This window comes from Malus sylvestris, chromosome 5 (genome assembly GCF_916048215.2).
Source record: "Malus sylvestris chromosome 5, drMalSylv7.2, whole genome shotgun sequence".
In the NCBI taxonomy this organism is placed as follows: Eukaryota; Viridiplantae; Streptophyta; class Magnoliopsida; order Rosales; family Rosaceae; genus Malus; species Malus sylvestris.
Window position 1 is genome coordinate 10,137,250 of NC_062264.1, and position 144,179 is coordinate 10,281,428.

General features: G+C 38.2%; 7 protein-coding genes, 2 long non-coding RNA genes and 2 pseudogenes across 15 annotated transcripts in view; 7 read left to right on the top strand and 4 right to left on the bottom strand.

Annotated features, from left to right (window-relative positions):
* Nucleotides 1-16,279: 16,279 nt before the first annotated feature.
* LOC126624696 (subtilisin-like protease SBT3.9) lies at nt 16,280-22,113 on the bottom strand. Its single transcript, XM_050293790.1, has 11 exons — nt 21,707-22,113; nt 21,394-21,485; nt 20,569-20,666; nt 20,306-20,461; nt 20,112-20,223; nt 18,849-19,392; nt 17,967-18,064; nt 17,625-17,867; nt 17,321-17,435; nt 17,037-17,238; nt 16,280-16,959 (listed from the first exon to the last, which is right to left on the bottom strand). The coding sequence occupies exons 1-11, from the start codon at nt 21,977-21,979 to the stop codon at nt 16,391-16,393; spliced, it is 2,502 nt and encodes an 833-aa protein (XP_050149747.1). The 5' UTR covers nt 21,980-22,113; the 3' UTR covers nt 16,280-16,390.
* Nucleotides 22,114-25,028: 2,915 nt separating this feature from the next.
* LOC126622540 (uncharacterized) lies at nt 25,029-34,765 on the top strand (annotated as a pseudogene).
* Nucleotides 34,766-36,760: 1,995 nt separating this feature from the next.
* On the bottom strand, nt 36,761-37,657 carry LOC126624698 (cysteine-rich repeat secretory protein 38-like). The gene has a single exon (XM_050293792.1). It carries the CDS (start codon nt 37,646-37,648, stop codon nt 36,920-36,922), a length of 729 nt encoding a protein of 242 aa, XP_050149749.1. The 5' UTR covers nt 37,649-37,657; the 3' UTR covers nt 36,761-36,919.
* A 15,591-nt stretch (nt 37,658-53,248) lies between these two features.
* On the top strand, nt 53,249-54,343 carry LOC126622541 (uncharacterized mitochondrial protein AtMg00810-like). The gene has a single exon (XM_050291332.1). The coding sequence runs from the start codon at nt 53,249-53,251 to the stop codon at nt 54,341-54,343; it is 1,095 nt and encodes a 364-aa protein (XP_050147289.1).
* A 752-nt stretch (nt 54,344-55,095) lies between these two features.
* LOC126624697 (cysteine-rich repeat secretory protein 38-like) lies at nt 55,096-55,973 on the bottom strand. The gene has a single exon (XM_050293791.1). The coding sequence runs from the start codon at nt 55,941-55,943 to the stop codon at nt 55,212-55,214; it is 732 nt and encodes a 243-aa protein (XP_050149748.1). The 5' UTR covers nt 55,944-55,973; the 3' UTR covers nt 55,096-55,211.
* Nucleotides 55,974-76,632: 20,659 nt separating this feature from the next.
* LOC126624640 (SH3 domain-containing protein 2-like) lies at nt 76,633-81,372 on the top strand. 4 transcript variants are annotated; one of them, XM_050293720.1, is made up of 10 exons: nt 76,634-76,834; nt 77,846-77,968; nt 78,050-78,119; nt 78,216-78,367; nt 79,362-79,463; nt 79,655-79,855; nt 80,007-80,069; nt 80,185-80,337; nt 80,439-80,513; nt 80,949-81,372. In XM_050293720.1, exons 1-10 carry the CDS (start codon nt 76,775-76,777, stop codon nt 81,063-81,065), a joined length of 1,116 nt encoding a protein of 371 aa, XP_050149677.1. In that variant the 5' UTR covers nt 76,634-76,774; the 3' UTR covers nt 81,066-81,372. The 4 variants fall into 4 exon arrangements, with proteins under 4 accessions (XP_050149678.1, XP_050149680.1, XP_050149679.1 ...); XM_050293721.1 differs by lacking the exon at nt 80,439-80,513 and having other exon boundaries at nt 76,633-76,834; XM_050293723.1 differs by lacking the exon at nt 80,439-80,513 and having other exon boundaries at nt 76,633-76,834; nt 80,195-80,337.
* Nucleotides 81,373-84,763: 3,391 nt separating this feature from the next.
* LOC126621569 (uncharacterized) lies at nt 84,764-97,703 on the top strand. Its single transcript, XR_007623089.1, has 3 exons — nt 84,764-85,227; nt 97,267-97,502; nt 97,547-97,703. It is a non-coding gene; the product is annotated as an uncharacterized LOC126621569 (long non-coding RNA).
* Nucleotides 85,476-86,000, top strand: LOC126621570 (uncharacterized). Its single transcript, XR_007623090.1, has 2 exons — nt 85,476-85,798; nt 85,866-86,000. It is a non-coding gene; the product is annotated as an uncharacterized LOC126621570 (long non-coding RNA).
* Nucleotides 97,704-99,156: 1,453 nt separating the features above from the next.
* LOC126624744 (uncharacterized) lies at nt 99,157-109,974 on the top strand (annotated as a pseudogene).
* Nucleotides 109,975-116,372: 6,398 nt separating this feature from the next.
* On the bottom strand, nt 116,373-124,356 carry LOC126623101 (squalene synthase 2). Its single transcript, XM_050291904.1, has 14 exons — nt 124,001-124,356; nt 123,023-123,065; nt 122,719-122,808; nt 121,861-121,936; nt 121,186-121,255; nt 120,377-120,520; nt 120,169-120,273; nt 119,851-119,997; nt 119,259-119,334; nt 118,674-118,762; nt 117,235-117,326; nt 117,099-117,144; nt 116,943-117,009; nt 116,373-116,832 (listed from the first exon to the last, which is right to left on the bottom strand). The coding sequence occupies exons 1-13, from the start codon at nt 124,193-124,195 to the stop codon at nt 116,944-116,946; spliced, it is 1,239 nt and encodes a 412-aa protein (XP_050147861.1). The 5' UTR covers nt 124,196-124,356; the 3' UTR covers nt 116,373-116,832; nt 116,943.
* Nucleotides 124,357-143,836: 19,480 nt separating this feature from the next.
* The window catches only part of LOC126621019 (probable pectinesterase 48), a 9,050-nt gene continuing 8,707 nt past the window's right edge, over nt 143,837-144,179 (top strand). For 3 of the 4 annotated variants that reach the window (XM_050289382.1, XM_050289380.1, XM_050289381.1), the window contains exons 1-2: nt 143,837-144,082; nt 144,163-144,179. The exon at nt 144,163-144,179 is cut by the window's right edge and continues 38 nt beyond it. The gene's annotated coding sequence lies outside the window, so the exon portion shown is untranslated. The remainder of the gene's footprint in view (nt 144,083-144,162) is intronic. The other variant, XM_050289383.1, reaches the window with a different exon arrangement.

Genomic DNA, 144,179 nt, shown 5'->3' on the forward strand with positions numbered 1-144,179 from the left:
TATTCAAGACCTATGCAGCCACCACAGCATCCCCCACAACAATTCCAATCAAATCAAAGTATGCCCATGAATTATAATGAAATTCTTGAAGGACTAATTTCTGTGGCGCAGGGTTTACGAAAAGAAGAACAATTGCCGCCATCAGAAGAGTTCTATCAGTGGCCATATGAACCGTCACAACCACCACAACAATCAACCCAATTCAATTCAGGTACGTCCTTGGATAATGATACACTTAATAAGTTACTCACCTCTTTGAATCAGGGAGTAGAAAATCAAAACCAGGAGATGCAAGACCGAGTCAAAAGATTGGACGAATTGGATATGCAAGTTAGGCAGATTGTGGAATTCATGGCACAGATTCGAGATCAAAGTGAATTTTCCAACTCAAACATTGCAAATTCAAAGGCAGAAAGTGAAATCGATGAAGCCATCACCTTGGAAGGTGACATGAAGGATGAAGCTGTCCCAGAACCATCCAAACACAGCCCGAACATGGATGAATTGCTGCTGCAAGCAGAAGAGGAGGAGGACGACCTGGGCAGTTTAGAAGAATTCTTGCTGCAAGCTCCTCAAATCCCTATGTCATCCAACTCAGGTGAGGAAGTTCTAAATTCACTTCATTCTAACATTATTCCACCGAATGTCCTTTGTCCTTGCAGGTTTTTGATTCCAAATATCAAAGAGAGTGAAAAAGACATTGTGGAAGCTCTTCCAAAGGTGCAAAGTGATATCCCAATTCTTGGTGCACCAAAACAAGTTCCCGAGGGTATTGAAACGTTCAAAGAACCTTGCACACCAAGAAAAGGGATTCAAGAAAATGAAGTGGTTGAAGCATATCAAGAATACATCCAAGAGGCTGTGCATGAGACAATCAAGCCCAAAGCAGCTGAGTTTGATAACACGGGACAAGCCACAACCATCATAGTAAACCTGGCCAAGTTCAAAGTCCCGGAAATGTTCACAGATGTGGTGTTTGTCATTGAGTTTGTGTCGGAAAAAGAAAGTAAGCCATCTTCTCCAATTTTAATTTTAATTTATACTAACATGTTTCTGATTTTGATGATTCAGGCACCCACTCTTGAATTTAAACCATTGCCGAATCATTTCAAGTATCACCTCCCATTAAAAGATAAATTCCATGCTTTGGAGCCGAGGGGAGTTTAAAGGAAAGATTCGTCCGGCTAAGGACGTTAAATCAAGCGCTTCTTGGGAGGCAACCCAAGCATTCAACGAAGGGAGACTTTGGAATCGCTAACCAAATCAGATTTGCATTCTTACACCCTTATCTTTACTGCTTTCATTTTGTTTTGTTTAGTTAGTTGTGTTATTTGGTTGATTTCTGTGAGTTTGTGTTATTTAGTTTAAGTGTGGGGAAGGTTAAACAAAGTCTTTTTACATTGATTTACATATTTTACATATTTAAAAAAAAAAAAAAAAAAAAAAACATAAAAGTAAAAATATTTTACAATGATGTGTAAACTAATAGCATTCATTGGTCAGGTGGTGCTTCAGTAGTCGGCGGAGCTTCAGCAGTCGGCGGGGCCACGGAAGGATGAGGTATCGGAGGTTGATCAGTTGGAGCTTCACTACGAGGTGCCGCCCCAGAAGACGAAGGCAGATGCGGTTGGAACAAACCCACAAACCTCCGGTGATCAAGTAAAATCTGACCATCAGTTTCCTGCAGCTGGTCAATTTTCCTCTTCATGTTTGTGGCATAACTGTGTGCAAGCTTGTGCAATTGTTTATTTTCATGCTTGAGTCCTCTAATCTCTTCTTTGAGACTCTGTATTTCAGCCACCAACGATTCAACGTGACGGGTTCGAGCAAATAGGCGTTGGGCCATGTTGGACACAGAACCCGCACACTGCACGCTAAGAGCCATAGACTCCTTAACCGCCAATTCATCAGACCGTCTAGCAAGCAGTCTGTTATCTCTGGGGGTGACAAGGTTCCGGGCCACCACCGCAGCGGTCATGTCATTTTTCATCACCGAATCCCCAACGGTGAGAGGACCTGTAGGGGATATGAAAGATGGGCGCCATATGTTGTCTGGTGAAGGTGGAGCTGCCTCTTCACCAATGTTCAAGTCAAAACGACGATCGGAAGGGCCAGACATTTTCTGAAGGTGTTGAGAAAGAAGAGATTGGACAGATTAAGATTTTGGAAATTGCAAAAAGGGAGTGTTTACATGAGGGAGCTCAAGTGTGTTGTGGAACACAATTAGCGCCTCTATAAAAAGAAGAAATCGGAGATGCGCTCCTCAGAGAAGCGTCCTCTCGCAAATCGAAGAGTCGGGGCTCCTTTCTCAAACGCCTGATTCTTTTCTCAAAAGAGGAGTTTCCTTTCTCAAAAGCCGGATTCTTTTCTCAAAAGAGGCGTTTCATTTCTCAAAAAATGGGCTTGCTCAGAAACCACGAGCCGAACCCCGGATTTCAAAAGATCAATTTGTCCAGACGTGTCGTCACTCGTCACATGCAACTGGCAGCTTTGCGGAAATTACGGGCAACTTTGTCAGAAAGCGCGTAATTTGTACTATTCATCCATCCACCGGCTGCCGACAATGAGTGAGAGAATAGTTCCGGTTGTGAAGAAAAGTCCTATAAGTATTTACCTTCGCCTTCCACAGCAAAGGCACACCCTCTCAGCACTTCTTCATCTCCGAGAATGCATTCCCAAAGAACCCTCTCGAGTCACTCTGTATTCCTCATTCCCTGGGATACCCCTGCAAACAACCCATCCAGAGCAAAAGTATTTCATATCATAAAGGTTGAAAGCAAGAGTATCTCATATCATGCATTCTCCATGTCCTTTTCCTTGTCTTTGTTCTAACCTGCAGAACATGGAGAAATTGCTCTCGAGTACTCGTCTTCCACTGTTGATGTACTTCCAAAGAAGCTGCCACATCTACCTGAAGAACAGATAAGGCAAGCGAAAATGATACCAGCAGCATGTGGAGACAACGTACAGAAGAAACAAGCAGAGAAGAATGCAGCTTGCACAATCATCCCAGCAGAAGGAGTCTGAGATGAAGAACTAGAGAAGCTGCCACATCTGCTTGGAGAACAAATAAGGAACTGCAACATCACCAAAGAGTAAAGCTTCGCCGTACAATATCATCAAATCATCACTTGCAAGTAAAAAGCTAAGTGTCACCCCGTTCAAGAGGAAAGCTGTGGAAAGTCAACAAGCACGACCAATGATCACTTATTATTTCTTTTCATTGTCTTTTATCGTGATTTTCAATTTTTCGTTTGCAATTTCTTAATTTACATTTTGCGTTACTTAACTGAATTATTTCTTTTTCTTTGCAGGAACTTTTGGTTATTTCCACCCTTGAAGTTGATTGCAGAATTTTAGCTTGGGGGGTCATCGCTTGGTTTTACTGCAAACTAAGGAAGTTTTCAGTCCAATTGCTTTATTTTGTTTCTTATTATTTATTTATTTTATTTTTATTTGCATTATAGTGTTTTCTGACATTGGGGTATAGATTTCATGGGTCCTTTCCCTCCATCTTTTGTTTTCACTCTTATCTTGCTAGCTGTTGATTATGTTTCCAAATGGGTGGAAGCCAAAGCCACCCAACCCTCCTCTCTGTTGCTTTTACTTTGCCATGTTTATCATGTTTCCTCGTTGTTTGTTTGTTTGCTTTTGTGTGAGTTTATGTTTGAAACATTGAGGACAATGTTAGATTTAAGTGTGGGGGGGTAAACAAGTTGCTGTTGCATGATTTTCGTGGGATTTTATTCACCTATCACTTACAATGTTGTTTCTTGCTGTTTTAAGTGTTTTTAGTGTGTTTTTAAGCATGTTAGTATGTTTTGACATAAAAATCCGAAAATTTGACAAAAGTTTGAAAAAAAAATTGTTTTGAAAAAGCCAAAAAGAGTTGTTTTTGTGTGTTTGTTTGTGTCTTAGGGTACCTTTCAACACAAATAATGAGGATTTGGTTTTTAATTGCATGACTGTTAAAGAAAGTTATAAACATGGATGGAAGTTTGATATGCTCTTGATTTATGCTTGGTTATAGTTATAGTTTACGAATTCACATGTAATCACAAAGAAAAAAAATCAGTTTTTGTAACATGCTTGAAGGAAGGAACTCAAACTAACACTACAACCTTGAGAGACTTGAGCCTAATACGTTCTTTGGAGAGTTATTAATCTGTGCATTTTTGTTTTCTAAAGTCGTTGCATGATCTCATCATTCTTTGCTTGGTTGCTACTTAGAAGGCGTTTCATCATTTAGTTCCAAATACTAGAACTTATGCCCGTTCCATTCAAAGCATGACATTGATTTGCATAACACATATTCAAGATGAAGTTGTGTAGTGAACTAGAGCCAAAAAGCTTATCCAGTGCATATTTGTTTAAGTTTAACCCCGTTGAGCCTTGTTTAGCCTGTTTTCTTTGTTAAACCACATTTCCCTTACCTAGCCTAGATTAGGACTATCCATACCCTTGTTTTTAAAGCATAATGAAGCATGACTTAAAATGAATTCCTTTTGATTGTCCTTATGCAGAAAACAAGTGTGGGGGAATGAGATTTTTGTGTTTTGTGTGCCAAAAGAAAGTAATAAGGCACGGGTTAAAAAAAAAAAAAAAAAGAGAGTTTGAAATAAGTGAGGAAAGGCTCACAAGTGTTGTTTGTTGTAGAAAGGGTCCAAAAAGTTGAAATCGGCCCTAAAAAGTTGAATGAATAACCCTATTGTGTTTAAAGTTAGTTGCTGCATTCAAAGGGAATTCTAAGCATCAATTTCATTACTTTGCTTATTATGCTTTAAAAACGTTTGTTTCCTTACCTTTCATTGTTAGCCAATCACCCCTAACCCCGTTACAACCCTTAACTTCAATCTTGAGTGTTATGCGTTTCAATATGTAGAGTTTGGGATTGGTACGAGCATATGGTGTCCCTGGTTCTCGCATCTAAGTAGTAGCATTCCAGTCATGAGATCATATCTATACATGCTTAATAAATCCAGAAATTGCTTTCTTTGCTATAAACATATGTGAGTGTTCGTTTTCATGTTTACATAAATCTTCTCACATACACCTAGTGTAGGGTGTGTAGTCAGAAAATCGGAGTGAAAATAAGAGTGTATCTTGTAAGGAATTGAGCAGATTCTCTAAGGCATGTTACTACATTCAAAACATAGTTTTAATTGGTTATATGTGAACTAGTATGTGGTGACTATGATTAAGTATGTGCTCAAGGGTAGGGAAGGCCAAAATATTTGGTTATGATGATCTTTTGCATGTCATGTTGCATTGAAAATCCCTAAGGTAAATATTGGAAGGTTTAGGTTTTGTTTTGTTCTTATGTTTTGTTTCTTTGTTTTGCTCGAGGACTAGCAAAAGCTAAGTGTGGGGGAATTTGATAGGAGCATATTTATGCGACTTAGTATGTTTGTTTTCGTGCATTTATGTTCTTAGTTCTTAGTTATGTTGGTAGTTTAAGCCATTTTTGTGTGTTTGTAGGTTCTATGGGCCAAGGATGCAAGAAGATGCATTTTGGAGCATTTTGGAGCATTTTTGGGCTAAGATTGGATGGTGCAAACATGGAGACATGAGGATGGACGTTTTGGGCTTTTGTGTGTGCAAGTGTGTGTGTGTAATTGCAAGGATAAACACATGCAAAGAAGCCCACATGCAAACTCAAGGCAAGAGAGGGAGAAAACACATGCAAAGAAGCCCACATGCAAAGTGAAGACAAAACTCATGGCAAAGGTGAAGGAATTTGGTGTGTTTTGTGGTTGAAATGATGAAGCAAGTGTGTGCAAATGCAAAGGGGATCTAAACATGGACAGCACATGTCATGTGCAAAGGAGAAACAAAGATGACAACACACACATGCAAAGAAGAAAACAACAAGAAAGGCATGTGCAAAAGAGAAACATGGACAACCAACAAATTCGTCAAAACTGCCTGTGCAGATTAGCTGACTTTGGAAGCATTTTACGAACAGCTCCGAATGAATGAGAGAATGAGCCTTATATGCTTGGAAAGCTACGGATGTCTATTTTCTGGAGCAAGTTACAGATTGTTAATATCATTTTTTCTAGAAGAAGTTATGGGCATTTTAACACTGAAAGGTTTAGAAACGGGCTAAGCAGATTTGGCTAATAAAAGGCACTTGTTTTGTGTTTTGCTTTGTCATCAACACTCAGCAGCAAATGGGGTTATGATTACACTCATTTGTCTTTGGAGCAAGTGGAAATGTACAGCTAGAAGAGAAGGCACAACACATGCAAAGGAAAGGAGAAACATGGGCTGAAAATGTGGGTGTTTGGTGCTTGAAATGATGAAGCATGTGTGTGTAAATGTAAAGGAAAATAGGGCAGAAAATGTGTGTGTTGTGGTTGAAATGATGAAGCATGTGTGTGTAAATGTAAAGAGGAAACATGCCAACACACACCCACATAAGCTCACATGCAAAGGAAATGGAGTGGTCCTATCTCAAGCCTATAAATACCACCTTCCATATTCATCAAAGTCATAACAGAAATTCTCTCCAAATTTAGCCAAAAACCACCCCTAGCCACACCACCCATCAATCCTAAACCTTTCCATACCATTCCCCATCCATTCTACACCATAAAAACCACCCAAAACCGTCCAAAACCTCTAGTGCCACAGCTTGCAAGTAAGGAAGGAGAAGGAACATCTTGTGCCGTGCCTAAGCCCAAGCCTTGGGAGTGTTGGAGCGTTTCTAGGTGTTTTCTATCTTTGATTTCAATGTCTAATTTTATGTATCTTTGTTTTGCAAGTATGAGGAACTAAACCCCCCTTTAGCTAGGGGGTGATTCGAAACTATGTTTATGCTTGCAATATGAATTGATTATCTTTGGTTGGAATTTCATAAGTTGTGGATTCAATTTGTTTAACCGTTTGATTGATAACTTATTTATGTATGTTTATTGAGAGTGCACGCTTAATCTTCATGCATAAATATGATGCTAGAATATAAGTGAGTTTCACCTAATCGTTATGAACTTATATTCACAAGTAGTGGAGGTTGCTTATAAACAATCGCGTTAAATGAATTCTTGGCACTAGTTTCATGCTTTTCATAGTAACGAATGCCTCGTCAACACTTATAGTTTTCATGATGCTTAATGATCTTTGATTGTATCTTTATTGTGCTTTTCACGTAAAGGACTTTTGGAGAATGTTGTGAATTGCGTTGCGCAAACCCATCCAATTCATTAACTTAAGGAGAACTTGACGGTTAATTTAAGCGGACCTAATTAACCTAGGGTGTTGAGTTTCATAATTTATCGAAAGACCAACTGAGAATCGATCTTGTATTGCAAGTGTGACATGTGTGGAGAAGAACCCCTTAAGCTATTTCATCATCCATATTTTTCATTGCATTCATATTTACATTTTTCTCTTAATTATAATCTGTCCATTTAATTTAATCTCGTCAAAAACAACTCAATTTCCCCCCCCCATATTTTGTTAAAGTCTTAGTCGTTCAAATCTATCTTATTTTATGCTTTTAAGTATTTGGAGTCTTTTGAACTTGTTTTGAGTCTTTTGGTTTGTCTTAGTGTTTTAAAAGTTAGTTTTATTTATTTGAGTCAAGTGTTTAGCACCCCTAGTTAATCCCCGGTTAGAACGATCCCTACTTACATCATTACTACAATTGTCACAAATAGGGTTTAATTTGTGTGCTTATATATTTCGCATCATACGGCACTACACTGCACATAAGTCGGAACCACTAAAAAGGGGTATGTATGACAAGACTGTGTGTAATATAATTATGCTCAATACTACACTCTCATGATAGCTGGGCGATAAATCGCTAGTCACCTACGAGTCAGAACCATCTATGGTGGTTTGTACAACAGGACTGTGCACCTAAATTGGATCCAATATGAGCATATGGTGCGGGAGGTGACATTATATACAGGCCTATGTCATATCTCTGGTTAAAACACAATCACCCTAAGGGCAGGTTTATGAGCTCAATGTTTCTCAATCACATATCACATCATCGATAATTCACATAACCAAACATAACTCACCTGGTACTTACCTGAGCGTCCTCAGCACCAGAATTATATATTATGCATCATATACTAATTCATATGCAGAATATAAATTTATATGCATGGCATTTCAAAGCATACTTTCATTTAAACGCATTTTCTGGGAAAATATCAAGTATATAAGTATATACTGAAAACCAAAAGCCCACTTACTGGTATGTCGAAGGGTCGTAGCCCCCGAGTTGCCCTTGACCGCGCTTGTCCTCGGGATAAGTCTCCCCTATATACGAAATAACTATAACAACGTCATTTAAAGCACATACACAAAACTAGCTAATAACTTCTCATACAATGCTCAAATGGGGTATTTGAATATACCAACGTGATCTACACAACTCCACGAACATCCCCATATTTTTAGAAAAAATTTCCGACCACCCATGCGCCGGCCAAGGCACGGCCAGATGCGCCGCCCACACGCGGGCATGTGCCAGGCACACTGATGGTAACAAAATATTCCGTTAAAAAGTAATAGAATCCATTAGTCTTACCTGACGGCGTCAGAATATACCGTCAACTTTGACGGAATATTCTATCTTCTTCTCCAGTTAGCCTCGACGGTCGCCGTCGCCGTTGCCGTTCACCGGAAACTGGAAAAATCACGAAAACCTTCATATCTTGTCCAAATCTCAACCAAATTCCACGAAACTTGAACCAATTTGAAGCTTAGGACAAGTAGAACAAAACCTTACATTTCAAGGTCCTAAAACCGACAGAACTTGCTAGAAAATCATTCGACATTTCGGCTAAACCTGCAACTCGTCGTATCTCAACTTTCCGACGTCCAAATCACTTCATTTTTCTTCTTCGAGCTTCGTGAAGACAATCTAAAGCTTCCTATGCCCTTAAAAACTCCTAAAAACCTCACATTAATTAGTGCATGAACAATGCATGAAATCTGGGGTTCGAGTTCTCATGATTTTTGAAGGTTTTAAGGTCTAAAAATGATATAAATCAACTCAGAAACTTGCAGGGAGTTCGAATCTTACCTTCTTGACGTCGATCCATTCTTGAAATGGAAGCTTGGAGTTTGTCCGTATGTTTGTACGGGTTTTCTGCAAAATCCGAGAGGAAGGAGAGAAAGGGAAGGCACGGGAGAGAGGGAGTGGTCTTTTGTGTGTGTGTGTGGTCCTTACACTAACACATTATCAAACAACGCTCACCATAACAAATTTAGGTCTAAACTTGACCAAAATAAACTAGGGCAATAAAAATAAATCCAAAATTTTTGCCCAAGTCCAACAATTCAATCCATCCTTCAGGGGTAATTCCGTCAATTCACCTCATCGAGAATATAATAAAATAAGTTCGGGGACGGGCTGTGACATAACTTCCTATGCCATTATACAACATTAAATTAAATTAAGTAACATGAAACAACATGAAACAATATGAAACAACATTAAATAACATTAACCAACATAAAAATTATACAACATAAAAAAAAACATTTAACAACATGAAACTTAAACAACATAAAAACAACATTTTAACAATAGAAAACTTAAACGCCTACTCCATGCTTCTTTTGGACCAAAGATGTGCAACAAGATCCTGTTGTAGGTACTTGTTTGTGACATGTGAACGTATCATCATATAGCGCCTCATGTACTCATTTATAGAAATACTATCAATTATTGGATTGAAAGGCAAATTAGGCACATCATATATTTTTGCACGAGCCCTTCTTGACCTATTTGGATCCTCTTGGTCGTCATCAGACTCTCTATCAATATTTGAATTTGATTTTTTTTGGGCCAAAATTTGTAAAAAAAAATATTAAAAAATTCTCATTTTTTCCTACAAATTTAAGTTGTTGTAGTTTTTAAATTTAATTTGTAGTTTTTAAATTTAAGTTGTAGTTTTTAAACATAAGTTTGTAGTTTTTAAATTTAAGTTGTTGTAGTTTTTAAATTTAAATAATAAATTATGTTTGGCCTCATGGTCCTTTGGCCTTCAGGCCCTTGGTTGGAGACGATTTTTTGTGGCAGGGTGGCCCTCGGTTAGAGATGAAGGCAAATATGACATTGTACTGTTCATTAAAATATTAATATCTTGGAGGGTCAGAGGGCTAAAACAATCTCTCTGGCCCTCGTTTGGTTGGAGATGGTCTAAGTATTGAGAAATATACCCTAAGGTGTGACATATCAATCATTTCATCTACTTATATTATAATACATGGTGCAACACTTTATATTTTGGGTACACATAAAATTTTGTAGTTGAACAACATGGACTTCTATGCTTGTAGTTGGCTTTTATTTTATTTCTTTAATAACGATATTTTATATTAATCTACACTAAACAGAAGATTATGCCCAAGGTATTAAATATCGATGATATCGGAAATATCGGTAGTCCAAAAACACGGAAATATCGATGGAAATATTGGGATATTATCGATATCGATACAAATAATATGGAAACCACGGAAATTGTAAGAAAAACTTGGAAATTTTTATTGAAATTTTGCAGGATGTTTATTTAGTCAATTATCTATTAGTTTATCACAAAAAATTGGAAGGAAATGCATTGCATGATAGATTTAACTGATTTAAGTTGATTATATAGCGAGTTGGCAAACATGATGGATTTAAAGGATGTTTATTTAACTGATTTGAGGTGACCCAACCACACACAGACACAGACACGCCACCACACACGCACACATGTTTTGATTAGATTACACACGCACACAACACACGCACGCAGACAGAGACTCCTCAGTTTCTCTCTCTCGATCCTTCTTCTCTCTTCTCTCCCTTCTCCCTAGATTACACACGCACGCAGACAGAGACTCCTCAGTCTCTCTCTCTCGATCCTTATTCTCTCTTCTCTCCCTTCTCCCACACACACGCACAGAGATCTGTCGATCTCTCTTCTCCCTTAGCCTCGTCGGCGCCGTCTCTCGAAACTCTTCTTTCTCTCTGCACCGAGTCTGAGACCCACATACACACACGCACACCATCGCACTTGCTTCAGGAAGACACCCATCGTCATCAACAACCTCGTCTTGCTCCCTCTCTTTCTCGTCTCTGCAACTCGGCCAACGCAAGAACTCCGGCGAGTTTCTTGAATTTATCCGGTTAGGGAAGCTTCGGTTTACCTCTTTCTGTTCCACATTGAAGCTTATATGTGAAATTTAAGTTCAAAATCGTGTTTTTGCAAGGTTTTGGGGATGAAATTGGCTCGGGTTCGCACAGATCCATCTCCGACGTTCTTCTCCGATTGGCACAGATCCAAGATATCGCGATAATTTCGGAAATATCGCGATATTATCGATATTATTGATAATATCGCGATATTTTGACGAAATCTCATTGGATAAGCATTAAAATATCGTTAACCCGAAAAACCGATATTATCGGCGAAATATCGTCGATAATATCAGCATTTAAGACCATGATTATGCCAAATATATATTTTCTACACCAATATTGTCATGTCAGATTGAAGCTACCATACTCACTATCAATAATTGAAAAAATTAATGCTATTTAAATGACTAAGTAGCTACTATAAGCCTGCGTTTGGTTCTTGAAAAGAAATTCATGGTAATTAAGTAGCTATTATGAGGTTGCGAGAGAGTACGCATGGGAGCAGTTTTTTTTTTTTTGGTTAGGGTTATGGTCCCGAGTGATAAAATTACTTAGTGGTTACTATGAGGCTGCGTTTCGTACATGAAAAGAAATTCATGGAAATTAATTTCTCGTGACTTTTTCTAGGGTATGGAAATGCACTTTTTATGGGAAATTTAGATCTGGGTCCAAAAAATCAACATAGTTATTAGGTTAAGTCTATAGTATTATCTTTCTCCACTTTTATTTCTTTTATACTCATATTACATTTTTTAAAAGGGTAAATACATTTTACCACTCAATTTTGAGTCACATAACAAACTAATAACTCATCTTTTAAACATTGTAATGTCATATATCAACTTTTAAATTTGTTGCAATATTAGACCTTCGTTAAAAATCTGTTAAGTTAATCGTTAAGTGATAGTATGGTAAGAAGGAAAAAAAACACTATCTTTCTCTCTCCTGTACTCTCCGAATCTTTTTACTTTCTCTCTCTAAAACCTCAATTTTTTTTAACTCTCTCTCCCACTAAAGCTTCAGCCGCCACCATCAATGATTGCCTTTGACACCTCTCCAGCGTGCCTTTCTTTGTACTTGGAGATGGTATTTCAGGATGCGTTTGGTACGCAGACGGAACGGAACGGGACGGAACGGGACGGGACGGGACGGAACGAAGGTGTAATTTTTGAAAAAGACATGGGGTATATTTGTCTTAAAATGGTAAAACATTGCGTTCCACAAACGTGGAACAAACCCATTCCAGGGAGGGGAGGTGGAACGCAAAAACACTCAAAATCTGTCTCGTGGAACAGCCCGTTCCACCCATTTTTGGCGCACCAAACGCGGGACGGAACGCCTCGTCCCGTTCCGTCCCGTCCCGTCCCACGTACCAAACGCACCCTCACACCCCGAGCTTTGAGGCAGAGAGGAACATCGACGCCATTGTTAGACTCAAAATCAGTTCGTATATTTAAACCGCTCTTCCTCACTTTTTTTTCTTTCCGATGAATGACAATGTTTACAAAATTTGACTAGTTTATCTATTGGTTTGTCAAATTGTGGGTATGCTCGACAAATTTTCATTTACAGAATTGAGATCTTGAATTATTTTTTTGTTTTAGAAATTCAAATCGTGGTTTTCCTTCAAATAAAATATCGATGGATTTTTTTCATTAACAGAGGTTGAGATAAAAACAATAGGATTTTGGGGAAAGAAAAGCAAGGTAAAGGTCTTCTCTGGTTCATAATTCATTTGATTTGAAATTCATCTTAGTTTGGAATTCAATGAAATGTTATCAGCGATCAATTGTATTTTGTAATGAAAATATGAATTTTTGTAAAAGAAAAAAAATTAAGATAAAGATTCAATTAATTCCAAATAGACGAGAATTCTAGCTTGTTGAGAAAAAGGTTAAAAAAAACGTACCACAACAATACCAACCACATGTTTAATAGCCCCAACCCTTTATAGAATCTTAACACTATAATTGGCTGAAGAACATTGATTTGTTTAGCAATTCAGCCTCGGTTGGATTCTGTCCCAAAGATCTCATCACAGTCCCCGACGCAAAAGCTTCACTTGAACTCGGCGATCTGCTCCTCCGTTAGCTGCTCTGCCATTATTGGTCTCTGCTCACAAGATTTTGGCCAGATGTGGACTCCAACTTTTAAAATGATTGAAAAAGTTTTAGAAAAAAAAAAATTTGGATTCTAAAAGCAAAGTGTTTTCTGGAAGAAACATCAGTTATGTGTTTTTTTAGGATTTACTTGCATTTTTACTAAGGATTGGTTCTAAAAATATTTTCACCAAACACACTTTTAGTTATTTTAAAATCACATTTAAACGAGCTAGAAATGTGCGACCACAGTCCGTTCTAAATATAAAGGGTTTTTTTTGTAACTTACACTCTAGAGAAAAAGTATATTCTATTGTGCCAGTTAGTACTAAGGTTTAGTGGTATTTCTCTTAAGTGAGAGGTCTTAGGTTCAATTATCGCCAAATGCAAAGTTAAACCACATTATTAGGCAAATTCATTGTAAGATTGAGCTCACTCTTCCAACCTTTAATGTAGATACTATCATTTATTAAAAAAAAGTATATTGTAATTGTTCCAAATTAATAAGAAAATGAGCAAGGTTTATTCATTCATGAATTTTGGTTTTTTGTCATAGAGATAGTATACTATGAATGATCTATAAACTATATTCCGAATTATTTTATCACTATCTTATGAATACCTTATCATCACATAAACCATTAATCCAATTTACTCTAATAATAATCTAGGTCATAGCCATAGGAAGGCCACTCAACATGATTATTATGATTAAGATGATAACCTTGATTGGGGCCATATAATGGCCAATCATCATCATCATACTTTGAATCGTAGTAATTGGAAAAGTACTGATGAGAATTTAGGAATTAGTTTCTATGGAGTCTCAGTGGGCGTGTCAACATACGTTTGACCCCTGAAATGAAAATATGAGTGTAGATTAAGGGAAACAGGTATGCCACTATTAGAGGCCACTAGTAGACGGATTTCGGGCATGAAAAATTGCACCTAATTGACTCCTAACCAAGGAATTGTGTAATTGAGTGGGCAGGCTCAACTTTGAGTTCTTTTTGCCTTGAATGCTATGGACTTCAAATTGTCGGAAACTAAATCTCAAGACTCAAAGAGAGGAATTGTGCTGAAATACTTAGTAGCGATTACAAGAGGAAATTGTAAATGCAAAGCTACAAAACAAGAGAAAGAAAATTAAAGCTTTATCAAAGAAGGCTTGCTTTGATTTTGAAGAAGGTATGGTACGTATTCACCGCAACTACTTGAATGGAAGAGGTTTGGAGAATGAATGATACTTATTCTCTTTGAAATGCTTTGAGTAAAGCTTGCTTTCTTTGTAGAGATCTGCTCTTTGAGAGACTTTGAGAATATTGCTCGTAGGAGGATTTTAAGAGAGATTGAATAATCTTGGTTATTTTATTTAAGTTGTTTGGCTTCTCCTTTGCCCATACTCTTCGTTATATGGTGGTCCATGATCTCTATGTCTTCACCCATCCTCATCAAAAATATCTTTATTTTGTGGCTGCAATGACAAGTTCTCACACCCATGTGATTTTTGACCACACAATGACCATTATGCCTATAGTTATCCACAACGCTGCTACAAATTAATATTGGGCTATCTCATAATAATAACATGACATAGTGGATCTTTCAGAATCCATGTGGATTGTCAAATTACTGTCCAAACAAGTAAACAGATCTCAACTAAAAGTTCACCATATTTTAAGAAAATAAAGTAAAAGTAAATAAAAAGAACCAAGTACCTAAAGAGAGCTTCCCTGTCCTAAAGCAGCAAGCGCTATAGAGCAAACCCAACATCAATACAAACAGGACTCAGTTTTCAACTATCTTTGCTCCGAAAGACCGGCATGATCGGCTTATCAGAAGAACATAAGAAAAATCGTCACTCAAGATAAATCGAGGAACAAGATTGCGAATACCAGAATACGAACAAGAAGTAACAGCTGCTCACAATCTCATTAACCTTAGCATTTGAAATCCCCTGAAAGGATAACTTTCTCTAGGGCAACAAATAAGTATGGATGCTGGCTTTATTTAAAATCTCTTGGGTTCAAAAACATGTTGGGAGTTTACAAAGTCCATGGCAGTGCAGTTACCGATGACTTTGATCACAGCGGAATGCTATGGGAAGAGTGGAAGAGATATGTAACCTTGCACTCCGAGTAACCCAACAGACAAGAACTGCAGGCCATGCCAAACCTCTTGTCTACCGAGAGAAGATGTCGTGTTCAGTTACAAAGTCAACAACAACAACAAAGCCTTTTCCCACTAAGTGGGGTCGGCTGGTGTTCAGTTACAAAGTCAATTAAAACAAATCAAGTGCAGGAGTATGTCATAGCAATTCTTTTTACTGGTAGTAGGAGAGCTAATAGAAGGACATGATGTCAACGAAGATAAGACATGCAAGTGGAGGACATCATAACAACCCATTAGAGGAGTAACTAACACTGTTTACCTCAAAGAAAAGAGCATATGAATGGTTTGAAAGGTGGGAAGAAACCTGAACCTATGTATTTTGCTCAATGTTTTAAAAGGCTAGCCTGCATACCCACAAGTCAAAACATACAAATGAACCTGGTTGGCAAGCGTTTCCTCGCCACACAGTTTGGAAACTGGATACCGGATAAGAACAAAGCACATTGTTCATAAACAGCAGCAAGGCCTGTCCCAGCAGTTGAATGGCTTCTGCTTTGATTAAAGCAAAGGAAAACTAACAAAACGTCCAAAAAAACTTCTCTTTTAACGAAAATCCCTTTTTAAAGGTATAGTGAATAGTGCCAGTTAAAGGTAAAAATGTGGTTTTTCGTTAAAAGTGAACAGTACCGGGAGTGTTTTGTTAAAACTCCCTTAAAACAATTGCTCTACATAATACGTTAAGCATATAAAACGGACCAGGAGGAAGATGCTATTATAGTATTTTTCGAGTATATGACCAAGAGCCTAAAACCCATAATCACCCAAAATAAATTTTTTCCGTATGGGGTTTAGGTTCTTTTCTTGGTCGCCAAGCAACATACTTTGAGGGATGGTGAAAAAGTCGAACAACAGATTTTGAATGAAGCAAAGTGATACAGAATCATGAATCATTTATTCATAAGGATACAATTAAAATTACAACAGATTAGCTCCAGATTTGGTTTTCAAAATGAATGGCAGTTCATCATGTGTCTGCATAAAAATTATCAAGGACAATTCGAACTATGAGTGGTATCCTAACTACATGCAAACCATCTTCCCAAAACAGATTTCCGAAGGAGAATCTTCCTTGAATTCTTAATAGGGAACGAAAAGTAACCTTAAACTCCAGCTTCTTTACAGTAGAGTTGAATGACAAAATTGATGGCTTAACTCTCACAGACACACCTGCAGGCGTTATAACACGAGCATTGTAGATAGAATTAACTGGACCTACATTTGTGACCGTTCTTGATACTGTTGTTCTCTGCTTCAGCTCATGAATGGTGATAGAAGGAAGATTAAGGTTATTAATGAAGTTGGTTGATTTACGGCATGTGATCTTAGCCCCAGCCACTAAACTGATGGCTGTGTTGTTATAACCCATGGAGCACAGGAAACGGATATAATCTGATGATTCTATGTCATATATGAGACCAGGAGCTATGGCTTTGTTAGGATCAACATGACCACCACCATAGTCAAATGGATCGGCCTGCTTGTGAGGAGCTCCCTCGGCCACAATACTTTGACCATATTCATCTTCTAGAGAAGCTGTAAAGAGGAAGAACAATCAGTTCTCCAAAAAGTTCCTTGAATGCACTAGATGCCATGAAATTTTACTTTCTCACCTGTTGTAACCAGAGCAGACTTTATTGCAGCAGGACTCCACGTTGGATGGATAGATTTAAGAAGAGCAACAATACCGGATATATGGGGACAAGCCATGGAAGTTCCTGATTCAATTTTGAAAATATCCGGATTTGCTTGATTTTGGGACCGAGCAGGAGACCAGGAGGCTAATATATTAACACCCGGAGCAGCTATGTCTGGCTGCGTAACACATTCAAATTGTTAATAATATGGTTCTTAAGAAAAGAAAAATTAATGAAACAATATAACACAGTTTATATACCTTAAGTACGGAAGGAGAGAGAGAATTGGGTCCTCGGGAAGAGAAAAATGCCACTTCTGGGGATATCTGTTGTCCCACTAGTGTTTTTGAAGGATTGAACTTGACTACGGGATTTCTGTGGCACATCATTCGATTAGGGCACTGTTATTAGCCTCCTCAAGATAAAGAAGGGAAATATAATTGTGTCTTCTATGAGGAGCGATATTGACGAGTGACAAGAACTAAAGCATGAAAAGGCTCTTTATTTTTATTTCCATATGGTACACATTCTGCATAAAGACAGGTTACACATACTAGAGAATACCTGGTTGCTCCAATGTATGTTAGCAGATTTGTGCCAATTGCAAAGTCAACTTGGACACAAGGTAGACTACCCGAAGACAAAGAAACATCCTTGCTAGGAAACTGAGCAAAAATGAGACCAGCGCCCCTAGCACTCGTCACAGTTGTCGTTGCAGGAATAGAGAACCTCTGTGATTGAGATTGGAAACAAAGAATGACCTTTCCAGTTGCTAAAGTTTCATTTAGAGTTCCTGGATCACAGCTCCTGTTAAAAGTGGGCACCATTATAATGTGTATTTCTCTACTGTGAGGTACGAGGCTCAAGTAGAATTCAAGCTCAAAAATAGAGGAAAAGGTTTAATACCCAGCAGTGTCTTCATCTGAATCAATAGATGCAATGTCTCCTCCATAAACAAGAGGGTAATACTTGTTTATATCCATCCCTGTATACAAAGCCTGACCCTACATGAGAAAATAAATTTCATTTCTAGGTTTTTGTAGTTTTGCATTTACCAGTACCAACTTAGACATTTAAATGGAAACTCAAGTTGAAGCATTAAGGATATAGTATATATGGTTTAATTTTCAACTTCGAACACAGTGCATTATTCATTTAAATCGCATCGCTGATCCAGCTGATCCACAATGATGAAAATTCTTAAGAACAACAAAACACTTCTATCAGTAGAACATACCCAAATGATTTTGAGAACACCACCAGGATGATTTGCTTTCATTGATATTTCAGAACAAACTTTCTCTTACACAATCAACGACATACCATTTTCAAATTGATAACCATGCAACATTTCCAAACAACTCCAAGGGTCTCAGATTCTGAAACTAAATCATATAGAGTAACGTATTGCTGGTCCAGATTATGGAAACAACATGAATAGTAACAAATTAACGGATCATAAATTTTCAAATCAACGATTTCCATTATTGTGCAAGTTTTCTTTAACAAGGCATTAGTAAAAGAGAATTTCACAAAATGGCCTAACATACATGCTATGCATAGAGTAGCATAATAATGTCCTCTTGTGAGACAGTGTGATGTGCTTATTTAAAGACTGCTACTCAGAACCACACATTTAGAACCAAGGGCTTGACCAATAACTGGCAACATATCACAGCAGACTGTCTATCAAGTGAATAACATAACTCGTTGTATACCATAGCACTAATCATGTCAATAAGAAGCACACACAAATTTCATGGGTAAAAGAAGGAAGTGATGATCTACCACAACAGTTTGATTGTTTCCCAGGGTAATCACAGTAGGGAAAGCCCTATCAATAGTGCTTGCCGCAACAGTGAAAATCCAGGGAGCAGAATTTATGACAGTTTGAGGGTATGGACCAGAATTTCCAGCAGAGCATATAACAGAGATTCCTCTGGCAACAGCATGGAAAGAGCCAATGGCCACAGCATCCTCAACATAAGAAGAAAGTGGAGGTGGAGAACCTAGAGATACCGACAACACATCTACACCATCATAGATTGCATCATCAAATGCGGCAAGCAGGTCTGCTGAGCTGCAGCCACCAGTTGCCCAACAAACTTTATAGACAGCTAACCGAGCTGATGGAGCACCCCCTCTTGCCAATCCCGCAGATAATCCCTTATAGCTTGCATTTTCTATTGAATCACCAGCTGCGGTAGATGATGTATGAGTACCATGTCCTGCAGCATCTCGGGGAGATAGATATTCAAACTCATCACTTGTACTTAGATTTCCGAATTCAGCTTCATATCCTTTACTATACCACCGTGCACCAATTATCTTCCTGCTTATCATAGCAAATAGAATAAATAAACCATGTCGTTCTCTGACTGTAGTTCAGCAAAGAATACCAGAATACCAATAAATGGTTTCGCTTAAGGGACTTGATGAAGTTAGTTAAACTCCTCTGTTGTTCAGATATGGCTCGTGAGTAAACACCAAAAATGCAGATTGAAAAAGGACTACTAAGAGAAAAATTTGGTAATTGTCGAAAATTAAGCACTAAACTGAAATATTTGGTTAGAAGCAGCCCGCACTTGATACTTATAGGTATAGATTCTGGGATCTTGATAACTGAAGAATTCTTTACACTAATGTGAAACTGACATGCAACATTTTTCATAGTTTTTTTTGCAATTTATTATGATGGCATGCTTTGTCCCTAATAGAAAAACCTAGTGATAATTTAGCAGTTAGCACGAGGCAGAGCTCTCCAAAGTAGACTGATACAAAAGTCATTGCTGATGTTGAGTCCGAAAGTTAGAAGAGCGGGACAATGGGAAGGTTGTGACCATTTCCACCACATGATATATTTAAACTGATTGCTTCAACTATTATTAGGTTAGTGGTTCAATATAACTACTAATCCAGTTTACCGAAACAACTCCTTTCTAAAACAAGTGAAGGAACAATATATCACCAGGTACACAACAGTTGACTACGTTGTCATATGAGGAAATGATGAAAAATATAACACTATACATGCAAATGAAATAAACTAACCGGTTACAATGGGAGCGATTGAACTTTTCTCCTTCTTGACATATCCCCCTGAATCGGGATGGGGCGTCTCCCATACCCTCATCTCTGAAGCTTTCAGACTCAGGCCAAATTCCTGAGAATCAAAATACAATACAAGTAAAATGTAATCTGATCTAATATACTTCCCAAGATGTAGAGAATTTTGAAATCCTGACCAGTGTCCATGATTCCAATAATAGACCCAATGCCTGATTGACTCTTTGAAAGAATTCCATTTCTAATATGAGAGTTTACTTCCAGAAAATTCCAACTTCTAGTCGTATGCAAATTAAGAATTCTGTTTGGAATGACATGAACAACGCCAGGAGAATCTGCATTAAGTTTTCAGCAAAGGAAAATATAAATTTACTTATTAGAAAAGAAAATTCTGACTCAAAAGAAAGAAAACATAGTTTACAGTTCACCAACATTGTAACACCTGCAATAAGCTTTGCTTGACATGGAGTTAGGACAGCAGCGAACCCTGAAAATCCATGCTTGTAGTTGTACAGAATTGATTCCTTTGCGGCTTCTTTGCTGAAAATTTTACTCACAACCTGTTACTTTTATATTTTGCTGTAATCCGGTCTGGTTAAAATATGCTTTTTGCGGATGATTTTTCATGTGCATGCCTATGAGACGCACCCTGTACTTGTGATATTGCAGAGAAAGAGGTACCATTGGCCAAACAAGCAAAACTAGCATGCCACAAAACAGCAGACATTCACACACAAATATGCATGTTTACTGAAGGGAGCTTTCGGTCTATGGCAATGCTATTGAAGTTGTCATCATATATCAGTCACAGCTATGAAAACTCCATCTCACTGTGTCATTTCTCAAACGAAACAGCATATCGTTTTATTATGAAGTAAAACAGCAGCAGCATGTTTAACTTTTTCTTCTCGAAAAATGTTGAGGAATTTTTAGTACAAAAATGCATTGAAACACGTAAGGCCTTACTAATTTTTTTTCTTGCAAAATGATACGAAATATTTTAGCACAAAATGCATTGAAACATGTCAAGGCCATAGGAAGGTAGTTACAAACAATTATATAGCAATATAATCCCTTCCCTCAGTTATGAACATAGAGAACAATCATTTCATTAAAAAAAAAAACATACAGAAAAACTTGCAATTTGAACAAATTTGCGTTCCTAAATAAGAAATAGAAATCAGTTCATCTTCTTTTGTTGGTTAAGTTTAAACTTAAACTGAACCGCACATAGTCAAAGATAAAAGTTTGGAAAAGTATCAATGACCTTCCAAATACAGATGACAGAGTCTGATGGTGAGACTCAGAAACCAGCTCAGGCTCTCCATGCTGTCTTTCTCCCATATACACAATGTAAACCTGCCAAAACCAAAAACCCACAAAAACAAAGTGATCATATTGTACAAAGCACACAGCATATGCGGGTATGGCCAGTTGTCCAGGGCAGCGTGCCTGCCGTATTGCACCCAAGTTTGAAACATAGTTCGCGTAAGTTAGAGTAGTTTATAATAGAATGTCGCCTTTGTCAAAACAAATAAAGAATAGACTATAAAGCACACAAAGAATAGGTTAAGACTCACATTTTTGGAAGCCAAAGAGAGAGGAAACCCAGAATTCTGTAGAGCAAGAAGAAGAAAAAGGGTGCCGAAAACCCCACAAGGAGAAGCCATGCGATGTGAACGAGTGACCTGAAAAATGGCAATTCGAGAACACAGAAAACTCAGAGTGTTTGAGCTAATAAACTTGGGGGCTGTGGAAGGAAGGAGCGAGGGTATGCTGTGTTGTAATTGTTGCTGGTGGGACAATAAGCAAAAGCATTTACAACCGTTGGCATTCATCTGAGGAGGAGACATTTGATGAGATGAATGTGATGTGGAAAAAGCATAATCCAAAAACCAAAGACTCAGAGGGTTGACCGAAAATTTCCACAATTGCTGTGAAGGAGTGTGGTCACTTCCTTAACCACCCTACATTCTACCGTTTAATTTGGGAATTTTTAAATTTTTTTTTATAATAGTTTTTCTTTAATTAATTATTTTTAAATGTATAAAAAAATTATTTTTTTGCTACGTATCATAAATTTGGCAGCCATGTGGCACAAATATGGCAGCCACATCAGCTCTTAACGGATCAATAGATGGAAAATGTAACGGAGGTACTATATTGAAATAAAATAGTAGGTGAGGTATGAAAGTGAAATGTTTTAAAAATATTGGATGGGGTTGTAATAGACCTCAAACTTGAGGGGGTATTATGTTATTTACCCTTGAAATTTTATTTGACACTCACTAATCTTTTTGTAATTCAAAGGTCACAACTTTACTTTCTGAAATTCAAAATTTGTTTCACTTTAACTTGTAAAGTCTTTGTTCTCTCTGAAACTTATAGGCCGCCTCCTAAAATATATGTGGACCCAACACCCAATAAGACTATGCCACGTGTGCAATAAATTTGGTTAAAATCTCCATTATGGATTAACATTCAACAATTAGAGAATATTAGGTTTAAGAGAAATTGAAGAGATGAAAAAAATAAAAAAGAATTGATTAGCCTGGGGCACTCAAATCAAACCCATATAAGAAATTAATAGATCTAAGACAATGTGAAGCGAATTTTGAGTTTTATAGAGATGAATTTCAAGTTTCAGGCGACAAAATGAGATCAAAATTGAGTTCCAGGGGGCAAAGTGGAGTGAACTATGAGTTACAGGGAGTAAAATGACAGTTGTTTAGTTATAAAGAACAAAGTGAGATTAAAATCGAATTCCAGAGAGCATAGCTAAAAATAAGCCATTATTTTTCTATTTGTGTTAACTATTTTTGTTATCAATTTTTGAAAATGTCAATCTTGGTTGAAGAGTAAATATTACCTCGCATTGGTTGAAGAGTGATGAAAGCAAAAAGAGAAAAATCAAATGTGGTAACATATTTGAGCACATAATTTATACGTGGTCCTTAGTAGATAGGGTGATGAGTTTCTATCAATGCGTCCTAATTCAAAACTGATCTGCAAATTAAAGTAATAGTTTCCAACTCTACTCCTTTCCCTAATAATAATAAATTTTTGAAAAAATAAAGTTAAAGCAAATAATAGCTAAATTGAGAAAATATACAGAGGTTGGGTAGCTCTATGCACTATTCAGCTTGGCACAATATGGGAGGGGAACCAAAATCGAAATTGAACAAAATTCGGTACGATTTGGTTAGCAATCATGGGTGACCAAACGTATACCAAAACTTATGGGTTTGGTTCGGTATGAAACTATTATGGTTTGATTTTGGGCTTTAGTTATAAGCCCACTCTTTAATTTTGTTTTGTGATAAAAATAGGCCAAATTTTTAGTTTTGGGCTAAAAAAAGGTATTGTTAGTGAGAGAGAGGACATTAAAATGAGTTGGACCCCAAATTTACATTTCATCCATCCATTTCATGCAACATTAAAATTCAATTAAACATTTACAACCAAGCATTATCAAACAAAATGCCAATAAAAAACCAAAGTTCAAGTTCAAGTGACCATACTAAAGCTCATGCAAAGTTTAGTTCAAATCAAAATACCTTCAAACCAAAAATATATATTGTTGAACCTAAGGAGCAATGCAACATAAAAAGCCAGAAGTTTTGAAGTTTGTACTTTTACTTTCAAGGCTTACCCCTAGTGCTCGACATTTTTGCTCATCGAAGATTTAGGAGGCTTTGAAGGAGCTTTTTATTTTGATGATTGAAGCCTTATTGAAGGAGCTTCTTAAAAAAAAAGTGTTGTTTTTTTTTTTTTTTTGCCAAAGCATAGTAATTAATGCCTATTTAATGAAATTTTCAAATAGTAAGTATACCTGCACATATTTTATAAAATTACAGTCATTGCTCCAACATTACTTTCTTTGACAATTATTATATCACATTAAATATCATATTCTTTTAGTCATTTAACATAGTCATAACAATTTATATAAAAGTTTACTAAATACTCAGACAAATTTTATTTGTTAAAAGCATTTTTACAAAAAAAAAAAAAAGTTTACTAAACACTCAATAACTTTATTTTACAACTGTTTATTTTCATAGCACAGCAGAAACAATTTTTTTTTTTTTTCAAAAAGCACAACAATATCAAGCTTGCCCTAAATCTAATATAATTACTCTAGGTCAAAAACAAATAAGAGTAAACTTATCAAATTCCCGCGGGCAATCCTAAATCTATTTTGGCGATTCAAATTCGCGCAACTCATCACCCTCCTATTTGTCACTCTCCATCCCAAAATAGGTTGAATTAACACAACGTCTGTAAGCGAGAATTTATATTTAGTCTTGTAACACGTTGGTGGGTTCTTTCCCACTCAGAAACAATCTAGACGTTCCTAAATCCCTAAGTTTATATATTAGGGTTCTCGCACTCTTAACTGCGTCTCATCCACTTTTTGGCCTCTATCATCTCTCTCGCGTCTCTCGATCATCTCCATTCTTTTTCTCGCTCTCTCCTCTCTTCAGCTATCTCATATGTCCCCTTGCATGCATTAGAGTCCCTAACAAATGGACCAATTGTTTCATACTCTCTCATCTGGTAAATGTTTTAAGTTGAAGGGTTTTTGTTCATAGCTAGATTGGTTTTGTCGAATTAATTCTAGTTCATAGATTGGTTTGGTTATCAAAACCTTTGGGCTACCATTCAACATTCCTATTTTTTTTTTCTTCATTAGGGCATGTGTTAGTTATCCTTCATTTTTCTGTGACTTATGGTACCCTACAAATTGAAGCAAAATTTTTTTATTTGAATTTTTATGTGTCTATGTATTTATTTTTATTCTTACCAACAAAACTCCCGTGCATTGCATACATGTATTTACATTTAACTTGTACTTGTTTTTATTAGATGCCAATGATTATCCAAAAAAAAGGAAATGAAATGTTGTGTCAACGACTCAACAGGTTCAATCCTGCCCTTGCCAACCCAGTTCGGTCTACAACTGTTATAAGGGCTGCTCCTCCTACATTTTGTCAAGAGAGGAATAGGCCTTGTATTCCGAGGCAGATTTTTCTTCCTCGCACACAATCCCATCCTATAGATGGTGGGACCGGGAGTACTACTTCTCAGTTAGAGCCAAGGAATATTGATGCTCCAAGACCTTGGCAGGAAAACACTATGCGTTGTCCGCCTTGTACTCATCTTTACCATAAGTGGTGCGAGCGGGACCTCTAGTCCTTGTACTCAATCCCAATCCGTAATTAGCACTAGGAAAACTTCTCATCAACAGGGAGAGGCTACTACACCTTTAGGATCCCAGCTTGATGTTACTCCTAATGATTTGCCTACTCAAGCACCTACTAGAAAGAGAATGTAGTTGGCCGTGTAAACCTACAGAAGTGTAGTGAGAAAGAGAAGAGATTCGGGAAATTTAGAGAGAGAAGCAGAGAATGGAAAACTCTTGTATATTCATTTTCTTAACATCTATCCAAGTACACATATCAGTATTTATATACTTCTCATTATCTCTAACAGCTTAACTAACTAACTACCTCTCTAATATTCATACACATGGTAAAATCTCAGCCACACAACCTATCTCTATCATCCTCCCTCAATCTTATGCTTCGAAGGACCGAGCATAAGATTGGTACAATGAACACGAAACAATGGAGCACTGAGTCATTTGGTTAAAATGTCAGCAAACTGCTCATTTGATGACACAAACTGCACCAGAAGCTTGTGTGTAGCTACTCTCTCCCGAACAAAATGGACATCAATTTCAATGTGTTTGGTGGGTTGATGTTGCACTAGATTAAAGGACAGTGCTATAGCTGAAAGATTATCACAAAATAACACAAGAGGTGCAGAGATTGGAAGGTGAAGAAAGGCAAGAATTTGTTGAATCCAATCAAACTCTGCTGTTGTAGAAGATAAGGCCCGATACTCAGCCTCAGTGGAGGATCTTGAGACAGTTTGTTGCTTCTTGGAGACCTAGAAATGGGATTATTGCCTAAGAACACAACCTGTCCGGATGTAGAACGGCGATCATTGGGATCACCTACCTAATCCGCATCACTAAAAGCATGTAATGCCAAATCTCCTCGGGAATAAGAGATACCAACATCCATGGTTCCATGCAGATATCTCAAAATCCTCTTTACTGCAGTGAAATGGGATGCCATCAGATTCTGCATAAACTGAGACACTTGATGCACATAAAAGGCAATGTCGGGCCTTGTGAATGTAAGATATTGTAGAGCACTAACCATACTCCGATATAATGATGGATTAGAATAAGGCTCACCATCATCCTTTAACAACCTGTTGTAGGGGAGACAGGGTGTATCACATGCCTTGGATTCAATCATTTCTGTCTTAACAAGCAACTCCTGAATATACTTTTGTTGTGACAAAAAAAGACCATTGGAAGTCTGAGAGATTTAAATCCCCAAGAAGAAGTGAAGAGGACCTAAGTCCTTGATATCGAATTCTGAGGTTAGAGCAGCGATCACTTGTTGTATCTCAGTGTTTGCACTCCCTGTGATGATAATATCATCAACATATAACAATAATATCACAATGTAGGATCCAACAGTTTTCACAAATAAGGAAGAATCAGAGTAAGTAGTGCAAAATCCCAATTTAGGCAGAAAAGTGGTAAATTGATCATTCCATGCCCTTGGGGCTTGCTTCAATCCATAAAGAGATTTGTGCAATTTACACACTAAGGAAGGATTATGTGGATCCTCAAAGCCAAGTGGCTGAGCCATGTATACTTCCTCTTGAAGAATGCCATGTAAGAAGGCATTCTTGACATCAAGTTGTCTAAGAGACCATTTGAATGTGCAGCAAGTGCTAGAACAATCCGTACAGTGGTGGGTTTAACAACAAGACTAAACGTGTCACTGTAATCAATACCAAGTTCTTGACTGAATCCTTTAGCAACCAACCTAGCCTTATGCCGTGCAATTGACCCATTGAATGTCTCTTTATTTTGAAGACCCATTTGCACCCTACCAGATTTTTATGAACTCGTAATGGAACCAAACTCCACGTTCCTTGACCATGTAATGCACTAATCTCCTCTTGCATGGCTTGAAACCAAACTGAACTTTTAAGGGCTGATTTATATGTTGAAGGTTTACAGAAGGACAGATCCACATCCTTAGAAGCAACAAGTGCAGACAAAAACACCTTTTTCTTACTGATACCACTTTTACTTCGAGTCTGCATAGGATGAAGATTGAGCGGTGGTATGGAATTAACCACTTGAAGTGTGTCAGGACTATGATCAAGTACCACAGGGATATTGTTGTCAAAGACTGCACCAGTAATGGATTGAGAAGGTTGTTGTGTGATTGGTGATTGAGATATGTGGGGAGACAATGCAATAGATAAGGAGTGTAGTGGTGACGGAGTAGGACTTGGAAAATTAGACAATGAATGACTTGTATGAGGATCTTGAGGCAGGGTTGTGACAACATTTTGTGGTGTAACTATAGGAGGAGAAAATGGAGTATCAAAAGGCAGAGAACATGATGGTTTTGAATTGGTATGTGCCAATAAGTCTTTATAAGGAAAATCATGTTCACTGAACACAACATGTCTAGAAATAAAGAACCTGTGTTGAGAAACTGCATAACATATAAACCCCTTATATATGGATGTATAACCCAAAAAATATACATTTTGTTGTTTTTGGTTGAAGTTTGGTTGTGTTATATGGTCTAAGAAGAGGGTAACAAGCACAACCAAAGGTTCTTAAGTGTTGAATCACTGGAACTGCACCATACAGGGCTTCAAATGGAGATTTATTGGATAAAATGGGTGTAGGCATCCTATTAATAAGATAGATGGTTGTTTGACAGGCAAAAGACCAAAACTTAGAAGGTATTTGAGCTGTTTGAAATAATGCGATTGCTGTTTCAATGACATGTCTGTGTTTTCGTTCAACCATGCCATTTTGTTCTGGAGTGTAAGGACATGATTTTTGGTGTAAGATGCCTTTTTGTAGAAGAAATGACTGAAGGGGTTTACTTATGTACTCACCACCACTATCACTTTGCAATATTCTTATTTTTGCAGAAAATTGAGTGAGAACATAAGCATAGAAACCAATAAAGGTAGCACAAAGATCTGATTTATTGACCAAGGGAAATATCTAAGAATACTTGGTACATTCATCAATAAAGGTAACATAGTACCTATATCCATCCACAGACACACAAGGTGCAGGACCCCAAAGATCACTATGCACCACTTCAAAAGGAATGATGGATTTATTGACACTTGGTGAAAAAGGAAGCTTGCAGAATTTACCTTCTAGACATCTTTGACACATTATAGAACTAGATATTTTAGGGAATACAACATTGGATTTATGCAGCATGAGAGACACTACAGAATTAGATGGATGTCCTAGTCTATTGTGCCAGGTAATGAGGTTAACAAACTGACCAAGAAGAGCTTTATTATGAACCATGCCTTGAGAAGCTGGAGGACAAACATTGGTGAGGGAAGAGATGGGGTATAGACCATTACTGCACAATCCTTTGTAGATGATCATCCATATGGCCTTGTCCTGGATCCAAAAAATAGAAGGCATCAAATATAAGCCAACGGTTATTGTCTAAGCAGAGTTTGTGAACTGATAACAAATTCTGTGATACTTTAGGCACATATAAAACAGAATTCAGCTTGATGGGATGTATTGAAGGTTTGATAACAACGTTACCAATATGAGATACATGCAAACCTTCACCATTGGCGGTCTGCATGACTTCAGTAGTGGGATACGGAGAAGCCAGAGATAAGTTGGAGAGATCAGCAGTCATATGATTGGTTGCGCTAGAATCCGTGATCCACACTTGTGAAGTAGATGTAGAAGCATGTGAAGGATTTGGTTGTGAAACCATAGTATGATAGGCATGTAATGGAACCTGGGATGGAGATTGTTGTCCAAGAAACTGTGATTGAGTTCGTTGTTGTGCATATGCACCAACCGGAGAAAATTGGTACCCTTGTTGTGAATGTGAAGACATTGGAGAGGAAGTCAAATTAGCTCCACCACTTATATAATTGGGACCCTTCTCATTATAGAAGCAAAACCAGGTATTGTGATTGAACCTCCCATAAATTTGACATCTTGGCTTCTCAGGTGGGGCCGAAGGAATAGACTGCTGCGTATATGGAAACTGACCAAGTATACCAGGACTTGGAGTTTGAAGTACATGGGTTTGAGTAGGCATGTACTGTCTAAGGGAAAAGCCTCTGGGGTGTTGATTAAATCGACATTTGCCCTTGTTCTTATTGGCATTGAATTGCTTGAAACCACCAGATACGAAACCGGATTGATTAGGCCCTCGTTGAGGAGAAGCATTGGCAACCAAAGCTGTCATAAACAGTGCATTAACAGAGGACTCGAGAATGGCTTCTTCAGCAAGTAATTGTGTCTGAAATTCTTTCAAAGATATGACACTTTCATGCCCCCTTATCATAGTCCGAAATGTATTGTACTCTACTTGTAAGTCATTCAATGCAAGTATAACGATATCTTCATCAAGAAAAGAAACCCCAGCAGTAGAAAGGTAATTTCTAGCTTCTTTTATCTTCTGTAAATACTGAGTAATAGAATCAGAGCCCTTTCTAATTGTTTGCAGATTCAATTTCATCTGAAAGATGCTAGTCTTTGAGACAGTTGAAAACTGTTCTTGTAGTCGAATCCAGAGATCCCTTGAACTAGTACTCCCAATAGCACAGGACATAGCCATAGGGCTCAAAGACGCAGTGATTAATTGCATCAGGGCTTTATCATGCATCATCCAAACTAAATACTCATCATTAACAGAGGAAGATGATGAATGTGATGAATTGATATCAGATTCTCCAGATGGAGATGTAAGTCGAACAGGATAGGGATGCGAGCCATCAACAAACCCTAGGATTCCATTACTTTCAAGTAGTAATTTCATTTGAAAATGCCAATTTAGATAATTCGAATCATCCAGTTTAACATTCACAGATGTAGAGATTGAGGAAACCAATGCAGTTATTGTTCATTGAATAAGCTGTAATTGAGAAGCAGTTACCATTGTTGCTATATGACGAGTGAAAGACTTTTGTAATTTGGCAGAAAAATCACTAAGAATGCACAACAAACACCTGGAGTGCACAAATTGTAGAAGACGAAGTCGCAACCGGAATCACAGTTATAGAGCCTTAGGGACGAAGAAAACCCTAGATTAGAGAGCAGACGAAGTAAAGTCGATCAAGAACTAGAAACAAGAAGCAAGAACACCAAGGAGAACGAAGATCTATCGAAGAATCAGAGCGGTAGAAGACGAAGATCGAGATCAAGCGTCAGCTTTCATGGCGATTGATACCATGTAAACCTACAGAAGTGTAGTGAGAGAGAAAAGATATTCGGGAAATTTAGAGAGATAAGCAGAGAATGGAAAACTCTTGTATATTCATTTTCTTAACATCTATGCAAGTACACATATCAGTATTTATATACTTCTCACTATCTCTAACAGCTTAACTAACTAACTACCTCTCTAATATTCATACACATGGTAAAATCTCAGCCACACAACCTATCTCTATCAGGCCGCACCTGGTGTAAGAAATAAAAAATAAATAAAAGTTATACACCATGATCAGCATAGTTATTATCACATATCGTTACACTAATCATCACTGCATATTAATGCCATTTTTGGTTTTGCATTGTAGGTGTTGGTGGTTCTATCCCAAACTTACTTGATGAAACACCAGTACGCGGGGCATGTTGGTTGGTTAAGACCAATCGTATTGTTTGTATATAGACTTGTGCATAGGTGTGCGATACATAAGGTCGTTTATAGATTGTTGGCACATGATGCAAGGGCCATTGTTCACCAACACTGCCCACTAAACAAGGCATATTGGCAAAAAAAATGTATGACGAGTCGAAGTCAGACCTCATCTCAGAGATTACTATGAGTAGAATTAATTAATAATCTTTGATTGAGACATATACATTGTAGTAATCTCTATAGCAACTTGAATTTTACTTTAGAAACAGCATGTATTCTTTTTTAACTTTCTTTTAAGTTTTGGTTTGCATTTTGTTGAAATAAAAATCACAACCTTTGTTTTTACGTATCTTTAGGTGAATTTTGACTTGGACACCAAAATTGAACAACATTATGATTATGTTGACTGACTTATGTCTAGACGGTACATTTAATTTAAGTATGAGTTACATGCATACTTTTTAGAGTGGACATCGCCTAAGGAGGCATGGCCAATAGATGAACTCAAGACTTGAGGAACTTGGAGTGGGAGTTTTTATATGAACATTTTCAGTCAGAGAAGTTTATGGTGTTCTTTTAGTTGGTTCATACCTGCAAAGCATTTAGTCTACATTTTTTGTCAAGTATATGTGCACTAGCTAAGAAACCATTATTTTGTTGCAAAATGCAGAAGCAATCGAATGCTAACAAGAAAAATCGAGCCCAAAATAAGTATGAGTGTTACGCTGGTTCGTGCCCATTTGCCTACATAACGGAGGAGTATACACAGGTTAAGTAATGAATGTTTTAGTGCTATGTTGTTTGTAGCAAATTAAAATTTGGCATATTTGCTTTTGGTTTGTTGGATAATGATTTTTACTCAATATAAGGGTTGTGGTATTTAAGAATCTGGTTGCTAGCAGGATCCATTTCTATGGCTATACAATTTTTCTCATTTGTATTTGATTTTATACATTGATCATTACTATATTTGAAGCTAACAGGCAGGTTTGCAATTCCCTAAGATTACTTTTTGTCACAGTCCGTCCCAGAAATGTACTTTATTTTATCATCGTGGTTGTGAAAAGACATATTTACCCTTGAGCGTCGGATGTGTGTTTGTGTGGAATTAAAGAATTGAGTCAAATTGAGTCAATTAGTTCTATCCCTAACTAATTGGACCCAATTAGAACTAAAAGATTAAAGAGTTGGGATTGGTGTGCATTTTTGGACCACACAAATCTATACCCTTTTCTCTCTTTCCCGTGCTCTCTCTCTCCTCTCGCAGACTCTCTCTTCACTCTCCTCCGTACGGACCACCTTGAAACTAAGCCAAATCTTCATAGATCGAGGAAGAAAATGGTACCATTATGTTCATGAGGACCCTACGAGTTCAAAGGTACCCATTTCAGGTAAGAACTCGTTCGATTTCACGTTGAAAACTCAAGCCCCAAGTTGAACACTATTCATGAACTTTTGAATGGTTATGTTTTAGGACAATCCAAGCCTTCAGCGAACTCTAGGAGGTTCTCACGAAGCTCGGAGTGCTTCGTTAGCTCGGTTTTGATGTTGGGATCACGAGGTTCGAAGGTGGCCGATTTTGTTGAGATTTTTCTGACGTGTTTTCAAAGGATTTGAGGCTCCAAAGAGGTATAACCTTCTTCCTCTTGAAATTTGTGACATTTGGGTGAAAATTTCGTAGAAAATGGTGCAAAAATGAGATAGAAATGGGCAGTTATGGGTCTGCCCAAAATCCGGCGCCGGTGGCACTATTCCGGCATCTAGAGGTTAAAGGTGATGCGCGTGAGGGCACGTGATGCCGTGCCCTCCCCAGCGCGTGAGCTATAGGAAATTTTTTTCTAAAAATATCACGATGTTCGTGAGGTTGTGTAGGTCACGTTGATATATTCATATACCTATTTTGAGCTATGTATGAGAAGTTATTAGCTAGTTTTGCCTATATGCTTTAAAATAACATTTTTATAGTTAATTCGCATATAGGTGAGACTTATTCCGAGGACGAGCGTATCCACGGGCGACTCGGGGGTTATGACCCGTCGACATATCAGTGAGTGGGCTTTTGTTTTCAATATATAGTTATATACTTGATTTATTTCCCAGAAATGTGTTTTAAATGAAAGTATGCTTTGAAACAATATGCTAAATGACTTTATATTCTGAATATGCATTTCCATGGTTGCATATATATATAAATGTGGTGCTGTGGAGGCACATGTAAGTTTGGGTAAGTTAGGTTTGATTAGGTGAACTACGAACGGTTTGATCCTTATTTAGGGTACATAGGCAGTCTAACGAGAGGTTAGATGCAGCCATTCAATAAATGAGATGAACATGTTGATTGTCTATATGAGATGTGATTAAGACAAAGGCGTTAGTTGTGAATAGAATGATTATAAATGTATTGATGAACATTGAACTCATAACTTGCACTAGAGTGATTGCGATTTAGCTAGAGAGAGTTGGCACATGCCTGTATATTATGTCACCTCCCGCACCATATGCTCACATTAGATCTAATTTAGGTGCACAGTCTTGTCGTACAGACCACTATAGGTGGTTCCGACTCGTAGGTGACTAATGATTTATCGCACAACTAGCGTAAGGGCGTAGCATTGAGCATAACTATATTACACCAAATCTTGTCGTACAGACCATTTCAGTGGTTCTGACTTATGTGCAGTATATTGCCATATAGGTCATAGAAGTGACTCCGACTACATTGAGTTTGAGCTAGGAATTTAGCCGTACAGACTACCATAGGAGTTCTGGCTAAAATATCACATTTCTATGAAATTATTCTTACCTAGATTGTTTACTTTGTTATATTTTGGCATGGCATACATATGAAAATGATTATGTGAAGCATGAACTAAATTGATATGATTTCACATATATATATATATATATATGTATGTATGTATATGCTTGTATCTTAATTCAGGGAAAATTGTACATATTTTACAGCGAGGGGTTAGCTATGCTGAATAATGAAATGGTTTTGTAAAACATTTGTTTTTGCCCACTCACGCTTTATGTTTTACGCCCCTCCAGGTTCTAAGTAAGATTGATGTTGGTGGCTCGGGATCTTCGGCAGTTCTGACCTATTTGAATAATAGTAGGACATTCCTGGTACTGTGTAACTAGTACTTGTCCTATTGGACTGCACTTAGACTTTATGCTCTGATTAGGAGTATTTACTGTTGTAACTAACTCCTATCACCTTCTGTTTAGTAGTGTACTCTAGTAATGTGGTTTTTAATTATTCGTATATTTGCTATCTTTATCGCTTCCGCACTGTGCACATGGCTACGTCACTCTCACGTGACGCCCAGCATGCCTTGGTCTCGGTCGGGGTGTGTCACTTTTAACATGGCTTATGCTGAGAAGAGCAAAAACTGGACCAATAAGACTGCCAAGTCCAAATTTGTAAGTCTGAAGTTGATTATGTTTTAGTGTTGTATAATAAATAAAGCTGTAAATTCCAGACGAAGTTCTAATCTATGCCCTTTGTTTTAAGGATGATATGGTTGCTAGGAAATAGGATTATCTTAATGAATTGGCTAAGGATTATCCAGAGGATACTCCATTAGATGACATAGCAGTACTTGATATAGATGTTGGTCTTCATATCCTTAATGATGTACTGGTGTTAAGCCCAGTAGGCAGATATGTGGTTTAGGTGATGGCCAAGTTCGTGCGCGTGGTAGATCGACTTCTTGATTGTCACTTAGAGTGCGTTAGTTGGAGGAGGAGTTGGCAGAGGAAAGAGTTGCTTGACAGGTAGCTGATGCACCAAGCTCCCTGTTGCATCAAAATCCTCCTCCAATTGTCGAGCAGCTATTTCCTCTGCAAGCTCCTCCTCCAACTCACATGCTCTAATTGACATCCGAGAAGTCGATCCACCAAGCCCACGAACTCGGCCATCACCCAAACCGCGTATCTATCTACTGGGCTTAACACCCAATACACAGTTAAGGATATGAAGACAAAATCTTTATCACATAATGCTATGTCATCTAATGGAGTATTTTTTGGATAATCCTTTGTAAATTCATTAAGACAATCCTCTTTCCTAACAAGCGTCTCATCCTTTAAAAGAAAACAAGAAAGGCGTAGAGTAGAACTTTGTCCAAAATTTACAGCTTAATTATTAAACAACACTAAAACACTAAAGCATTAATTCCATTTTAGGAGAGATTTTTCAGTGTGACCGTCACATGAGGTGGTACACTACGTGTCTCTATATAAATGGTGGGTTATGTGTGTTAAAAGGTTAATAACTTAAAAATTAAAATTTTCCACCACTTGCATAAAAACATGTGGTGCACCATCCATGTTCCCATCACAACTAAAAATTTCACCCATTTTAGACTTACAAATTTGGACTTGGCTGTTTCATTGGTCTAGTTTTTGTTCTTCAAGGCATAAGCAATCTCAAATGTATCAATCTCATGAAACTGGGAACCTTCTGCCATTTATTAATTTATCTTCAAAAATAGTAATGATATACATAATAAGATCAAATACAATGCCAGAAATTAGATAGCCATAGAAATGGATCATGCTAGCAACCTGATTCTTAGATACCACAACCCTTATATTGAGTCAAAATCATTATCCCACAAACCAAAAACAGATATGCCAAATTTTAATTTGCTACAAACAACATAGCACTAAAACATTCATTACTTAGCATGTGTATACATGTAGGCAAGTGGGCAGAACCAGCGTGACACTCATGGTTTTTTTGGGCTTGATTTATCTTGGTGGCTTGGCTCCAGCAGCTCAGGCAGTTGGCCTAATTTTTTTGTTTTCAAATTCCTAATATAAATTCCCATAATTTGGCAATATTTTGAGTATAATATATGCACAATTTATGTAGAATTTAAAATTCGTAAAATATAAAGTTAGTTCACGTATTATGGTGAAGGTTCATGTAGTCAAAGATGAAAAAATATTAAGATAAACATCGCTATTTTGGAAGAAGCTGGATTACGTGATGGTATTGATGAATTGGTTTGTAGGAGTTCCTCCTCCAAATTTCAAATTTCCATCTTCAAAGTTTGTATCACATTCAACACAAGAAAAATAAATTGAATCAATAAAAGTGTATGAATTCAATAAAACAAAAATTAAATCAAATAATAATAATTGAAATGTAATACTCTCCTAATTGAAGATGAACAAATTCTCTGTAGCAAAGCATCAAGAGCGTGCTGATAATGTATTGTGGCCTATAATTAATTGAGGCAAAATGAGGGTGCGGCATAGAGAGAGAGAGATGGAGAATTGGATTGAGGAATTCTGTGTGTTATTTCTCATTCATTGTGCCTTTATTTATAATAAACCAAGGAAGATTCCTTGCCTTGCAATTAATACGATCCTAAAGGAAAAAGATCTTCTAATATCCTAAATATAATCTATTAATGATTTACACAATACGCAGATGCTAAAAGTATATTCATAACAAGTACTTCATTATTCTCCATAAGGTAAGTATTTATAAGAGAACAAGATACAGGGCTTATTCAAAACCGTAAATAAATCAATCTTAATTGCACAAGCAACCACATATTTACATAGACAAGAAAACCTAGATATTAGGTTGTAGTCACCACTCCCCATCACCTTATCTTGTGATGAGTTGTGAATACCACCTTTTTTCCTTGAATTATGGCAGCTGATTGTGCTGAGAAGATTGAGGTGTGTTGTCCCGCATTCTATGCCTTCCCTCACTCAATTCCAATCTCATATATATGTCTTGTAATTTTGTAAAGATCTCATGATGAAATATACAAGTTTTATATATAAAATCAGCATATTCCCACTCAATGCTAACTTCGAAAATAAATACAATCTCATAAAACTACTCAATACCATAATACTTTTCTTTTATAACACAAACACAATCAGTAAACACAGATCCATATCCTTGGACAAATTTGTCAAGAAAGACATTCAAATATCATCTGAACATCATTTATTAGCAAGCATAACATGACGTCGATCACATTGTACAGAATAATTATACTCTTAAGTATTGACAATGGGATACAGTTCATATCGAAAGTTACAGCTCCCACCTACAACACGCCCACCTCGTTTTGCATCGCAGCAGTTTGGGAGTTCGCTTATTGCACTATCTAGACACTTTTTACAATCAACGCCAGAGAGGTCCCTCGTGCATTGAGCAATGCCATAAACGGTTGTGAATGTATCGAGTTGTACCTCACCAGTAGCATAAAGCTTTTGATTAGCTTCAGAAGCTTCATTGGATAACCCACTTAACAACTCTTTAACTTTCTCATTGAATAGTGTCCCATTCTCTACTTCTTGGACGTTCCACATATAGAACCTGTTCCTGCTATCAATTTGCCCAAAAAAGCTCACATCTGAGTACTTTAAAAGGCAGTGATCGTACCAAATTATGGCTCCTTTACGATAAGGGCAGCGCTCGCGAATCTCTTTGCTTGCGTCAACCACGCAAGTATTGCAATCTTTGCTTGAGACATCACCGCGGCAAAGGGCCAAGCCATTCACTTGGTTTTTAGCTTGGCCAGTTGAGCCAAGGCCAAAGCCAGTAGGAGGAACCTTGGTGTATAAAAGACTGAACAATGAGTTCAAGTTGGCACCATATGGACTATCAGCAGTGTAGTTTTCTGGGCTGAAACAAAAATGGTAAAGTGGGGAGGCACCAATTGCAGAATGGTGTAAAAGGCAAAGCACTAAGAGACCCAGAGGGATTGATTTGAAGAAGAACATGTTGGATTTATGAGATATATCAAAGAACGCAATCGGTATATATACATATATAAGAAGCTTCTAAGATATTGGTTGTGACTGGAGGCGAAATTGTTGACTTTTTTTTTTTATAAGTTTTTAAGATATTGATTGTGACTAGAGTTGCAATTGTTTACTTTGTTTTTATTTTTCATTCAACCTTGTCAAAAGTCTCACCAGCCAATATAATAAACTTGACATTACTTATGGGATATTGACCTAGTTCTGGAGAAATTAAACTTCCACGAATGATGTTGAAAGACGAATTCAAGCTAGCCACGAATGTTAGTATTAAAAGTAAAATGTCTAAAGCATCACACATTTTCAAAGCACTATACTGGTCGCTCTTTGGAACTTACAAATGGATTGTGAATTGTCTGTCTGGTGCTACTTTTCAGTGGAAGATTAGGTCAAGTTTTGCTCCTTTGAATCAAGCTCATGATTAGGCTTAATGCGCTGAGGAGTTCTAGATAAACTACCTCAATATCTTTAGAATAGTGTTATTCACACACCATTTTGTACCTCCAGCACACTCTTGTTAATTTTTGTCCATTGATCTTCTTCAATTCATTCATCCGAAGACCGAAAATTGAGAAGAGTGTAGGTGAGAGGTAAAAATGGGTGTGTAGATAGCACTAGCCTATTCATACCGTTGTTTTTTTTTTGTTTTTGTTTTTGTTTTTGGACAATCTATTAGTACTTAAAATTTATTATTATTATTATTATCACTTAGTACTATGGTCTAGTGATATTTATCTTCACTTAGTGGTATTCCTCCTCACTTGTAAGTGAGAGGTCTTAAGTTCAATTTTCGCCAAAGGCGAAGTTGAACCACATTATTATGGGAAGCTTATCGTAAGGCTTAACCCGCTTCCCCACCCTTTAGTGTATAGATACTATAGTGTTCAAAAAAATTATTATTAATATAAATAGGTAAAGATCGAGAAACACATATTTGGACACACTTTATTAGAGTCAACACCATAATGTATTTCAATGATCCATCTGTCTATCTTCTAGCATTCTAGGTCCTTATGACACATTCTAAATATGAGTAAACTGCTAAATTGGTCATTGAATTATTACTCAAGTGTCAATTAAGTCCCTAGCTAGTTTTTTTTTTTTTTTTTTTTGGATAAACAAATCATTTATTAAAGACTGAAACATCTAGTACAACCAGTTACCTGAATGTCAAATCTACAGGGGGTCAAAGCCTCAGGGGCCAACAAAAGTTCCAAAAGTGAGGGTTATCAATAAAAAGGCCGACATGCGCAATAGCTTCAGCAGCAAAGTTTGCTTCTTTAAAAAGATGATGCCAGGAAATCTCAACGAATTTAGTTGCAGATCCAATAATGTCACTAATGATCTGGTGGATATGGCAACGAGGCTTCCACACTCCACGTGCGAGCTGAATGATAAGCAACGAGTCCCCTTCCACCCATAACCTTTGGACACCCTTTTGCTTGGCCAACATCAGCCCTTCTTTTAGAGAGTAGTCTCAGCCACATTGATATTGGTTTCACCCAAGGAGGAGGATTCTCTCCCCTTCTAATCTCTTTTCTCTTTCCTCCCTTCTTATTTGAACGGTTACGATTTATCCACGTCAACTATGTCTTATAATTCCTGACATGACTCGATAACCCAACAAGACACGATACGAAATTAACAGGTGTTCGGGTCGACACGATAACGAATCGGGTTGTTATCAGGTAACCCGATAAGCACATGTTAAGATAACGGGTTGGTTCGGGTATACACGTGGGTAATACGATACACGATAAGCAAAATATTAATTTTATAATTTTATAACCCCAAAAAAATATTATAATAAGGGATATGATATCCACACACCCCTTTTTACTTCTCTCACACCCTTTTAATTTTCGGCCGTCGGATTGGATGAATTGAAGAAGATCAAAGGACAAAAATTAACAAGGGGTGTGGGAGAAGTAAAAAGGGGTGTGTGGATAGCACACCCCTATAATAATTATATATATTAATTTAACAATTTTAGACCCCTAAAAAACTATAATAATTATATATATTAAATTAAATTTAAAAAATTGGTGACCATTGGATCAGTTGAGATTTAATCTCAGCCGTCCATTGTGCATTGGGTTGGAGGCTATCTTTTTCTTCTCTCTCATTCACTCTGATCTCTCCAGTCTAAACTTACTCCCGTACCGTCTCCTTAATCCACATCTCTCTCGCATCCTCCTCCGTTCACTTCGTTCAACTCGACTCTGGTAGCCACAAGAAAACCATACACAGGCAAGCACACGCTAAAGGTATGAATTTTGTATTTTTGGGTATTCTATGTTTTTTTTCAAAAACTAGTGATTTGGGGTGTGACATCCCACATCACTCAGGGGAGTGATCCTTAAATGTATATTCCCATCCCTACCTAGCACGAGACCTTTTGGGAGCTCACTGGCTTCGAGTTCCATAAGAACTTCGAAGTTAAGCGAGAAGGAGGCTAGAGCACTCCCAGGATGGGTGACCCATTAGGAAGTTGCTCGTGAGTTTCCAAAAACAAAACCGTGAGGGAATGGTAAGCCCAAGCAATGGTTGGGACGGCGGAGTTGATTTAAGGACGGATTGAGCACACCCAAAATCTAGGGTTTCCGACGGGTTTTGTTGAAATTGGAGGCCTTGCCGACCGAATTGGCCTTGGCCACAGGTATGAAAGTTGCTCTATTCATTGAGATCTTCATTTCTGTAAATTTTGCTAATTTTTGGAAATAGTTGGATTTTTCGGCGAGCCGGGGCGGCCGACCGCCACCCACAGCGGCGCGTGCGGTGGCACGTGGCCAGTGGCCCGCCAATGTTATTTTTAAGCTATATTTGATGTCCTGAGTTCAGTTTTGATAGTGGCTTAACGTTGGTTGATTATTTGGACTTAATTTCGATACGATTCATGGTTAGGCCAAAAGGTGAATCGACGATCCAACCGTCAGATCGTCACCAAACTTTGATACGTACACATCGCCCAGGGGAGTGATCCTTAAATGTATATTCCCATCCCTACCTAGCACGAGGCCTTTTGGGAGCTCACTGGCTTCGGGTTTCGTAGGAACTTCGAAGTTAAGCGAGAAGGAGGCTAGAGCACTCCCAGGATGGGTGACCTACTGGGAAGTTGCTCGTGAGTTCCCAAAAAACCTCGTGCTAGGTAGGGATGTGAATATACATTTAAGGATCACTTCCCTGGGCGATGTGGGATGTCACATGGGGTTTTCATTAAAATTAAAACTAATGACTTGCACATTTAATATTTTGTAATAAACTAGTAGTGTATGTATGTTTTTTTATTAGGCTCTTATTTTCGAGTGTAGATGTAGTACTTAAACGACAAATGTGTTTTAATGTTTTGAAGTAATATTTATGTGGCAATGTGTGGTATGTACAAATTTAAGAAAAGAAAAAAATTATTTTTCTTAACGGATTATAATGGGTTGGGTCACTTTACCCAATGGGTAAAGTGACCCGACCTGTTAATGACCCGTTAAGATAACGGGTGTGACACAACACGACAGATTAAGATAACAGTGTTACACGAGCACGACAGACACAACTCGTTTGCCAAGCCTAACGTCAACATCTTATATTGATTTTTTTATAGAGACAATAAGACAAAAAACAATATGTGAGAGAAGATGAGGGAAATGGATGGGAATAGGGGGGAAGAGAATCCTCCTCCTTCACCTAGACACAAAACTCCAGCACCAATAGGAGTCCCTTCATGGTCTCACATAACAAAAGTCGCAGCACCCCTGCCTGCAGAAACAGAGCCATCGAAATTTAACTTAACATATTATGTCAGAAAAAAGTAATCCTTTTGAACTAATTAAAACCTGCCAATTAATTTCAGTACTATAATATTTGAAGCTACTTTATCAATTAATTCCCGAAGGCAGATTCTCTGCCCTCCCGCTTCCCATGCCTTCCTGTGCTATTTTGTTTGTGTGGTCACGGTTAAACCACGTCAACATTTTATATTACTATTCCTTTTTGTCTTATTATCTCTATAAAAAAATAATATAAAATGTTGATGTGGCTTAACCATGACCACATAAAACAGGAGGGCAAATGAGGACACGAGAAGTGGGAGGGCAGAGAGAATCTGCCTCCATAATTCCCATTCATTTTTAAGTCACTTGACTTAACGTGACACCCTTTAGAGGATGGTAGTATTGTCCCTTTCTCTCCATAAACCCTTAATGTTGCATGCATGTAATGAATCTAGCTATCAATTTACCATTCAAAGTTAAAACCATACATAATTTTTTTCAATAAAAAAAGGTCATACTTTTTTTATTTTTTTTAAGAATAAGAAAAAGGTTATACATTAAACTAAATAGAAAATGTTAAATCTACCCTTGAGAATGTACCACATACAAGTCATGTGACTTAATATGGTGAAAAATTGCATATATATAATAGTTTTAAATCTTATAATAAAGATATATTAGTAGTTCTTAATGATTTTAAGAACTTATAAAATTGTGAAGTCCAAATATGTTAGCAAATGAAATCAATGTTCTTGGATTTTTTTTTCCGTAGGAAATGAAATCAATTTTCCGTAACAATATCACATGATGTCACAAATGTTTCGTTATATAATATGAGCGTGCAATGACTTATAATTAAAGTTAATAAAAAGGAATAGCCTCGTAGTAGAGTTCTCGTTTTACTATAATAAAATATGGAACAAAGACAGGACAATTGTAAGAATATATGTATTCATCTTATATTATATATTTCATTATTTTCCTCCTTTTTGCTCCAGAATATGAGTGTATTCTGATCGATTTGTTAGGCAAGCTTGCAGTATTATGGTCAAAATGAATTAATTAAAAGTGGTGGGATGTGCATGGTGGAATTAGTGGGATGTATAGTTACCAGAATCAATACCCTTATCTAGTAGTGCAAATCAAACGTGACCTCAGGGTGTGGCTCATATTGTTCCAGAAATAGATGACGCGTTTATTTATTTTTGTTTTTTTTATGAGAAAAGTAAGATGTTCATTTAGAAGAAAAAAAACGTACAAAGTGAGGATAATGTGCTTACACTGGTCTCGATAAAAATCTTGTCAGGAATTTTAACTTGGTCCAAAGGAAAAAAAGTGTACCGTACAAATAAACTAAGAGTTAGCTATCCTCACAACGAAATTTAAATGGATACAATTAATTGGAGGCATCTCCAAGTAGTACATCCGTGATTAAATTCGAAGGTTCTTCATGCCACACCAAATCCTGAACACAACCTATACCCGCACGAACAAGTCTATGGGCAACTTGGTTAGCCTCTCTTTTAACATGGTCAGCTGTATATGAAAACCTTTAATCAATTCCCGAGCATCATTAATAATAGGGCCAATCGGAGAGCAATCCTCTCCGTGCCCGTTCATCGCAGCTATGATGATCACCTTGTCTCCTTCCATCACACATCGTTGTCCACTCAACCCAATCCACTGAGGAAAAACCGCAGCGCTTCTTGCTGCACTTACCTCCACCTCTAGCATACAATTTGTTTGGGTGGATATTTAATATTGGGTTCAAGGCAAATGAAGGCTCAGGCATACAAAATAAGAAAGGAAGTGGGTTGGGATAGGTGGCAGCCCAAGATGAATTTAAAACCATTTCTACAAGCAATAGAGGGCAGCTCACCCTGAAAAAAAAAGAAGGTACTTTTCCATGACATGGGTAGGTAATTAATAAGCAGATGATGACTTACCGTGCTTTGGAAGCCATCTTCAAAAGGGAAGGCTTGGACAATTGGGCTAGTGAAGTCTATAAAAGCGACAAGGAACACAAGCAAAAACTCTCTCTCAACCAATCAATCAAGCAACACTCAATTCTGCATTCAACATCGAAAACCATAAAACTTTAGTTTATTCACCCATTTTCCCTTTCTTTAGTCGCAGGTCCACTATAGAAAGCTATCTTTTGTCACTTATTAGAAGCTCTGCTACCATTCCCTTTGTCGTAGTATTGAATCCTTTTAAGCAAACCTTGTTTATATTTTCATTTTCCAAGACTCAAATCTCTGTAAAATACAAGGAGAAGTGTCTGCTAGAAAACAAACCTTGCTTGCCAAGGTTGTAATCATGCCCGAATCTCCTTTATTTGTACTTACATAAAGTAAATCTATTGTTTATACATCTTTCATTAGATCCTATGTCATTTTAACTACTTAGTTTTATACTTGATTGATCGTGTCAACTAATAATTCTTGTTTCCTTGTTGTCGGCCTAAACTAATAACTAAGGAAATAACTTGAATGATCTTGATTTCCTTCATATATGAACATATGGTATTATAAATAAAAAGTCTTTGATCTAAAGGCAAGAAAAATACTTAATACAGACTTAACTCATCTATGAACAATCTTGATAAACCAAGGAGGACTTGTGGCGCAAGTAAACAATGAACTAAAACAACCAATAAAACAATCTATTAAATAAAAAGAACAATGGCACGCTCAAACTTATATTAGCTTTGATTGCGAGCCTCAGGGCCTAACAAAGACCCCACAAAGGCATCATTCAAACTAATAATAAACTTATATTGTAGAAGATCAAGCAACAAACCTTGCCCGACATGCAAGATAAGGGAAGTTATGCAAGAGACAAATCTAGCCCGAACACAAGATGCTACCAAGCATTGACATGCGAACGCGGCAACAAAAGCTCCTTCCCAGTTTCTCACAATCACCCCCACTCCACCGCAATTTGGTTGTTTTGTTCAAACAAATTCACTGTACATTACCATATGTTACCTAAAAGAAAATCCTATTACCATCCTTATATACACTGTACATGCATGATGCATCAAACATAAAATTTTGAGTTGCTACAATAGATCAGCTCAAGAATTCTGTAAAAATATATATATATATATATATATATATATATATAATTTCATTAATCTGCAGAAAATGATTATACAAGAAACATAAAATTTTGAGTTGCTACTATAAATCAGCTCAAGAATATTAACCATATAGATTTGGATTAGATTGAGTTTGTTAAATTTGGATTAGATTGAGTTTGTTGAAAAACAGTTAGAGTTAGAGTTTGTTGGAAGGGTAAAAGTGTAAATCTGCTCATTATAGTTTCTATATAAGCCTTGTTTAGAGACTTAGAGCAGTATCATGTAATCATAAAGCTTTCTACTATTCATTGAAAACAGAAACGTCTATCTCTCTCTTTCTTACTACTTGTTCTTCATTTTCTTTAGTCTCAAGATTTCATTGATTCTTTAGAGTTAATATGGTATCATCGCCGGCATTGGCTCACTGCCGTTGTCGATCCTAGGTCTTCCGCTGCTGCAATTCACAATCGAAGAGTCGCTGAGGATTTCGCCGTGAGTGAAGTTCTGGAGATTTGGGGTGTTCTTCATCACAAGCGTCAATTCAGGTGATATTGTGTTTGTTTTTCTACTGGGTAATTGGGTTTCAGTCCTGATTAGCTGTTCAAAGATTTCCGAATGTTGTGTGTTTGATTCCGAATTCTTGTGTTTGATTACTACGAGAGTTTCAGTCTCTCTTGATTCATAAGAAAGTTTCAGTCTTTCTTGATTACTACGGGAGTTTCATTCTCTCTTGATTTCTAAGAAAGTTTCAGTCTTTCTTGATTACTGCGGGAGTTTCAGTCTCTCATTTTCTGTCTTTCTGTAGAACAGTTGGGTGTGTTTGTAGTTTCTTGAACGGTTCTGTTTTGTTGCATTGAGAAGTCATGACTAATTCTAGTGTGAAAGTTGAAAATCTGCTGGGCATGATTACTATCAAATTGAAGGAAGATAATTTTGCAAAGTGGGCATTTCAGTTTAAGTCTGTGTTGAAAGGGTTTAAATTGTTTGGGCATTTTGATGGGACTCTTGTGTGTCCACCCAAATTTGTCATTCATCCTGAGAGAGGTGTTACTTCTGCACTTACTGATGCGTATGTTGACTGGGAATCCACAGATATGGCATTGTTGAGTCTTTTATTAGCCACTTTGTCTGATTAGGCTATTGAATATGTTCTTGGGTGTGTAACTGCGTGTGAGGCTTGGTCAAATCTTGTGGATCGATTTGCTTCAGTGTCCAAATCTAGAGTTAATCATCTAAAGACTGAATTGCATACAATTCAGAAAGGCGGCGATTCGATTGATAGATATCTGTTAAGGTTGAAAAATATAAGGGAACAGTTAACTGCTGCTGGAGAACTCATTTCTGATAATGATGTGATAATTGCTGGGTTAGCTGGGTTACCAAAAGAGTTTGCCATCATTCGAACAGTCATATTAGCCAGAGAGTCTTCTATTTCTTTGAAAGAATTTAGGGCTTTGTTGCTTGGGGCAGAAAAAGAGATTGAAGGTGAATCCAGTGGTGTGTCTAATAATCTTTCTGCATTATATGTTCAAGGGTCTCAATCTACTCCGGGTGATTCATCAGCTTCGGGTTCTAATCCTGCAAGGCATAGCCATTTACCAGCAACAACTGGAGGTGTTCTTACCTCTTGTCCATACCCTTATTCTGCTGATCCTTATATGCACCAATATTCATCTCCATTTTTCCTCCCACAGCAATATCCACAGCCATTAATCCCTCAACAGTTTCCTCCTCCAGTTCATTCTTCTATTCCTTATGGTTTTGGTTATATGGGTAATTAGGCCTGGCAAACGGGTCGTGTCAGTCGTGTTCGTGTCGTTTTCGTGTAACACCTGTTATCTTAACGGGTCGTGTCGTGTCACACCCGTTATCTTAACGGGTCCTAAACAGGTCGTGTCACTTTACCCAACGGGTAAAGTGACCCGACCCGTTATGACCCGTTAAGAAAAATATATTTTTTTTCTTAAATTTGCACATACCACACATTACCACATAAATATTACTTCAAAACATTAAAACACATTTGTCGTTTAAGTACTACATCTACACTCGAAAATAAGAGCCTAATAAAAAAATAATACATACACTACTAATCTATTACAAATTTTAAATGTGCAAGGATATGCAAAATGAAACAGTTTTTGTTTTCAAGGTTGTGAAATCTTTCTCAAAAGTTTAAACCTCAATTTACAAAATTCTCGATTTATATCGATCATCATGAAATTGCATTGGAACTTTGGCTTGATCTATTGCCTTCAAGAGTTATGTTGATGATGTTTTCAGTATGGTTTTCCACGTCATAACTATCTTCTGCATAAACTAAGCATAGAAAAACCAAACATTAAAAATCATTCAAATTATGAGAAGTTTACCAAAATAATTATGAAAAAAAATAAAACAATAGTACTATACCATACTTTTATTAAGTATAAACATAAGATTTTGTGGTATCCACTAGTGTAAATATTTGAAATTGAGATCGAATTCAATCATTGTATTCATATAAGGTCAAGGAGTGTAGTTGTAAAAAATCATCAAAATCGAAGTTAAATTAACCGTTAAATCGTGATTTTTCGTTTATAACCGTCGAAAAGTTTTGTCCTGTTACGTGCTCTCTGAATGTTTGTTTTTTGCAATTTTTGGCCTATGCGATCTCGAAATATATACAAACATGTTTGACGTTTGATCATTGAAACTAGTTTCGTAGAATGAGTATCCCATCAAAACAATAGATTCACTAATACTTAAGAGTTTATTCATACTTTTATTAAGTATAACATAAGATTTTTTGGTTTCCACTAGTGTAAATATTTTAAATTGAAGATCGAATTCAATCATTGTATTCATATAGGGTCAAGGAGTGTAGTTGTAAAAAATCATCAAAATCGGAGTTAAAATGACCGTTAAATCGTGATTTTTGGTTTATAACCGTCGAAAAGTTTTGTCCCGTTACTTGATCTCTGAATGTTTGTTTTTTGCAATTTTTGGCGTATGCAATCTCGAAGTATATATAAACATGTTTGACGGTTGGATCATTGAAACTAGTTTCATAGAATGAGTATCCCATCAAAACAATAGATTCACTAATACTTAATAGTTTATTTACACTTTTATTAAGTATAATATAAGATTTTGTGGTATCTACTAGTGTAAATATTTTAAATTGAAGATCGAATTCAATCATTGTATTCATATAGGGTCAAGGAGTGTGGTTGTAAAAAAACATCAAAATCGGAGTTAAAATGACCGTAAAATCGTGATTTTTCGTTTATAACTGTCGAAAACTTTTGTCCCGTTACTTGATCTCTGAATGTTTGTTTTTTTTAATTTTTGACGTATGCGATCTCGAAGTATATACAAACATGTTTGACGGTTGGATCTTTGAAACTAGTTTCGTAGAATGAGTATCCCATCAAAACAATAGATTCACTAATACTTAATAGTTTATTCATACTTTTATTAGGTATAAATAAGATTTTGTGGTATTCACTAGTGTAAATATTTTAAATTGAAGATCGAATTCAATCATTGTATTCATATAAGGTCAAGGAGTGCAGCTGCAAAAAATCATCCAAATCAGAGTTAAAATGACCGTTAAATCGTGATTTTTCTTTTTATAACCATCGAAAAGTTTTGTCCCGTTACTTGATCTCTGAATGTTTGTTTTTTGTAATTTTTGACGTATGCGATCTCGAAGTATATACAAACATGTTTGACGGTTGGATCATTGAAACTAGTTTCGTAGAATGAGTATCCCATCAAAACAATAGATTCACTAATACTTAATAGTTTATTCATACTTTTATTAAGTATAACTAGTGTAAATATTTTAAATTGAAGATCGAATTCAATCATTGTATTCATATAAGGTCAAGGAGTGTAGTTGTAAAAAATCATCAAAATCGGAGTTAAATTAACCATTAAATCGTGATTTTTCGTTTATAACCGTCGAAAAGTTTTGTCCCGTTACTTGCTCTCTGAATGTTTGTTTTTTGCAATTTTTGGCGTATGCGATCTCGAAATATATAAAAACATGTTTGACGGTTGGATCATTAAAACTAGTTTCGTAGAATGAGTATCCCATCAAAACAATAGATTCACTAATACAGTTTATTCATACTTTTATTAAGTATAACATAAGATTTTGTGGTATCCACTAGTGTAAATATTTTAAATTGAAGATCGAATTCAATCATTGTATTCATATAGGGTCAAGGAGTGTAGTTGTAAAAAATCATCAAAATCGGAGTTAAAATGACCGTTAAATCGTGATTTTTCGTTTATAACCGTTGAAATGTTTTGTCCCGTTACTTGATATCTGAATGTTTGTTTTTTTCAATTTTTGGCGTATGCGATCTCGAAGTATATATAAACATGTTTGACGGTTGGATCATTGAAACTAGTTTCGTAGAATGAGTATCCCATCAAAACAATAGATTCACTAATACTTAATAATTTATTCATACTTTTATTAAGTATAATATAAGATTTTGTGGTATCCACTAGTGTAAATATTTTAAATTGAAGATCGAATTCAATCATTGTATTCATATAAGGTCAAGGAGGGTAGCTGCAAAAAATCATCAAAATCAGAGTTAAAATGACCGTTAAATCGTGAGTTTTCTTTTTATAACCGTCGAAAAGTTTTGTCCCGTTAATTGATCTCTGAATGTTTGTTTTTTGTAATTTTTGACGTATGCGATCTCGAAGTATATACAAACATGTTTGACGGTTGGATCTTTGAAACTAGTTTCGTAGAATGAGTATCCCATCAAAACAATAGATTCACTAATACTTAATAGTTTATTCATACTTTTATTAAGTATAACATAAAATTTTGTGGTATCTACTAGTGTAAATATTTTAAATTGAAGATCGAATTCATTACTTGTATTCATATAGGGTCAAGGAGTGTAGTTTTAAAAAATCATCAAAATCGGAGTTAAAATAACCGTTAAATCGTGATTTTTCGTTTATAACCGTCGAAAACTTTTGTTCCATTACTTGATCTCTGAATGTTTGTTTTTTGCAATTTTTGGCGTATGCGATCTCGAAGTATATACAAACATGTTTGACGGTTGGATCATTGAAACTAGTTTTGTAGAATGAGTATCCCATCAAAACAATAGATTCACTAATACTTAAGAGTTTATTCATACACTAGTGTAAATATTTTAAATTGAAGATCGAATTCAATCATTGTATTCATATAGGGTCAAGGAGTGTAGTTGTAAAAAATCATCAAAATCGGAGTTAAAATGACCGTTAAATCGTGATTTTTCGTTTATAACCGTCGAAAAGTTTTGTCCCGTTACTTGCTCTCTGAATGTTTTTTTTTTTTCAATTTTTGGCGTATGCGATCTCGAAGTATATACAAACATGTTTGACGGTTGGATCGTTGAAATTAGTTTCGTATAATTCGTATCCCATGAAGTTCAATGGTGTGTGTGTGTATATATATATATATATATTTATTTATTAAGTAGATTTAAATCTATTTATTTTGTATGTATAATTATTATAGTTTTTAGGGGTATAAAATTTAATATCTATATATATATATAATTATTATAGTTAATATTTTGGGTATAATTATTATAGTATATATAGTTATTATAATTATTATAGTTAATTTAATATATATAAATATAATTATTATAGTTTTTAGGGGTATAAAATTGTTAAATTAATATATATATATATAATTATTATAGTATTTTTTTAGGGTTATAAATTATTAAATTAATATTCTGCTTATCGTGTATCGTGTTACCCACGTGTATACCCGAACAAACCCGTTATCTTAACAGGTGCTTATCGGGTTACCCGATAACGACTCGTTTCGTTATCGTGTCGACCCGAACACCTGTTAATTTCGTGTCGTGTCGTGTCGGGTTATCGGGTCGTGTCAAGAATTGCCAGGCCTATGGGTAATGCTCCAAATTCTAGTCCCAAACCTCCATTTATGCAGAAGCCAAATTATAAGGGTAATTCTGGTTATAAGTCTAACATTGGTTTTAAAGGTAAGGGTTACAATACCAGTTCTTCTTCTGGATATTCTTCTGGTACTTCCAGACAATATGGTTCGAGTGGGTGGCATGGGAATACTGAGAACAGGTCTACTACAGTGATTGAATGTCAGATTTGTAACAAAAGAGGACATACTGCGGTTAATTGTTTTCACAGAAATGGTCAGGGTCCAAGTACTGGGTTTCACATGGAGTGTCAGATTTGTGGGAGACGTGGTCACTCGGCACTTGACTGTTATCACAGGGGGAACTATGTTTTCCAAGGTCAACAACCCTCTTCCACTTTAACAGCAATGGCAGCACAGCAAACTGAACAAACTATTCCTCAGGATGCTTGGATTGTGGATACTGGTGCATCTCACCATATCACTGCTGATGTCAACACACTGAGTCAAGTCACACCATTTCAAGGTTCTGATACAATTACAATTGGCAATGGGACAGGTTTATCTATTGCAAATACTGGTGCAACTACAATTAAAACCAACTCTCATAATCTTGTTCTTAACAATGTTTTACATGTGCCAAAAATAGCTCGAAGTTTGCTCTCTGTTCAACAATTATGTGCTGACAATCATAGTTGGTTTATCTGTGATGAGACTCAATTTTTTGTGCAGGACAAGAAGACAAGGGCCATCCTGTACAGAGGAAAGAGTAGAGCCGGCCGATTGTTTCAAATTCCTGTTGTCAAGCATTCAAGAGGAGCACAATCTGTGGTTCAGGAACCTTCTGTTTTTCTTGGGCAATTAGTCAAATCCACCTTGTGGCATCAACGGTTTGGTCATCCGACTAATGAAATAATGTCTATCATGTTAAGACAGTCAAACATACCAGTCGATTTAGATGCAAGTCATAGTATATGTACTCATTGTATTCAAGGAAAGATGTGTAGACTTCCTTTTTCTCCTAGCAGTGATCGGTATTGTTTTCCATTTGAAAAGGTGCATTCAGATGTATGGGGTCCTGCTCCAGTCAAAACAGTAGAGGGGTATAGATACTATGTAACTTTTGTTGATCAATATACCAAATATACTTGGATTTTCCTAATGTATAACAAATCAGATGTGTATAGCATTTTTCTGAAATTTTATAATCTTGTTCATACACAGTTTGGTGTTGTCATTAAGTGTCTACAAACTGATGGGGGGGGGGGAGAGTACACAGGTCATTCTTTTAAAGCCTTTCTTGATGCAAAAGGTGTTGAACACTCGATTTCCTGTCCATACACTCCTCAACAGAATGGAGTTGTTGAAAGAAAACATAGACATATAGTAGAAACTGCCATAACTCTTCTTGTTCAGGCTGCATTGCCAATTGAGTTTTGGTACTATGCTTGTAAACATGCTGTATTCTTGATTAATAGAATGCCATGTAAAGGGTTGTCTATGGAGTCACCTTATACGAAATTGTTTGCCAAGATTCCAGAGTTAAAAAGTTTGAAAGTGTTTGGGTCAGCAGTATACCCTTGGTTAAGACCTTACTCTGTTCACAAGTTACAACCTCGATCTGCCCAATGTGTGTTCTTAGGATATTCTATCGGCTATAAAGGTGTGATTTGTTATCATGTTCAGACTAAGAAATGTTTCATCTCCAGACATGTTGTTTTTTATGAACGTGTCTTTCCTTATGCATTGTTAAAATCCTCAGTTCAAGAAGATGTTCCAGTTCATTCTCGGTTTAGCAGTGTAGTGGTCCCAATTCCAGTGGTCCAGAGATCTTCAGATCATGGGAATTCAGGTTCTCAACATGGTCAGGAAGCATCTTCTTCATCTTCTACTGCAGTTCATCATGATATACAGACATCCATTTCTTCTTCAAACACAGGTAGTTCTACCACACGGGAATTTGAAACACAGGCATTTCCACAAACTCTTTCCTCATCTCCACATGCAGGTCCCTTGCTTCCTGTCCTTGATCCTGCTCAGCTTCAGGTAATTCTTTCTTTGCCTCCATCACATACACACTCTCAATCACCGTCCCAGGACAATGTTATTCAAACTAGACTTAAGACTGGTGCTATTGTGCGGAGAGATTACACATCATTTATGGCTTCATTACCTCAACTAGACTCTCTTCAGTTTCTGGATAGTGATACTGGGGAGTCCAATTGCTCTTTATCATGTGGTTTTTCATTCTTGGCTGACATACATGAAGTAGAGGAACCAAGGACTTTTAAAGCTGCATCAACAGTTCCTCAATGGCAAAAGGCTATGCAGGAGGAGTATGATGCCCTCAAGTCTCAGGGTACATGGAACCTTGTTCTCCCTCCAAGTGATAGAACAGTGATAGGGTGTAAGTGGGTCTATAAGGTAAAAAGGAATCCTGATGGGACAGTGTCAAGATACAAAGCTCGATTGGTGGCACAAGGTTTTAGTCAAGAGCACGGGGTAGATTATTCAGAAACCTTTAGCCCTGTGGTTCGACATTCAATTGTACGACTTATCTTGGCATTGGCAGCACAATTTCACTGGAGTTTAAGACAGTTAGATATTAAAAATGCTTTTTTACATGGCGAACTTGAAGAAGAAGTGTATATGAAACAACCCCAAGGGTTTGTGGATCCAAACCATCCAAATCATGTGTGCAGATTAGTAAGTCTTTATATGGCTTGAAACAAGCTCCAAGAGCTTGGAATTCCAAGTTTACTAGTTTTTTACCTGCTCTCGGGTTTAAAACTTCGATGTCTGATACAAGTTTGTTTGTGAAAGCTGATGGGAGTGATGTTATTTTGCTTCTGTTATATGTTGATGACATCATTCTGACCGGATCCAATCCTGTGAAGATTCAAGCTGTGATTAACAATCTTGCAGATGTGTTTGATTTAAAAGATATGGGTCAGTTGACATATTTTCTGGGTCTTCAAATTCACTATAATGCAGATGGTTCTTTGTTTGTGAATCAGTCAAAGTATACGAAGGAATTAGTGAAAAAGGCTGGAATGGAGCATTGTAAGCCAACCTCAACACCTTCAAAACCACATTCTCAATTACTTCGAACGGAGGGAATCCCATTGTCTGATCCTACACACTATAGAAGCCTGGTTGGAGCCTTGCAATATCTTACTTTTACTAGGCCTGATATAGCACACTCTGTCAATGTCGTATGCCAATATATGACCAATCCTACTGAGTTACATATGCATCTGGTCAAACGAATCATACGATATCTGCAGGGTACAGCAACCTGTGGTATCCGATACACTCACTCTTCTGATTTTCAGATAAATGCATACTCTGATTCTGACTGGGCAGCAGATATTAATACAAGACGGTCCATTACAGGCTATGTGGTTTACTTAGGTTCTAATCCGGTTTCATGGCAGTCAAAGAAACAGGCAACGGTCTCTCGAAGTTCCACAGAGGCAGAGTACAAAGCCTTGGCCCATTGTGCTGCTGATGTATTCTGGATTCGTTCTCTTCTTAAGGATGTCCATCAAGTTCTTACACTACCTCCTACTCTACATTGTGATAATCTTTCTGCTCTAGCTTTATGTTTTAATCCAGTGTTTCATTCGAAGATTAAACATCTTGATACGGACTATCACTTTGTCCGAGAGAAAGTTCAAAAAGGAGATCTTGCTGTTCAGTACATATCCACAAATGAGCAGGTCGCTGATGTGTTCACTAAAGGTTTGCATAGTCCAGTGTTCATTCACCACTGTGCCAATCTTCATGTTGGAGTGCCTGAGGATAATCCACAATGTTCTCAAACATTGCAAGTGCCGACAATAGCAGATCAAGATCCTATCCATATCAACTCCTCCTCATTGTCATGATCATCTCTTTCTTTAGTGCTGCAAACACAATTCGGGAGATCCCAATTCTGTTTAAGGGGGGAGTATTAACCATATAGATTTGGATTAGATTGAGTTTGTTAAATTTGGATTAGATTGAGTTTGTTGAAAAACAGTTAGAGTTAGAGTTTGTTGGAAGGGTAAAAGTGTAAATCTGCTCATTATAGTTTCTATGTAAGCCTTGTTTAGAGACTTAGAGCAGTATCATGTAATCATAAAGCTTTCTACTATTCATTGAAAACAGAAACGTCTATCTCTCTCTTTCTTACTACTTGTTCTTCATTTTCTTTAGTCTCAAGATTTCATTGATTCTTTAGAGTTAATAAAGAATTCTGTAAAAAAATTTATATTTCATAGAACAAGATGGCAAAATAATAAGACAACTGAGAGTCTGAGACAAGGGGTAAATAAGTTCGATTAATATATATTGAAAGTTTAGCAATTTGATGTATTCTATATTAGAGTATTCTTAGGATTTTGTATATTAGGATTTTGTTGGTAGGATAAGAATGCTTTCTTGTTTGTTGAGGATTGGATCATTATAAACATGTCTTGTAACTCAGTTGATAGGAATAAAGTCTGGTAAGACGTAATCTTTTTGAGTTATGTATACTTTTTTGAAAATTATATAGTGTTCTTATTTCTTTTCAGTCAATAAAATAATAGTCCAAGTTTGTAATCTATTTTTTGCTTTTGGTTCTTTAATTTGTTTAACATTCCGCAACATTTCAAAGAAAAAAAACATTCCCCATATCAGAACTTCATTTATTTGTAAGGTATTAATACATGAATAAGTTGATTACATTATAAAAATAAATAGAAGATACTTCATATTTATAACAATTATGATCTAAGTACCAACAATGGGATATAGTTCAAAACCAACATTGCAACTTCCACCAACAACACGACCACCTCGTTTTGCACCGCAACAGCTGGGCAGTTCACTTATTGCACCATCAAGACACTTCTTACAATTAACGGCAGAGAGGTCCCTTGTGCATTGAGCAATACCATACAACGTTGTGACTGTATCGAGTTGTAGCTCACCGGTAGCATAAAGCTTTGGATTAGCATCAGAAGCTTCATTAGATAACTCGCTTAACAACTCTTTAACTTTCTCATTGAATAGTGTTCCATTCTGATCTACTTCTCGGACGTTCGACATAGAGAACCTATTCGCATAATCAATCTGTCCAAAGAAGCTCACATCCGAGTACTTTAAGAGGCAGTGATCGTACCAAATAACGGCTCCTTTGCTATAAGCACACCGTTGACGGAGCTCTTTACCGGCGTCAACCACGCAAGTATTGCAGTTTTTTTCTGAGACATCACCACGGCATAGAGCCGTGCCGTGGACTTGGTTTTGGCCATGGCCAGTCGAATCAAGGGCAAAGCCAGTAGGAGGAACTTTGGTGTATAAAAGATTGAAGAGTAAGTTTAAGTTAGCACCATAGGGACTATTGGTAGTGTAGTTTTCAGGGCTGAAACAAGAATGGGAAAGTGGGGAAGCACCAATGGCTGAATGGTGGTAAAGACATAGGACTAAGAGACACAGAGGGATTGATTTGGAGATGAACATGTTGGATTATGAGACTCAATTGCTGGGTTTTAATTGTTCCATCCAAGAACGCACTCCATATACACAAATATAGAAAGTTTCTAAATTATACGCCGAGAGTTGAAAGTCTTACCAGCACAATATAATAAGCCTTGAAATTAATCACGCACTTATGGGACTCGTTCTTGAGAGAAAGCTTCCACAATTGATTGAAAGACGCATTCAAGGTAGCACCAAGGAAAGAAAAACTAAATTAATGTCTAAAATATCACGTTTTCATGCATTCTACTAGGTGTTCATTGGACGTCATATATTTCAGTGGAGGACTATCACGTTGCACGCTACAGAAAAGGAAAATACATGGCTATATATATGATTCTAGACAAAGTTGATTTTATAATACTATTATTACATTTTGTTTACTTTGACCTGTCTACTTGTTAAATCATATTCAGTAAATAGAAAACTAGATTTAGTCCTTAAAAATGATTACTTTTAGATAAATACAGTGATGAGTAAGATTAAAAACTAATTTTAATCATTTGACTTGTGTCCAAATCATTTATAATCCACGTCATATTTAATTTCTTAGATGTAACTTTACTATGTTTTGTCTTCCAATATTATCCCTAAATATTGCTATTAAAAGGTTTCTGTTGTGGCTTATTTTATCTGACAAGGGAGAGAGGGAGGCGTTGCAGTAGAGAGATATGTGTTTGTAGGGTTGTGTAGAGGATGTGTTATTCCCTCTATACAGTGCCTTTATTTATAGTAATAAGGGAGGGAAGAATCATTCTCCTCTAAGGAATACAAGTCCTGATAGGGAAGAATAATTAGTATCAAATCTAATCTAGAATTTACGCAATCACACTTTAATACAATGTTTATAACACCCCCCTTCAGTGTGTATATACTCAAGTAGATTCGGCATCTTGTGGAGTTGAGGAAGCCGACTCATCGGCACTGATTCTAGGAACACGCTAGTCTCAAACAAAAGAAGGAACTTGCATATGAAACTAAGTCTCACAAAAAACCCAATGGCTATGGTAAAACCCAAGTAGGGACAAAACCTATAGTCCAAGGAAAAGTGTGTGCGAAAATGCAAAGTCAAATTAAATGTCTACAGGACGTCATCAAGGATATGATCAACCCAAGGTGGGTGCCTCATCAAAACCTCGTTAGGTAGCAAAAACCCAAAGGGAAAACTGCTCCTAGTCGTAGGGGAAAAGATGACAGTAAGATCAAGCAAGTATACTTCAGTACTCCCCCTAAGTTTGACATAATTCCAAAGTTTACAACTCAAAAAGTTTACGCATACCTATTCGTTGAACAAGCTTCTGAAACATCACTTTCAATAGTGATTTTGTGAAGAGGTCCACCAGGTTGTCTTATGAATGGATTTGCGTGACTTCAATCTTCTTATGCTCTTGTTGTTGATGTGAGAAGAAGAACTTTGGCTCAATGTGCTTGGTGTTGTCTCCTTTGATGTAACCCTTCTTGAGTTGTTCGATGCATGTTGCGCTATCTTCGTAGAATGTTATGGGGACGTCAACGACGGGGTAAAGATCGCAAGAGCTTCAAATGTGGTCCACAACCGCTCTCAGCCAAAAGCATTCCCAAGTAGCTTCGTGTAAGGCGAGTATTTCAGCATGGTTAGATGAAGTGGCAACTAAAGTCTATTTAGTTGACCTTCACGATATTGTGGTGCCTCTAACGGTAAAGACGTAACGCGTTTGAGAGCATGCCTTGTGCGAGTCAAATAAGTAACATGCATCGATATAACCAATAAGGCGAGAATCGACTTAAGAATGAAGAGGGGTTGTGGCATCACTTGAGGTAACAGAAGATGTCTTTAACACCAATCTATCTACATGTCGTGCATTACTATATTTGGCCAAAAGATTAACAACGAATGAGATGTCGTCTAATGCATTGAGTTAAGTACAATAAAGTGCCTATAACACTTAGATAAGGAACTTCAGGTTCCAAAATCTCTTCTTCATCCTCCTTTGAACGGAAGGGATCTCATTTTGCATCTAGTGATTGTACGACCATAAGAGTACTCGAAAGCTTCACTTTATCCTCATTAAAGTGGTGCAACACCTTGTAGGTGTAGTTCAATTGATGTACTAAGATTCCATCTGAACAGTGTTCTATCTCGAGACATAGACGGTATCAAGTCTTTCCTAAATCTTTCATCTCAAATTTCGACTTCAGGTGCGTGGCAGTTTTCTCGAGCTCTTCAGGAGTTCCAATGAGATTCATGTCGCCGACAAAAATTGCAACAATCGCAAAATTGAAATGTGAATTCTGAATGAACACGTAAAGGCATAGTTCGTTGTTCACATATCCCTAACTAGTCAAATACTTACTCAGATAGTTATACCACATTATTGTAGAATGCTTCAAACCATATAGTGAACGACTCAGCCAAATTGAGAGTGTGTTCCGAGGTTTGGAACTATTTGATCCAGTCAAAGTAGGTCATTCGGGAACTTTCATATAAATTTTCATATCAAGATCCGCATAGAGATACGCAGTTACTATGTCCATAAGATGTATACTCAAATTTTCAAAAATTACCAAACTGATAAGTGATGCGTAAAATAACTAAACACACAAATTAAACCCTCTTTTTATCAATTGTAGTAAAGTATGTAAGTAGGGATCGTTCTAGGCCGGGGATTAGGAGGGATTACTAAATCACTTGGAAACTGACTTGAAAACGTGAAAACAAAGTTTAAAACACTAACTAGACTCAAAGAATGCAAAACTATACTTTAAAACACTAAAACAAACCAAAAGACTCAAAACAGCCCCTAAACACTCAAAACTACCTTAAAAACACAATCTGGGCAATTTTGGGACTCTCACACAAACTTGGACAAATTTTGGTTTTCTAATGAACTAAAACATTAAAAACATAATCTAAGACAAGTTCTAATTAATATGACTCAAAGAAATAAGATGGGGTTGATTTTTGACGAAAATAATTAAATTAAGACAAGAACAAAGTAAACAAATTCTTAGACAAATTTGGGTGAATCAAAACACTCTAACACACAACCAAAACAGAAATTAAACACTTTGAAACAATAAAGTAAAAGGGGGATTTTGGTTTTAATGAATTTGAAAACAAAACAAACTTTGTAAAACAAAACAAATTGTAAGTGAATTTGAATGAAACTTATGGATGGAAGATTAGCTAGGAGGTTCTTCTCCACATATGTCACACTTGCATACAAAACGATTTCCAGTTGCTTTTCGATAAGCTATGAATACTCAACGCCCCAAATTAACCGTGAATTGCACTAATTAACCCTCAGTTTTTTCCACATGTTATTAGGTTGGATGATTGCATACGACAACCCAAAACATTCCCTACAAGTTCCCTACATGAATTGCATAATAGAGATACAAGCAAGAATCATTAAGTTCTATGAAAAACATAAGCATTGACGAGGCACTCGTTACTATGATTTGCATGAAACTTATGCCAAGAGTTTACTTAACGTGATTGTGACTAGCAACCTTCACTACTTGTGAATATAAGTTTATAACGATTAGGTGAAACTCCCTTATATTCTAGCGCCAAATTCATGCATGAAAATTAAGCGTGCACTCTTAACCAACATACACAAATTAGTTTTTATATGAACGGATAAGTAAATTGAATTCACAACTTATGAATCACAACTGGATGTAATCAAATCATATTGCAAGTATGAACATGGTTTCGAATCACCCCCTAACTAAGAGGGGTTTAGTTCCTCATGCTTACAAAGCAAAGATGCATAAATTTAGACATTAAAAACAAAGATAGAAAACACCTAGAAACGCTCCAACACTCCCGAGGCTTGGGCATAGGCACGGCACAAGATGTTCCTTCTCTTTCCTTCCTTGCAAGCAGCGGCACTAGAGGTTTTGGACGGTTTTGGGTGGTTTTTATGGTGTAGAATGGATGGGGAATGGTATGGAAAGGTTTAGGGTAAGTGTGGAGGAGTGTTTGAGGGTTGGAGGGTGGTGGAGAACTAGGCAAAGAGGGTGGAAGAAGGTGGAGTGGCTGTTATGTTTTCTAGGCACTAGAATGGTGTTTTTGGGGTGTTTTGCTTCCTAGGGTGTGTATGGACGAATTTTTGTGATAAAATGATGAATATGGGGGATTGTTCTTTGGCCAAGGGGTGTAAACATGTATTTATAGGCCCCAAAAACCTTAGAAAATCAGGTTAGGTTAAGGATGAAATGCATGGCAATTTGTGTGTGTGGTGTGCAATGGTCCAAGGGTGAAAATGAAGTAATGATGCAAAGTGTGAAGGGTAAAATGGAGTGGTGTTGTAGCTAGGGAGCATGAATGATTGTGTACATTGCATAGAGATGGAAAAGGAGGTGAAATGTGTCAACAAATGGGTCAAAGGTGCAACAACATGTGTTGCACATGGCATTGGATTCCAAATGTGAATGATGGAGCATCAATTGGTGCATGTAATGGATGTAAATGTTGTCTAAAATCTAATGAGTGAAGGGAACAAGAGGTATCAAGCAATTGAGTGTAATAATTAAATGAATTGAAGCATGAAATTAGAAATTATGTAGGGGACAAGAGTGATCAAGCATGGCATGGAATCCAAAGGGAATTCTATGTGGTTTGCATGGCAAGGAATGCAAGTTGGGGTGACAGATTTTTGGGCTGTTTTCTTCATCTTTTGGACCATAATTCTTCATATTCTTGGCCTCTTTAGTTCTCAAATTCGTCCATCCACTTGGCCCATGCATTTGCTATCCATTCCAAGCCCGAAACATGCTCCAAAGGCCTCCAAAATGCATCTTCTTGCATACTTTGTCCATAAAATCTGAAAACACACGAAAATGACTTTAAACATTAAAATAACTAAGGAAACACGACATAAATGCACAAGAACAAGCCAACTAAGTCGCATAAATGTGCTCCTATCAAATTCCCCCACACTTAGCTTTTGCTAGTCCTCGAGCAAAACAAAAAGATAAAACGAAACAAAGTAAATAAAACACAACCTAAACCTTCCAACATTTGCCTCAGGGATTTCCAATGCACATGACATGTTAAAAATCATTATCCCCACAGATTTGAGTCATCTTCACACTTAAGCACGTACTTAATCATAGTCACTACTTACTTGTTCACAATTAATCGATTAAAATAATGTTTTTGATGTAGTAACATGCCTTAGAGAAATCACTCAATTCCTTACAAGATATGCACTCAATTTTCACTCAGATTTTCTAACTACAGACCCTATACTAGTTATATGTGAGAAGATTGATGTAGATATGAAAACGAACGCTCACATATATGTATCACAAAGAAAGCAATTTCTGGAGTTAATAAGCATGTTTAGATATGATCTCATGAATGGAATGCTACTACTTAGATGCGAGAACCAGTGACACCATATGCTCATATCAATTTCAAACTCCACATATTGAAACGCATGACACTCAAGATGAAGTTAAGGGTTGTAACGGGGCTTGGGGTGATGGCTAACAAATGAAGGATAATGATAACAATCGTTCTTAAAGCAATAGCAAGTAAAGTAATGAAATTGAAACTTAGAATTCACTTAGATTGCAGAAATCAGCTTTTAGACACGAAGGGAAAATTCAAGCAATATTTAGGGCCGAATTCTATGTTTTGGACCCTTTCTTCAACAAGCAGCACTTTAAAACTCTTTTTCGCATATTTTTTTTTTTTCAACTCTTCTTTTCTTTTCAACAAGCATAATAACTCACACTTCCCCCACACTTATTTTCTGCCATACATTAATCAAAAGAAATTCAATTTGAATCATGTTTTACTATGCTTCAAGAACAAGGGTATGGATGGTCCTAAACTAGGCTAGGTAAGGATAATGTGGTTTAACAAAGAATGTAGGCTATCAAGGCTCAATGGGGTTAACTTAAACATATAACGATATGGGATACATGGCAGTTTGGCTTTGGTGGTGGTAACTACACAACTTCATCTTGAATATGTTTTATGCAAATCAATAGCATGCTTTGAATGAAATAGGCATGAGTTCTAGCATTTGGAACTAAATGATGAAACGCCTTCTAAGTAATAACCAAGCAAAGAATAATGAGATCATGCAACGACTTTAGAAAACAAGAATGCACAGATTTTAACTCTCCAAATAAACGTTTAAGCTCAAGTCTCACAAGGTTGTAGCGTTAGTTTGAGTTCTTTCCTTCAAGCATGTTACAAAAACTAATTTTTTTTATTTTTTATGATTACATGTGATTTCATAAGTTATAACCACAACCACGCATAAATAAAGAGTAAATCAAACTTTCATCCATGTTTATAACTCTTTTTAACAGTCATGCAATTACAAACCGAATCCTCATCATTGTGTTGGAAGGTACCCTAAGACACAAATAAGCGCACAAAAACAACTCTTTTTTTGGATTTTCAAAAACAATTTTTCAAATTTTTATGAATTTTCGGATTTTTATGTCAAAACACACTGAAACACTCCAAAACAGCTTAAAAAAAATACTTAAAACAACAAGGAACAACACTAGAAGTAATGGGTGATAAATTTCTACGAATTTCATGCAAAACAATGGTTACCCCCCCCCACACTTAAATCAAACATTGTCCTCAATGTTTCAAGCATATACTCACACCAAAAACAAGCAAATAATAAATGACAAATAAACATGACAAATATGGCAAAGTAAAAACCAGACAGAGTAGAGTTTAAGAACGCAAATCTGGTTTTGGAGATAGTTGATCTTGTTGACTTTCCACAGCTTTGATCTTGAACTGGATTGGAATTGTATGGCGAAGCTTTTCTCTTTGGCGATGTTGCAATTCCTTATTTGTACTCCAAGCAGATGTGGCAGCTTCTCTAGTTCTTCATCTCAGACTCCTTCCGCTGGGATGATTGTGCAAGCTGCATTCTTCTCTGCTTGTTTCTTCTGCACGAGGGAGAGGTGTTGGTCTGTTTCTTTCTTCAATCTTTCCAAGTGCCCACCTCTTGCTCTCTTTCTCCTTGTCCTTAGTTGAGGATGAATCAGCACGTTGTCTCCACATGCTTCGAGGTATCATCTTCACTTCCCTTATAAGTGAGAAACAAAGCGAAAGCATAAGATGATGAGTACTCGAGAGCAAGAGCTGGCTGGAGAAAGGACAGGGAGAAAGCATGATATGAGATACTCTTGCTCTCAACCCTTATGATATGAAATACTTGTGCTCTGGATGGGTTGTTTGCAGGGGTATCCCAGGGGATGAAAAATACAGAGTGACTCGAGAGGGTTTGTTGGAAAGCCATTTCAGAGAGGATGAAGGGTTAAGTGAGGCTGAAAGTTGGGTGAGACTGCTTCACTTTGAAGTTCAACATTTATAGAATTTTCTTAATGGCTGGGAAGGCATTGTTCCATTACTCGTGTCGGCAAGCCTGGGATAATTTAACAGTAGTTTCCACGTGCATTCCGCTTCTCCAAAAAATTTCGACAGATTGCGCGTGATTTACGCAACGCAGATGTGCAAATTGACAGATGCTGACATGTCTCGATAAAGCAGAGGCCTATTTAATATCTGGAATTTACGCTTCGAGTTCTGAGCTTCGTTGAGGGCAGAGATTGCATGTGACAAGTGCTGACGAGGCTGAGAGAGACAGATGGTTGGAATCGGTGCTTCGACAGACTGCCCGTGATTTTCGCAAAGCTGAGTTGCGTGTGATGGGTGCTGACGAGGCTGAGACAGTTGACTCTCTTCGGTATCTGGAATTGGTGGTTTGTGAGCAAGCCCAACTTTTGAGAAAGCTGGCGCCTCTTCGATCTCCGAATGGCTTCTTCGATTTCTGAGCTCATCTCTTCGATCTCTGAAATCCCATCGCGTGCTGATTTTTATAGAGGTATGCAGGACGTTCAAAGCACACTTGAATTTCTGCCTGTAAAAACTCCCGTTTTGCACTTCTACGATCTTGACTTGTCCGATCTCCTCTTTCTTTAACACCTCTGAAAAATGTCTGGCCCTTCCGACCGTCGTTTTGACTTGAACCTTGATGAAGGAGCAGCCCCTCCTTCTCCAGACAACATATGGCGCCCGTCCCTCATATCCCCTACTGGTCCTCTTACCGTTGGGGATTCGGTGATGAAAAATGACATGACCGCTGCGGTGGTGGCCCGAAACCTTGTCACCCCCAGAGATAATAGACTGCTCGCTAGACGGTCTGATGAATTGGCGGTTAAGGAGTCTCTGGCTCTTAGCGTGCAGTGTGCGGGTTCTGTGTCCAACATGGCCCAACGCCTATTTGCTCGAACCCGTCACGTTGAATCGTTGGTGGCTGAAATACAGAGTCTCAAAGAGGAGATTAGAGGACTCAAGCATGAAAATAAACAATTGCACAAGCTTGCACACAATTATGCCACAAACATGAAGAGGAAAATTGACCAGCTGCAGGAAACTGATGGTCAGATTTTACTTGATCACCGGAGGTTTGTGGGTTTGTTCCAACCGCATCTGCCTTCGTCTTCTGGGGTGGCACCGCGTAGTGAAGCTCCAACTGATCAACCTCCAATACCTCCTCCTTCCGTGGCCCCACCGACTGCTGAGACTCCGCCGACTACTGCAACTCCGCCGACTACTGCGACCTCTCCCAAACAGCCTTTGTGAAGGCTTTCTCTTGTATTATGCGATTCCCTGGATCAAACATAAACTTCGAGTTAGTGGATGCCCATGTGAAGATTCGAGGATACGGCGCATTGATGTTTGTCTAGGGTGTCCTAAACGATCATGCCAAAGCGAAATTTTGTGTATAGTCCATGAGGTAAAACCGGCCACATAATGGCTCTCTATAAGGCGTATGGTTATAATATACAAACCACTCGGGATTTGTCCATCTTCTCTAAAATAAGGTTTTGGCCATATTCATAGAAAATGATGCATAGAAATTCAACTTTGTCTTCTACATAGGTTTCAGCGTGGTAGTTATTGTCAAATTATTGTCTCGGATATCTTTAATGCTCAACAATGTTCTTCCAGAACGTGGAGAATAAAGTGCCTCTTGAATGGTCAAAATAGTGTCATTGGACAACATTATACAGGCCTTTCTGTATCTTTCGATTAGGTTGGATGAACTTGAGAGGGTTGTTAGAGGTGCATTCTTAAAATTAGTGAAATAGATGCATTCACGTAAAACGGTGTGCGTGGTTGCACTATATGTCAGACAACTAACTTTCCCACTAGTTATACCTAGAGTAAAATTAAATGAACCAATCATATGCATAAAAGTTCGAAAACTTAAATCCATTCAATTAATTATTTTCGAGAAAAGTTTATGAACTTTAGTTTCATAGTACCTGCAAACAAACACATATATATACAAAAATATGCAACAAATATATATAAGTAGGCCTTCGAGGTCTGATTATAATTGAATAAATTATTTGGACTTTAGGCCAAAAATTAAAGTTCGGGCGAAAAAATGAAAACCCATAAGGCCAAAAAAATAGGCAATATAATTGGTGGTCCAAAGCATTGGACCAAAGCCCTAATGGGCTTTTAAAAACCGTGAAAAAGAATAGGGTCCAAGCCCAGAAAAATGGGTTAGAATGGTCACACGCCAAGCGGCAGGACGCAAGCCTAAAATTGGGCATGATCCAGCAATCTTGTGCTTTATACACACGAATGCACCAGCACAGGACTTGGAAACGGTATGGTACGGTGTAAGTGAGCACCACAGCCACGTGGGGTTATGCTTGTGTGCTTCTTAGTGCATTGAGACTCCATAGCCATACGGGCTTATGTCACGCATGCTGAGCAAGGAAAGACAATAGGGCTGCTGCAGGTAAGCCGAAAAACAAAACAAAAACTTGTTTTGTTGTAGGCCATAACAAGCAAATCCCATAAGGTTTTAGGTTGATTCAAGAACAACTCAGCGTATGTTGGATATGGTCACCGGGGAAGAAAACCTAGCGCAGCCACTAGTACTGGCAACTGTGTTCGAGGTCAAAGACGGCTTTTCAAGTCGGAGTTTGTTGGAGAAACTATTCTAGTGATGGAGTGTTGAAGAATTTGACGTCTACAAACCTATGGAACTTTCGAATTTGAAAATCCATTTTTCAAAATCCAGTGAGATTTATGTGAATCATGGCCAAAAACCAAGATTGAGATGACTTCAGGTCGTTAGGTAGGCAACCACGATGGCTAGGCATGGTTGCAGGCCACGCTTGAGTTGGTTTTGATGGTGACGATGCTATTGAAGGTGTCGGGGGTGGGTTCTGGGTGTAGAAGCCATCATGGCTTTGTGGCTTGGCTTGCCTCCAGCAGCTCAGGCTGTTGGCCTGGCAAGCTGGCGACTTGGCTGCTTAGGGCTAGGCGGTTGGAATCCGCTGCTCACCTAGATTTAATACCGTAATATTTGTTTTTTTTTTTTTTTTTTTTTTTGCCTGGGGATGTGTAGATCATGCCCAATCTAAAGTAGACTAGGGCATTTAAGCCCATTACGAATTCTAGGGTTTTAACATCCTTTTTTTCTTTTTTTTTCTTTATTAACACATATTTAATTCACATAATAGCAATATTTTGATTATAATGCATATGCAATTTATGTAGAATATAAAATTCGTAAAACGTAAAGTTGGGTCATGCATTATGGTGAAGATTCATGCAAGCAAGGCTGAAAATATATCTAAACATCGTTGCTGTGGAAGAACTTGGATTGTGTGATGGACATTGTGAACGGGTTCTATCTTTAATTTCAGCTTTCCATCTCCAAAGTTTGTATCATGTTCAACACAAGAAAAAATTAAGTTGAATCAATAAAAGTATATGAATCAATAAAAAAATCAAAGTTTAATCAATTAAGAATATTTGAAACGTAATACTCCGTTGATTGAAGACGAATAATTTCCATGTCAGATTCCTTAAATGCAATGGTAGAAGCGTGCTGATAACGTGTTATGGCTTATTTTATCTGACAAGGGAGAGAGGGAGGTGCGGCATCAAAGATAATTATAGAGATATGTGTTTATAGGGTTGTGTAGAAGATATGTTATCCCCCTCCGCAGTGCCTTTGTTTATAGTAATAAGGGAGGGAAGAATCCTTCTCTTCTAAGGAATGCAAGTCCTAATAGGGAAGAATAACTAGTATCAAATCTAATTTAGAATTTACATAATCACACTTTAATACAATGTTTGTAACAGTTTCACATCTGAATGAATTTTTTTTTTCAAATTCACAATTAGCATCCGGCATTTAAAGATGCAACATCAAAGAAATTAGAGATTAGGCTTCTTCTTAGAAAAAGAGAAGCAACCATCCATATATTGGTTGATTTCTTCACACACATCCACTAATTACAATTTTCCTCCTTTTCCTCATCATTTGCAGTTTAGGTCTCTATTTTCTTTATGATGGTTTTGAATAGCATATGGCTTGTGTATCTAGGTGGATTCCAACGATTTGCAACGAAGAGAATGGGTTCAACTTTAGTAACATTTTTGTGGAATTGTGCTTGTGATATTTCTTATTTATTAGTTTTTTATTTTTTTTTATTTTGTGTTGGTTGATTTTATTATCCGGTTTTTATCATTTTGTTTGTGTATGAATTGTTGAGTTTGGAGTTGGGTTTGATCATTTATGCAATAGATATATTCGATTAGGTACTACAATTTAGATACATTCGATTAGGTACTAAAATGTAGATACATTCGGTTAGGTACTATAATTTAGATCCATTCGGCTAGGAATTATGGTTTAGGGGTGTTCAACACGTATTATGATTTAAGTGTGTTCAACAAGGTACTATGATTTAGGGTATGGTTTAGGGTGTTCAACAGGTACTAAGATGTAGATGCGTTCAACTAGGTACTATGAATCTATGATTAGGGGTTTTCAACTAGGTACTATAATTTAGGTGTGTTTAACTAGGTACTAGTATTTAGATACATACACTTTAGGGAAATTGACATATATGAGCCATTTCCCTAATCTTGGGACCAAATAGGATTTTTAGTATATGCACAAAACATGCACAGGAATGCACAAGAATATGATAGAAATAGGGTTTTCTTAAAACTGGAAATGCCCTAATTGTCCTCGTATATAAATGGGTTATTTTGTCCAACCTAGTCAACATTTACTCCTTGTTCAAAAACCTCTCTCGCGCAACCCTATCTCTTGAACCCTAAATCCTCAAATAGCGTGACCAAAATCTGTCCAATTTCCAACCGACGCCAAGTTTCCAAACTTTTCTATAAGTTAAAAAAGGGGTGTTTTTAATTGAATTTTCATTTTTTTTTTAACTTAAGTTTTCCCAATTTGGGAATTTAAGGTTTTGGGTGCAATTGACTATTTTGTACAGTTAATTTGTGGGAAATTAATGAATTAGACTTTAGGGTTGTGTAATTGCATGTATTTTGGAATTAATTTTATTCATGGTTTGTTTGATATTCATTTGTGCATATTGTGTACTTATTGTGTGCATGTGCTTTTGATAATGGGTTGTGCACGAGCTTTTGATATTGGGTTAAGCAAATTCTAGGCAAGTGGAAGGATCTAGTTTTAATTAATAATATAAATAAGAGTGTGTAAATTAATGTACCTGCACAACTACTAAACTTGTCCTTACCACAAACTAGCACAATAACCAAACGAAATAATTTAAAAAAAACCCAAGCATGCCAGCACACCATCAGTCATGATTGCCCACGAAACCCTAGCATTAAGTTTAGCAAAATTTGGGCAACCCAATTGATGCACATTATATGCACGTCATGCATGTCATGCTCATGATATGTACAATTTCTCCAGAATTTCCTAATTAATTATCTTAATACAAGGCTTTTAAATTGGAGTAAGTAAACTTTTGATATTTTGTTATGTTATTTTAAGCATAAATGAAATCATACAATGGGTGTTTATGCGTGCATCTATGGAGTGAGTAGTGTCAAAGGGTACTTTTAATAGGTGAACTATGAGTGCCTAGGTGGCAGAATGGCCCAAAGGACATGAGTGGGAAAAATGGTGGCAAAAAGGACATGAGTGAGACTATATGCTATGGGCCTAGGGATTCTCTTAAGCAATTACCGCCAAAATGACTTCGTAAGACTTAGTGATAAAATAAAGTAGATATAGGGTTTAGTGATAAGATAAATTAGATATAGGCTCTTAATAATTTGATTTGCAAACTTGCATACATGGTAATGATGACACCTTGGGTGCCGTATATTACCACCATTCATTGATGATTTTTTTTTTTGCAATTATGGCTTTTTTTTAGACTCCATCTTTGACAAAGCTAAGAGATTGTGTTTGTGCTTGTATATTCATTGTGTATGTGTTTGTGCATCTTTAGGAAGGAAAAATGGAAAATAGAAAGGCCATATAATTAGGAAGAAAAAAAAGTACTTGAGAAAAGTAAAGGAGAAGACCAGGTTGTGTTGGAATTTAAACGCTAATATTACAAGAAAATTAAACGAAAAGAAACAAATTTAGTCTACCTATCTTTACCCCATAATATATTATAAAACGTACTTATTTCCTGGTGCCATCTGCTGGAATTACAGCTAGTGAATTTTTCATGATCAAAGAAATCCCAATGTGATCAGAGTGTGAAAGAAACATGTGGACTTCCACAGTCCCTGCATGCTTTCATGACAACATTGTCATCATGAACTTTCAGGATTCCAGCTCTTACTTCCCTATCCACCCAAAGAGCCGAAAAACACTGTTGAACCATCTCTCTATAGTCCATTACGCTCAACCGTCCTAATTTGTGACGATTGAGAGAATGCGAAAGCTTGGGGCATTCATGCTTCGAATCCTCATGTAGCACACCAAGATCAGACTGTACATATACGTTGCTACTTCATGACCCTTTGAGATCGTCATCTTTAGAGACTCAATTTCGGCTTCTATCTTTTTATCTTGGAAGAAGTATCTCATCCCTAGCATGTACAGGGCTTCAAAACTACCGTATCCCTGCAGCGTTTCAGGAACTTGTAGATATTTTCATATTTGCTCCATGAACCAAGCTGTTTGAAGCTTTCAAATTCCCTAATATTGATTTGTTCTAATATGCAATCATCTTGGGCGATTTAGTTGAACTTCTTACTAGGCAAATTGATGGTTTACAGATGCCGATGGGGTACCAACCACCTAAGTTCATGCAGTTTGATGGAAATAGGAACCCAAAGCAACACATCCCCCGAACAAAAAAACAATGCGAGGACTGAAGAAGATTATCTAGTGAAGCAGTTTGTCCGCTCTCTGAAGGGGAATGCGTTCGATTGGTACATGGACCTAGAGCCCGAGTCCAACAATAGTTGGGATCAAAGGGAGTAGAATTCTTAAACCATTTCTACAATACTTGTCGCATCGTCATTATGATGGAGCTCACAAGTACAAAGCAGTGGAAAGATGAGCCAGTCATCGACTACATCAAGCGATGGTGCACTCTTAGACCTAGTTTGGGAGTGAGGTGCTTAAAAAAAAAACACCCATGAAAAAAAGCTGTGAGGGTTTTAGATGTTTGGTAAACTGAAAAAAAAGGGCTTATTTTAGAAGCTGCTGTGAGAATAAGCTGAAATCAAAGGAAAAAGCTGAAGCTGCTATTTGTAGCTTTGGAAAACTGGCTTTTTTTCAAAGCACACGGAGCTACAGTGCTTCTTTAATGAAAAGATCCACTATCAGACTGCTTTTTTTTCCAAAAGCACTTTTACAAAAAAGTTTACCAAACACTTAGCTGATTTATTTCACAGCCGCTTATTCTCACAGCACAGCCGCTTATTCTCACAGCAGCTTTTTTTCAAAGCATAGCAATACCAAACCAGCCCTTAATCTCGACTACAAAGATAGGGTCTCGAAGACTTTTGTGATATAACTGTGTGTACAAGGCATGCATTGGGGATTACTATACATTCTTCAAGGCATCAAGCCGCGGACCTTCGAAGAGTTGGCTACCTATGCCTATGACATGGAATTGAGCATCACCAACCATGGGAAGAGATAGCCAATTGCTGACTATAAGAAAGATAAAGTCTTAGGCCAAAGGTGGAAAAGACTGCGAAAAAACCCACCGAGAAGGCAATGGCGGTCAGTATAATTCCCGTGACCAGGAGAGGCGTAAGCGCACCTTGAAAAAGTTCCAAGAAAAGACTTGCCCATTCCCCGACTTTGATGTGGTTGTCTAGTTGGAAGATTTGCTTGAGCTGCTCAAGTGTAAACGACCGTAAGAAATGAACCGAGTTAACAATCCAAAATATTGCAAGTACCATTGCATCGTCAGTCATCTAGTGGGCAAGTTCATTGTGCTAAGGAAGTTGATCACGAAGCTTTCCTAGGAAGGAAAAATCGAGCTAGACCTTGAGGAAGTTGTAACGGTAAACACGACAAGCATCATGTTTGGGTCCTTTTATCATATGCCTCTCAGTGCATCGCCAGTCAAGCCTCGCCCATGGTCGTCAAAGGTAAATCATGAAGTTGTTCATGCAGGAAAAAAAAACACTGTGAATGAAGCAAGTAGCCTTAATGGCCTGGACCTCCCTAACAAATTGTCAACCAATGATGATGAAGGATTGACGTTGGTGACATGAAAGAATGAACTAAAACTGCAACCGCAAGTTGCTCACACGAGAAGTGTATAGCAAGAAGGAAGCTCTCATCGCCACGCTGAGAAGACTTGTCTAAGAGCAGCCGCAAGGATGACAAAGCTGGCACGCAAAGAAAGGCTTAAGGCCTAGAAGCCGCGAGCTCCAATGGTCTTGGAAGATTATTTCCCCAAAGGCTTCTTCAAACAGGTCAACCATGGCTTGCTACATGGTTTTATTGCCAACACTTAACTTCTTGGCTCCTTCTTGAGGAGGTTTATTGCCAACCCTTGACTCCTTTGCTTCATTACAAGTTTTTCCCCTTTTAAAAGAAAAAAATTAATAAAAGAAAAAAAAAGAAAAAAAAAGGACATTATACTTCAAAGTAATTATAAAACTGCAACTTTATCCTACTACCTTTTTTGGCGACCCGCTGACGAGATTTTTCGACAACATCGATGGCCAACAAACTTTTCCGATAACTTAAAATATAATTTAAAAAATGCATTCAATTGGGTTTGAACCCAACACCTCCATGTGCAAAAATATAATTTAAAAAATGCCTTCAATTGGGTTTGAACCCAACACCTCCATGTGCAAAACAACCACATAATTTTAAAAAATGCCTTCAATTGGGTTTGAACCCAACACCTCCATGTGCAAAATAGCCACTTATACCGCTATACCAAACCACCATGTGTAATAGGAATTTTTTTTGAAATGTCATATGAACTTGTACGCATTTTTCAATTTGTCATATAATTTTAAGCAATTTGTTATACCAACTTTTTGAAATTATTGCTGGTCATGTGATGAATAGTGCCCAATGAGAATAGGGGGTAGGGTCGGGAAAAGCAGCCTCATTGCTGGTCATGTGATGAATAATGCCCGTATCAAAATATCCGGTGGGATGATGAGCCACGCCAGAGGAATAGGCATGATAACCAGCAAAAGGTAGAGCGGGACGATGAGGGCAAGTAGAGATGTGATGACGAAGTGAGTTGCAAAAATTACACTAAAAACCAAAATGAGCACCAAGAATACCTTGTTAAGGTCCCGGGGGGGGGGGCGAGGGTTAGAACCCAAGTGATTGGGCTGCCAGCCACCATGATCACCGTGTCTTTAACCAACGCAGCTCTAGCCACTTGGGTGTGGATTGAAGCCACGACCTGGATTTTTGCCATTCTGCTATTGTGGATGCAGCTAAATAGGATCAACACCTTGGGCTTGATAAGTAGCAGGTCGATGTGGGCCAGGGGAGGGAGCATGAGCTTACTTCTGAAGGGTTTAGGGCTTCGCCTCACGCTTAGGCAGGGCTTCACCTCGAACGCCTCGCCCACAAGAAGCCGGCTAAACCGAATTCAGCATTCGCTACGTGGTTTCAGACTAATTAACTGGTTGTCAACTATTTTCTCTTAACCTATTTTGTCTCTCACCATTGGCAAAACTTCCTCTAAGGCGATTCGGGATCATGCCCACTTTTCTCAGGCTTCTCTTGCTAATGCTGCCAAGCATCTTATCCATACAAGCAAACAACTCATTTCGAACTTCATCAGTATCTGAGAAACTATCCTCATACCGAAATTGTGGGTTTAAGTAATAACCCGCCGCATGTAGTGGTTGATGAAGTTTTTAAGTAATAACCCGCCGCATGTAGTGGTTGATGAAGTTGATCGTTCCATCTACGATCTATCTTTCTCTAAATAGGCATATATTTTTTCTCCACTTTGTTAAGATTGCTTGCAATTTTCTCTTTTACAGCATCCATCAACTCATATATAAAACCCATGGAGGGTCTCTTCTCCGAATCAACCTCTCTCAAAACACAAACAAGAGGAAGAACACCCTTAATCCAAAAGGAAACTCGACCCCAAAACTCACGATCATGTAACACATGATGCTTAGCCAACTTTGCTTCATGGGATTTTGCATAGGTACTTTCTGGCCATTCTTAAGAGGTAAACAAAGCAACAAGATTTTCCTTTTGCTTTTGTAAGCTTTGTAGTGGAAGGAAAGAAGTGGCAAACCTAGTGATGGTCGGACGAAGAATTTCCAAATTCTTAGTGTACTTTCTCATCAAAGCTAGTACCCATTGATGCCCATATAGATACTTTGAAATACACCTAGCACGTTTGAGCATGTCATCAAACCATGCCATCTTAGAAATATCTTCTAGCATCAAATCAATGCAATGAGCCGCACATGGAGTCCACCACACATTCTCTTTCTTCTCTATAAGTTTTTTCTCGGCATTCTTGTAGTTTGAAGCATTATCAGATATAACTTGAACCACATTCTCCTCCCCAATTTGTTGAATAACATCATCCAAATAGCCATACAACAAATCTCCATTCTTAATAAAGGCCGATGCATCAACCGATTTTAAGAACCAAGTACCTTGTGGGCTATTGACAAGAAAGTTGATTAAAACACCTACTTTTGCCATCTGACATAATAGTGCATCCATATCTCTTCCAAGCCTTTTGATGTTCTTTCATCATACTTTGTACATCCGCAACTTCTTCTTTGAGCATCCAAGTTCTATATTCATTGCTTGTAGAAGCATCAAAGCCGGGACCAAAATTGGATACCAATTTCATTGCATTAACATAATATTCATTGTTTGCCACATTGAATGGAATGACACTAGTGTAGAACCATCGAGCAAGTGCTCGAGATGCTTGTCTTCTTTCCTCTTTTTTGAAAGGTGTATTCAATGTGGTTTGACGAGCTTCCGATGTAACATACCTATCAAGTAGTCCCCTTGACCTAGGTGGTAGAAAAGAACCGATTTGTTGTGAATATGTGGCACTTACACTCTCATTCCCACTACTAACACATGGTGTCCTTGTTGTGCCCATATCGACACTTTCACTTTCTTCTCCACCACCACGACACAACTCATGGCTAGCTTTCCTCTTTTCTTTAGTTCCCATAACATTAGCAAAGCATTCTTCCTTCACATTGGGTGGGACTTTTTTACAACTCATCATTCCTCCCGAACTTACACCACCCAAGGGATGTTTGAATCTAGAAATTGAACCTATGCATTTGTGGTTACAAAAAAACACAATAGAAGTGCTTAGTGACAGGATCCAAATCTTTTGTCCTTTACCAAGAAAAATCTTTCTTAGAAGAAGAAGCCATATTCTTCAATGCCTAAACCATAAATATTCGATGCATACAGTTTATGAACCAACAATCTATTAATTTATGCAACAGTTACTATGATGACCAATGACCATACTCAATTACTTTTCTGAATGAGATAAAGCAATCCAATAAAAAGCTTAATAGAACATTTCGAGAAGATTGTGCCAACAAAAAATATTTGGAAAATGACTATTGAATAAGAATAAGATAATGTTCATGAACACGTACTAATTTTGGCATATATACAGATCAAAAAGAGGTAATGTCTTATAGCATCTTATCTTTCCATAGCATGTAGCTATTATTTAACTCCTAATTTAATTACTTGGACTTATTTGTACATTAGGCAGGTAAAAAACTTCTACTCATTACCAATACCAACTTAGATTATCATTAAAAATTCACATGAGGCATACGACATACCAAAGATGCACCACAGAATCATGAAGAAACAATTCCAACATGGGACTAATTTTTTAATTATTTTTATGTACACAGTACACAACACATACGGTACAATCCCTTTAAGCCCTTAGCCATAATCCCGAATCCTTCTCCCGTCCCCTTAAGACTTTAGCCTCCTCCCCTTATACCTCTAATCCTTTCTGTTTTTCTGCTTTCCAACTCCAAGGCTTTCACACCAGTTAAAAAAAATCAAAAATCAAAAATCAAAAATCAAATCCCTAACTTTTTCAAAATTTCAAAAACCATAACCTTTAAAATAGGGGATTTGATTGTGGGCTTGCTGATGGCACTGGGGTGACAACGGCATGGTGATAACGGCGTGGCGACGGCGGCGTGGCGACTGGGAGAGGACGATCAATTGGGGTGATGCGGATGTGTGTTTCTAGCGCGGGAGAAGAGGGTGAAGAAGGCAAGACGATCGGGTAGCGGTCGAATCTGTATTTTGAAACTGAAAACCCTTACCCAAACGGAGACGTTTTGGATTTGGGTGGTTTTTTTTTTATTTTTATTTTTTTAAAAGAACAGACAAGGCTCCTGAGACGCCTTGAGGCGCGCCGGCGCTGCCTAGGCGTTTTCGGCGAAGCCTTTCACCCACTCCAACAAAACAAAGGCGTTAGCCTAACCGCCCAGCCTCAAAGGCGCCCTAGGCATGCCCCGAGGCTAGTTTTTTTAAAACATTGGTAGCAGCAGAGGCCTGAATCGTGCCATCCACATAACCAAATAAATTGTGACCCAAAAAAAACGGCTTCATCTAAGCCAAGGTAGGTTGTTGGAATCGGTGGGTTTCAAAAAGTGAGTAACGATAGGACCAAAGAGAGAAGATCCAGTGAGGGTAGAGGTTTGAGTAGTCATGGTGGAAGAGGGGGGAAGGCAATAAGGGGAAAAAAAGGAGATCACGGCACAAGGTGGAAAAATAATCTAAGGGGACGGCAATAAGGGACAAAAAAGGAAAAAAAAATCCAAGGGGACGGCAAAAAGGGATAGACAAAAGAAAGAGGGCTAGGGTTTAACAGGAAGATGAAACTTAAACGAGCGATACTATATAGAATTTTAATCATGAATAATCTTGCAAGTTTTTTTATTTAGAGTACAAGTAATCCTCAGCCCATAGGGATTTACATAACCTAGCCCATTAGAATCTTAAGTGGATTTCTCCTACACTAACAAATATTCTTAAGAATACCGAACAAGCCTTAAGTCACCACCAACTAAGGTGACCGGAGGTAAAAAAATTCGGCTTTCTGCGTGAGAATTTCGATAAAAAGGTTGATCCACAAACTGTGGTTGATCCAGATAAAAAGGTTGGCTTGGTATTTTTGTTTTAAAGTTAATATTTTTCCTATTTAATCCTAATTTACCTTATATTTTATTCAAATTCCAAAATCTTAATTTCATTCCTATTTTTTCATTTGGATTCCATGATTTCCATCTACGTACCAACACATTCAAAATAAAATATAAAATTAAAAATTAAAAATAAAGAATAAAAACAAATCTGAGTTCAAATAGGTGAACTGTCTGCACGCACACGACCAAAAGTTTAAACAGCTCTTCCAAAGCAAGTCCGTACCATTTTATTTGAAAGCTCAAACATCTCTCTCTTACAAATTCTGTTGGTGGAGACCCCAAACGCTCGGCAGATTTGGCCCTTCAGTTTCGAATGGAAGCTATCAGAAAGCAAGCCACCCGGCTTCGCGAACAGGTCGCTAGGCAACAACAGGTGCTCTCAACCCACAATCCTAATTCCCAACAGATCCAATTTTATTTCAATCTCTAACTCTCTGTCCTGAATCCATATTTGATGTTCCATTTGTGACCAAATTTTATTTCCCGGTTGATTTGCTGGATTTTTCTTTTTTTCCAAGTCCTTTTCTTTTCTATTTTCTTGGTGAAATTTGCAATCTTGTTATGCTGGCAATGCTTTTATCTCTGTTGGGTTTGAGATTTTCGATTTGCTTTCAATTGTGTGATACAACACGATGCATTTGCTTTTCAAAGTCCTAAACTTTTATCAATCTTGTTGATTGCAATTTGATGGGAAACCCAAAGTTAGTGTAAAATATGTAATGCATCCATAACATTCTTGGAATCTGATGGTTAACCTTGGGAATCTCATTTGGTGAATTGTGAAATGCGTATGTGGGGGACTGCGAAAAGAAGATTTGGGTAGAGAACGTTTTAATACATTTCCTGTTCCGTACCCTTTGAAAAGTTATAGCCTAGAGTGAGTGTTATGGGATGCAGGTCAGGCTGTTCATCCGATGAAACGTAATGTTGTTCTTATGTTTTACGTAGCAGTGTGCCCTTAAAGAAATCGTGTGGAAAAGTGTTTTGATCATGGGCACATTCCATATGGTCTTGGCAGCACACTGGTTACCTTGGTGCCTAAAGTGCAGCTCAATAACAATAACCATTTTAGAAAGCTGTGCTAACGATGTGTTAAGGGATTTCAGTTTCTGTTGTAACTCTGTTTTTCATGTCACGTTTTCTGTCCATGTAGTCATATTCCTACACATGCACTTAAAAAAGTTTATGTTGTATCTTCAACTACAATCTATCAATTTGAAGCTCCCATTCATTTGCATCCCTCTCTGTTACTAATGATGTTTTTTAAGTGAATAAAATAACATGGCTAAACTTGATCATACGTTTTCTGTAACAAGGGTTTGCTCACATTTCATTTTTCATTTGAGTGAAACAGACAATCTGATTACTTTGCGCTTTATTTTAGGCTGTCCTCAAGCAGTTTGGAGCTGGAGGATATGGAGGTTCAGATAGTTTAGTAACTGATGAGGCAGAACTCGGGCAGCATCAGAAACTTGAAAAGCTTTACATATCAACACGTGCCGGCAAGGTGGCCTACTTCCTTTCTTGCCCTTCTAATCTCAAATAATGTTTTTCCTTCTACTTATAGAAATTTTTATTCATGTTCTAGCATTATCAAAGGGATATTGTTCGTGGTGTGGAGGGATATATTGTCACCGGGTCCAAACAAGTTGAAATAGGTAAGTTGGTAACTTTTATATCATTTGTCAAGTTCGAACCTCATTTCACGAGGCCTAATGTTTATATTAGAAACCATAATCTTAATTATTGAATAGGAACGAAGTTGTCTGAAGATAGTAGGAAATATGGTGCTGAAAATACGTGTACTAGTGGAAGTACACTATCAAGAGCTTCATTAAGTTATGGGCGTGCTCGTGCTCAAATGGAGAAGGAGCGGGGGAATCTGTTGAAAGCTCTTGGCACACAGGTGTGGCAAAAGTTTCTTCACTTACACGCAAAATTCTTTAGATAAGATTTGCATGAGCAGGATATGTTTCTGAAATGGCGGAATGAGTGATACATTTCCATACTGATTTTATAATTTATTTGTGTGATTATTGTAATGCATTTTCCTTTTTGGCCGTAAGGGATTGAACTAAACAGTTGCTCAGAATACTTTAAATTTAATTAACCCAGGTTTAATCTTGGAATCCTTATTCAGATACAAAATTTTGCCTCATCTTCTGCATACAACTTCATGACAATTGTGAATACAAGCTGTTGCATCAAGAGCTTGCCAAACATTATGCATAAACTTACGACCAAAGCACTCAAATTGGCAGTTTTGTTATGTCTACTTTAATTATACTAAAAATGATGAAACAAGTTATCTCTCTTCTGAGATATTTTCTGACTAAAAGTGCCAAGGATATTCTTGCAGCAACTAAGATTTTGTATACAGTTTACATGATTCTTTATTGCGGGATAATGTATTAATATATTGTTGCATTCCACCATATACCTGCCATTCACAGTATTTCTGGTACAACTTCATGAGATGCGGTCTCTAGTTTTTTTTCTTTTGGTTATTGTGGTCCTGTTTCTAAAACTTCAAAGCCATACCTTACTGTGGGTAGAACAAAGGATGTTATTGGCGTTGATATCCTGTTTAGATTCTGGTTCTCCTAGTATAATCTTTACCTCATTTCCGCCCTCCAAATAAACTTTCAGAAAGGCATCAGAAGTTTTCTTCTGTTTCATCCGAACTCATTTTGCACATCAAAGATTTGAAAATCGACTTTAAGCCTACTGTATTATGACATTGATTACATGCTTAAAGTACTCTTTGTTTTTCTTGACATTTTATTTCAGTTATCCTTCACGTTGTAAATACCATGATACGATTTAATTTCAAATAGTTCATTCCTTCTTGCTGCTATTAGAGGTTAAGTTTGTGACACGGTGTTTAAAATTACTAATAGGTGGCAGAGCCATTAAGAGCAATGGTAATGGGGGCTCCATTGGAGGATGCTCGGCATCTTGCTCAACGTTATGATAGAATGCGACAAGAAGCTGAAGCTCAGGTATCTTTAATCTGCGTTTACCCGAGACTTTCTAGTATTTCTGAATATTTTATTCCCACAACAATATTTTAGACTGGAATCCATGTGGGTCAACTGATGCACCCAGTATTCATGCAAATTGGTGAAAGCTAATTCATCTGTTGGATTTCTTGTACAAATATGTCATTGTGTGTTCTTTTGAACCTAGACAGGCTATTGAAGTTTCCAAACGCCAAGCAAAGGTGAGGGAAACACCAGGAATTTCAGAGAATGTTATGAAAATGGAAGCTGCAGAGTCAAAGCTGCAAGATCTAAAGTCAAATATGGCAATGTTAGGGAAGGAAGCTGCTGCAGCAATGGCAGCTGTTGAGGCTCAGCAACAGAGGTTGACTCTCCAGCGACTCATTGCCATGGTAGTACAAGTTTTCTCAATATATGCTTCGAGTTAAATTCGTTAAGCCTAAGTAAACGTTTGCCTGTTGTATATTGGGAAATTAATGTTTAAACTTTCTTTTGTTCTTATTAAAATGTCTTTCTTCTTGTCAATTTTTTTCTGGTTTGAAGGTCGAGGCAGAGCGGTCTTATCATCAGAGGGTCCTTCTGATACTTGATCAACTTGAAGGAGAGGTATGCACCCCCGCCACCTCCCAAAATAGATTAATTTTCTCAAGTATGCAAAATCCCATTTTTTATTTCTCTTTCAATTGATGATTTTGGGTAATGCGTTTTCTGATATTGATAGATGGTAACAGAACGACAACGAATTGAAGCGCCTTCTAGCCCTACTGTTGAAAATGCCATGCCTCCACCACCACCTTATGAAGAAGTTAATGGCATATATGCTTCTCAAACACATAATGGATCGTCAGACAGCATGAATTACTTCTTAGGGGAGGTTAGTAATTAAAGAAATTTTTGCATTCGTATTGCTTGTATGATGCAACTGGTGCACTTGAAGGCTGTTCATTTATGTTGATATTTGTCAATTTATTGCAGGTTATGTTTACATATCAAGCTGTGTCTGACGTAGAGCTCAGTTTATCAGTCGGTGATTATGTTGTTGTGCGAAAGGTTTACAACGTGCTTAGATTTATACTTCACTACCTTAAAATCTGAATTCAGGTTGGCCCCAGGCTTGGGACCAACCTAATAACTAATCTAAATGGAAAAATGAGAACAATCTATCGTTTTAATTGTGATAACTAATACATACCAACTGGACCCACTTTAGGTTGGGTTTAGAACAATTTAACCTTGCAACAATAAGGTACGATCCTGTTGGTTTTTGCTAGGCCGAACCTTTATTGGGTTTCAGATTGCCTGTCATCTGAGGGAAGTCAGTGAATCCAGGTTGCAGATTGCAGTATTGTTACCTTATTTGCTTGTGTCTGCTGCTTCTGTTGAATAAATAAAACAATCAAACGAAAAAGATCAGTCATGGCTAAATTATAATTCATTGTTGTTGCTCCGAATTCCTGGCTTGATTATATTATGTTCTTTCTGCAGGTGACAAACAATGGTTGGGCGGAAGGCGAATGCAAAGGCAAAGCAGGTTGGTTCCCATTTGGATACATCGAAAGAAAGGAACGAGTTCTCGCAAGCAAGGTGGCTGAAGTGTCCTAGCGTTTGTGCATGGGTTATATTATGAGCAGAGTGTTTTTTGTTTCTTTATGCTTCGTTTATATGTGTATTTTTGTTGTTTAAATGTACTCAATGATGGAGAGTACGTTGGTTCGAATGGAAGAACATCATATCCTCCCTTAAGATGTGATGTATGTAGATACTAATTTTTTTTTTTTATCTATTTGATTGATAGGATTATCATTTATGAAGAAGTTAGTAGCTTTGTATTTACTATTTTTCCTTGTGTGTGTTACATATTCAACATCAAGATTTCTTATTGCAGATGAGTTTCTAGTTGATATGAACATCTAGATTTCTGAGTTATGAAGTTATATTGATGTGTTCTCTGTTTTTGACGTATCTTGTGGTATTATTCTTGGTTTGGGGTTTTACCATGCAGTTTTTATCACAAGATATCAAGACACGAATGTCGCCTCCACCAAGTCTAATAATCTGCTTCCGCAAAGACTTCCAATTCTGACAAACAAGGATCTCGAAAACCCCTTCAATGCTCTTAACTGTGATGGAACAACACCCACTATTGATCGATGTTTTTTTCTCAACGGTTTTCCTCCGGGCCATAAATTTCACGGCAAGGTTGTTGACCCGCCAAATCGTGCAAAGAAATCTCATGCCTCAAACCAGACACAGGTGAGTCATAACGCGTCGAAACTACTTGACAAGGATGCATTCAAGTTAACAACTGATGAGTATAGTCAACTCAAGCTCTTGTTCGAGATGGTAAACCATGTGCAAATTTTGCAGGTAGAACACAACCTTTTTGTGCCATCTCTTCTTCATCCAATACAGTGCATTGGGTTTTTGACAGCGGTGCCACTGATCACATTGCCTCAAATCAGTTTGTTTCTGTTATGACACCATTTAATTCTTATGTTAACTTGCCAGATGGGTCTCATGCCAAAATTAACGGCATTGGTCCAACCACGATAATTCTAAATTGCACACTGATGGTGTTTGTGTGTTCCATCCTTTCGTGTTAATTTGCTCTCTGCCGGTAAATTAACTCGCAAATTAAAATGCTCTGCTCACTTCTTCCCCACATTTTGTGTCTTACAGGACCTGGCTTCGAAGAAGATGATTGGCCTGGGGAAACAAATTAACGGATTGTATTATTTGATCGTGCAAGAGAACTCTCAACCATCGCCACAAACCAAACTATCAAAAACTGCTCTGCAAGTCGCCTCTCCTTCCGCTCCTCTCTGGCACCAACGCCTTGGCCATCCATCCAAGGAGCCCTCTCAGTTTCTCCTTCTCACTATTGTTGATGACTACTCACGTTTTACGTGGATTCATTTTAACTGTCGTATTAAGTGTGCGTTCTGATAATGGTACTGAATTTACATCCGTGAAATCCACTTTTAATGACCTCGGTATCCTTTTCCAACACTCCTGTCCCTCCGCCCCTCAACAGAATGGAGTGGTTGAACGAAAATGTAGACACCTCTTAAACGTTAGCCGTGCCTTGCAATTTCATTCCAACCGTCCCATCCGATTTTGGGGAGAAAGGTCTCACCGCTGCCTATCTTATCAATCGCCTTCCCACGCCCATACTTCACAAACGATCACCTTTTGAACTACTATACAACAAACCTCCTGACTACCATAACCTTCTTGTTTTTGGATCTCGTTGTTATGCCACAAACACTCAACCTTCATCTAAATTTTCCCCTCGTGCTCGTCGATGCATTTTTGTAGGATATCCTCTTGGTCAAAAACCTTATCGAGTCTACGATCTCTCCACTCACCAATTTCCACTAGAGATGTCATCTTTCATGAAACCATTTTTCCTTTCTCCACACAACAAACTGATGTCCTCACTGACTTATGTGGATGACATGATGATCACAGGAAACGATGCCAAAGCTATTCAAAATCTGAAAAAAAATTCTTCAGAAACATTTTCGTATCAAAGATTTGGGCCACTTGAAATATTTCCTTGGAATCGAAGTTGCAAGATCAAAGGCAGGGATTGCTATTTCTCAACGGAAATATACTCTTGATGTTCTGGATGATGCGGGACTTTTGGGAGCTCAACCAGTTGATTTTCCTATGGAGCAAAATTTGAAACTTACCGATGATCAAGGTGAAGTTCTCAATAATCCATCTCGGTATAGAAGACTGGTTGGTAGACTTATTTATCTCACAACCACCAGGCCTCATATTACCTAAGCCGTTAATTAATATTCTAAGCCAATTTATGCATCAACCAAGAAAATCACATTTGGATGCCGTGCTTCGAGTTCTTCGTTATTTTAAAAAATAAGTCCAGGGAAAGGCTTATTATTTTCCTCACAAAGTGAGTTGTGTTTGAAGAGTTTTTGTGATTCAAATTGGGCTAATTGCCCTATGACTAGAAGATCAACATTGGGATATTGTATGGCTGCTACTACATGGAAGATAAAGAAACAAAAAAACTGTCTCGGTCATCGGCTGAAGCAGAGTACAGATGTATGGCTGCCAATCCGGTATACCATGAACGCACAAAGCACATTGAAATAGATTATCATGTGATATGAGAGAAAATTCAAGCAGGTCAAGTTGTCACTTTGTGTCGTCCATGTCTCAAATTGTTGACTTGTTTATCAAAGCTTTGGGTAATACAGCCTTTCGTAATTTGGTGCACAAGTTAGGCATGTTAGACATCCATGCTCCAACTTGAGAAGGACTATTAAGATTTAGTTTAATTGTAATTGATTTAGGAATATTGTATTTTCCTTTATTGTCTCGTTGACTTGGAGTAGTCCCCAAGTCCTGTAAATTGCCTTTTATAGACTCCTATTTCCTGTATAAGTTTGGCTCTGCAGCCACATAAATCACACAAGAAATTACAATTTATCATCCACCACTTGCAAATTTGCAATGAAACTTTTTCTAAGACAAAAAGAAAGGAAAAGGCTAACCATGTGTGCTAATTTTTACTTCAACTTTGTGTTAGTTTTTGCTGATGACAGAATTTAGTGAACAAATGAATCGAAACTCGGGTAAATTTTTACAGATATATTTTGTTGATACTTAAGTCCAAAAGTCCTATGTAAATTTCAAGAAACAAGTCCAATTTACCTGGCTCGCAAGGCAGCCCAAACATTTATGGAACAATGCCACTTGGCCACAAAATGTTCTTTTATAGTACAGTTACACATTTGAACAAGAGCAGATAAATAACTTTAGTTGAAATATGTTACTTAAATGTGTACTTTTGATGTGCATTGGACAAAATTCACTTGGCCACGTATTGAAGTCAAAAGACCTATACAGGCATTGGTGTTTTTTAAATATAGGATTTGGGCTTTAAATATAGGATTTGGGCCAAGAAATGATATCTTGAGTTGGAAGGCCTTGACTTCCAACCCAAGGTTATTTTTTCAGGCCAGTTGGCTCTTAGCCTAGAAGAGCATTGATTCGATCAATTCTAATGGAAGTAGGATTGCCAAGGGATTTATAGGGGTGTATTTGTGAACACGGAAAATTCCTGAAACGAAAGAGACAAGAACAACGTGCACAAAATAATATTTGTGTTTGATGATTTTGGGTTACAATCTCTCTCAAATTTGATCCTCTGATTCGATCTCCGTAAGGTGTTGATTTGTTGATGTTTCGTTGATCCAAGGGCCGTCGAGGCTTAATCTTGGATGAACTGTTGGAAGTTTCTTCAAGGGGCCGTGGGCTTGATCTTTGAAGGTGGATTTGAGCGGATCTTCAAGGAGCCGTTGGGGCTTGATCTAAGGATGAACGTTCTTCAAGGGCCGTGGGCTTGATCTTGAAGGTGGATTTGAGCGGATCTTCAAGGAGCTGTTGGGGCTTGATCTTGAGGATGAGTGTTTCTTCAAAGGCCGTTAAGGTTTGATCTTGAATAACGATGATGAACGGATCTTCAAGGGCTTTTGGGCTTGATCTTGAAGAACGGTTGGATGTGTGGATTTGTTGATGTTTGTTGATCCAAGGGCCGCCGGGGCTTGATCTTGGATGAACGGATGATGAACGATTGTGCTTTCTTCAAGGGCCGTCGGGGCTTGATCTTGAATTGGTGGAAGTTCTTCAAGGGCCTTTGGGGCTTGATCTTGAATTGGTGGATGGTTGATCCAAGGGCCGTCAGGGCTTGATCTTGGAAGAACGATGAACGAAGAACGAAGAACGAAGAGATGTTTCTTCAAAGGCCGTTAAGGTTTGATCTTGAGGATGAGTGTTTCTTCAAAGGCCGTTAAGGTTTGATCTTGAATAACGATGATGAATGGATCTTCAAGGGCTTTTGGGCTTGATCTTGAAGAACGGTTGGATGTGTGGATTTGTTGATGTTTGTTGATCCAAGGGCCGCCGGGGCTTGATCTTGGATGAACGGATGATGAACGATTGTGCTTTCTTCAAGGGCCGTCGGGGCTTGATCTTGAATTGGTGGAAGTTCTTCAAGGGCCTTTGGGGCTTGATCTTGAATTGGTGGATGGTTGATCCAAGGGCCGTCAAGGCTTGATCTTGGAAGAACGATGAACGAAGAACGAAGAGAGCTTTCTTGATTCTTCGGGAACCTTGAGAGCTTTAGAGTTTCAAAGCTTCAAAGATTTGGGGAATTCTCTTCCAATTTGGGAGTAGAGAAATGTATTTGTGAATTGGTTTCTTGATTCTTTGATGGAGGAGCCTATTTATAGGCTTTGGGAACGAATCACCACCATCCATTTGTTTTGGTGGATGTTGTAGGTGAATTTTGGTGGATGTTGTAGGTGAAACTTGGTGGATGTTGTAGGTGAACTTAGTGTATGATGTAGGTGAACTTGGTGGATGTTGTAGGTGAACTTAGTGTATGATGTAGGTGAAGTGAATGAAGGTTGTAATTTTAATACAATGGTCAACATTTATTTCACCAAAATTTCAATGTTTACAAATGTAATCTTAATGCAATGGCTAACATTTATGCCACCGAAATTTCAATGTCTACAAATGCCCCCACTTCAAGGCGCGTTGTATACATGTGCTTGTTACATGTAGGAGATGCGTTTTGAAGTCCCTTAATGTAGTTGTCAATCCGAGGGCCATCGAGGCTTGATCTTGAATTGGGCTGGAGATTTCTTCAAGGGCCGTTGAGGCTTGTTCTTGGACTTTGTTTGAAATTTCTTCAAGGGTCGTCGAGGCTTGATCTTGAAGGTTGAAATTGGACCACAAGGAGCTTTATGTGGTAGATGATCTTTGGCTTTGGTAGTGGATGAATCGGCACGTATTTGTTTTTGCGCTTTGTTGACTTTCCACAGCTTTGATCTTGAACTGGGTTGGAGGATTTTTTTGGATTCCTCCAATTGTTGATTTTCCACAGCTTATTCTTGAACTGGATTTGATTCAAATATGGTGGAAGCTTGATCTTGAATCGGACTTGTGATTTCCTCAAGGGCCGTCGAGGCTTGATCTTGAATTTGGCTGGAAACTTCTTCAAGGGCCGTTGATGCTTGATTCTTGAAGGTTGACTCGAACACATGGCAAGCAGGCACGAGGTGAAGGTGACGACTTGTTGCTTTGTTCAATCTTTCTAATTCACACCTGAGCAGTTTGGTCAACGGTATGATCTTCAAGATTGATGGGTTCTTCTTCCAGTTGGTGACTTGATCTTTAAGGACTTGATTCAAGGGTGGTGAAACGGCACATGCAGCCCACAACGCCTAGCAAGTCGACCCAAGAATTTGAGGGTCAAAACGAGTCCTCCACCCAGAGTGATTGCAAACCTGATGATATGAGATACTTTTGATTTTGAAGAAGTAGCGGATGAATCGACACGTGCTTTGTTGTGCTTGTCTCCACATGCTTCAATGTATCATTTTCCCTTGTCTTATCTATTCTTCTGGTAGAATGTAGCATCTTCTCGAGTTCTTCAGCTCAGACTCCTTCTGCTGAGCTGACTGTGCAGGCTGCATTCTTCTCTGCTTGTTTCTTCAGGCAGATGTGGCAGCTTCTTGAGTTCCTCAGCTCGGACTCCTTCTGCTGAGCTGACTGTGAAGACTGCATTCTTCTCCGCTTGGTTCTTCTGCACATTGTCTCCACATGCTGCAAGGTATCATTTTCACTTGCTTTATATGTTCTCCAGGCAAATGTGGCATCCGAGTTTGAGTGGAGGTTCCGGCATATTGTTTTCTTTATCCTTGTCTTTGTAGGTAAGAACAAGGAAAAAGGAAAGGACAGGGAGAACGCATGATATGAGATACTCTTGCTTTCTACCCTGGTGATATGAGATACTTTTGCTTTGGTGTCATTTGTTTGCAGAGGTACCCCAAGGAATAAGAAACACTGAGTGACTCGAGAGGCTTCGTTGGGAAGGCATTCTCGGAGATGAAGAAATGTTCTCGGAGATAAAGAAAGGTTATGTATGTCTGCCTTGCTATGGAGGGTGAAGGTGGACAGTTATAGGAAATTCTTTAGTACCTGTAGAGGTACTATTCTTTTACTCGTGTCGGCAACCAATGCGTGATTGATCAGTATGGCTTCACGTGCTTTCTTCTTTATCAGAAATCTTTGACAAATTGTCCGTAATTTTCGTCAAGTTGAGTGTGCATGTGACATGTGTTGATGAGGCTGAAAAAGAATGGCGCCTCTTCGATATCTGGGATCGGCGCTTCGACAAATTGCCCGTGATTTCTGCAAAGCTGAGTTTGCACGTGACTGGTGCTGACGAGGCTGAAAAAGACTGGCACCTCTTCGATATCTGGGATTGGCGCTTTAACAAATTGCCCGTGATTTCCGCAAAGCTGAGTTTACGCGTGACGGGTGCTAACGCGTCTGGAAAAGCAAGATGCTTCTCCGATTTCTGAGCTTGCCTCTTTGATTTTTGAATTGGCCTTTTCGAATTCTGAGCTCGCCTCTTCGATCTTTGAAATCCCGTCGAGTGTTGATCTTTATAGAGGCACGCAGTTCGTTTCAAAGCACACTTGAATTTTCGCTTGTAGAAACTCCCTTCTTGCACTTCTAAGATCTTGATTTGTCCGACCTCTTCTTTCTTCAACACCTTTGAAAATGTCTGGACCCTCCGACCGTCGTTTTGATTTGAACCTTGGTGAAGAGGTAGTCCCGTCTTCTCCAGATAACATATGGCGCCCATCCTTCATATCCCTTACTGGTCCTCTTACCGTTGGGGATTCGATGGTGAAGAATGATATGACCGCTGCGGTGGTGGCCCGAAACCTTGTCACTCCTAGAGATAACAGACTATTTTCCAAACGGTCTGATGAGTTGGCTGTTAAGGATTATCTGGCTCTCAGTGTGCAGTGTGCAGGTTCTGTGTCTAATATGGCCCAACGCCTATTTGCTCGAACCCGTCAAGTTGAATTATTGGCGGCTGAAGTGACGAGTCTCAAACAGGAGATTAGAGGGCTCAAGCAGGAGAATAAACAATTGCATAAGCTCGCACATAGCTATGCGACAAACATGAAGACGAAGATTGACCAGATGCAGGAATCTGATGGTCAGATTTTACTTGATCATCAGAGGTTTGTGGGTTTGTTCCAGCAGCATTTGCCTTCGTCTTCTGGGGCTGTACCGCGTAATGAAGCTCCAAATGATCAACCTTTGGCTCCTCTTCTTCGTGGAGTTCCGCCGAGTGGTGTGGCTTCAAACAGTCAACCTCATGCGCCTCTCATTTCTGGAGCTCTGCCGAGTGGTGAGGCGGCACCTGATCGTCCTTGAATATCCCCTCTTGTAAATTTGATTTGATTTTTTTTTTTTAAGTATGTATAATGCAAATTTATGTAAAATTTCCAGAAAAAATAAATAAAAACGGACTTTATTTCTCTCAATGCATTTGTTTTGTTTTGTTTTTTTTTTTTTTTTGTAAATACATAATAACATATGTATTTATTTATTTATTCTTTTGTAATAAAATTGACTTTCTTTAATAAAACTTTTATATATATATTTTTTATTTTGATATGACTGAACTCGAAATTGAATGTTCGAGCCGCCTACGTACCCTTCCAAAGAAGAGATCAAGCCATAACGTAGTTCAAATGAGTGATGAATTTAACAGTAATTTTGATGATGATTTTGCCGTACGCAGTTTATGCTCTTGCGGGCAAGGAGCTTTGGTTCATGCAGTTTAGGCTCGTGCGAACAAAGAGCATGAGTTGTCGCCTTTCAGGGGTAGTAGCGTTTCAAGAATCTGCCATTGATAGGGCCGATCTTCAAGCCGTCTTCCGCCATGATTAAGTAGGCGCCATTGGTGTAGACTTCTTGTATTACGTATGGTCCATCCCATTTTGACGTGAACTTGCTCTTTGTCTTGTGAGTTGTGATGATAGGCCTACACAATGAAAGGACGAGATCTCCCATTTGAAAGGAACGAGGGAAAAATTTCTTGTTGAAGGCTTTGGAGAGTCGTGCTTGATAACACTCTAAGTGTTGCTGGGCTTCGAGTCTTTTTTCATCCAGGGCTTCCAGCTCTTGAAGGCGCAACTTTGCATTTTCTTCGTCAGTCAAGCCTTGTTGTAAAGCCATCCTTAGCGAGGGGATTTGACTTTCGAGCGGTAGAACAGCTTCCACGCCATATACGAGAGAATAAGGTGTAGCTTGGGTAGGCGTTCTATATGTCATCCTGTATGCCCAAAGTGCTTCGCCTATTCTTTCATGCCAGCCTTTCTTTGTTCTGCCGATTACTTTCTTCAGGAGGTTGCACAATGTCTTGTTAAATGCTTCTGCAAGACCGTTGGCCGGAGCATGATACATGAAGGATTTGTGCTACTTGAACTTGTATTTCTCGCAGAGCTCGTCCACGAGTCGGTTGGAGAACTGTTTTCCGTTGTCAGTGACAATGTAGCGAGGCACGCCATATCGGTGGATGATATGTTCCTTGATGAAACGGACGACAGTTTCCTTCTTGACTTCTTTCAGGGGTATGGCTTCAGCCCACTTGGAGAAGTAATCTGTTGCAGCCAGGATGTAAGCTTCTCCTGCAGATGACTTTGGCTCAATTGGTCCTACTACGTCTAATCCTCATGCATCGAATGGCCATGAAGTAGCTGTAGGGTGTAATGGTTCAGACGGTTGATGTATGAAGTTGGCGTGAAATTGGCAGGCTTGGCACCTTTTGGCGTGTTCTAGGCAGTCCTTTACCATGCTTGGCCAGTAGTAACCCATTCTTTTGAGCTGAAAATGAAGTTTCGGTCCGGACTGATGCTCTCCACATATTCCTGAGTGTGCTTCTTCCATGGCTTGATTGGCTTCTTCCTCGCCTAAGCATCTCAGAAGTACTCTTTCAAAAGATCGTTGGTAGAGTGTCCCTTTGTAATAGAGGAAGCGATGCGCTCGTCGACGTACTTCAGAACGGTGTTTTGGATCATCTGGGAGTATTCCATGCTCCAAGTAGTTGATCAGCGGTTGTCTCCATTCTTCAACGTTGACCGGAAGTATGGAAATAACATTTGTATCACTTAGTACCATTTCAGTGACAGGCGGGATTACCCATCTTTGGCAGACTGGCACGTTTGTGGCTTCGTCTTCTCCTAACGTTATGCTCGAGGCTAGGTTGGCGAGAGCGTCTGCCATTTGATTCTCTTTTCTTGGCACGTGTTCTAGTGTTACGGCCTCGATCTTTTGCAGCAATTGCGTTGCCAGCCGGAAGTATGGGACGAGATCATCTTTCCTCGCCTCATATTCAGTCAGGAGTTGATTGATTATGAGCTTTGAGTCGCCATATATCTCAAGGACTGTAATTTCCATGTTGATCGCCATTTGGAGCCCGATGATCAGTGCTTGGTACTCAGCGACGTTGTTGGAGCATAATTCGCTTAGTTGGAATGAATAAGGTAGTATTTGCCTTTGTGGCAACATGAATACTACTCCTGCCCCCGCTCCGTCTGCTCTTGCAGATCCGTCGAAAAACATCGTTCATGTCGAGAATATGTCGATGTAGAACACCTCCTCGTCAGGTAAGTCGTCTGAGATTTTCCAATCGGCTGGGATTGGATGGTCGGCAAGGAAGTCTGCTAGTGCTTGTCCCTTGACGGCTTTAGCTGGGACGTAGATGATCTCGTATTGATTGAGAAGCAATGCCCATTTAGCTAGTCGTCCTGTCAAAACTGGCTTGGACATGACGTATTTGACCGGGTCAGCTTTAGCAACCAAGTGGATGGTGTAAGCATGCATGTAATGTCTGAGCTTCTGGATGGCAAATATCAAGGCAAGGCACATTTTTTCTATTGGGGAGTAGTTCAACTCAGCGCCGGTGAGCGTTCGACTGAGGTAGTAGAGCGCTTCTTCTTTCTGGGATTCATTTTCCTGTGCCAAGAGTGCTCCGACTGAACTTTCCTGAGCAGCGATGTACAATATGAGCGATTTCCCTGGTACAGGTGCCCCCAGGACAGGCGGACTTGATAAATACTTCTTTATGCTTTCAAAAGCATTGTTGCATGCTTTGTCCCATACGAACGGAACATCTTTCTTCATGAGTCGACTGAACGGTTGACAACGCCCTGCAAGGTTGGAAATGAAGCGTCTGATGAAGGCTAGCCGTCCTTGTAGACTTTTCAACTCGTGCAGGTTTCTTGGCTCGGGCATGCTTTGAATGGCCTTGATCTTTGATTGGTCCACTTCAATGCCACGATGCTTGACAATGAAGCCAAGGAACTTTCCAGATGTGACGCCAAATGCACATTTTAACGGGTTCATCTTGAGGTTGTATTTTCACAACCTTTCGAACACTACTCGTAAATCCTTCAAGTGATCTAATCTTTTCTTTGTCTTGACCACCACATCGTCTACATAGCATTCTACGTTCTTGTGTAGCATGTCATTGAAGATCTTCTGCATTGCGCGTTGATATGTAGCTCCAGCATTCTTCAGACCAAAGGGCATCACCTTGTAGCAGTAGATACCTTTTGGAGTGCGAAATGCTGTTAGTTCCTCATCTTCAAGAGCCATACGAATTTAATTGTATCCAGAAGAGCCGTCCATGAATGATAGTGTCTTATGGCCAGTGGTTGCGTCCACCATGATTTCAATGATTGGCAAGGGGAAGTCATCCTTTGGGCAAGCATCATTGAGGTCTCGGAAGTCTACGCAAACACTTATTTGTCCAGATTTCTTAAGGACTATGACGATATTGGAGATCCACTTGGGGTATTGCACCTCTCAAATGAAGCCTGCTTCGATCAACTTGTCAATCTCGGCCTCGATTTACAGGATGAGCTCAAATCGATAGCGTCTTTAAGTTTGCTTTATTGGTCGCGTTCCAGGCTTGACTGCAAGATGATGCACAGCAATGATGGGGTCGAGGCCGGGCATTTCCTTGTAGGTCCAAGCAAAGACGTCCTTGTACTCTAATAGCAGCTGGTAATACTTCTCTATCTCGTCTGCACTTAGTAATGCACTCACGAAGATAGGCTTTGGTTCCTCACTTGTGCCTAAGTTGAGTTCTTTGAGATCGTCAACTGTGGCTTGCCCCCATCTTCGAGTTGTGGCGGCGCTGTAATGACATCTTCCTCGAGGATTTCATCTTCTTCACCTTCTTGGATTGTAATGTGGAAGACGTCTTGGGCCTCTTCTTCGATGTTGACCCCTTGAGTTTGTTGGCATGAAGATTGTCCAGTATGGATGATGGTGCGCCTTTTTACTTTCAGTGATCCAATTGTGTTAACCTCCAAAATTGTTTGGCGCTTCATTCTTGAAGGAATGGAACTTCGAACGTCATCTTTTTCTGCCAAATGATCGATCTTTTCTACTTCTGGTGTCGTCTTTCTCCTTCTGGAAGGCTTTTTGGCTTCTTTAAGTATTTCCATAACTGACTGTCATGGAGGAAAGCTAGTCGTATTGCTTTGCTTCTTAGGTTTCAACAACCTTTTGAAAACAGAGCTTCGAGATGCTGACGTGTTAAGCCTTTTGAAGACGAAAGTTCTGCTTTGACCGCCAATGAGTTTAGTTGCCGAAACTCTGGGTCTTGAACGATTCATTCTATCAAATACTGACGTCTGGGGGGCAGGTTGAGGCTCTTCTTTATTTTGTATAATGCTCACGCTGATGTGTTAAGCGCTAGCATTTTTTGTCTTGCTGGAGATCTTCACCGGTGCATTTGGTGTGAAGCCAAGTCTAGCTTTGTTGTTGTTGACCCCGTAACCATGTTCCTCCAACTTCTTCTGAGTTTTAGTGAGATCACATTTGTTGTCTTTGACGGTGTTCAAACCCTTCTTTCCCAAATTTGCAGAGGAGGTGAAGTTGTACCCAGCTTTAGACATGAGTTTGTAGGCATTTGGATCAAAACCTTCTTCGGTCCTCTTGGTTGGGAGAAAGCTTGGTTCTACCCCTTTTGGCAGGCCTTTTATGAAGCCTTGTGATGGTCCTGCAACCTTAGTGTCGCCTAGTTGTGTTAAAGGCAGAATTGCATTTGTTTTAAGCAACTTTACATTATCCATGTGCCGCTGTGCATCGGCTTTGCTTGCTGCAGTTTCAAACGGGGATTGACCATTCTTTCTTCTAGACGTCAGGATGTATCGGAAAACGGGTATGTTTGGTCCATTTGAGGGCATTCTACTCCCTTTGGTTGTTGCAGGTTTAGCAAGCTCATCGTTGTTTTTGCTTGAAGATGGCATAACTTCTTCTTCTTACTTTTTTGGCACGGCTTGCCACTGCTGCTTTTTAGGTGTTGCTTTGCCCATGGATTTGATCTCTTTTCGAAGAGTTTCGGGCACCATGTCTTCATCCATGTAGAACTTGGCGTCTGCGAAATGTGATTCGGCTTCAGTGAATGGCTTGGTGTCGCCATAGATCACCTTCACTCCTTCTCGGTAAAATTTTAAGCATTGGTGAAGGGTGGACGGTACTACTCCATTTGCATGGATCCAAGGCCTTCCTAAAAGCAAACCGTAAGAAGTTCTTGCATCAATCACGTGGAATATTGTGCTTGACTTGAGTTCACCAATGGTCATCTTCACTTGGACCATGCCCATCGCTCTTTGTCCTCCTTGGTTAAAACCTTGGATTAGTAGACGGCTTAGGGATAGTTCATCCACCTTGATGCCGATTGTGGTCATTGTTGACTTTGGCATGATATTTATGGCTGATCCGCCATCCACAAGCATGCGGCTGACTTTATGCTCCCTTACGTACCCAGAGACGAAGAGAGGTCAGTTGTGAGGCTTGGATCCTAGCAGCAAGTCTTCATCGGTGAAGTGGATTGCGTCCTCGGCGGCACAGCATGTGGCACATTCATATGGCCGAAGTTTCAAGCTTTCGTTCTTGTTTTCTTGCACTTCTTGGTCGTCGAGACTTGCCAAGACCGCTGCCAGTGCTCTTCGCATCTCCTTTGGCAACCGGAGCGCTCATTCGATGCTAAGGTGTGTTGGCAGACCTTTTTTCAGTTGTAAGAGTCTTTTCCCCCTCAGTGGTGACAGCTTTGCCTTTTGAGGGTTCTTCCATTTCTACTTCGACCATGTGACATGCACTGATAGTGAACTGTTGGAAGAAGTCCTCCGGGAAGTATTCGTGCAAGGAGACGGGAATACGTGGCTCTTGCTCCATAGGTTCCCCAGCATATGTTGACTTAGCAGCTCTTATACTTCTTTTAGGCTTCCTATTATTGCGGCGACGATGCTTTCTCGCTTGCTCCCCCTTTAGCTTTATAGCTTGTGGTCTTGGCTTCCTCGTCTTCTTATAGGTCACCAATGTCCACCCTTTTTCATCATCGATAGGTGCATCCTGGTCGTTTGCCCCCAATGATGGTTGTGCAGAAGGTGCCATGTAGCTTGTACATTGATAGGAATGGTCAGGTATTTCTTGAAGAGGCACGGGATTAAAGGACCCGAACACGATCGTAGTGGTATGCGTTGCGGCTGTGTCTTCTAAGTCGAGCTCAATCCGCCCTTGTTGTGCCAACTTCATGATGAGTTCTTTAAGGATGAAACATTTGCCCACATGATGACCCATGATACGATGGTACTTGCAGTACTTGGGATCGTTGGTACGATTCATCTCTTCAGGGCGTTTGCATTCAGGCAACTCAATCACCTTCTTCTCCAGCAAGTCGTCCAGCATTGCATCCATGTCGGAGTCCGGAAAAGGGTATACCTTCTGCTCCAGTTCCCTCAAAGTGTTTTTGTACCTATCTTGGGTGTGGGAAGGCTCACTTCTTTTTATCTCCTTTGCTTTATTATTGAAGGAGATTTTGACGGGTGCTGACGAGGTCTTGATAGGGATGGTTTTGGTGGTAAAATCTTCCTTGGCGAGCTTTTTCCCATTATTGTCTGCTCTTGAAGTAAACACCTCATCCCTTTTGAAATCGGTGATTGGCTCCTTCTTTCCATGATGGGCGATGCTCAGTTCCATGTCGTGGGCACGGGTGGCTAATTCTTCAAAAGTCCGTGGCTTGATACCTTGAATGATGTATTGTAAACCCCATTGCATGCCCTGGATGAACATCTCGATTGAAGAAATCTCGGAGAGCCTGTCCTTACAGTCGAGGCTTAGATTACGCCATCGGTTGATGTAGTCCATGACTGGTTATTCCCTCTATTGTTTCGTGCTTGTCAGCTCCAGCATGCTCACAGTGCGGCGGGTACTGTAGAAGCGGTTGAGGAATTCCCTTTCCAACTGTTCCCAGCTGTTGATGGACTCGGGCTCCAGGTATGTGTACCACTCAAAGGCGTTTCCTTTTAACGAGCGCACAAACTGCTTGGCGAGGTAATCTCCCTCCGTCCCTGCATTGTTGCAGGTTTCGATGAAATGTGCGACATGTTGCTTTGGGTTTCCCTTTCTGTCAAATTGCATAAACTTCGGCGGTTGATAGCCCTTCGACATCCTTAAGGCGTCAATCTTCTTGGAGTAAGGTTTCGAGTACAACGTGGAGGCATGAGAGCTTCCTTCATACTGTGCCTTGATGGTGTTGGTGATCATCTCTTGCAGCTGCTGGATAGAAAGAGATCCCATGAGTGCCGCTGCTTGGTCTGGCTCCGGCTTCACATCGATTTTCTTCACTGGGGGCTCGTCTTCTTCGTCGTCTTCCTTCTTCAGATGATCAATCTTCGGGTTGGGTTTCTCGCCATCCTGCGCCTCCAGTCGGTTGACGAGTGCTGCAATTTGTAAGTCTTTTTCTTCCACAGTTCGGGTTAACCTTGCAATTGCTTCATTCATCTGAGCCAGCTGCTCATCGATTGAAGTTGCTCCGGTAGCCATAATTTGCATGGATGTGCTGTCGCTTAAGTTAGCATCGGAAAACAAAGACTCGAAGTACTTCTTCGGGCTTTCCTCCCTTTGTGCCTTTAGCGAGGCCAGGGTGATCACAGGTTCGTACCTCGGGTACTCTTGTTCCTTTGGCAGGGTTGATGTAGGGGTGGAAGAGGAGGCAACAAGAGCTCTTGCCTTGCTTCGAGTTACGATGCCTGAAATGGCGCCGCCTGCGGCAATGATGCTCTTGTTCTTCGTGTTGGTTGTGGGAACAGCTTGAGCCTTCCTTGATGCCATTAATTTTGGAAGTGTGCTCGAATTTCTTGAACGGAGAAAGAGATGAAAGGTAGAGATGATCCCACCAGGCGTGCCAATTTGTGAACACGGAAAATTCCTGAAACGAAAGAGACAAGAACAACGTGCACAAAATAATATTTGTGTTTGATGATTTTGGGTTACAATCTCTCTCAAATTTGATCCTCTAATTCGATCTCCGTAAGGTGTTGATTTGTGGATGTTTCGTTGATCCAAGGGCCGTCGAGGCTTGATCTTGGATGAACTGTTGGAAGTTTCTTTAAGGGGCCGTGGGCTTGATCTTTGAAGGTGGATTTGAGCGGATCTTCACGGAGTCGTTGGGGCTTGATCTAAGGATGAACGTTCTTCAAGGGCCGTGGGCTTGATCTTGAAGGTGGATTTGAGCGGATCTTCAAGAAGCCGTTGGGGCTTGATCTTGAGGATGAGCGTTTCTTCAAGGGCCGTTAAGGTTTGATCTTGAATAACGATGATGAACGGATCTTCAAGGGCTTTTGGGCTTGATCTTGAAGAACGGTTGGATGTGTGGATTTGTTGATGTTTGTTGATCCAAGGGCCGTCGGGGCTTGATCTTGGATGAACGGATGATGAACGATTGTGCTTTCTTCAAGGGCCGTCGGGGCTTGATCTTGAATTGGTGGAAGTTCTTCAAGGGCCTTTGGGGCTTGATCTTGAATTGGTGGATGGTTGATCCAAGGGCCGTCGGGGCTTGATCTTGGAAGAACGATGAACGAAGAACGAAGAACGAAGAGAGCTTTCTTGATTCTTCGGGAACCTTGAGAGCTTTAGAGTTTCAAAGCTTCAAAGATTTGGGGAATTCTCTTCCAATTTGGGAGTAGAGAAATGTATTTGTGAATTGGTTTCTTGATTCTTTGATGGAGGAGCCTATTTATAGGCTTTGGGAACGAATCACCACCATCCATTTGTTTTGGTGGATGTTGTAGGTGAATTTTGGTGGATGTTGTAGGTGAAACTTGGTGGATGTTGTAGGTGAACTTGGTGGATGTTGTAGGTGAACTTAGTGTATGATGTAGGTGAACTTGGTGGATGTTGTAGGTGAACTTAGTGTATGATGTAGGTGAAGTGAATGAAGGTTGTAATTTTAATACAATGGTCAACATTTATTTCACCAAAATTTCAATGTTTACAAATGTAATCTTAATGCAATGGCTAACATTTATGCCACCGAAATTTCAATGTCTACAGTATTCAATTGGGATTTTGAGAGATTTTAATTCTTTTAACGAATCTAGGGGTATTCAATCAGGATTTTAAGTGATTCTCTGAAATTCAAGGTGTATTCAATTAGAATTTTAAGATATTTTATTAAAATCTTTAGAAATCCAGGTGTATTCAATTAGGATTTTAAAGAAGTTTATAACATTCCAGGTGTATTCAATTAGAAATTAATTTTAAAGAATTTGAGAAAGTTGAGGAATTAGAGGGAATTGGAGAGATTTCGTAGTGTATTTTAAGCATCCACAAATCTCACCTCTCCTCGTGAGATTTCAAGGGAATTGAATCAAAATTTTATATGGAATCTCTACAAATCAATTAAACTCCATAAAAATCCATGGATTTATAAATTCATTAAAATCTCTCAAATTCTCAATTGAATACAGACATGGCTCGATCAAGTCTTGATTGAATTAAAATTTTCAAGGATTAGAATGAGGTTCTGATAAGGTTCAAATTATTTCAGTAATCGAAACATGTGGCTGATCATATGAGAACGAGTTAAGTGCATAAAGTGACTAGGTTTAGAATCCTAATCCAAGTCAAAGAAGTCGAGACCGGATAGAAATTGAGTTTCGGCTAAAGAGGGGATTTAAAGAGATGAACTAAGAAGAGATCCATGTGAGTGCCGAGAGGGTATAGTCCTATCAGAACTCTACCTCGAAAAACCTGCTTATCACGAAATCCACCCCTATAAATAGAAGTGGTTTTGTACCATGAGAAGCCCTTCAACTCAAAACGCTCAACGCGAAAAACCTCGCTCTACGCAAAACCCTTTTCACAACCCTAAGAAAAATACTTAATTATCCTAAACCTCTCGTCAACACATCCTTCTGTCTGGATAAACACTGTCTCTACGTGAAACCCTTCTCACACCCTAAGTAAAATACTAATTATCCTAAACCTCTCGTCAACACATCTTCAGTTTGGATAAACACTGTTTTGATAACAAAGCGACATCTTCAGTTTGGACTAACATCATTGGAACCGTAGAATTAGGTGATTTAGGAGCATCTTTAGTTTGGATTAACAACATTGCTTATGGTTGGTTGGTTACCTATCCAAGTCTCAACTGGCGAAGAGTTTCTGATTCTTTCGCCTAAAGAGATCACTTCATTAGCTCTCCAATAGATGAGATGTTCTATGATTGGTTATCTGAGGTACACTTTTGAGATAGTCTCCTAGCATTTCTTTTAGACAAAAATATTAAAATCAAGATGCACCATAGAACTTTTGTTTCGAAATTGAGCAAAACGGCATCGTCTGCAGCGCTCCCTCTCTGTACAAAGAGAAATCAATCGCGCTGCACTCATGCACTCCGTTTTTCATTGTACATGAGTGCACTACCGATTCTGGGAATTTAGGATTTTAGAAGGCGCTATGCCTGAAAAATCTCCACCGTTCCAGAATGTAGAGGACCATCACGATTTTGCGTGGCCCTCTGGCCAGAGGCCGAGGGTTATCCACGAGCTCATCGTCTTCTTCCGAGAAAATCATTGCGTCCGTGCTCTTCGAGAGGCTGCCTGTTGTTATTTCCAAAATCGACCCCGTCGTTTATGCCTATCAGGAGTTGGCGTAAGTTTGCTTCTTAATCTCTATGTTTCTCTGTCTTGTTTATTTTCTGTTTGGTTGCTCAGAAAATGCAACTCCGCCTATGTCTTACATGGCCGGTCCCAAGCCCGGATAAAGGAGGAGGGGGAGGGCGTCAGGTAGTCGACAGCCGGCACTCCATGATCACGTCGAATCCTTATGATAATGAATCCAGAACAAAATCGCGCTAAAGCTAGGGCGTCACCCGTAAGTGGCGCGCTGTGTGGCCCGAGCACAGTGATAAGTGAGCAAGGGTCGCTGTATCTCCATCGGCACCCGGATGCAGTGTTAAATGAGCAAGGGGGCCATAGAAACTTCTTTTCGAACGACTCCACTCAAAGTTGTTTGGGAGCATATGCTCCTATCAACTTTACCCGGGACACACAAAAGAAGTACTTTGATCCTATTAGACGGGGGAGGGTGAAGAAGCTAGGACAGAAGGGTAGAGTTCAAGAGAGCAAAATGCGTTTAGGAACGTGGAATATAGGAACCTTAACGGGAAAATCTATGGAAGTAGTGGAAGTTATGGTGAGGAGAAGGATAAATATTATGTGCCTACAAGAAACTAAGTGGGTTGGTAGTAAGGCAAAGGATCTAGAAAACTCAGGGTTTAAACTTTGGTATTCGGGCACAAATAGAACGAGAAACGGTGTTGGCATCATCGTGGACAAGACCTTGGTACAAGATGTTGTAGATGTCAAGAGGGTAGGAGATAGAATCATGGCAATCAAGATTGTAATAGGACAAGAACTTATCAATGTGATTAGTGCGTACGCACCTCAAGTAGGGTTGGATACGAGTTCGAAGGAGAAATTTTGGGAAGATCTTGGAGACTTGGTGCAAGGAATTGCTCAGACGGAGAAGTTATTTATAGGAGGAGATTTAAATGGACACGTGGGCAGGGAGACAGGCAACTATGGAGGTTTTCATGGTGGCCATGGTTTTGGGGAGAGAAACGAGGATGGGGAAGCTATCTTGGATTTTGCAATGGCATATGATCTCTTCTTAGCCAACACCTTCTTTAAGAAGAGAGAAGAACATGTGATCACCTACAAGAGTGGGTCGTCAAAAACACAAATAGATTTTCTTCTAATGAGGAAAGGGGATCGTATAACTTGTAAGGATTGCAAAGTTATACCAGGAGAGAGCGTGGCTAATCAACATCGCTTGTTGGTGATGGATGTATATATCAAAAGAGTAAGACAAAAGAACAAGACTTGGAAGTGCCCAAGGACTAGATGGTGGAATCTAAAAGAAGAAAAACAAGCCATTTTCAAAGAAAAGGTAATCACCCAATGTGTGTGGGATAGAGAGGGGGAAGCTAGCCAAATGTGGGATTCCATGGCTAGTTGTATCCGAAAAGTAGCAAAAGAGGTATTAGGAGAGTCCAAGGGCTTTGCCCCACACCAAAAGGAATCTTGGTGGTGGAATGAGGAGGTACAAACAAAGGTGAAGGCTAAGAAGGAATGTTGTAAAGCCTTATACAAGGAGATGACCGATGAAAATGGTGAAAGGTATAGAAAAGCGAAGCAAGAGGCGAAGAAAGCTGTCAGAGAAGCTAAGTTAGCGGCTTACGACGATATGTATAAACGACTAGATACCAAAGAAGGAGAGTTGGATATCTATAAACTATCTAGAGCAAGGGAAAAGAAGACAAGGGACCTAAACCAAGTGAGGTGCATCAAGGATGAGGATGGAAAGGTTCTTGCTACAGAGAACGCTGTTAAAGACAGATGGAGAGGTTATTTTCATAATCTCTTCAATGAAGGACATGAAATGAGTGCTTCTTTAGGGGAGTTGAGTAACTTAGAAGAGTGTCGAAACTACTCTTTTTATCGTCGAATCCGGAAGGAAGAAGTGGTTGTAGCTTTGAAGAAGATGAAGCATAAAAAAGCAATAGGCCCAGACAATATACCAATCGAAGTGTGGAAACTTTTGGGAGAGACAGGTATAACATGGCTCACTGACCTTTTCAATAGGATTTTGAAAACGAAGAAGATGCCAAATGAGTGGCGAACGAGCACTTTGGTGCCTATCTACAAGAATAAGGGCGACGTACAAAATTGCATGAACTATAGGGGTATTAAGCTAATGAGTCATACAATGAAGCTCTGGGAGAGAGTCATTGAGCATAGATTGAGGCAAGAGACACGGGTTTCGGACAACCAATTCGGGTTCATGCCAGGGCGCTCAACCATGGAGGCAATCTATCTCTTACGAAGATTGATGGAAAGATATAGAGATGGGAAAAAGGATTTACACATGGTCTTTATAGATTTGGAAAAAGCGTATGATAGGGTCCCAAGAGACATTCTTTGGAGGATTTTAGAGAAGAAAGGAGTACGAGTAGCATATATCCAAGCTATAAAGGATATGTATGAAGGAGCAAAGACTGCCGTAAGAACTCATGAAGGACAAACCGAAAGCTTTCCCATAACTGTAGGATTACATCAAGGCTCATCCTTAAGTCCTTACCTTTTTGCGTTGGTAATGGATGAGTTAACAGGACATATTCAAGATGATATTCCTTGGTGTATGCTGTTCGCAGACGATATAGTGTTGATAGATGAAACTCAGGAAGGGGTAAATGCAAAGCTTAACCTTTGGAGAGAAGTGTTGGAATCTAAAGGTCTTCGCCTAAGCCGATCAAAGACAGAATATATGGAGTGCAAGTTCAGTGCAAATGGAGGCCAAAACGAGTTAGGGGTGAGGATCGGAGATCAAGAAATACCAAAGAGCGACCGTTTTCGTTACCTAGGATCTATCTTGCAAAAGAACGGAGAATTAGATGGAGATCTCAACCATAGAATACAAGCTGGATGGATGAAGTGGAAGAGTGCATCCGGAGTGTTATGTGACCGCCGTATGCCACTGAAGCTCAAGGGAAAATTTTATAGGACGGCAATAAGGCCGGCGATGCTGTATGGCACAGAATGTTGGGCGGTGAAACATCAACACGTACACAAAATGGGTGTAGCGGAGATGAGGATGCTTCGTTGGATGTGTGGGCACACGAGAAAGGATAAGATTAGGAATGAGGATATCCAGGGTAAAGTAGGAGTAGCCGAAATTGAAGGAAAGATGAGAGAAAATCGGTTACGGTGGTTTGGACATGTGCAAAGAAGGCCTACTGACGCTCCGATTAGAAGATGCGACTATGGGACAGAGGTTCAGGGCCGAAGGGGTAGAGGAAGACCTAGGAAAACTTTGGAAGAGACTCTAAGAAAAGACTTAGAGTACTTGGATCTAACGAATGACATGACACAGGATCGATCACAATGGCGTTCTAAGATTCATATAGCCGATCCCACTCAGTGACTTGGATTTTCCAAGTCTCCAACCGAGAAGTTTTCCTCACTCGGAAAATTAAGGGAACACTACCCCAACCTACATGCTCCACTCAGAAAGCTTCAACATACAAGCTTCAACAAAAGAAAATTCAAAGAACTTAGCGAAGAAGGCTTTGGTGTATTTAACACAATACGTTGAAATGAAGGAAAGCTTATTTATTGATATCCCCGATAAGCTACAAATATGTACATATACATGAGTCAAAATAAACACACAAGAGGGAGCCTTCACAAAGGTTGCTTAGGAGAAGTCTCAGCAGTCGGTAGAGCCCCAGAAAGAGAAGGCACCGGAGGGGGATCATTTGGAGCCTCAGTACTGGACAGAACCCTAGAAGGAGGAGGCATCAGAGGTTGATCATTTGGAGCTTCATTACGCGGTACAGCCCCAGAAGACGAAGGCAATAAATGCCTTTGGAACAAACCCACAAATCTCTGATGATCAAGTAAAACCTAACCATCAGTTTCCTTCATCTGGTCAAGCTTCCTCTTCATGTTTGTAGCATAGTCATGTGCGAGCCGGTGCAACTGTTTATTCTCATGCTTGAGCCCTCTAATCTCCTGTTTGAGACTCATCACTTCAGCCGCCAATGATTCAACTTGGCGGGTTCGAGCAAATAGGCGTTGGGCCATATTAGACACAGAACCTGCACACTGAACACTGAGAGCCAGCGAATCCTTAACAGCTAACTCATCAGACCGTTTGGAAAGTAGTCTGTTATCTTTGGGAGTGAGAAGGTTCCTGGCCACCACCGCAGCGGTCATATCATTCTTCATCACGGAATCCCCAACGGTAAGAGGACCAGTAGGGGAGACGAAGGATGGGCGCCATATGTTGTCTGGAGAAGGCGGGGCTGCCTCTTCAACAAGGTTCAAGTCAAAACGACGGTCGGAGGGGCCAGACATTTTCAAAGGTGTTGAAGAGAGAAGAGGTCGGACAAATCAAGATCTTAGAAGTGCAAGAATGAAGCTTCTACTGGTGGAGATTCAAGTGTGCTTTGGAACTTAATGCCAGCCCCTATAAAAATCTGCACTCGACGGAGCTTCAGAAATCGAAGAGGCGCCTGCTCAGAAATCGAAGAGGCGTTTGCTTTCTCAAAAGCTGGGCTGCTTAGAGATCACGAGGGTTGATCTCAGAAATCGAAGAGGCGTTTGCTTTCTCAAAAGTTGGGCTGCTCAAAGACCTCGAAGGCTGATCTCAGAAATCGAAGAGGCGCTCGCTTTTTCAAAAGCTGGGCTCCCCAGAGACCACGAGGGCCGATCTCAGAAATCGAAGAGGCACCTACTTTTCCAGCCTTGTCAGCACCTGTCACACGCACACTCAGCTTTGCGGAAATTATGGGCATTCTGTCGAAGACTTCTGGGGAAGTAGAAAACACATGAATCTTACTGTTCAATCACCCACTTCCCACACGCAACAATAGCTCATGGGTACCACAGATAACTTTGCCAAAGTTGAGCACGTGAAGCTTGCAGCTCCCACTACATCGCTCTGACCAAGAAGGGTAAAAGAATAGCAAAGAAACAGCACTAACAAAGTTTAGACCCATAAATTTTGAAGGTCTAGCTACCATATTATTACCCACAAGGGTAAAGGAATAGTACCACTGCTGGATAATTGGAAAGTCCCTGTGTGTCAACCTCTGTGCTTCGTGGCAAGGTAGACTAGCAAACATGCCCAACCTTTACTCACATTCGAGAAAACACTCCCAATAAGATTGCTTGCTCCAAAATCGAAGAGGCACCGTCCTCCGAATCTCGAGAGCCAGACTCTCAACATGACTACTTTCTTAAAAATCGAAGAGAGGGTAGAGGAACAGTACCATTGCTGGATAATTGGAAAGTCCCTGTGTGTCAACCTCTGTGCTTCGTGGCAAGGTAGACTAGCAAACATGCCCAACCTTTACTCACATTCGAGAAAATACTCCCAACAAGATTGCTTGCTCCAAAATCGAAGAGGCACCGCCCTCCGAATCTCGAGAGCCAGACTCCCAACATGATTACTTTCTCAAAAATCGAAGAGACACTGCTCCCCGAATCTTCGAGAGCCAGAACCCCAGCATGATTGCTTTCTCAAAAATCGATGAGGCATCGTTCTCCGAATCAATCGAAGAGGCGCTCGCTTTCTCAAAAGCTGGGCTGCTTAGAGACCACGAGGGCCGATCTCAGAAATCGAAGAGGCACCTACTTTTCTAGCCTTGTCAGCACCTGTCACACACACACTCAGCTTTGCAGAAATTATGGGAATTCTGTCGAAGACTTCTGGTGAAGTAGAAAGCACATGAATCTTATTGTTCAATCACCCACTTCCCACACGCAACAATAGCTCATGGGTACCACAGATAACTTTGCCAAAGTTCTCTGCCAAAGTTGAGCACGTGAAGCTTGCAACTCCCACTACATCGCTCTGACCAAGAAAGGTAAAAGAATAGCAAAGAAACAGCACTAACAAAGTTTAGACACATAAATTTTGAAGGTCTAGCTACCATATTATTACCCACAAGCGTAAAGGAACAGTACCACTGCTGGATAATTGGAAAGTCCCTGTTTGTCGACCTATGTGCTTCGTGGCAAGGTAGACTAGCAAACATGCCCAACCTTTACTCACATTCGAGAAAACACTCCCAACAAGATTGCTTGCTCCAAAATCGAAGAGACATCGTCCTCCGAATCTCGAGAGCCAGACTCTCAACATGACTACTTTCTCAAAATCGAAGAGAGGGTAAAGGAACAGTACCATTGCTGGATAATTGGAAAGTCCCTGTGTGTCAACCTTTGTGCCTCGTGGCAAGGTAGACTAGCAAACATGCCCAACCTTTACTCACATTCGAGACAACACTCCCAACAGATTGCTTGCTCCAAAATCGAAGAGGCACCGCCCTCCGAATCTCGAGAGCCAAACTCCCAACATGATTACTTTCTCAAAAATCGAAGAGACACTGCTCTCCGAATCTCGAGAGCCAGACCCCCAGCATGATTGCTTTCTCAAAAATCGAAGAGGCATCGTTCTCAGAATCTCGAGAGCCAGATACCACAGACCACTTTTTCAAAGTGCTCTGACAGAGTTAAAACATGTGAAACTGGCAGCTCCCACTACCGTGCTATGACCAAGCAGGGTAAAGGAATAGCATTACTACTTCTTAGGGAGACTCCTATATATGTCGACCTCCATCCCCAACAGACAGGCAGACCTGCAAAAATGCTCAACCCTTCATCATATCTGAGAGGGCACTCCCAACGAAGCCTTTCGAAATATTCAGCTTTCCTTCCCCCCGATAATACCTCTGCAAACAAGCTATACTAGAGCAAGAATATCTCATATCATCAGGGTTAAAAGCAAGAGTATCCCATATCATGCTTTTTCCCTGTCTTTTCCTTTGACCTTGTTTTTACCTGCAAGACAAGGAGAAAGAGAGCAATCAGTCAGCACTTGGAATCAAGCTTCCAGCCAGGAACTGACTGCCTGGAACCCCTTACCTGATTACTTACCTGGCATTGCTCTCGAGTACTCATCTTCAACATCTTATATTTCCAGGGAAGATTCCGCATCTGCTTGAGGAACATATAGGGCAAGTGCGAAGGATACAAGGAAGCATGTGGAGACAAGCGTAACAGCACACGTGCCGATACATCTATTACTCTGTCAAAAGCAAAAGTATCCCATATCAGCAGGGTGGAACGTACTCTAGATTTGATGGACTTGTTTTGACCCTCAAATTCTTCAGTCGGCCTTATACTCTGGAGGAAACCAGAAAACCCTCAAGCTCAGTTCAAGAATAAGCCTGTGGAAAGTTACTTCTTCAAAAGAAAAAGTATCTCATATCATCTCTTCTCATTTTTCTTCTCTTTATCCTTCATGCTGCTGCAAGATGGGGAGAAGGTGAACAATCAGTCGGAGCTCTGATTGCTTGCCTTGTCTGTCACCTCTTTCAGCAGACCCCCTAGCTCGGCGACTTGGGGGACTCCTACTACATGGTTTGTATCGCGCTTGACCAAGCCTGAAACTACAAGTAAGCTTCAAGTGAAATTGATACATTACCTTGTGCATCTCCACCAGTTAAAGATACCACCCCTGGATGGAGGAAGAGTACTTCCAGAGAAGATGCCACATCTACCTATGAGACAGATAAGGCAAGTCAAGACGACACCACACTCCGATACTTAGAAGTTTCGTGATTACGAGATCATTCTCCTACAATATTTCCTAATGTCATTTGTACTAAATCATTCACTTGTACTCACTAAAGGAGAGCTTGAACCTATGTACTTGTGTAAACCCTTCACAATTAATGAGAACTCTTCTATTCCGTGGACGTAGCCAATCTGGGTGAACCACGTACATCTTGTGTTTGCTTTCCTATCTCTATCCATTTATATACTTATCCACACTAATGACCGGAGCAATCTAGCGAAGATCACAAAAAGCGACCATTTTCGCTACCTAGGATCTATCTTGCAAGAGAACGGAGAATTAGATGGAGATCTCAACCATAGAATACGAGCTGGATGGATGAAGTGTAAGAATGCATCCGGCGTGTTGTGTGACCGTCGTAGGCCACTGAAGCTCAAGGGAAAATTTTATAGGACGGCAATAAGGCCAGCGATGTTGTATGACACAGAATGTTGGACGGTGAAGCATCAACACGTACACAAAATGGGTGTAGCGGAGATGAGGATGCTTCGTGGGATGTGTGGGCACACGAGAAAGGATAAGATTGGGACTGAGGATATCCGAGGTAAAGTAGGAGTAGCCGAAATTGTAGGAAAGATGAGAGAAAATCGGCTCCGGTGATTTGGACATGTGCAAAGAAGGCCGAATGACGCTCCGGTTCGAAGATGTGACTACGGGACAGAGGTTCAGGGCCGAAGGGGTAGAGGAAGACCTAGGAAAACTTTGGAAGAGACTCTAAGAAAAGACTTAGAGTACTTGGACCTAACGGAGGACATGACACAAAACCGAGCGCAATGGCGTTCTAGGATTCATATAGCCGACCCCACTTAGTGGGAAAAGGCTTTGTTGTTGTTGTTGTTGTTGTTGTTGGTTGCTCAGAAAATGCGAGAAAGTGAACTAGATAAAAAGGGTAGTGCTTAGTTGCACAGAAAGTTGTGGAAAAGAAATGAAAGGAAAGAACTGATAATGTTGATTAATTTTATGTAGAAGTAGAAAATATGTGGTCTTGCTGATTTGAGCCGCGCAGCTTTACGTTTTAATAATATTGGGGACAAAACATTGCTGTGCAAAACCAGATTCAGATGTATGGTTTTTGCTCTGAATTGCTCTGTTGGGTGATGTTTACTGTTCTTAACCGCTGAGCCGATGGCGGGTTCTGGCAAGTGACCCAAGTCTTCGATTTTGCTGTTTTTTTGGGTGATGATGTGATAAGGTGATAGATATTGACTAGGGTACCTAAATTTGTAAAAGTTTGGTTTATTCTGTTGGTTATGTAAATTTGTGTTATGAGTGGCTCATGTTGGAGTTTCATTCCCTGAGATTATAGGTTCCGGTGGCGACAGCAATATAGGCGCATATATCCAGATGAGCTTTTAGACAAGTCTAATGCTAGGTGAGGTTTGTTTGAAAGGTTAACTACGACATATAGGTTTACGTTGTTATATGCTCATTGAATCGCAACAACATTACATGTTTAGAACTTGAAATTGTATTCACCCCTCATTCCTTAATTGAACTAAATTTCCTAATATCAGGTCTGTTTGTTGATTGGAATGTCATTAGATATTCAACGTGTATTGAAACATAATGATTTCAGTGTACCTCAAACTATTTATCAATTTCAATGGCTCCAACTCCTCAAAAGGCTATCATTGGTTGAAAATTCTTTGAAATGACAATACATTCTGTAGTGGATTCTGTTTCATGGGTCTCAGAGTTATGAAAAGGGATAATCTTGATATTAGCACGAGGAAAGGTGTTTAGCATCACAGTCCAGTTCATTTATTCTGTTCTAATTTTATGGGTAGAACTCAAAGTATAGTTTATAAGCAACTTTTTGGCTTATTGTGTAAGCCTTGCTCACACTTGATGCCCACAAGACATGTGCAAATACAAGTTTTCACCCTAGCTCTAGCATGACACTTACTTTTGGTGAACAGTGGAAAAGGTGACTACCAGAAAGATTATGAACCTGCTCCGCGGATCACTGAAGCTGACAAAAAGTATGCAGTATAATTTTGATGATTTTTTTATAGGAATTTGTTTTTTCTTGCTCGTTTTGAAATTCAGTTTGCTTGAAGTTAAGGAGCACGTAAAAGTTCTTATTGCTTGTAATGTTGCGAAAGCTTCATATTCTTTGTAAAACCTTTTCTACAACCTTGTTGGGAGTTTGAAGAGAGACAATTGTCCTTTACTGCCAGCCGTTGGACATTTCAGTGATTTTTATTGGTAGTTATGCCCTGAATGTTAAAAGTTGATTCGTTCTTTAGGTCATTGCAGAGAGCCCATGACAGAAGACTCTATCTTCTTCTCTACGGAAACACTGATGGATCTGCTGGAAAGTCAGTCTGGCATTTTCCAAAAAAAGTTTACTGGTCTGAAAAGACACCGCGGAAGGTGATGGTTGCTATACGACACCATATACTTATATTCTTATCCTCCTAAAATCTCATGTAGTTTCTTCGTGTTTCTGTTTCTCGGTTACATAAATCCAGTTTATTTTCAGTGTGCAGAATCTGCATTAAAATTAGTGTTTTTGTAAATTATATTTACCTTCTTACATGGGATTGGCTTCAACCGATAAATGTTAAAATGCATATTGGTGTTGCCTGTCAATCCTGTATATTAATCACAACTTCATTTTCCCCGATTTTTTTCAGCAATTCTTTTACAAGTCTCGAGTGATTGCAACGAACAAGTTAAACATTGGGAAGTGCAAGGATTATGTCTGGGTGACCATGAGTTGATGGAGTACTTTCCTGAGAAAGCTGAGTTCCTTAACAAGATGATCATTAGCTGAATACCAACACATTTATTTTGTTCTTACATAAAGTTTTTACGATTCAGTAGAAAAATGAGTATAGACTCTTGGCTGAACTCCAACACAAGTATTTTGTTCTTGCAACAAGTTGAATGTTGTACATTTTATGGTTTTTGTGGCGGAAGCTGGCTCAGCACTTGAATCTTTTGAGTAGTTTCCTTTGAGTTATTTTGTTGCATGGGAACTGTTCTTTGTGGCCTTCTCATTTGGATCAGTGCTGTTTCTCAATGTAATTTGGCCACTTTTACTTGCTGTAATTGGTGCTGTTGAGTTGTGGATTCACAAGAAGTTTTTTTAGTATCGTCGTCACAACATATGAAGGAGAGAAACTCATGGAAACCCTAACTCCTCTTCTCAAGCAAATGCACTTCCTCTCAGCAAGGGGGGATGGTCGCTAGCGTCATGGAGCCACCATTGGTGGTGGGTGGTTTGCCGGAAATAAAAAACGGGGATGTGGGGTTTTTGTATTTGGTTTTTTGTCATTTTTTAATCTCAAGAGAAAAGAGGAGAAGCTGGAGGAGGGTGGTGGTTGTTTTATTGGTTCTGTTTTTTTTTTTTTTTTTTCCTTTGTTTAAATAAAAGGCAAAATTCTAATTTTGATGGACAAAATTGTTAAGTTCGTTTTAGAGGTAAAATTACTGGGTTTTTATATAACATTTTCCATCACCATATATGCACTTGCTTTTGTTTGGAAATTTAACTGTGTTTATTATTGTTAATGCTCAAAAATAGTGAGGTCAACAAAGATTAAAATAGTCAAGTGTTGGCCCTTGATGAGCTAGGGCTTGCAAATAATACGAAATAGACAACATGATTAAAGTGGTTCACCCTTCAAAACTATAATACATCTTTTGAGTCTCTGGAATAAAAATGGAGTATAAGGTTACAAATAACTCAACTCAATACAGTGTAATTCCTCTCTCTATTCGTATGACCCCCTCTAAGAATTACTCGTCCTCCATATATAGGCCATTCAATGATGGTCTCATCCAATATTGTATTATACGCTAGCCGGTCAATAATAATCCCTTGGGGGAAGTTATCAAGCAGCCCATGCATTTTCCCTACTAAGAAAGTCGAGCACGCCGTGCTTAAACCCAGGCCCTCAGGGAAGCACTCAAGATCGATGACCTTGAAACTGATAAACAGCCCGAGGCCAAAGGGCCAAGCCAGGTCCAGCATGATGAAGGTCATGGGACCCATCCTAAAGTTGAAGGTATTGCTGGTATTGTCCCAGAACACCATGGCAGCACTGAGCAGCACAGGCTTTGGGGTGATAACTCCCCTTGACACCATGATGAGTGTTTGGGTTAATATTTAACTTTGGGCTTAAAGGGAGGAAGCCCAATAGAGTTCAATAGAGGAGATTTTGCCCGAGGTCCAGAGTCAAGCCCAAATACCTATCTCGAGACAATATGATCGCTCCCCATTAAATGTAAAGGTTAGGTGCTTACAAGGGAAGTGACAACCGATGGAAATCAACCAACTCTCGCCCCAAAAGCACTTTTTCGAGTGGCAGAACATGTAAAAATGCTGGTGACTCACTACCATCCAGTTGCTTTCGGGTAAGAGCAGAAGCAGCACAATCGGGCTAATTCGCCTATAAATAGGGGAAGAGGGCCCAGAGACAAAGACACTCAACCAATCAAACAAACAAACATACAACTTGCCTCTCAGTCAAGCAAATATTCAGAAAGTTGTGCTTTGTCCAGATTTTGCCCCTTGTAGCTTTAGACTTCCTTTAGAAAGACATCTTTTGTCTATGTAAAAGCTCTGCTACCTTCTTCAAATGTTGTAGTATCGATTCTCTTGTGTAAACCCATTTACCTTTCATCCCTCTTTCAGTACCTAACCCCTTTAGAACTAAAAAAAAGAGATTGCAAGACGTTCAACCTTGCCCAACAAGGTGAAATCTTGCATGCCTCTCATTGTTTTTTCTTTCAATTAATAGATCTATTGTTATAATGTATTCCCCAGTATATATTCAAGTCATTTCTAGTCTTTTAATGATCCAAAGTTCCATCAATTTCTCATATATGGTTCACTTAGTGATTCTATGGTCATAAGAAGATTAAAAGTCATTAAAACTGATGACTTGATCAGATCTTGATCTCCACCCTTCAAGCATACAAGATAAAGAACTAAAAGTCCTTGATCTCAAGGCATAGAAAAGAACTTAATGTAGACTTAACCCATCTACGACAATCCTTTGATAACAAGAAGTCAGAATAACTTGGGGTGCAAGTAATCGGCTTAAATACACTTGTTTTACATCTGCTATACAGATATGGTAGTGGCACGCCTTAGCACTTAGTTAGTTTTGATTGCAAGTCTCAAGGCCTACACCTAAGGCCCCACAAAAGAACCTTTCAAAACTAACTTTATCCTCCTCTTGCAGCATCTCAGCAAGCCGGAGCCCGACAATCAACCAAAATGCCAACTCCTCGGGGAGCTGTGTGCTCGAGTGAAGGACCCTTCCCCATGAGATTTCTTGCCCGAACAATGAGACCATGGATGCCATGGGATCTCCACCCAGCTCCATGGATGGATTTCAAAACGTCAATCCATTTGCTCCACTCTTCAACGGAGGAAGTAGGGAAGCCCTTGGTCACAAGACCCCACCCCTTAGAACACATGCCCTCTGTTTTATAAAGGATTGGTTGTGACACAAGTTAGGGAAATCAGGGTTCGCGATGAGGAAGACATGGTTGAAAGTTGTAAGTAGGCAAAAAGAAGCAAAGGTGAAGAGTTCCACTTCGCTTATGCCCAATAACTAATAGAAGCATATTTATGCGACTTAGTTAACTTGTTTTCTTGCATTTATGTTGTTAGTTCATAGTTATTTTAGTATTTTAAGCTATTTTCGTATGTTTGTAGGTCCAAAGAGCTAAAGTAGCAAGAAAGTGCATTTTGGAGCTTTTTGGAGCATTTTGGGCTTGGAATGGATAGCACATGCATGGAGCAAGGTGGATGGACGAAATTGAAGACCAAAAGAGGCTAGGATTATGCTGAAGTTATGAAGAAATTCATTCAAGAAAAGGAAGTAAAGGATGCAAGCAAGAAAAAAGGAATGTTAGCCAAGTTACCTTATTTTGTCCTAAACTTTCCTAATCCTAATTCACCTATGTTCCAGCTGCAAAGGGGTGTCCTAAATACTTTAGGACACTTAATTACATGTTTCTAGAAGAACTAATCCCTGCCACAAAGAGTGCCGTACCTTTCTTCCCTTTCCTTTTTCCCTTGCCGTGCAAGGGATCCTCCTTTCCTCTTTTCCTCCCCTTGCCGCATATCATTTTTCCCTTGTTCCCTTGGATTCTGTTTTGACTTACCCTTTTTCCTTGTGGACTTAAAGTTAAAATCCTTCTAAAATAATTAAAACCTTATTTTCTTTTTCCCTTTAATTCTGCCGCACCTTAGCTTTAATTCCCTAGGGTTTTGACATACTTTGCTATTATTATTTAAGTTCCTTGTCGCAGCCTTCCTTGAACCATTCACTACCATTCAGACTTTCAGTCATTCTCCCATACAATTCATCACTCAAACCTTCACCCATACCTTGTGTCACAGCAAAGAAGAAAAAGGAGGACCCTTGGACGTGCTTGCCATTCAAGTTGGAGTGCTGGAACGTTTTTAGGTGTTTTCAATCTTTTGTTTTCAATGTCTAAATTTATGTATCTTTGTTTTGCGAACATGAGGAGCTAAACTCGTTTTAGCTAGGGGGAAATTCAAAGCCATGAACATATTTGCAATATGAATTGATTACTTCCAATTGTGATTCTATAAATCGTGAATGCAATTTACTTAACTGTTTGATTCAAAACTTATTATTGTTTGTGGATTAAGGATGCATACTTAGTTTGCATGCATGAATTTGATGCTCGAATATAAGGGAGTTTCACCTAATCGTTATGAACTTATATTGATAAGTAGTGGAGGTTGCTAGTCACAATCGTGTTAAGTGAATTCTTGGCAGGAGTATCATGCTCATCAGAGTTACGAATGCTTTGTCAATGCTTATGATTTTCACAAAGCTTAATGATCTTTGATTGTATCTTGATTATGCTGTTCATGTAGGGAACTTTTGAAGAATAATTTGGATTGCCGATGCGTTATCCATCCAATTCAATGACTTAAGGAAAATCTGAGGGTTAATTAGTGCTGTTCACAGTTAATCTGGGGCGTTGAGGTTCATGGTTTATTGGAAAAGCAACTGGAATCAAGTGTGTCATGTGTGGAGAAGAACCCTCTAACTAGCTTATCACCGATCCATTTACCCCAATTTCGTGCCAAAATCTATTTAAGTCTTTAGTTTACTTGTTTTACTTTAAATTCGTCAAAAACCCAATCCCCTTTACTTTGTTGTGTCAAGATAGTTAGAATCTGTCCAAATTGTGTTTTTAAGTGTTTTGAGTCTTACTAGTCTTAATTTCGTCCAAATCATTCCCTAGAGTCCGTTTTGAGTCTATTTGATTGTTTTGTGCTGTTTTGTGTCCTTTTAGCTTGTTTTGAGTCTTTGAGTCTAGTTAAGTGTTTTCAAGCCTAGTTTTATATTTTCGAGTCAGTTTTAAGTAGATTAGCAATCTCTCCTAATCCCCGGCCTAAAACGATCCCTACTTACATTTTTACTATAATTGTCAATAAGAAGGTTTAATTTGAGTGCTGTTTTATTTCACAACCTATATAGAGTGAAGAACCGGTATCGCACCGTTGGGGCTGCATGGGGTAGTGGAACGGTTCAAAGTTATTGACAGGGAGGAGCAATGGTCATTAGTGGTGCTAAATCATGACTTTAACAAGGAAGAGTAAAGGTTAAAACACAATTAAAGCAGGCGTGCTTACGGTTTAATTGTGTTTAAAAGGCACACTGTTTGGACCTAAATTGAACTTTAAGCTTGCGAAGCGACCCAAACTCACGGAAAAACTTGGGATATTTATTGAGTCTTTAAATTCAAAAGATGTGGGCGGTAACCCGGCCCATATTTAAATATTAATATGATGTGGCAACTGTAGGAGGCAAACCTACAGGAATAATCAGACTATGGGTGTTGCAGAGGGGATGTTTGAAGAGAGAAGCACTCTTCAAGGGAAAATACTCATAAATTCAAGAGGATCAAGTTGAATTCACTCATGTCTAGCAGTCACATCAACCACTTGGCAAGCGAATATATGCATCAAGGAGTTACAAGATTAATTCACCGAGAAGTAAACTCTATAAAAACAGTGGTAGAGCAAGACTTCTTCGATTAGTTTCTTATTATCATTTGATGTCCTTTAAATTTGCTTACTTTTACTTCTTGTCTAATAACCTCAACAAATCAATCTTCTCTTTGTTCCTCATCCTTAAGGATGGCATGGCATATAACACTAATCAAAACTCCTTGATTCCAAGGCAAAGGAAAGAACTTTATATAGACTTAACCCTTCCATAAACAATCCTTTGATCGAAGAAGTCTAGATAACTTATGGTGCAAGTAACTGACGTATTCATGTCTGAATGATTTACATTCTGCTGGTCTTGGCCAGCAGTGGCGCGCTCAGCATTTTCCTCAACTTTGTTAGAAGGCCTGAGAGCCTAACAAAGGCATATTTCACACTAATACAAAAATGCACCATGCCCTGTGCGAAGGGCATTCCAAGCCGAACAATTCATGACCGCTATTAAAACTCCTCCTCAGAAAGAGAGATAACCACAACCAAAATTACAAAGGCTCTCATCAGAAAAGGCAACTTACATATAAGTAAAAAGATGATGGTTCAACCGGAACGGTCTAGAGTGCCACGGTGGATCCGAGTAGCACCGACCCGTTATCCTTCCACCGACGAGAGCAGGAGGTGATCGTTGCTCTGTGAGGCCAGCCTTACGCAGTGCCCTCCGCTTTAGGAACAGTGAGGCTTGAGCCTTCGCCCAGGCCACACAGTCCAACTCCCGCCTTGGAATGGGCGAGCCAGAATAGAGGCACGACGGACCCGACACACTGAAACCGAAACAGTGTTCCAACATCTTATTTGTCCCCACTCGGGTTACAAGCATGCGTTACAATGCTCGACGCTACGTGGGGCTTGTACATAATATATAAACTGGCATGTCTAGCTGCTGATTGTCGATGTGGGACAATATGCAATCGTGGTTCTCCCTTGACTTGCTCTTCTCTATTTAGAAGCTCAAAACTATGGCCATGTCTTAAATGGATTTGTTGTGTAGAAAAAATAAAATACAAAATCGAGAGTTAGAAGCTTCTCCCGCTCCATCAAATGATACATAGGGATTAGTTCAACCAAGGACTGAAAGAAATGAGATTGTTCTAAACTCTAGTAAAAAATCACCACTAGAGCTACCTGGTATGATGGACATGGCAAGGAAAACAAGTTTGGGGAGAAATATGCAACTGGCTCGGCAGAAATTATACCCGCTGTTCCGGTAAGAATGCTGGCCAAGATTCCAATTTGCACCGGAAATGAATGTTTTATTCATCGAGAATTTGAACTCCAAACCTCCTCCAACAAAATAAAGATTGGTGTTACTAAACGAAATGGTCAATGACAGGGTTGGGTACTTAAGGCTGGGGTTTAGAAGTTAATGTCGTTGACCATTAAATTGTTAGAAATTCTATATAATTGAAGGTGAGAGCACCAAAATAGTAGATAATTATGGATTAATTCCGAAAAAAATAAAGCTAAATTGTCAGATGACAGAATAAATGAAGCGTCTTAGCATTGGGTATAGAATACCAAATAAGCATTGCCATTATTGTAAACAAGAATTAAATTCTACATTACTTTTGGTTGAAAACGCGGCTAAAAGCAAGAGCCCAAGCAAACTTACTCAACAATAAATCTGGACCGGAACATCCCAAGTCAATAATAAATCTACATTACTTTCATATAACAAGGTATTTCTCTTCTTTTTCAAAGTGGAACGATGTCTTAGCTTATGAACTCCTCCAAAGACAAAAATAACTCCCAATTGTTTGGCAACAGTAGCTTTGCTAAATGGTGCCGAGAGCTCCGGCATATTTTAGGGCAACTTTATGTCGAATATACAACGGCAATAGCGGCACTTCCATTATTGCATACACAAGAAACTAATGTAATCAATGAGGCATGTACTTTTGTAACCAGCCATTTTTGTTGAAGAATATTCAGGAAATGCAAAACCTGCACAACAAGAAGAAAATCGGAGTAAGGGACGAGAGGAGGTGGTTTTGCTTTCCAAAAGAACTTACAACCATGAGACCAGATCAATTGTTCATCACGATGAAACTTACATTAGATTCTTGGGCTAGCAGAGAGATAAGCGTAAATGATTGCCAATATAATAAACAATGCCACAATCTGCATTCAAAATGTAGACTGATCAGTATGTAAATTCTACAACGATTCTAGCTTTCGGGTCAATTTTTTTAATCTAAGATGAAACTTACCAGAGTTGAATTGTAGCTTTGTTCGCGGTTGGCGATGTAAGATTTCCTGGTGTGGTCCATAGATAATTGTCAGATAATCAGTAAATATGAATGTTCAATATTCAGGAAGAAACACTGGAAACTATGAAATGCATACCTTTTGCTCAGAGCTCCAGAGTCTCTACATAATTTCTGTACCGCTTCCACTCTGCTCAATGTTTTTGTTGCATTAGGATCATTCTTGTCAACCTGCAGCCAATATCAAATTTTTTATGTTTTGAAAAATCTGATTGGTTTATAAAATCCAAGATAAATCCATACCGGAAAAACTAGACAAATTGGCGCATACAAAAGAGTTTATTCTAAAAGTGCAGGTAGTTGGGTTAGGTGGGTTAGAAGTTACTCATATTTACCCAATTTTCCAAGGAACCCATGGGACATATCCATGTTTGTTTGCCTAAGATCTTAGGGTATCTTTGGTCATAGAAATTATATGGTATCTTGAATTGGTAGGTTTATAGAGTAAAAGACATGATGAAAAGTGTTTGAACAATAATATTGAATAATCAAGGGATGGTGTTATAGGCACACCGGAAAAAGTCATTGTGCACTCCGAAAAGTCATTGTGCACTCTATACTTTCTTATTTAGAAAGAAAAATACACTTATGAGAAGTGCATAGTGACTTTTTTGGAGTGCCAATACCATCTTCCTAATCAAAATATATTTCTTGTAAATAAAACGTTTCCTAGATTGTGCCTCAAGAACTCAACACAAGAATTTTAATAATGTATTCCCTTACCCCAAACACAAAAAAGTATTGCATGGCACAACAAATTAAATAAGCCCAAAAGAACATTAAGAAAAAAAATACAGGGAATTGCTATTGGTACTCCATAAATCTCATCTTGCACTACAAACTTTCTATAACTAGAAAGAAAAATACACTTTGTGAGGAGTGTAGAATGAGATTTCGGAGTACTAACAACAGTTCCCAAAATATATTCAAAGTATAAGTCGATAGGAATATATATATATATATATCCAAACTACAGGTAATGTTCCCCTGCCAGACTTCTAGAGAGAGCTTATATTGTCAGACTCTGATGTGGACCACACATTCAGCCAGCCTGATCAATGCTCCAGATTCGTAGTCTACACAAGCAGATTATGTTGCTAGACAGTCTAACAAGAGAACATTTTCCTTTAAAATACATTCATATTATAATTCCTTGGGCTGCTTGGGTTAAAAATTCAATATAACGTGTTTGCATAACTTTTAATTCAGGTTAAAAGTGGGTGCTCATTGGCACTCCAAAAATTTCATTGTGCACTCCCCATGCTTGTATTTTTCTTTCTAAATATAGAAATCTTGGAGTGCACAACAAGATTTTGGAGCACCAATAACAGCACCCTAAAGATACTTGTATATAGATGTTTACTCAACTTATCAAATTCCATACCCAGGTTGCCCAAAACTAGCCAAATCTGGGGTCGGTTGGGTTCATCTAACCCAACTCTCACCCTTGGTTTAGTATGAAGTAAAAAGCAATCTTGTTAAGAGACAATACATATCTAGTTTCTTGAAGCATCTTACCTTAGACTTTAGAATGGAAGAAAAATCAAAGAAAGCACCATAGACATCATCCATTGATTTTGTTCTGTCAATAACTTTTGCTGTAAGACCTAGAAAACACAGCAAAGAATTGAATACTTTTCAGTAAAGAATTATGACAGATCACGTGACCAAAAACTACACACTGTGATAGGTATTTTATCCAAACCATCAAAAGAATGAGAGATGAATTCATATAATCAACCAGTAGTGCATCAAGGGCTCAGAGGGTGAAAGGCATAATTAACCAGTAGTTGCAATACTTTCATTTTTCTAACAAATAATTTTTATCATGACATGATTTCATAGATCATTTCCCTAGTAAATATATATAAGTACTTGTAGTTACTAAAATGTGGTTGTCTATAGAAGCAGTATGTGCAAGCTTCCCAAAATTTATGATAAAATCTCTAATACTAAGAAAACAATGTTGCTAGGGTTTGTGGAATTCCTATAGCTGCCACTATGTGCCAAATGACCATATAATCGCACATGCATAACACCCTTTTTGACAAAGCTATTTCTTTGTAAAATACATAATGCAATTGTTTTCGTTTTGAATATTACCTCGCCTCATTTTGACTACACCTCTGAAGACCTCAATGTTGTTGTAGCACAATGCTAGGGTGCCAATTGCCATGATCTAGTAGAGGCAGCACAAATCAAATGAGTTTACGTAGAGATGATCTTTGTTAAATAATTAAACAGCAGACTGTGAAGTCATAAAATGTTACATTGAATTTTGTTAAAGGGAAAAGACAAACGCCATCTGAAGAGTTCCAATGGGAATTCAAAAGGTTTGAGAATAGAAACAATGTAGATCTTGACCATCAAGAAGGAAACAAAAGCACATCTTCCAATCAAGTTACAAGTCAATAGGATCTCTTATGACTTGTACATAGAACAAGAGGGTCATTTTGGAACCAACTAATTAATTCTGATTGTCCAACAGTGTAACCTTCTCTTATGGCCAACAATGTATATCAAGATGACACCATATGCTACGCTTAAAAATAGTAATAAAATCACTCAACTCATCCTACTAATGTTTTTCCTAGCCAATGTTTGTTTTGTTTTATAAATCCGTAAAATACACAAGTCAGATACGACACACAGCACAAAAGAATAACATTTATGATATAGTTGAGGAATAATCTACCTGAGGGATGGCACAAAATTTAAATATAGCAGGATCTCTTAATGCAGCCATGTACTTCAAGCAATCTTCCATATGTATCAAAGCATTAGTTACCATGTCGTTTAAGCATTGCACTGCCTTCTCTGAGTTTTCCTCATATTTCAAGTCCTGTGTTGCAATATCAAACAAATTATTGACAAAAATTCCAACTGTGCAATGGGTGATGCATAAATACTTATATCGCCCCACTAGACTGGAAATAAAACAAGCAACTAAGAAGGCAAAATGGTAGGAATGGCATAGGAAGCTGTTAGAATTATACAAGTAAAGAAGAAGCACCTCAAGTTTATTGACATATTTACTCCAGATTTGGCGTGGCCAAAACATGCGTGACTTTGGTATCTCATTAATATCCTCCAAATAATCCCGAATGATGTTTGTTTTCTGTTGTTTATCAGATCCAGACATTGTAGAATCAGAATCAACCTATGAAGCAAATTTGATACTGCGAAATATATCATTTCTAGCTTTAATAGTAATGTTATACCTGAAGAAATAAGCCCATTGAATTTGAGAGTGAGTCTGAGGCCAAATCTTCCTTACCAGCAGCATGGAAGAGCTTGGACAAACCTAAACCAACAAGTCCTGCCACATAGTGGCAGTATTCATCATAGTCATCAATGGTTTCTACCTGCAAGATGAGCCAAATACATCCAAATCACATTAGGAAATACACCTCACCTTTGTGCACATAGTGCAAAACGTACATTGATAATAAGACTTGGAATATTGTAAATGGAAATCATGCAATGGAGAATAATTTAAATTTTATTTATGCTGAACGACTTTGTTGCAGAATCTGATTTCCCATAATGCAAAAACATTAAGTACGCTAATGTACCTGCTTATATGCACAAATTAAGGTCCATAGATGCTTATAAATTGTGGAAACCAGTTGACTGCAGAAACATTTTTTTTCCTATCGTTTTAACTCACTTTTAAATTACTTAAGAAAATCCTAGTTTAAAACAGATGCCAAAAATCTTTCTGCGGTTGATCTACATTTAGTCTTTCTTTTTTCTTTCAATTAGCATTCAAAATATAACTACATGTCCACGAACATCCATAACAGTAACCCATTTACAGAACAAAACGATTATATCTTATATATTTTGTCAATATGTTAAAAAAATTGAAATATATTTCACAACTATCATAAATATATGTCAAAAAACAATGCAAACAAAGTCAGAAAGGTTTTGAAAGAGGAGTTTATTTTAAATGAAGCATGAGAAACATGAAACATCAGAGCATATACACTCGTTCTTCCTACAAAATATATGATGCATCACAAACCTCCTTCAAGATAAATTTTGCCATTCCCGCACCCATTCTTTTGGTAATATCCTCAATTGCCTCCTGATAACTGCAAGATTACACGCCGGTTGCTTATCAAAATATTGTACAATGAAAACTCCAATCATATGTGAATATGTTATAAAGAAAACAAGTGTATGCAGAGTCGTTACAACACAAAGATGAATATTTTATAGAGCTCAATGCCATCTAGCAATAAGTATTTCCAAGTTCAATAAGCCAACGGCAAAACATACACTCATTAAAAAGAACAAGCATTAACATATTTTTCCTAAGGAAAAACTTCTCCCGGAACCTGGAGTGTCCAACAAATCAGTTGAGTTGGCACCACTCATTTTACGTGTTTTAATTTTATAAAAATTAAAAAAAAAAAGATTTTATGAAGCACAGGAATTACCCAGTTATCAATCATCATGTATCACATGATCGACATAATAGAAAAAAACACTGCCCTAAATGGACAGATGTCTCATGCCAAAGTAATTTGGTCAAAGTTTTCATACATATATCCAAAATGTAGGGGAAATTTTTGTCCCATGCACTTTATCTTATAACCATCAAGAACACTAGGATGTATACAAGGATAAGAAATTCCCGTCCAGAAAAAGATCTTTCAATAATTGAGCAATGAAATATACAAGGATACGAAATTACCCTGTCCCGAGTTCCAAAAAAGCAGTTGAAACATGATGGAACTCGTCCATGAGAACTTTGTAATTATTTGTACCACCTAAAGAAGAGGAAGAAAGTAATTGAGCAAGCAGACAAGTCTCATCAACATAGTAATGTGACAGAATGCATGTACTATACTTACCAAGGACCGAAAACAAACATACTTGTTCCTTATGTTCTTATATATGTTTCTTTTTTTTATAACAAGAAGATGAGAATTTTTTATAATGCACTGAACATCAACTGGCAACGACGACAACACAGAAAGAATAGCCTTTTGTAAGAGACAAGGAAAGAAATTAGTCTGATCTTTTCTGGTTACAGTTCAAACTATTACCATAAAGTCAAGCAGATCACAAAGTTTATAAGGTTCACAGTAGTATAATGAGGGTGTAGATTATATGAGTGTAACTAGTATTGTATGCTCTCTTACATGTTACTAATAATTTCTCGATGGCATATTTATATACATAAAAGCCCCTATATTCATTTCTACATATATAATTATAAGCTAATTGACTCTTCTTAGGACCCCATTCTCGGCTGTTAGTTATTAGATCAAAATATGGGTATTTTAGTGCATTAAATTGTATTTTATCTACTGTGCATGTTAACCCTCCATATGATCAAATGGCTGAATATCATGTCCTTGATTAGATAAAACTCCATATATATGCTATGTTATATATAAATATATACATGTATGTGTGCTGTGTGTGTATAGAACTTTTTAAAACAAGATATTTGCATCACAGCAAGTTATACATCCTAATCTCAACCACAGGATACAGGAAAACAGCAAACATGAAGAACGTAGTCATGGAATGCTCAATCACTCACAAGCAAAATGCCAATCGGGATCATATATGTGCCGATGAAATGCTAACAAGATAGGGACTTTGACATCCGTTGCAACGCTTGTATCATCCTCTGTATAGGTCCACCAGGACAAATTACATCATTAAACACGGTTAGTTAATAAATTAGCATCATAAGTGCCATACTGAAGGAAATCAAAAGTTAAATTACAATGTAGTGTCACTTGTAACAATCATGCAACCGTTCCACAGGAACGAGGAGCAACCTGTATAATTAACAGGAAAATATAAATGAAGCAAAAGACTAAAGATTAACAGAAACATACCGACAGTGTCTAGAGCTCGAAGAACCAGGTAAAATAGACAGACCTGCAAACCGTAAAAGTCAACGTTAGAAAATCACAGCAAAAACAAACAAAAGATGAAAATGTAACAAGGGAATTAAAAAGTAGTAGTCTGTAAGGACTATTTGGTATCCTATTTGAAAAATTTTATCATTTCTCAAAATATTTCTTGAAAACAATTTTCTTTAAGATTCAAAAACTTGATTAGTTTGTGATTTAAAATTTTTAAATCTTACAACTTAAACTAGACAAAAAGATCTAGAAAATGGGTGTCATAGGAGAGGGAGAAAGAGAAGGAGAAAAGAAAGTAAGAGATGATTGAAGAAAAGAGAAAGAAGAGAGAGAATCCGATGAGATAGAGAGGAAGAAGAGTGAGAGAATGAACTGAAAAAATGAAGAGAGCGGATTGAAAGGATTGAAAGAGAGACGAAAAAGATAAAAAAATGAGAGAAAAAGAAGAAAAGAGAGAGATTTGGAGTGAGGGGAGGGGAAAAGAAAGAAATCAGTTTTTTTAAATATTCCTACTAAACATGTTTTTAAGATTTACATACAAACAAAAGCAGAGAAAATACAGAGAAAGACAAACAAAAGCAGAAAAAATATCAATCTACCCACAGAAGTAGATGATCATAATCCAATACCAATCAAAATACCCACAGAAAATACTACCAAACATCTTTTAGAACCAGAAAATATGGGCCTCCCCTTTCTCGTATAAGCAATAAAACTCCGATATGAACCATTAGCATCATCCATCAGTTAAAAAGAGAATAAAAACACTAATATAATTTTTAATTCTACTAAAACAGTCCATAAAAAATATTAATCTCAAATAAACATATTTAATCAACAGTCAAGTCCATGACCAAGAACATTCCTCAAAACCCAGAAATCACCACTTGGAAAAAGAAAAAACAAACATAAATCAGATACAGGAACTAACACATATATATAACTTACAGCGTTGCGGAGCTCTGTACCGAGCTGTTGAATAACGAGAGCGAAACTACGAGAGACCTTCTGGAGCATGGTGTAGCAGAACGCCCAATGGGGCTCTGCCGGGATCTGCTTTTCGATTTGCCTCGATGCAATTTTGAGCTTCAGAAGCGGGTAAATGTCATCGGGGTGTTTGAGCATGGTCGACAAGGCACCCATATTTCGATCTGGACAGGAGATCAAAACCCAAATCGCAGAATTTGAAATCCGAGGGCGAGGGGTTGGATTTGGGAGGTGGGAATTTGATCTGATGATATTTTTCGAAGTGGGTTTATGTAGTTGTATAGGTCTGGTGGCAGGAGGCTTGGTCCAAGCTGGCGTCCTGGGACTTTCAGAAATTAAAGAATTAGCCTTTGGAGCCAAAAAAAGTCGTTGAATATGTGCTGTGTGTTACTGTGTTATTATTTTTCTTGTTTCCACTTGCATTAATTTATTTATTTATCATTTTCTTTAAGATCAAACCATCTGCATCCAAAATATGTGTAGTTTTTCTGTGACTCTAATTATTGCTTGACACTTAATAAACTTATGACAATAAAGTTAAAAAAAAATTAAGTTTATAAATACGTGTCAAACAATAATTAGAGTCACAGAGAGACCACACTTATTTTGGGTGCAGAATATTTCATCTCTTTAGTTTTCCACATGTTTATCTTAGTCTTTAAATAAAATAAATAAAAAATCTATTGAGGGGTAAAAACAAGAAGCGGAGTGTATGACGAGATAACGAGAGTGTAAAGATTGTTATATTATTTTTCAATAGGGATGAAAATTCAAACTTAAAACCTCTTTCCTCCAACAATAGAAAGAAAAATACTATTAGACTAAGAGCTAATTGATAATCACATTTCTCAGGAGGAATCTTGCTCTATTATAGCTGGAGTTGGATCCATACCAAAACAATACTAATGAATATATCTAAGTTATGAAAAGGGTGTATAAGTTTTTGAACCTGACCTCCCCGAGAAATGAAACTTTTAATTAGCTTTTCAGTATAACTTTGGGTCTAAAGGTTATGAGGCCAGTTCAAGGGTTCTGATCTTTGGACTTACCGGGTCTTTAAGGTCATCTCTAATCGGGCCGGTCAAAGGGTTATAGGCTAAAATATGATCATTTTTTACACAAAACTCATCTCCAATAGAAGGTTGGGCCAAAAAAATTTGGGACCCATCGGGCCAAAATCAAGCCATATGCCTAGCGGGCCAGGCATCCTTAGCCAGCCAGCCAGCACGAAAAGTTAGGCCCAACTACCAACAACCCACATGCTAGTCGTTGGATTTGAATTTTTTTTTAAAGACGAAATTTTAAAATAAAAAATTCTAATTTTTTCCTATAAATATCTAAGTCATTTCTTACATCATTTCACCCTTTCATACTATCTTACCTTATTTTATTTCAATTATTCACATTCTTTAAACTCTTATCCGAAAATTTTATTTATTTTTTAAGCAAAACAAACATAGCATTTTGAAAAATTATTAAGAGAAAAATTGAGAGTTACTCATTTATAAATATGGTAATTTAATTCAATTAACCAATGAAGTTAAATAACAAACTTAAAAATAATAAATTATTGAGGGGGCTAAAAAATAGCCCTCTTCGGTTGGAGATGGTATATAAATATGGTATGGCACTGTTCATTAAAAAATAATTTCTTGTAAGGCTATTATCTAGACAAGGGCTAAACATAGCCCCTTTGGTTGGAGATAACCTAATTAAATGAAGGCAAGAGTAAAGCGCCCAGGTCAAAATCAGAAAGTCCTAGATATCAGGTTTTGAGATTAACGATGATGCATGTTTTGTAGCGTAGAATTGGTGTTTGGGAAATGGCAACAAAATAATGACATGAACAACGCTCCAAAATCCTCTCCCTCTCTTATCCAAACCCTAGGGCGATCTCCAACCGAAGGGTTTAGAGGGCCAAAGGGCCGAAAATAGCCCAAAAACTATCTCCAATCGAGGGCCAGGCCAAAGGGCTAGTGGGCCCCACAGATGAAAGGGCCAAAGGGCTAGAGGGCTGGCCCCTTCTAGCTAGCCAGCCAGTCTAGGGTTGGCCAGAATTTTTTAAAATGTGTTGAATTTCCTGTCGGTTATAACCAACAGGAATAATTTAGATTATTTCAGTAGTGTCAATTATAACCAACACAAATAGTGATTTAAATATTACGGCTAGACAAGAATATTTTTTATTAATTACTATTTGTGTCGATTATAACCGACACGAATAGTAATTTGAATTGCAATAGTGTCGGTTATAACCAACACGAATAGTATGAAAAAATTTGAATACAACGACTAGCTAACATCAGCTAGCCATTGCTAGTTGAGTGCAACTAGCCATTTTATTCAATTTTCTTTTTTTTTTTTGAATTTAAACTTTTTTTTTCTTCTATAAATATGGTGAAGCTCTTTCAATTCTTCACTTCATTTGCAATATTTCTTTCATCTGCAATATTTCTTTCAATTTTTCAATAATTTCCTTCAATATGTTTTTCAATATTTCCTTCATTTGCAATATTTCTTTCAATTTTTCAATAATTTCCTTCAATATTTTTTCAATAATTTCCTTCAATTTTTTCAATAAAAATGGTCTCATTTGCAATGAAAGGTAGGGCTTGGACCCGAAAAGAAGATGAAGCTCTTTGCAGGGCTTACAGATGAGCTCGGAAGATAGTGTGAGGGGGATTTCTCAAACAAGTGAAGGTGTTTGGAGTCGTATGTCCAAAAAATACATAGAGTCCTACAAAGGCACCGTTCCACTGAATACCCGAAACCACGAGAGTTGTTCTTCAAGATGGAAGACACATCTTCATCCAAGTTTGAATAAATGGCATCAAGCACTATTAGTAGCCGCAAGTAGACATGAAAGCGGCACCAATTACTACGACGAAGTTAGTGTTTTCACAGTTTATTTTAAATGTTTAATTATATTACATTTAATTTCATAAATTAATTTCCTTTAATTTTTGTAATTATATTTAATTATATTACATTTAATTTCATGAATTAATTTCCTTTAATTTTTGTAATTATATTTTCTGGGTACGCCAAGCGTTGGAATTGTATATGGATGGTAGCTCAAAACCCTTTCAGTTTCACGGTTGTTGGGAAATTTGTAAAGGGTGGGTGTTATTTGAAGATCCATCTCAACATAGAGCTCCTACGCCGGTGTTCAGAACTGCATCCTCAGCTGTAGATATGAATGACGATGGATCTCCTACCATTCAACAAACAAGAGTAGAACATCCGTCTTTGGGTGAAGGTTCCATACCTAAGGCTATGGAACGAAACAAGGCGCGAAGGTTGAAGGAAAAGCGCAAGGCAAATGCTGATTACGCAGTCATTGCAATTAATGACGGAGCAAAATGCCCTTGAGGCGGAAGAAATGAAGTGTAGGCATGAAGAACGGGCTAAACAAATACAAGAAGAAATGGATGATAAGAATATGGAAATGAACACTTCGAATTACAGTCCAATGAGTAAGACCTATTTTGATAGGAAAAAAAAGAAAATTATGTCTCGGCGGCATTTGTTTACCTCTGACTATACTCCTACAATGGCGGATGATGAAAATGATGTTGATTATGGATATTAAATTTAAGTTGTTGTAGTTTTTTAATTTTAATGTTGTTTTTAAATTTAATTTGTAGTTTTTAAATTTAATTTGTTGTTTTTAAATTTAGGTTGTAGTTTTTAAATATAAGTTGTAGTTTTAAAATTTAAGTTGTTATAGTTTTAAAATTTAAATAATAAATTATATTTAGCTCTATGGCCCTTTGACCTTTAGTTAGAGATAATTTTTTGTGACGGAATTAAAACGAGCCTATGACTATTTGCTCCGCGGTTGGAGATGGCGTAACTCTGTAAACTCTTAACCGCCGGCCCCTTGCTCTGGCTTGGGGTCCGCTGCAGTCCCTCTTTCCCTTTTGCCTTGTTCTTTCGTGTCTTCCCCTAGCTTTCCCTCCACCTATACATCGTCTCCTACCTCTTCCCCCCTCCCCCAATTTTTTTTCTTGTCATTGCTTCTCGTGATCTCTAATGCGGGATCGATTGTGGCTGACATGGTGCTGTGCTCTGCGATTTCCGATCTCTTATATAGGTTCGGGTCAGACAATTAGGGTTTGTCAGATTCCATATCGTATTCGTAGATTTCCTGGGCTTGCTGTAGCGAGTTGAGATTCCGGGGAGGGAGGGGGAAGGGGGGGCTCTTCCTCTCATTTTCCTTCCCACTAGCCACTCCAATGCCATCTGGTTTTATCACATCTTCTTCGGCCGAGGAATTACTTTCCTCGATTGATTTTGTGGCGGCTACATCTTGGGTTCTATGACGGATCCACCTTGCTTGGCCTGTGGTAGATGCTTTGAGGCGGTTTTGGGCGCGGTCTTGCTCATGATACTATATTTGTTAGGTCTCTGTCGGAGGTTGGGATCTTGGTTTATAACGATTTGAATGCGGGTTGCGTTCGGGTCACTCTCTCGCTTTGTCGAGGAGAAACTTTATGTTGATTTGTCGTTTGGTTTTGGTTTGTTCTGTTTCTTTTGAGTCTTGATGGTTCTGGATCTAGTTCGGAAAGGTTAGGTTTGTGAGCTTATCTTTTTAGTTAGGTGTGGATCCCTTGTCGATGTAACTTGTAAGCTTGAAATTTGATTCCTGATTTTGATGTTTCTCAATCTGTTTATTAATGAAATTCTCACTTTCAATAAAAAAAAAAAAGGAAATGGCAACAAAAAATGACAAATGAAACAATTTTAAATATTGAAATCAGTTTTCATTTTTTTAACTTAAAACTATTATCATTGTTTATCAAACAGACCCTCGTATAATTTTGCATTCTATCCCCCAGCCCCAACAAAAATTTGAGAGGGTTAGATTTCATAAACAGTGTCATTTTGAGAGGTCAAATGAAGATATAGTCTTTAGCCCCTGGCCTTCTTACTTCCGTTAACTTGTTGTAAGAGCATAAAAATAATATTTAAGTATTTTCTTATTACAATAAGTAAAATGTATGCTGAATTGATTGTTGTTTTCCTACATGAAATATTTACATTAAACTATGGTGGAAATAACTTGGTATCAAATTTGTCATGTATAAAATTCGAGCTTAAGATCTCTCATTCACAAATAAAAAGAAATAGCACTAGATCTTATTACTAGATGATATAATAAATTGAGTTTTTAATTACAATGCAAAATTGTTACAATAGTGGAGTAAAACGGAATCTAGTTATGTTGAAAGAAATCTAATGGTGGAATCCCCTCATTTAGCAAATAAAAAAATTATTATAAATAACATATTTATGAGTGAGAGATGTAAAGTTTGAATTCCATGAATAGTAAGTTCAATACTAAGTTATATTTTCAATACATAACGTATTATATTGTTTCGTGTAAAAAAAAAAATTATTTGTGGATATAAAATAAAGTGACAAAAATGATAATATGGAGAGAAATGAAAGGGAGTTAGGGGTGAGTTTTATCGGTGGCAGTTTAATATTTTTATAATATCATTGGCCATAAAACATTTTATATTGTGAGCCTAGGGCCTGATTTGTTTGACTACAAGAATGGGTGGGTAGTGGTAGTGGATGCCAAATGCGAGTTACAGCAGAGAAGAAAAGTGAGGACTCCAAATTTGAACACTTCTGTTTACATTTTTTTATGTCAACCTTGAGGGCTTGCTATGAGCATGTGCAAAGCGTGAAATTGCATTATTTTTATTCATTCATCAAGAGCTCGTTTGAATATTCTATGTCTAGGTTTTGAGTAATGAGCAACGCTAGGGTCTGTGAAGTTTGGAGCAGCTGCATGTATGTTGTATCTGAGTATCTATGAAGTTTCACTTGAACTTCTTGGAAGCTCTCTTGTTTTAACTTGCCCAACTGTGGATCGATTTGGCCTCACATTCAAAGATACATATATCAGTAGTTGTGTTGAGTACTATGTCGTGGAGACAAGAAAAGCATATGAATACTTGTGTGTGTGTGTGTGTATATATATATATATAGACACACAACTACTGATGATTTAAGCCACTCTAAGAACATAAAAAACATATATTTGTTTATCTAATTGATTTAATTAAACCCATTAGTGTCTAATATCTTAGTTATTAGTATTCATGTATGCTTTCTCCCAATCAGAACCAGTACTGGCTGGCACCCTCCCCTCGTCCTCCTGCATATATTTTGTATGGTATAATCACCAACAGCAACATCTTTAATATATATCTTGCCTTGCCTAAAGAACCCTAACATTAATTAATAATCTACAGTCTGAAATGAAATATGAATGGAAGGATCGTCCTGTCAAATTATTCCTGCATATTGCTCTGGTCTCCCTTAATCAAATTAAGTCTACGCTGTATGCTGCCAATTAAATTAAACAATTCCACAATTCCGTACGAATACTTATAGTCGAAACGATTCTTCGTGCTACAGTCCGGACGAGGATTTTCTCTAGCTCCTCATATCTTATTCGTTTATCGTACATCGTGCGATCAGAAATCTTTAGGTATTGTTTATGTTTAATTTTAATTAAAAAAATTCAAAATAATTTATGACTGCACTGTTGGTTAAACCTTTTGAAAACTGTAAACTTAAGCTTGCTGCTAAAGAGATGGCTAAGAAGCTTTGAATTTCATTAACAGACTTGAATGAGAAAATTACAAATTAAATAAGCAAACAAGTCTATTGCTGCAAGCAACATCACGTCCACTTTGCGGATTTTGTGGAACTACATACCACGACTCCTACAACTTAGGGATTCTCCTCAAGACTAGGTAAACAAGTCTCCTAACTACATGTAACCACTTTATTGAAAATAAATAATCTAAGGATAAATCTTAACACCCTCCCTTAAACTGATTTCTGCAGAAAAACAGTTTAGGATTGATCTTCATCTTTACTTCACTCCTGTGCGAGTCCCTCCCTTGAACAAACTCCAAGCATACTTCTGAGCTTCTCGAATGCTGGTTGTTTGAGAGGTTTTGTCATGAGATCAGCAACTTGATCTTCACTCTTACAGAACTGCAACTCAATCACACCATCTTTGCATAGATCACGCAAGAAATGGTATCTAACATCAATATGTTTGCTTCTTCCATGCATAACTGGATTCCTGGAAAGCTTGATTGCTGAAACATTATCACAATAAATTGTTGTTGAATCTTGTTGCTGGTTACTAAGAACCTCTAGCATTCTTCTCAACCAAATGGCTTGACAGGAACATGATGCAGCTGCCACGAACTCAGCTTCAGTTGTGGATAATGTCACAATTTGCTGCTTCTTAGAGGACCATGAAATTGCACCTGAACTCATTAAAAACACATTTCCAGAAGTGCTTTTACGATCATCAATATCACCTGAGTAATCACTGTCAGTAAAACCAAGGAAACTTGACTTTCTTCCTTTCTTATAAAAAATCCCAAAATCTGTTATGCCTTTCAAGTAACGAAAGACTCTCTTGGTTGCCCTGAGATGCATCTCAGTGGGATTCTCCATATATCGACTTATCACGCTTACATAATGCATGATATCAGGCCTCGTGGAAGTTAGATACATCAAACTTCCAACTATCTGTTAGAAATAAGTGCTGTCAATCCTTTCCCCATCAAGATCTTTACTCAACTTTAATCCTACCTCTGCTGGAGTTCCAACTGGATTGCAGTTCAACATCTGAAACCTTTCCAATATTTCAAGAATATATTTCTTTTGACAAATAAAAATACCAGTTGCCGATTGTACTACTTCTATGCCAAGAAAGTAGTGCATCAGTCCTAAGTCACTCATATCAAATTCTTTCATCATAGACTTCTTAAAATCATCATACATATCAACACCACTTCCAATATAAATTAGATCATCAACATAAAGGCATATGATGAGCATCTTACCTTCATCACCAACCTTAACGTACAAAGTATGCTCATATGGACACTTTTGGAAGCCTTGTTTGATAAAGTATGCATCTATGTGGCTATACCAAGCTCGTGGTGCTTGTTTCAGCCCATAGAGTGCCTTCTTCAACCTCAAAACCTTCTTCTCTTCACCTTGCTGCACATAGCCTAGAGGTTGATCGACAAACACTTGTTCTTGCAATTCACCATGTAAAAAGGCAGATTTTACATCTAATTGGAAAATAGGCCAGGAGTTTTGAGCAGCTAGAGAGATTACCAAATGAATTGTGTCTTGCCTTGCAACTGGGGCAAACACTTCTTTGTAATTGACACCATATTCTTGCTTATATCCTTTTGCTACCAAACGGGCCTTGTGCTTGTCCACCTCGCCTTTCTCATTCAGTTTGGTTTTGAAAACCCACTTCAAACCAATGGTCTTCTGACCTTTAGGCAAATCAGTAAGCTCTCATGTATTATTTTTCTCAATGGACTTAATTTCAGCATTCATTGCGTTTTGCCATTTTAAGTCCTCAACTGCTTCCTTAAAAGTAAGAGGGGTAGAATCTGCAAACAAAGCAATGTGTGCAGTAGTATCTTCATCAGAAAGTTCATCTCCACTTACATAATCAATCATCCAAGATGGTCTCTTCCTTAGACGTTGAATTTGAGGTGGCTGATCATCTACAGGATGAGCATTTTCTGGTGGGATTTCGTCAGGCTCAGGAGACTGCTCAATCCTATGGTCTGTTGCATCAAAGTTAGCTGGAATTTGCTGCTGCTGCTTGCCTTTTCTAGACCAAACCCAAGTATTTTCTTCATCAAAAACCACATCTCTGCTGGTAATCACCTTCTCAGTAGTTGGGTTGTACAATTTGTAGGCTTTGGAGTGTTCACTAACTCCAAGAAAGACACACTTTGCACCCTTGTCGTCGAGCTTCTTCCTCTTTTCGTCTGGAATGTGTGCATATGCTATGCACCCAAACACTTTAAAGTGATCCACTGAGGGTTTCCGTCCACTCCAAGCTTCCTTGGGTGTCTTGTTTTTTACAGAAAAGGTAGGGCACCTGTTCAAAACATGAATGGACCACAAAACTGTTTCAGGCCAAAAACTTTTAGGAACTCCTCCCTTTACTAGCAAGCTTCTGACCATGTTGAGAATGGTTCGGTTTTTCCTCTTGGATACACCATTTTGCTGGGGTGTATATGAAGCAGTGAGTTGCCTTCGAATCCCTTGCTCATCACAGAAGACTTCAAACTCTTTTGAGCAATATTCACCACCACGATCAGTTCGCAAGGTTTTGATCCTTCTTCCACTTTCGTTCTCAACTAGTGCCTTGAAGCTTTTAAATGCATTAAAAGCCTCTGATTTTTCCTGCAAAAAATACACCCAAGCCTTTCCACTAAAGTCATCAATAAAAGAAATAAAATATTTCTTTTTACCATTCGATATTGGAGTGATTGGACCACATATGTCTGAATGCACTAGCTCCAATAGGTTTTGTGCTCTCCATGTCTTTCCTTTTGGAAATGGATCACGATGTTGTTTGCTAACAACACATTCTTCGCAGACTTTAGATGGAGGTGTGATCATGGGAAGGCCAGTCACCATTTGCTTCTGATGCAGTGTCCTCAAGCCATTGAAATTCAAATGGCCATATCGAAGGTGCCACAACCATGATGAGTCATCTTCCTTAGCCATCAAACAAGTTTGGACAGTTTTGATCTTCAACGGAAACAATCTGTTTTGGCTCATTTGAACAACAGCAATGGCACCCCTTACTAGATCATATATCTCACATGCATCTTTCTGAAGAGTTATTATATAACCTTTTTCTTGTAACTGTCCAACACTCGACAAATTTGTTTTCAAACTAGGCACATAAAACACATTCGAAATCGTTTCAACAAAATCATTCTTAGTCCTAATTTGAATATCACCATTTCCCATCACATTAACACTTGACCAATCCCCAAAGCTTACGGTAGTTCGAAAGTTTTCATCCAGAAATGAGAAAGATGACTTACAACCACTCATATGATTGCTGCAACTTGTGTCAACATACCATACTTCAGAATCAATCTCCTCCTTGACGTGGAAAGCCATCAACAGTGTCTCATCATCCTTCTTTTCAGCAAAGTTGGACTTCTCTCCTTTCTCTTTGCCTTTTGGTAGCTTCGTGTAGCATTCATTGCGATAATGCCCAAGGTTTCCACACCTATAGCACTCGATGTTGGACTTGTCAACTTGTCCTTTACCTCTATTCTGAGAGTGATCATCATGTCTCTTGGAACTTTGGTGTTGTCTGTCTCCATCTCGGTTGCCTCGACCACCTCGACCTCTTCCTCTACCTCTACCTCGGCCTCTTCCTCTTGAGCTTGAGGATTCAAGAAAGGTAGAAGCTTTCAGAGCTTGTTCTTCAAAGTTGGCACGTTCTGTGATCCCACGGTTCAGCTGCTGCTCATGGATCAACAATGAGCTTTGAAGCTCATCAATCGACATCTCTGCAGTGTCATTTGACTCTTTAATAGAGCAAACGATGTAGTTGAACTTTGGAGCCATAGATCTCAGGATCTTCTCTACAATGGAGCCATCATCAAGCTTGTCACCATGGATTCGCATTTTGTTTGCAATCCCCATGGTCTTTGCAAAATACTCGGTGACAGACTCTCCATTCTTCATTTGGAGAGTCTCAAAGTCTCGTCTCAGGGCCTGAAGCTGTGCACGCTTCACTCTTGCTGACCCTTGGTACTTTCTCTTCATGGAGTCCCAAATGTGCTTGGAAGTATCCTTTTGGAGAATAGTCTCAAAAATAACACGATCAATTGATTGGAATAGGTAATTCTTTACCTTCAGATCCTTCAGCTTCAGTTCTTCAAGCTTACGTTGTTGCGCAGTCGTAAGCGTACTTTCTTCGGGTACAGTATATCCTGTTTCCACAAGATCCTAGTACTATTTGGACCTTAGAAAATTCTCCATCAACATGCTCCAATGATCGTAGTGACCGTCGAAGCGAGGAATGGTTGGTTGAACAAAATTCTCTGCTGGCTTGTCAGACGCCATGGATGCTTGCTATTGCAATAATGAAAAAGTTGCTGCTTCTATGAAAGATTCTCGACACAGGCCCAATGGGGGCTTTGGTACCAAATGTTGGTTAAACCTTTTGAAAACTATAAACTTAAGCTTGCTACTAAAGAGATGGCTAAGAAGCTCTGAATTTCATTAACAGACTTGAATGAGAAAATTACAAATTAAATAAGCAAACAAGTCTATTGCTGCAAGCAACATCACGTCCACTTTGCAGATTTTGTGGAACTACATACCACGACTCCTACAACTTAGGGATTCTCCTCTAGACTAGGTAAACAAGTCTCCTAACTACATGTAACCACTTTATTGAAAATAAATAATCTAAGGATAAATCTTAACATGCACGATATACAATAAACTGATAGGATGTGAAGACCCCTAAGGCCATCTCCAATCAGGAGCTGGCCAGAGGGCTCGTTTTAGCCATCTGGCCCTCTAGGATATTAATATTTTAATGAATAATACATGGCTATATTTGTCTCCATCTCCAACTGAGGGCCAAAGAGTCATAGGGCTCGTTTTAGCCCTGTTACAAAAAATCGTCTCCAACCGAGGGCCAAACATAATTAATTATTTAAAAACTACAACTTAAATTCAAATTCAATAGCTAAGTGACGTCAGCTAGCAGTTGGTAGGTGACATTATGCTGACGTCAGCTAGCCGTTGGATTTGATTTTTTTTTTTACTGTAAATAGGGTGGATATTGGGCTATAATTCACACAATGGAATTTATAGGAAGGTATTGGGCTATAAATAGAATTAAAAAAATATGAAACAAATTTTGTAAAATAGAAGTTATAGGAAAAAAAATAGAATTGAAAAAAAATATGAAACAAATTTTGTGAAATAGAAGTTATAGGAAAAAAGGAATTTAAAAAAAAATTTGAAACAAATATTGTAAAATAGAAGTTATAGGAAAAAAAATAGAATTGAAAAAAAAATATGAAACAAATTTTGTAAAATAGAAGTTATAGGAAAAAAAAAAATAGAATTGAAACAAAAAATATGAAACAAATTTTGTGAAATAGAAGTTATAGGAAAAAATGGAATTTAAAAATAATATGAAACAAATTTTGTAAAATAGAAGTTATAGGAAAAAAAAAAGGAATTTAAAAATAATATGAAACAAATTTTGTGAAATAGAAGTTATAGGAAAAAATGGAATTTAAAAAAAAATATGAAACAAATTTTGTAAAATAGAAGTTATAGAAAAAAATAGAATTTAAAAATAGAATTTATAGGAAAAAATTTGTAAATAAAAATAAATAAATAAAACTGTAAAAAAAAAAATAAAAAATAACGGCTAGCTGACGTCAGCTAGCTGTTATATTCAAAAATTTCCCTACTATTTATGTCGGTTATAACCGACACTATTGCTCTTAATTTTGTCGGTTATATCTGACAGTTTTAAGCAAAAATAGAAGCTAGCCGGTAAGCCCTTTGGCCCTTTCAGATTCCGTGAGGCCCATGAGCCCTCTGGCTTAGCTCTTGGTTGAAGATGGTTTTTGCACTATTTTCGACCCTCTGACCCTCTGGACTCTTCGATTGGAGATGACCTAAAATTCTCATAAAGAGGATCTGAATGAAATCTAAATCCCTATAGCTCCTCAAGTTTTCAGATCTAAATATTCAGGCTAATTAAGAACCCCAGCTATCTGTAACAGACCGTACCACCAAGTTTGCATATATCTATCTACATCAGACTCCAGTTCACCAACTCTTCAAAAATAGAATAGCAGCGGGGCAATATTGTAAATACAAAAGTAACTTAAAATAATCATATGGCATTTCTTATTAACTTTGTCTTCCTATGAAATAAATTAAAACCCTTGTCTCGAAACAACCATTGTATAAAAATCTAAAATAAAATAATACCTTGTCTGTAATTTCTCTTTTAAAAATAGTCTTCTTAGCATCTTTCTAAAATATTTATTTAAGCATAACCTAAACATTAATTTCTTTTTATATAATTATTTTGATCTTGTTACTTAGTACTACGATTTAGTGGCATTTCTCATCACTTGTAAAGGAGAGGTCTTATGTTTAATTCTCGTCAAAGACAAATTTAAACTACATTATGACTAGCCCATTGTAAGGCTAAGTTCATCCTCTCCCCCACCCCCATGAGCTTAGTCATTACAATTTAGGCATTCGCTACCCCACTACGGTTGAAAACATGAATGTAAACGAACTTAGAGGGCAACAAAATTTTATTACAAAGGCTAATTATATGAGAGGTGTATTGTATGTTGATGGACTTGGGTTGAACTCTCAAGTTCAAGTGTATTTAATACAAAATTTTAAGAAGCCGACAAAAGTCATCATGTATTGGATAGATACTTTTGAGGAGAAATTAGGTTTTCATCCCTCTTTTTGCTACTTCATTGATTAAAATTAGGTCTCGGGTTCGAGACTTGGGAGCAGTCTCTCCATAAAATGGGGGTAAGGCTAGCCGACATTCACCTCTCCCAGACCCTGCGTAAAGCGGGAGCCTTGTGCACTGGGTACGACCTTTTTTTTTTCTTTCAATTTTTGATCAAGGTCCTTGAGTATTAATAACATCATTAATTATTTCAATAATACAATATTTTTAAATATATTCCTTTAGTGTTAAAAATGTTACAATTAGTGTATTTATATTTATGGCTAAATTTTTTATCATATATTTTTATTTTTAATTTGTACCCATTTTTAATTTGCAAACATTTTTTAATTTGTAACAATTTTCGTTTTCAGTTTTAATTTGTACCCATTTATTAATTTCTTTTTTTCCCCATATTTAAAAAAACAAATTTGTATTTGTGCCCATGTCTTTACCGTCATGTGATATTACATAATTAATCAATGATAGAAAAATTACATATAGTATATTTATGTTTTATGGCTAAACTTTGTATCATATATTTATATTTTTAGTTTGTACCCACTTTTAATTTGCAACCTTTTTTTTTTTTAATTTGTAGTATTTTCTTTTTAGTTTTAATTTATACCAATGTATTGATTTCTTTTTGCGCCCATATTTTTTAAAATTTCATTTGTATTCATAATTTTTTAATCTTTTATTTGTACCCTAATTTAGTTATAATGTACCCATTCTTCTTTATTAATGTACCACTTAATGTACCAATTTTTTTAACACTACGGATACATTCTATCACAACCCGTCCCAAAGATATGTATTATTTTATTCTTGAGGATGTGAAAGGACGGTTTTATCCTTAAACGTTGAAATTGTAGTGTATGTGTGTGTGACATATTTTGGTACTTGGATGTCATGTTCTTGGTTGGTTGGTGACCACGTGGGACACACACACACACACACAAACCTCCTTCTCTCTCTTCTCTCCCGTGCTCTCTCTCTCGCTCCTTCTTCTTCGTACGGACGACACCCAAAACCCATTGAAACGTGACAGATCGAGGGTGTGAAGCACACCATTGTGTTCGTGAGCACCATATGAGTTCATAGGTACCATTTTTAGTAAGAACACCTTCGAAATCACGTGAACACTCAAACCTCGAATGAAGTATTGTTCATGCACTAATTATTGTGAGGTTTTTAGATGATTTCAAGCCATAGGAAGCTTTAGAAGGTTGTCACGAAGCTCGGGGTGTATCGTTGGAGTGTTTTGGATGTTGGGATAGTGAGTTTCAACCTTGGCCGGTTTTTCTCGAATTTTCCCGGCGCGATCCTGTGGTTTTTGAGGCTTGAAAGAGGTATAAACTTGTTCTATTCTTCATGCACTTCATTTTGGTATAAAGATCGTGAAAAATGGTGCAAAAATGGCCGAGATATCACGGTTTAAAATTTTTCTAGTTTTCCGGCGCCAGCGCCGGCAACGGTCGTCGAAGTTCAGAGGTAGGAGTCAACGAAATCTTCCTTCAAGTCTGACGAAATATTCCGACGCCGTCAGTTAGTTTGGACGGATTCCGTTAGGACTTAACGGAATATTCCCAATATATACCTGAAGGCGTTGATTGACGTTGTCAATATGCCTGTCACGTGGCGGCGCGTGAGGGTGCGTATTGCCATGCCTTGGCTGGCGCGTGGGTGGTCGGAAAATTATTCTAAAAATATGGGGATGTTCGTAGAGTTGTGTAGATCACGTTGGTATATTCAAACACCCCATTTGAGCATTGTATGAAAAGTTATTAGCTAGTTTTGCCTATGTGCTTTAAATAACGTTTTTATAATTAATTCGCATATAGGTGAGACTTATCTCGAAAACAAGCGCGTTCAAGGGCGACTCGGGGGCTAAGATCCTTCGACATACCAGTGAGTGGACTTTTGGTTTTTAGTATATATTAATATACTTGATATTTTCCTAGAAAATATGTTTAAATGAAAATATGCCTTGAATGCCATGCATATAAATTTATAATTCGTATATGAATTGATATATGATGCATTATATATAATTGTGGTGCTGTGGATGCTCAGATAAGCTCATGTGAGTTATGTTTAGTTATGTGAATTATCAATGGTGCGATATGTGATTGAATAATGTTGAGCTCATAGAACTGCACCTAGGGTGTTTGTGATTTAGCCAGAGATATGGCACATGCCTGTTTATTATGTCACCTCCCTCACCATATGCTCATATTGGATCCAATTTAGGTGCACAGTCCTGTCGTATAAACCATCTTAGATGGTTCCGACTCGTAGGTGACTAGCGATTTATCGCCCAACTATTATGTGTGAGTAGTATTGAGCATGATTATATTACACCCATTATTGTCGTAAAGACCTTTTCATTTGGTTCCGACTCTTGTGCAGTATAATGTCGATAGGTCATTGTAGTGACTCCAGCTAGATTGACTTTTGAACTATGAATTTAGCCGTACAGACTACCACAGGGGTTCCGACTAACATGTTATATTTATATGAAATTATTCTCACTTGAATTGCTTACTCTGTTATATCTTGGCATGGCGTACATATAAATATGATATTGTGAAGCATGATTTGAATTGATATATTTACATATATATATTTATGTATATGCTTATCTTCTGATTCTGGGAAAAATTATACATGTTTTACAGCGAGGGGTTAGAAATATTGATAAATGAAATGGTTTTTTAAAACATTTGTTTTTGCCCACTCACGTTTCCTATTTTGCACCTCTCTAGGTTTTAGGTAAGCTTGCTATCGGTGGCCTTGAGGATTTCGGCAGTTCTAACTTATCCAAATAATTGTAGGACATCTTATGGTACTGTATAATTAGTATTTGTCGTACTGGACTGCACCTAGACTTTTTATGCTCTGATTAGGAGTATTTACTTTTGTATCTTACTCCTACCACTTCTTGTTTAGTAGTGCACTCTAGTAATTTGGTTTTAAATATTCGTATATTTCTTATCTTTATTGCTTCCGCACTATGCACATGGCTACGTCACCCTCACGTGACGGCCAACATGCCCTGATCTCGGTCGGGGTGTGTCACATTCTTTTGCCATTTATTATTTCTTATCGTTACATAGTTTTTATCCATTTATTCAATCGAAATTTTTGTATTTTTTTTATTGTAGCTGTTTCTAATAGTATTATAGTGAGGCATTTTAAATTTATATGATTATAAACTCATAAAATAGCAAACAATTGATGACAAAACTATAAAAATAAAAATATTAATAGTAATATAATGAGGTGTACAAAGTCAATGGATTTTGATCAAACTTTGAATACCATTAAGGTTTTAGGCAAAGAGTGTTAGAGACTAGGGACCACATCCAAAATATCCCTACTTTTTATGACTTCCAAAAAGTCTTTGCAAATAATATCATTTTCAAAAAAAATTATTTGAGACTCGTGTTATTCAATTATGACTTTTTGTAAGTCTACAAAAATTTAGGTGTATTCCAAAATTTATTTATTTTAAAGGTTTTTTTTTTCTTTCAGTAATGCTAAACCAAATTTGCACCAAATGATGTGTCACCAATAGGAAATAAACACGCTAATCAATGCTTAAGTAATAATCTAATTATCAACAACCACATCATTTGGTTTAAAAATTTTGGTATCCCTAGCATTATTTTTTTTTGTCAGCTATTTTTAAGGTTTATTCCAAATTTTATTTATTGTAAAGGTTTGAAAGTCATGAATTTTGATGGACTTTTTGTGATTTTATATAGTACGTTTTTTGTAATAACAAATTCAACCTCGCACCTTAAGATTTTGATGGATTTCATTTCTCTCAGTTATTTGATGATATACTCCACTACCCACTATAATGCAGTGACTATCATTATCACCACTTCAACCACCTTAGCATGAGCATCTCCTCCACCCCCATGTTGCCACCACCACATAACCATGACCATATCTCCTCTACCCCCATGTCGCCACCATTACCTTACCATGACCATCTTCTCCTCCCCACCGCCACTACTATCACCATAGCCGCCACCACCATCATTGCCATCAGTATTATCGCCACCCCTACTATAGTCACCACCCCTACTATAGTCACCACCATCATTGCTATGAGTATTATTACTACCCGTACTATGAAAACCACCGACACCACCATCACCATCAACACCACCCCATCACCATTGTCCCCATCCTTACTCCTTCGCCACCCGAACACCTCAATCACCACCCCTACTATATATTTTCGTATCCACCAAAAACATCAACTTTACTACCACCATCTTGCCGACTATCACCATGTGACACTTCCATCACCATCGTTGTCATCACATCATAAGACCAATTTGTCATGGTTCAATAATGAAAACTCAAAATAATAATGCTTATAATAAATCGATCGTTAAAAAGTACCCGACTATCCACATAATTCTAAAAAGTTATAGCATTGAACTCTTTAAAATTCTGCAAAATTTATCATTTTTACTCTTTTTTTTTGTCCACGTAAGTATATCATTAAAGGATGACATTTTATAGAGTTTATAATAGTAGCAAAAGTATACTATAAATTCGTAAAAGTCTATCATTCTAAAAACTCAACAAAATCCTTGTATCTTATATATTACACCCTCTTAATATAAAAGAATCAATTCTATTGACCTTGGCATAAAAAAGATCTCAATGGCATATCCTATTATTAAGAAATGCTTGTTTTATTTTGTTAGCAAGTACCTACATACCCACACGCTTACTTTATCCCTAGCCGGAAAACTTGTGAAGTCTAGGTTGGTTTAATTTTCTAAAACTACATATCAATAAAAATGGACTTAATTCGAATTTAGGGCTTCTTCTATAACTAGCATCATTATGCTTGACAATATGTTCGAAATAGATTAAGGCGAGGTAGGGAGCTAAAGGCAACTAATCAAAATATGATTGTAGTTTCGTTCCCCATCCCTTAAGTGATGGTAATGTTTATTACCCTACTTATCACTATTAGATGAATTTAAATTTTGAGAGTGGTGAGTTAAAAAAATCATGCTAATGTTATTGTCATTGAGAATTGAAAATTGATATTTTCAGACAAGAATAATACTAAGGAGACCAACTATTTAGACTAAACTTTGTAAACCATTTGACATGGCTGTTAATAGTTGAAATATTAACCAAGTGTTGATTAACATGTTTATTTCCTATTAATGACACATCATATAATTTGCATATTTAATTTAAAAATTAATCTACCTAACATTATTCTTCCATACAAATATGAAGAAACTCTTAAACATTTGCTATTAAATACTAATGTGTCAATCTGTTGTATTTAGGGGTGGTATTGGTACGATTACCGTACCAAAACCCATGTACCAATTACCACACCAAACTTTTAGTATGAAAAAATCTATTACCATCACTGTGCCAAACTTTCGATATATCGAATTTCGGCATGCCAAATAGTTCAGTTGGCATTGTATGGTAATGGTAATTACCACTTTGTTTTTTGCCATTCTTTTGGGCCAAAATTTGATTTTTTTTTCCAATCCAATTCAAGGTCCAAACGTATTTTGGCCACTCCCTTTGGGTATCTAAAACATTTTTTTTATTTAATTATGAGAATTGTATAGAGATTCATTTAAGAAACAAGAAGTAAATAAGTGGAAGAATTGCTGAAAGAACCCAACATCCCTATAAAAAATAGTACAAAGATTCCTAAATTCCATCTCTACATTCTTTAAAATTGTATAAAAATTAACTTGATAGACGAAGCCAAGGAGAAAGACATCCCAATTTGATAAAGGAGAAGATGAGATGGACTCCGGCGAGAGAGTCGTCGGAACTGGAGCAACAAAGATGAAGTCGGTGGCTAGAAGAGTGAAAAGATGAAGAGTCGTAGCTTAAGAAGGCTTAGGTTTTTTTATTGGGAAAATAGAGGTTAGATGATGAGATGATTAGATAAATGACTAGGAAAAAAAATAAAGTGCATATATAATAATAAAAATAATACCTAATTATATATAAATGAATAAATAAATAATATAATATTAATAGTAGTGGTACGGTACGGTATACCACTGTTAATGGTTTTGAATACCATTACCATACCAAAAAATGTATGATACGGTACAAATATTGTACCATTACCAATGATACAAATTTTTTGGCACAACTTTGGTATGGTACGATTTGTAATTCTGTTGGTATGGTAATTTGACAAAAAATTCCACCCCTAATTGTATTTATCTAAGTTAACTATATAGCCTAACGATATTAAATTAGGTTACATAATACGACATTACTTTAGTCTAAAGAAGGCTTTTCAATTGCACTGTACCAATGAACAGTGTTTTGAACCACATTTCAATTTATTTACAAGATTGCCACCGCCCCTTCACTACTGTTCAGATTGAAATTTCTATTTATTTACGAAATTGCCACCGCACTCTGTGCAATACTTTTCCGTCTGTTCCATCCTCTCTTTCATACCCTCTTTCTCTCCCGACTCTCTCTGTAAACATCCATCAAATCCCCCCATCCCTCCCTTTTCTCACTCTGTAACTTCCCTCAGATCCCTCACCGATTCTCTCTCTCGCCATTCTCAGTCTCGCCAGCCGCGAACTCCTTGACGGCTCGCCATTCTCACTCTGTATGTTCGGCTGAGAGAACTCATTCAACCGCAGAAACGAGGTGTGAAGGTGCGGACTTGACCAATTCTGCGCTTTCTTTTCCAATTAATATCTGAAAATTTACAATTTAAAAATTTTTGTTTTATCAGAAACGATCGGAGGAAGT

Bases quoted from the DNA above. Each gene is read 5' to 3' on its own strand.
- LOC126624696 (XM_050293790.1), bottom strand. From the start codon at position 21,979: ATGTCTCCTCCTCAGATGAATGCCAACGGTTGTAAATGCTTTTGCTTA. The intron at 18,065-18,848 runs GTAGATCATCAC...TTTCTCATGTAG, and splicing joins GAAACAATCAAACTGTTGTG to GGTCAGGCTTTGTATACAGG. The intron at 17,239-17,320 runs GTATATAAACTG...TGTGTTACGCAG, and splicing joins TCTCTCCTTCCGTACTTAAG to CCAGACATAGCTGCTCCGGG.
- LOC126624698 (XM_050293792.1), bottom strand. From the start codon at position 37,648: ATGTTCTTCTTCAAATCAATCCCTCTGGGTCTCTTAGTGCTTTGCCTT.
- LOC126622541 (XM_050291332.1), top strand. From the start codon at position 53,249: ATGTCTGATACAAGTTTGTTTGTGAAAGCTGATGGGAGTGATGTTATT.
- LOC126624697 (XM_050293791.1), bottom strand. From the start codon at position 55,943: ATGTTCATCTCCAAATCAATCCCTCTGTGTCTCTTAGTCCTATGTCTT.
- LOC126624640 (XM_050293720.1), top strand. From the start codon at position 76,775: ATGGAAGCTATCAGAAAGCAAGCCACCCGGCTTCGCGAACAGGTCGCT. The intron at 78,368-79,361 runs GTGTGGCAAAAG...AATTACTAATAG, and splicing joins TGAAAGCTCTTGGCACACAG to GTGGCAGAGCCATTAAGAGC. The intron at 80,070-80,184 runs GTATGCACCCCC...TGATATTGATAG, and splicing joins TTGATCAACTTGAAGGAGAG to ATGGTAACAGAACGACAACG.
- LOC126623101 (XM_050291904.1), bottom strand. From the start codon at position 124,195: ATGGGTGCCTTGTCGACCATGCTCAAACACCCCGATGACATTTACCCG. The intron at 119,998-120,168 runs GTGCTTCTTCTT...ATTGCAACACAG, and splicing joins AATATGTCAATAAACTTGAG to GACTTGAAATATGAGGAAAA. The intron at 117,145-117,234 runs GTATGCATTTCA...GGACCACACCAG, and splicing joins TCTGGAGCTCTGAGCAAAAG to GAAATCTTACATCGCCAACC.